Below are 139641 nucleotides of genomic sequence, written 5' to 3' on the forward strand. Positions count from 1 at the left end.
GGCGACCCCTTCTCCCTCAGCACAGCTGGCCCTGCTGCTGGCCCCTCTGGCCCCACATCCCTGCAGAACAGGACAGGCGCCAGCAGGGACAGGGGCAGTGACAGTGACAAGGACGGTGGCAGCTCCAGGAGGGGCTGGCAGGAGCTGCTCCTCCTGCTCCCAGAGCACCTGCTGCAGAACCTGAGCACGGCGTGGGCCTATGGCAAGAATCACCAGGTGGCAGTGGCCGTGCTGGGGCTCCTCACCTGCCTGCTGGCCATGCTCCTGGCCGGGCGCATCAGGTGGGTGTGTTATCTCACTCTGCTCTGGTGGGGGCTGCCTAGTCCTGTACTGCCTCGGTGACCCAGGGGTGAACATTTCCCACAGTGGCACATTGAGTGCTGCCTGCTTTGATTCATTCCATTTAAGCTTGAATTGCTGTGAATGGAAAGTTGCCTGTTCAGCTCTGGTAGAAAATGGAGCTGATGTGCTCAGCCCTTGCCCGGCAGCGGGCAGGGCTGCACGTGATGTGCTGTGTCAGAGGCAGTACAGAGCCTGCTCAGCCCGGGTACCCTCCCCACCCTCCCTGTCCTTCCCAGGGCGCCTCCCTGCCGGCTGAGCCCCTCTTTGCTTTCTGTCCGTGGCAGGCTGCGGCGGATCGACGCCTTCGCCTCGCTGCTGTGGTTTGTGGTGATGGCTCTGCACCTGGCCGAGAGGTACCTGAAGACAGAGAGCCCCAGCTGGCTGGACACGGCCAAGCTGGGCAGCACGTGGCTGTGCTGCCTGGTGGGCTTCACGGCGGCCGTGGCCACGCGCAAGGCGGCGGGAGCGCGGCCGCGCAGGTCAGAGCCGGAGCCGGGCCTGGCACCCCCTGCCACTGCTGCTCCTCCCTCCTCTTGTCTTCCTTCCTCTGATTCTCTTTTTCAAACTTAGTAAGCGCTGAAGAGCTCTTCTTCCTTTTTTTATACATATATATTTATATATACATGTATATATGTTTGTGTGTATGTGTGTATATATATATATATGTGATTTTTTTCCCATCCTTGCTCACCACTGTGCTAGCTGCTTGGAGCATTCCCACTGCTAGCCATGGGAGCTGCTCCTGCTGCCTCCATTCTCCCTTGCTCCTGCACCCTACGTCAGCAGTACAGATACCCAGCTTCCCCAAAGTCACTTCTTCAGCAGCTGCCTCACAAACTGCTCCATAAATGCAGCCTCCTCCCCATTCTGCTCCTCCAGCCAAAGAGATTCTGGCTCCTCCTGGTTCTTCTCACTGCCTCTCCATCCTTAGCCACTCACTGAGGAACCCTCTGCCCTGATCCACCATGGGGCTGCCTTCACTTTCCTAATGGTGCTGTTCATTTTGATTTGGAACTGATGGGAACTTGCCTCTGGATTTGGAGTCCTCGTTAACACGTGCTGTGGTGCCCAGGCACATGAGGAGGGACCACAGAGCCCATAACCTGCTTCTTCTTGCCTTCCACTGTGCAGCATCACTTACCTGTATCCTCTCTGCTCTGCCCTTCTCCTGGCTCCTGTTTTAAATGGAGAAGTGTCCTTAAGTGCTTTTGACTGAATCTTCAGTAATTTATTCAAAAAGGTGCTTTAAAAAGTCGAGTAGCTCAGGGTGTCTTATGCCTGAGAGCATTCAGCTTTTGAGGTTACATTTTCAGCTCTACCAGTGGCTGTTGCTTTCAATGCCAGTTTTCTTTGGGTTTTTTACCCACCTGCTCCCTGAGCAACATCTTTCTATAAGCACAACTGGATAAAAATCTCTGTGTTTCTCCACTCCTGTAGCCTTAGAAAGAGAAGTATGGGACTGACAAGCTCATGCTGTGATAATCTGGCCAGCTTGCATTGTACATCACCACTCAGTGCTCATTGCTGAGGGCACAGATTGGAAGGGTGTGCTGTAGGAGGGGGTGGGAGCTGCTGTGGGGCTGCATGGCAACAGAGATGGAATTTTTGGGTTCTTTTGGAACTTGTGGAGGTTCTTTTTGTAGTCTGGCATTGTGCTAATGGTGTGGAAACTGTGGCTTGGAGCTGAGTGCCTGGCACTCCTCTGCTGAAAGGCTGGGATTGCTGTGGGGAGGAGGGAACTTCCAGCTGGTTGGGTTTTTTAGGATTAACTTGTTGGGGCCTCTTAGGATAAGCAGTCTGATTATCCTGCACAGTTGTTTGAAAGGCACTCCACTGAGTCTCTCATATGGATTTTGGTCTTTCAAGAGGAAATAGCACTTTTATAGGAGATCTGCTATTTTCTTCTGTTCAGAATAGCACAGTGGAACTCACCACCCTAACAGTCTGATGGAAGTTAATTGGGTCTAGTGATCTTCCAGTGTATAAACTGTAAAATAATCAGAATGGGGCTCTCACTGTGAAGTATCTGCAACTCCTGCTGAAAAATGCAGACACTACTGGGTGCTGCAGATGCTGGTGAAATTAAAGGTGCTTTTTTAAAGGAAACAGAAGCTATTTCCCAGCTGTTCATACTTACTGTTGCTTGAACTGCTGTTCATTGTGAAAGCATAAAGGTAGCACTGCCAAAAGCTCTGAAATTCATGAGCAATAAGCCAGGCTGAGCCATGGGAAGGTGCAGCTCCTGGCTGTGTGCCTGGAACTTGGCAAGGGCATGGCCACACAGACCTGCTGCCCACCTGGGCTCTCCTTTGGAGCCTTTTTCTGGTGCCTTCAGATAACTTCAATATCCAGCTCCAAGCTAACAGAACCTGGCTCCTTCCTGGTGCTTGTGAATGATGCTGAGGGTTGTTAATTACCCACAGGAGGAATCCAGCACCTGCCAAGTCTGGTTCCATCTTCCCATCACTTACCAGTCCTGACCCAAAACATTTGTCTTCCAGCTCACAGGCATGGGAAACCTTGAGCTATTATGGCTATTAAGTGAAATAAGGCATCTGGACTTTTTTTAATTCCTCCCTTCTTCCTGCTTCAGGACTTCCAAATTTTCCTGATAAAGTTCATGTAAGAAAAGACTTTTATCTGTGATTGTCTTCTGCACTTAGCTGTACAATTTGGATTGAAAGTTCCTCTTGCTGTTCTCCTGTGAGATGTGTCCATGGAATGGGAGGAATCTCATATTTGAAGGATATATTGAGAAGGCTCAAAGGAGGGGTGTGTGAGAAGCTGACAGACTCTGTGGGAATGGTCATGGTAATGTCATGCCTGATTCTGTCAGCAATATCCATTTGTGAAATGAATCTGTCCAAATTTTCTTGCCCAGTAGTAAGGAAACTGTCAGTGGCAGCTTCTGAAGATGGCTGGCAGCCTCTTCAGATGTTTTATTTTTCAGGAGCTGAAAGTCAAGGTCTTGTTTCATATCATCTCCTATCTCCTCTAAGTAGCTGCTTCCCTCCGTTTTTAGGAGCACTTTGGTTTTTTCTTTCTATTTAAACTACTCATCCTCAAGCTCCCTTTTGTGATGATTTGCTCTGGAGTGTTACCTTGGTTTACCATGCCTGTTCTTTCCTCTTGGTACCATTTTCCCTATGCAGTGCTGGGATGGGATGGGGAGGATGCACACTAAATGTTGGGAACAGGCAGTTGCTGGAACTGTGGGAAGGAGAGGATTTACACTGTGAAGCCTGAATAATCCTTTAATTAAGGAATATTTTGGCTGTGTTTGCACTGCAAGTGCAAATCTATGCTGAGTTTAAAGTCCTTAAATGTGGGATATATGTTAACTGCAAGTGACAGCTGTTTGTCTTCACTTTATGCAGATTAATACAAATTACATTTACTAGTTGCACTAATTTGTGTCAGAACATCTAAAACTACTTTGTTTAATGGCCAAGCTGTACAACTGATCTCTGTGGTGCTTTGTTCACAACTTACAATTGAAGAACTTTTGTGTTTGTAATTGGGAACATTTCAAAGGTGAAACAGAATAATGAAGTACATATGGAAGTGGGGTTCATTTAATGCCAAAGAAGCTTTTGTTTTTGCTCAGGTGTCAGCTTATTTTCCCCACTTCTTGGTGCCTCAGCACGTCTGTGCTGCTGCTTCTAAACACTAAAACCTCAGAGCCTCAAAACCAAACTTGCAACAATTGAATTTTTGGTGTTTAGAGACTCTGATGCTGACAGCCTCCTTTCTTTCTCCTTGTCTCACGTGCTTTTGCTGGTGATGGGGTAAGGAAAGAAAGGAGGAGGGTGGGTTTTTCCAGAGATGTTCTGATCTATAAACTGTAGCATTCAGTCTGCACCAGCTGTGTCTCAGACAAGGAGCCCTGCAGTTAAGTTGTAAGTTAGCAGTATTCTGCTGTTGACTGTGGAAAAAAAAATAGTCAAACCACTACTGCCTTTGCTGAGACTGTTCTTGCCACACCTGATTTCAAAGCCAAACAGGCTGTTCTAGCCACTGCCCTGCCATAGGCTCTGTGGGAAGGTGCTTTGCATTTGTCACTCAGCAGTTAGAGCTATCAGCTAGATTTCATCTGTCATCTGTGCCATCTAGATGCAGGTAATCCTCTAACTCCATCACTGCTTGCCCCACAGTGACCCAGCAGGAGCAAATGTGTGTTTTGGTGCACAGTGGTCCTGTCCTGTGCAGCTGAGGTGCTATTTTGTGACACATTTCCTTCTGCTGGGTGGGATAAGAGCTAACACAGGCTTGGTAACAAACAACCACAGCTGACACAGAATCATCCAGAACCACTTGGGCAGTGCTTTGAGCTTGTTTTCCCTTAGCTGGGCTCTTGCTTCAGGCCACAGAGGAGCCCAGGGTAACCTGTGGTCTCCAGGTGCTGTTTTATTGCCTGAGGATTCTCTCAGCCACACAGGCCAGGGCATGCAAACATCTTCACAATATTAGAGGGTTTTAGCCCAAAAGCCCCTAATTCAAGGTGCTGTTTTTTCATACTAGCCATGTATGACCACACCATGTGTGTGGACCAGAGGATGGTGACAGCAGAACAGAGGTGCTGTGGGGGTGTTAGTGGGTTTTTGTGTCACTTGAAATCAAATCTGCTGCATGCCCAAGTGCCTGGCTCTGGCTGTGGCTGATCTGCCAGCTCAGATCTTGTACCCTGCCCAGCAGAGCCACATTTCTAAAGGGGCCAATGTGGGTTCATTAAGTGCCTTTCCCTGGACAAGATTTGGGACAACACTGTGTTGCTTTGCTTGGTGGAGCCATGGCTGCAGCAGTGCCCATGTGTCTGCCAGGCCAGCACTCTGTCCCTCCTGTGCCACCAGTGGCTGTGGCAGGGCACAGGGGGACACCTGGGCTAACATTCCTGAGCACCTGCAGGGGCTGAGGGGGATCCCAGAGCAGCATCTCTGCTGCTGCTGCTGCTCTGCTTCCTGAGGCCCCCAGTGACATCAGTGCATGCCAACTGACCTTTGTGGCCCTTTACATTCTCAATACACTCTCTTTATATCCAGTTCTTTCTCTTAACTCCTCCTCTCCTACATCCATGCTTTGCATGCCCTAGTGAGCTTGGGTGTGTCAGAGGGTGTGGGAATATAAAAATGGTGTAGTGGCTTGTTATTTTGGCTTTATGAATATTTATCAAGTGTGCTGAAATTATGTGAAGCTAATAATCATGCTTAGATACTATAGGAAGTATGTATTGATGTAATGTGGACAAAGTATTTATGCTCTTATAAAAATTAATATAATTAATAGCCAGATAATTGCTCCAGACTGACTGCACTTATGAAAGTTGAAGGGAGCTGTGGTATATGGCTTTGCTTTGGTTTGCAGAGATGCTGTTGAAGTTGTGTGCTGTCACATACAGCCTGCCAGGTCCTTGCAGGTGAGCTGTCACCTGCAGGTACACTTGGCTCTTGGAGCCCTGGCAGGTGCCTTCCAGGGAAAGGGGCAGTACTCAGTCCTGAAGTCATCCCCTGAAAAGCCTCATTTGGGACCAAAGCTCTCGAGTGTCCAGGCAGGAAGAGGTTCCCTGAGCATTGTTGGCATGGCAGCAAGTCTGTATTTGTGTGTTTGTAGGATGTGCACATACACACCCCTCCCCACTGTGTGCCAGCAGCTGGGGAAAGGCACAGTTGATGCCAAACATCTGTTTCCTAGAATGTCTTAGTGCAGGGCATGGCAGCTCTAATCCAGCCCTGCTTTTCCATCCACAGCAGGCAAGAGACAAGAATTCTTACTCTTGGCAGCTGAAGCTTCTAGCTCTCTAAGCCACATATCAAAATGTGAATGTGTGAGAGCTGTGCCCATTTTAGCATTACTCTCCCTTGTCCTCCTGCCTGTTTTTTGTTCTGTGCTGCTCTTTGCTCCTGGTCCTGTGGATCTGGCAGGAGGCACAGGCTGAGTCAGGAGGTGCAGCAGAGCAGGGCAGTGTCAGGCACACAGGGTAACCTGTTTTGGGATGACAGGGACCTGTTCTGCACCCAGTGCCTGGGACATGGCACGTGGCTCCCCAGCTGCCCAGGGCAGATGGACCTGGGCACGTGCCCAGCCTGCCTGGGGCTGCATCTCCCCCTCTCACTTCATGGGCTGAATTATCTGCTAGAGCAGTGGGTCCATCTGCAGCCTGGCCTGCCCTCCATGTGTCTGTGTGTCCCAGGATGATGCAGATCTCTGGTGAAATGTCAGTTTAGAAGGCACACAGCTGTGGTGCTGTCTGAGGTAGCAGGGAGCTCCTGGGACAGAGCAGGGGAGCCTCTCCTGGCAGGAGGAGTTTCTTCAGGACCGTGTACAGTCCCAAACCTTGTAATACCCTTCTTTAACCTTCTATTTATCTATTTTTAAAGTATCTGTGTAGCAGAGTTGTGCCCAGCTGTCTAGTAACATTGTGATCATTGTAAACACTAATTAAGATTCCCAATTTTTGATGTTCACAATATCAAGTTCTGAAATAAACGGCTTCCGGGCCTTGACTATTTCCACAAACTATCTGACTCCAGAGCCTTTTTTTTTCCTTCTTTTTTTTTTATGTTCCTTTTTTTTACTTTTGCCAGAGCCACTATTACCAGGTGACAAATGGCTTAGAGCTGCAGTGCTCTATCCTGGGCTGTGATGTGGTTGCTTCCTGCCTTATGATCCTCTTGATCTCCTCACCTTTTTTCATCTGCTTCTGGAAGAAGTTTTGGTTCAGCTGCCCATTCTCAGGCATGAAGCACATTCCCATGAGAGCTTTTAGCAGCATTGACATGGCAGTGGCAAACACTAAAGAGTGCAGAGAACAGGAGCAGGGTTTGCACATTTAGCAGGAGTTTGTTCAGAGCAGATCAATGTTTAAGACATACTCTGGTCAGAATTCAGTCCTAAGGCACTAATAAGCTTTACTTAAAATTCTTTAGCTTCTTTTTGCTAATCAGAAAAATTAGTTTTCTGGATGGTTCAAGACAAATGATTCTCCATCTTCTCCTGCCCTGAGGGTGTGGCTGCAGTAGCTGCAGGTAGCAGTTGGGTGAGGATGAGCAGTGGGGCTGTTGAGCACAGAGCCAGTGGAAGCAGTTCCAGTCCCAGGACTGTGGTTATGAGTGATAAATGACTGTGATGCCCACTAAATGAAAGACTTGCAAAAGCCAATAAACCAGTTAAGCTGTTTTCTGCTGCAGCAAGGAGCTGTGTGAAGTTGGACCCTTTAGCCCAAAGACACAGAAGGTGCAAAGTTAGGACAGAAGAGCCATGTTGCTCTCAGGTTGCTCTGCTTTGGCCCTCCACAGCTCTGGCACAGTCAGGGGTAGGTATCACTCTTTCTCCTGTGGTTCATATCAGTCCTGAGCTGCATTTCTAATTCCCTTTCCCATTCATTTCCTCTTACAAAGCTGAGCTGGGCACATCCATCTCTGTGTGTGGAGGGCAGATGTGTGTGGGCTGCTCTAGAGGACTCCCCATGGATGCAAAGCAGGATTCCCTTGGAACCTGGAGAGGTTGGGCTGTTGGGGCTGCCAGACCAGCACATCCCTGGCTGCACCAGGACCCTGCTTGGCTCACAGGTTCAGCCTCCTTGAGCTGCTCAGGATTGGTGCTGGCTGCCTCCCACTAGCAGATAAGTAGTTTATAAAATACTTTAAATTGTAATCTTAACTCTAGAGTTAGTATGGCATAAAATTGCTGCACCACCTCTTTAATCTCCAGGGTAGAATGGCACGTGCATAAATCACCCCACAATGCAAGGCTGAGATTTTCTTCTCCCTCTGATTTGCTCCTGGCTTTCCTCTGACAGAAAAGCCACAAAATCCTGTTGCTGCTCTCATCTGTCTCTAGTTCCATTAAACCTCCAAATATTCTATATGCTAAATTGTATCTGCAAAATCAAGTATCTCCATTTAAAAACATATGCCCTTCATACTCAATTCTTCATCATGATTTATTTGACATTTCTATTACCTGCTTCTAACTAAAAAATCTTACAGAAGAACATTCAGAGATTCTGGTTCATATTCTTGACTTTCTTTCATCTATTTTTCATTCAGTTGTTAAAAATAATACAAAATTACTGCATTTTAACATCTGGACTTCATAAAGCATTCTCAGGGTGATTTTCTCATCCAGGGTATTTTCCCTGGCATTCCTAAACTGTTCCACCCTGTATTGTGGGTCAGGTTGGTGCAGTTCTTTTCCCAGAGTGTAGGAACATTCCTGTAAACTCTTCAGCACTCTTGCACTGTGAAGTTGGTCCAAGGCTGGTAGCAAAGGCAGTGTTCCTGCAAGGCAGCAGGAGAGGCAGCTGCTGGCATTCCTCACTGCTGAGTGTCTGTCCTGCGTGTCCTCTGCAGGTTCCTCTCTGGGGACTCCATCACCGTCTTCCCCAGCGGCCCTGGCACTGCCTTCCCTTCACCTGCCACGTCTCTGTTTGTCCCAGCACCTCCCAGTCTCCTCCACCTGACAAACCAGCAGCTCTTCAGGTCCCCACGCAGAGCCTCCTCCTCCTCCCTTCCCGGCCGTCTCCACAGGGCGCTCTCGCTGGGCACCATCCCCTCGCTGGCCCGGGCAGGTGAGGGCAGGGGCTGGGGGGATCCAGGTGAGGGCAGGGACTGCCAGGGGCTGGGGGGATCCAGGTGAGGTCTGGGACTGCCAGGGGATGGGGATTCAGGTGAGGGCAGGGACTGCCAGGGGCTGGGGGGATCCAGGTGAGGGCTGGGACTGCCAGGGGATGGGGATTCAGGTGAGGGCTGGGGGATCCAGGTGAGGGCAGGGCACTGCCAGGGGATGGGGGGATCCAGGTGAGGGCAGGGACTGCCAGGGGATGGGGATTCAGGTGAGGGCTGGGGGATCCAGGTGAGGGCAGGGACTGCCAGGGGCTGGGGGGATCCAGGTGAGGGCAGGGCACTGCCAGGGGATGGGGATTCAGGTGAGGGCTGGGGGCATCCAGGTGAGTGCAGGGCACTGCCACAGGGGGAATGGCACTGGATTCACATGGTTGTAGTTCTGTTATAGTCCTGTTCAGGGATGGCTGCTCCTGGGGCACAGAGGAGTATGCAGCACTAGGATTTGGGGCTTGGCAACAGCTGAGCCACCTGGGTTCAAATTGTTTTATTTTTGCATTTAGATTCTGGCTACTTGTTCAGTGGGAGCCGGCCAGCCTCGCAGTTATCCCAGTGCAAGGAATCCCCTCCATCAGGTACTGCTCCAGCCTCCCAGAGCAACACACCTTGCAGAGCTTGCTCTGAGTGGGTTCAAATGTGTGGTGTGGTTGAATTCTTTCCTCCCTGCTTGCATTCCTGGGAGAGAGGATAACCTGGGAGGGATGATAACCCATGGGGGAGGATAACCCGGGAGGGATGATCACCCGGGAGGGATGATCACCCGGGGGGGATAACCCGGGAGGGATGATCACCCTGCAGGGAGGATAACCCGGGAGGGATGATAACCCATGGGGGATGATAACCTCGGGGGATGCTCACCGCTGGCTGTGCCCTCGGGCCTTTCCTTTGCAGACCCCTTGTCGCTGCTGGCCGGCAGCCGCGCCCCGTCGCGCATCCCGTCGCCGGCTCCGTCCGTGGCCGGCTCGGTGGGCTCCAGCTCGGGCTCGCTGCGGCTCCGGCGGCCGCTCATCAGCCCCGCGCGCCTCAACCTGCGCGGGCAGCGGCTGCTGCTGTTCCCGGCGCGGGGCCAGGTCCCGCTCGGCCCCGAGGAGCGCCCCCGCTGCGACAGCCCCGCCCCGGGCCCCGGGCTGCCCCGGAAAGGCCTCCTGGAGCGGGGAGGGCCAGGTGAGCCGGCAGAGTGGCTGGGAAACCTCGGGAGAATCCCGGCTGTGAACTTGCTTATCTTTTTCTGCTTGCAGATATGAGATCTGCTGTGGAAGGGGGGAGCATTTGCAGTGATAATTCCATCAAAAAGGAGGATCGCTCGTCGCACTCATCTACCTGTGTGGTAGACACGACTACCAAAGGGGAAGATCTGGCAGGCTGGAGAGGTGAGTGCAAGTCTGGTGACTGCTTTGTGCATGTGGGAGTGTTTCTGTGAGGGTCATGAGATCTTTCCTGCAAATCAAATAAATAAGTAGTTGCAAAATGGACCTTCTGCCTGCTATTCTAAGATCTTCACAAAGCTGTTCCTGTTATTTGGACTGTCTGAAGAACACTGAGTGAGTGCTAAACTGAGACAGTGGGGATGCAGGTGTCAAGAGCATGAGATGAGATGAAAATAGAGCCAAAAGAGGGCAGTGGAGTCTTTCCTGACAGGCAAAGTGCTTCAGCAATTTCTGCTTGTGCTGAAGCACTGGACAAAGAGAAGCAGTACAGCATCTGTTGACTTTTACCTGCAGTTTTTAATGTCTGTTTGTGCTGTTCCCTTTTCCCCTGTTCTCCATGCCAAGGTCGCTGTGGTACCTCTGCTCTCCGGGGCCTGCTGGCCATCAGCCTGACTCTCAATGCTGTCTTCACATCAGCCTATGTCTACAGGAGCCTGCGCTGAGCTGGGCCAGCCCTGCCCTTCTCCTGCTTCCTCCTGTCCTGAGGAGACAAGAGCTCAACTGGCTTCATGGCCATGGCCACGCCACGGTGCATGCTGTATTAAAAAACTACTGTACACTCAACTGGCATGAAAAGGAACTGGGCAGTGCTGCCATCACCTCCAGGTAGAACATATCCCAGGACTGTCCCTGGGGATGGCAGGCAGAATTCCCAGCTCCAGCTCAAAGTGGGAGGCCAGTCCAACGGCCACACAATTTCTTTCAAGAGAACTGACCTGAGACAAAAGCCTGAAAATGTGTGAGCTGCATTTTTAGGAACCTGCCCCCAGCTCTCCTTTCTGACATATTGACCTCGTGCTGATGGTGCTGGTAAAATGGGGAGAATTACAACAAATGAGCTGCAGAAGAGGGATTAGTGGCTGGTGCTGGGCTTTGGCTCCTGTCACAGCACCCCCAGCCTCTGCTCTTCTCTCTTCTCTTTGACATTCTCCTCAGTGTCAGTGAACTTCCTTTAGTTGCCTTAAGCTTGCCTAAGCACATGGATGACCTTGGCTGCTCTGTCATGTTCTTGCATCTTTAGATGTCCTTGTGCTTCCAGCTGGACCTGGCCCTGAGGCCACTTTCACCAGTTCCATTCTGGCCATGCTGGTTCTCAGCCCCTGTGTGTGGCTGTGTCCAGCCAGCTCTGCAGGGCAGCACAGCCCCAGACAGACACCCTGTGCTGGCTGCAGCACAGCCTGGAAGCCCCTGCTCTGCTTTGCCCAGGAGGCACTGACTGTGTTACTCTGAAGTGGGTGGAAAGAAAGGATCCCAGTGTGATTTGCACCATGGTCAAAGGGCTTCAGCTCCCAGCTGTGCTGGAGTTCTCACTGAAGCAGTGAGTGCCAGAGCCTGTTCCTGCTGTAAATCACACAAATCTGTTTGGTGAGGAGCTGTCTGATTGTATACATCTATCCAGAAACCTGACACCTCTACCTGATGTTGGGATTTGCTAAGTAACTGCTTAAGATATTTCTTGCTTAGTAAAATGCCCAGGTGCTCTCAGAGATGCCAAACCTGCTTCTGGACAACTCAGCCTTCTGGATAGATTCTTCTTTTCTAACCCATGGAAAGTAGTAGAGTTTCAAAAGCAGTTTGTAATTTGGGTATTCCTGCTTTGGGGTGAGTCTTCAGCATTGCTTAGAATCCAGGGGCCATTTAGGATATTGTGCTGAACACTCAGAATCATTTAGTGCATCTTAGGGGAAAAAAAAGAAATTCTGATCTTGATGTTTTGGTTCCCAAAAACCAAGTGCAGAGGGCAGATTTACCAGAGTGTCAAAAATACCTGGTGAGAAGAGAGTTGACTGGCATTAGCTGTGTATTCCCTGAAGCAGGACTCGGATCTATTGAGTTTTTTTGTTGTCTCTTCCTTTGGGCTCCTTTACCTCAAATTTCACTCCCACTGCCCTGTGTTTGCATTCTGAATTGGTGCTTCCTGTGTCTTCCCCTGCCTTGCTGCTGTTCCCTCTCCTGTGTTCTTTCATGTGCCCAGAACAGACTGTGTCTGCTGACCTCCCTCTGCTCTGAGCCTGAGGGTCACACCTCACAGTGATGATCACCCTTTGCTTTTATTCTTGCATGTTTTGAGTTCCTACCCCAGCCTCACGTGGTAGCTCATGGGAGCCCTGGCCAGACTGATCAGCTTTACTGCTGCTGATTCAAGCACTGAAAAACTGAGTATCTCTGTGTTTCCCTGTGTGGATTTAGCTGCCCAGCTCCAGCTGTGGGTGAGACTGGTCCCTGCTGTGCCTGCCAGGGGGAGCAGACCTGCACACACTGGTGGGTCACTCCTGACTGCACCTCCTTTGGGCTGCTCAGAGGGCTGGGAAGGAAGGGCTGGGAAGGGCTGGGAAGAGCTGCAGAGCCAGCAGCTCCTGGACAGGGCCCAGAGCCAGGAGAGACCTGCAGCAGAGACATGTGCTGCAGATTGATGATGAATTTTATTGTAACTTGCATGAACTGTTCCTTGTAGCCAAACCAGGCCATAACCTTGTTGTAAAGAGATTTTTGTCCCTTTTATAGACTTTGCACCCCTGCATGTGTACAGGCAGGATGATGGCAGAGCAGCTGCCAGGCTTCTCTTTGAACCTCTGCTCTCTGGGTTTGATGGTGTTCTGGTGTGTGACATCCCATCCACACATCCCTGTCCTGCCTAGAGGCCTCCTACAGAGACAAGCTGCCAGAAAGTGCTGTGGCTTTGCTCCTTCTCACCCAGCAGAAGTGCACTGTGACTCCATGTATGCAAAGCTCCCTCTGACCTCCCAGCCTGCCTGTTCCACCACCACACTCACCAGGTTGCAATGCCAGCCTTGCCCTCCTCCCCAGCCACCTGCAGCATCTCCACTCCCCTCCCCACCTGCATCCCAGGGCAGGAGCACTTAACCTGGCACTGACTTCCATGGCTGCTCACAACTCTTCTTGGCAGGGCTTCAGTGACCTTGTCCAAAGCAATAGAGAGACTTTGGGGTTTATTGCTGCAGAGGGAAGTTTTTCATTGTGGTGCTAGAACTCTCTCCCGTGGTGCTCTCATGGTTGTGAAGCCTTTGCTGAGGAACACACGAGTGTGAGTGTGTGAGTGTGAGTGTGTGTGTGTGTGCAGATGTGCAAAAACATTTGGAAGGCTTCTTCATTTCAGAAGATCTGAGCCCATGTTTGTCTTTATATTGTTGGCCTTAATCTAGCTGGTAGATACTGTGTCTGTCTTGCTGCTCTTTTCTGGACAAAGCTGGTTTGGAGGAGGCAGAAGTTCATCTGGTCCCCCTGTAAAAATCTCTGTGTCTGATGGTGTTATCTTCATATTGGTGTTGGTTGGGGTGGGGGGGAGATTTTATTTTTCTAATATTTTTTCCTACTGTAGAAACTATTAGAGTGTATGGAGTGGAAAAGATCTTTACCAAATGGCCTGATGAAATTTGAACATGACTTAATAATACCAACAATTAATGGTCAGGTGGAGTATAAATGAGCTTTATTTCCAGACCTTTTCCATTTCCTACTTTTCACTGAAAATGTCCAGGTACTTTTTCTTTGGATATGGGCATGTTCTGAGACCTTGCAGATACTTTAGATGATTTTGCTGTTCCAAATTAGAAGGAATTTGTATTTTGGAGTCTGGTTCCAGTTCCACAGTCTGGGGAGTTTGGCAAATGTGACAAATATTCTGCACATATCAATTTGATGGGATAGAGGGAGTGGGTAGAATGAGTTTCTGTTTTCTGAAGTTTATAATACCTTTTAATGTAAAATCTTAAATTTACATTAAATTGGTCACTGGGGGGAGGTGGGGATGCTTATTGCTGGCATATGTGGGCCAGATTCACTGAATTTTAGGCTATTTGTTCAAGCAACAGATGAGGCCTGTGAATGTTTGATCCCCACTCCCTCTTCTGGGTGCTGGGCACATCTGTAAATCTCTGCTGGACTGGCTGGGCTCCTTCTAGCAGGGCAGCTGGACTGAAGGGCTTCTGTTGCCTGTGGATGCTGCTATGATTTTTTTCTTCCAAGCACCATTCCTGGAAATAACAATGGTCTTAACCTCTCACAGACATTTGTTAAAAGTCTAAAATGGGCCAATCTGGCCCATACTTCTTTTTTTTCTTTTCTTTTTAATTTTTTTTAACATGTGTTGCATCCAGAAATTATCATCACTGTGTTGTGGGATGGGAGTAAGGCACAGAGGTTTTGTTGATTGAATGGGTATCTAGAGAGGGTGAGGAGGACAATTTCAAGTCCTAAACATTATTTCCTGTGAAAGAAAGATTGTATGTTCTGTGTGTGTACTTCTTTGGGGAGCTCTATCACTGTACAGTTTAGTTAAACATGCTCCAAGGAAGGAGAAGCTGTTCCTCGGAGGTTTTTAGTTCATGCTTTGTGTTTAAAGAGGAATATTTTTCTTTAAAAAATAAAACCAGATAAGTTTTCACCTTAGTGTGAGTGGTCCAGTTATATGCACACCGTACTTCTGTGTTCATTGGGCACTTAAGTGGGGTTTTTATTTTCATGAAATCATGGCTGAGAGTGCTTATGTATTATTGTATGATTTTAAATTTGTGTTTTTATTTTGTAATGTAAATTAGGGGCGGGGTGGCATAAGCTGATCAAATCAACACTTTTTAAAAGGAGGACGATATTTTAATTAAATGACTGGCAACAGCTCCCTACTAATTCTGTAGACACAGGTGTATTTGGAAGGATTTAATGACTTGCAGTGCTTGCACAGATATGACACTGGTAGAATCCGTGTTTCTGCATGGAGCATTTTCTCCATCACCCTCCCGGTGCCTCCGGAGCCCCCCGGGGGCTCGAGTTCGGTGTGAGCTGATCCCACGGGGGTGAGAAACGATGGGGATCCCTCCGGCCTCGGCTGCCCGTGCTGAATTCTGCCCTGCCGGGGCTCGGGGCTGCCCGGCCACGGCGCCGTCCTGACCCGGCGGCGGCCCCGAACCGGCCGGACCGGGCCGGGGGTGGCGGGGAGGGGAGAGCGGAGCGCGGGCCACGGGCGGGACCGAGCCTGGAGAGCGGCGGGGACCGAGCGGGGGAGAGCGGGACACAGAGACAAACACCGGGCCGGGCAGAGAACGGGACACCGAGACAAACACCGGGCCGGGCAGAGAACGGGGCACCGGGCCGGGCAGAGAACGGGACACCGAGACGGACACCGGGCCGGACAGAGAACGGGACACCGAGACGGACACCGGGCCGGGCAGAGAACGGGGCACCGAGACGGACACCGGACAGAGAACGGGACACAGAGACAAACACCGGGCCGGACAGAGAACGGGACACCGAGACGGACACCGAGACGGACACCGGGCCGGGCAGAGAACGGGGCACCGAGACGGACACCGGACAGAGAACGGGACACAGAGACAAACACCGGGCCGGACAGAGAACGGGACACCGAGACGGACACCGAGACGGACACCGGGCCGGACAGAGAACGGGACACAGAGACGGACACCGGGCCGGACAGAGAACGGGACACCGGGCCGGGCAGAGAACGGGACACTGAGACAAACACCGGGCCGGGCAGAGAACGGGGCACCGAGACGGACACCGGGCCGGGCAGAGAACGGGACACAGAGACAAACACCGGGCCGGGCAGAGAACGGGGCACCGAGACGGACACCGGGCCGGGCAGAGAACGGGACACAGAGACAAACACCGGGCCGGACAGAGAACGGGACACCGGGCCGGGCAGAGAACGGGACACCGGGCCGGGCAGAGAACGGGACACCGAGACGGACACCGGGCCGGGCAGAGAACGGGACACAGAGACAAACACCGGGCCGGACAGAGAACGGGACACAGGGCCGGACACGGAGCTGGACAGAGAACGGGGCACCGGGCGCTGGATCCCGCTTGCCAGGCCGTGTTCCCGTTCGGAAATACTTCTGCCGCCGCCAGCATCGCCCCCGCCGCTCTCCGGGGTCCCCAAAATCCCCGCCGCACCCCGGGCTCCGCTGCTCTTCGGGATCCCCAAAATTGTTGTTGTTTTGGGTTTTTTTGGAGGTCTATTTAGGGTGTTTTTGTTGTTTTTTTTAAAGAAGAAAACCCTCGCCTGTAACAGATGAGAAACAGCTGTGCCCAATTTTGAAGCGCTGGGTGATGATTGTGCCCAGGTGAGCCGAGGCTGTGCAGAGCTCGGCGGCAGCGGGTGGTGCCCCCTCACACACCTCAGACCCACCTCAGACCCCTCAGACCCACCTTAGACCCCTCACACACACCTCAGACCCCTCACACCCACCTCGGACCCCTCACACACACCTCGGACCCCTCACACCCACCTCAGACCCCTCACACACACCTCAGACCACTCACACACACCTCAGACCCACCTCAGACCCCTCACACACACCTCTCACACCCCTCAGACCCACCTTAGACCCCTCACACCTCTCACACCTGCAGTTTCTCGGTGCCGATGCGACTCAGGTGCTTCGCTCCGGACTCGCCGTCCCCGGTGGAATTTGGGGGTTCGGGAGGGTCCCCCCAAACTCTTGTGCCTGAGCAGGGATTATTTCTGCAGCGGCTCAGCATCCACCTGCCCGGGAAGGACTGAGGTGAGTCCTTTCTTTCCATTTCTGCCCGCGGGCCGGGCTTGGTGCCCTCAGCCGCGGGGGCTGTCCCGGTCCCGGACAAAGCTGCTTTTATGTGTCCTTAAGCAAAGATCACTGCTGCCGGGATTGTTCCTCTCAAAAAGAAGGGATTATAAGGAGTGTGTACAGTGAATTTCCTAGCCCGGGGTGTTTTCTGAGGGGCTCTGTGCCTGCGAGGCGCTGGGGCAGCTTCGGCTTTTGCGGGTTCAGAGAGAGGAATTTGTCCCTCTGCGCTTTTCTTGTGCTGCGGTAGCGGCGAGGGACTGCAGGGCGCAGGAACACAGGAATAAAGCGCTTTTTCCCCAGCCGTTTGCCGCTGCCCGGCGCTCTCCGGGCCCGCAGCTTTCCCCGTGTGGTTGCCACTAGATGGGGCCTGGTAGCCACAGCCCAGCGGGGACGGGTGTTCTGGGCTGAGGGGGCTCCTGGAGAAACACGGGCACCTCTGGAAAATAAAACGACAAAGCACGTTGGAGCTTCGCCAAAGGGAGATTCCCAAAATCTGCACATGGAGATGGGAATTTCAAGGGCTCCCCTGCTCAGCCCCTCATCCCCGGCTGCTGGCCGTGCAGCATTTCCCTTGGGAGGGAGGGTTTGGGGGCACTCCTGACAAGAGCTGTGGGATGGCCAGGGCTGGGTTATTTGTTATTTGGATTGCAGACTGAGTGTTCTTTCTCCTCCGACTGCGCCGGCCGTGGCTTTTTGTTCGGGCAGGATTGGAAACGAGCCTCTTACAGTCTCTTTCGTGAATGTTCTGATGCAAATTTCAGCCACGCAAGAGTTAATCACCACTTCTGTCTGTCTGCCTTCTCCTTCAGTTGTCAGCAGGGATGGTCTCACAAAGAATGATTCAGAGCGTTCAGATAAAGGCCCTGATCTGAATCACCACGTGTAGGAGCATCTTTCTTCACCAGTGATTTAAAAACTCACAAAAATCCAAGGGAAGGCTGGCTACCCCTGCCAGCAGAGAGGAGCTGGGAGCCCTCAGGCTGCTGGGCTGGAGCAGCAGCTGGGCTGTGCTCAGACCAGGATGGCTCAGGCTCTATTTCCTTGGAGTGCTGGGGCTTCTCCTGAGTTCTGCTTCCCTCTGAAAGCAGAGGGTCCTGCTGGTGATCTCCTCTCTGGGGTTTGAGACTCCATTTAGAAAACCTGACCTCTGCTTATTTTTCTCCAAGTTATAGTCTTGGTTCAACATTCTTACAGGCTTTATAAATAAACTCCAGCCCAGCACATCCCCTAGTGGACAGCACAGAGGCTTTGGGCAGGATGAAGGAAATTCAGCATTCCCCTTTCCCACCAGTAGGTATCAGTGTCCAATTCTTCTTTGTGTGGCCTCATGCCTGTCCTTACTCTTGGTTTTAGTGATTAACAATGGTTTTACATGTTATGTAAAAAAGCAGGACAATTTATTTTCATGGTGCTGGGTTAGTACAGATGTAAAAGACTTCTGACTGACCAAATCCAAGCAGGTGCCTGGTGTCCTGCTGATGGCTCCATGCGTGAATGCCTGCACCTGATCCTGGGCTGTCACTGGCTCTGGGATGTGCCAGGTCGTTTGTGGCCTCACCTCGTGCCCTGGCACCCTCTGGGTGTGCTCACCCCACCTGCACCCACTTTGATTTAGGAGTGCTGGTCTCCAGAAGCACTGGCCAAGCTGTGTGTGGTGTTTGGCTTTTTCCTGGCTTTCAGCAGCACCAGGGCTGCCCAGACATTCCTCCTTTCCTCCTCTCTCCAGACAGTTGGTTCACACAAGCACAGCCTGGCTGTGTGCAGGATGGAGCTGGGAGTATTTCTGTGCCTCAGAGCCAGGGTGCTGGTGTGGTTTGGGAGGTTTCCTTGGCCTTTCTGTCCCCTGCCAGTGCTTCTGCCACAACTTCTTGTTGTTTCTTCATCTCCACCCTTTTAATCTCTCAGCCCTGGGTTGGAGACTGAAGAGATAAGGGTGTGAGCAATGAAGAGTCCTGCAAAACAAAAAAATGGTCTCAGTTTGCCAGTGCAGGGTGAGTTGGGAGAGCTGTGGACAGGGAGCTGTAGATGAGGATGTGCTGGCTTTCTTCAATAGAGAGATGTGACTTGGAATCTTTGTTCCTTATACAACTACATGGGCACAGAATGGTGCAAACACCTCTTTGGGTTGCAGCAAACCATAGATAAAGCTCAAGCAACCTGCAGAATGGTCCTCAGTGGATCTTCGAAGCAGCAGATCTGCACTTTTGAGGACAAGGGAGCTACAAACTTTTCCTTGAAGCCTGGAAAGGATGCACCTGTGGAGCAGAGTGTGATCTGAGCTGCTCCTGGTGCCCTGTGGCCAGCAGAGCCCAGGGAGCTGCAGGTCCCCCCCGTGCTGTGGATTTCCCCTCCTGCTGGGGCTCTCCAGTTTCCCGGCAGAGCCAGCCCAGCGTTTCTCATCAAGAATGTGGTGAGGGGGTGGGAAGGGAAGAGGGGGTGGGGTGAGTGCTGGGGGAGCTGGGGCTACTGCACTTTCGTGCCTCAATCTGTATTCTCTCTCTCTGCATGGCTTCCTGTTTTTTCACACCGCTGCTCTTAGAAACAACAAGCTGCAAGAGAGCAGGACAGGGCTGGTGGTGTGGAAGGAACCCCTGGAAACACCTGCAGCAGCTCTGGGTGCAGGCTCTGGAAAAGGCAGAGTGTGTTTGTGTCTCCCCAGGTGTGCTCCTGGCCCACAGAGGGGCTCTCTGGGGAGGGGCTGCTGGGGTGTCTGTGTGCTCCCCAAAAACAGCTCAGGGCTGTGCAGCAGCAGAACTGACCATTCATCTTCCTCCTTGAGTTGTTTTCCTCAGCTGCTCTTGAATGGACAAATCTAGGGTTTGTGCAGCTCTTAGGAGTCTTGTGATAATCAGTCAGAGGAACCCAGGGTCAGAAAAATGCTGAATGTTGAATCACCAGCAGAATTCCTGCAGAATCTGGGGTTTGTGCTCTGGAAGCCACCATGCAGCCTGGGTTTGCTCAAGTCTGTGAAATGGGGAAGGATCTGCTTTGGGTGCACCAGGGAGGAGCTGCCCCCCATTCCCATGACCCTGGACACAGCTGGACAAGAGAGAATTCTCAGAGAAGTGGTTCCCAAACTGAGAGCCAGGTCAATTATTATCTGAAAATTCACAAAGAACTGAAAATTCTCAAGAGCTGTGACTTCTGTTTTTAGGGGTCTGACAGCATTCTTAAAAAACCAAGAAGTTGCATTAGGAACTGTGCTGTCAGTGTAATTTCTGTATTTTTTACTGCCCTGTTTTCTCCCCACTGACCATAAGTGAATGGCAGGATGTGAATAAAGCTGTTTAAAATCTGCAATTCATCTTCACAGGTGAATAAGTGGAAGGGTTGGGAGAGCTGCTGTGTTACTTGGGTGTCTGAGCTGTGCCCTCATCCAGTGCTGCAGGTTAGAGGCAGCACAGCCCTGTGCTCAGTGATTATGAGGAATGGCAGATGACTTCTAACCTGAGATCCCTGTGCTGCTGCTCATCTGCCAGCAGGTCAAAGATGAACTCTCTGGAAGCAGCTTTGGAGCTCCATGGCCTGGGTGCTTTGGCTCAGGGATGAGACCACTGAGTGTTTCTGCTGCTGAAGCAGAGCTTTGCTTTGCTAAGTGACTTCCAAAGCTGCTGGTGGCTGAGCCAGGGAGAGGAAAAGAGAGGGTTGGGTTGCTCAGCCCTGCTCTGGCACTGGCACCAGCACAGCCCAGATGCTGCAGGAGTCCCTGCCTGCCAAACGCTGCTGAGGGAAGAGATGGAAAATGGGGAAGATTGCATCAATTATTGAGCCTTGTAAAAATCATTAGCCAGACAACAGCAGGGAAATGGGCTGGGAGGAGAAGGGAAAACAGCTGCCAAAGCAGAGAAAGGCAGGACTTCACTGGGGGTGGGAATTGGGTAAGATGCCCCTTTAATCAGTGGCTGGGGAGAGATGGAAAATAATGAATGAGCTCTGCATGCACATTGGAGCAGGACAAGGAGGGAGGGGGCATCCCCTCTCTGAAGCTGCTTCCACCAGAGGCTCCTGCACAGTGGGTGACATTTCTGTGGCTTTTCAGCAGTGCCCAGGAGTGGCCAGTGAGGCACAGAGAGGTGCAAGTGTTTGCTGAGAAGGGTTCCTGGCTTTTCCCTGTAGGAATTGATGCCTGTAAAGGGCAGAATGTTGGTTAGTCCAGGTTTCTAAATGATGGGAATAAATTTCCATTAGGATTCCTTTTTCTCTTTCCTTCCTTCCAGAGCCACCAGCAGGCTCATGAATGATTTCTGCACTGTAATGCTGTGGTCTCTGATCTGTGGGCAGAGCTGTCTGCTGTAACACCAGGATGCAGTTAATGAGATTTGACAGTGTCTCTGCTGTGTGCTAAATGTCACTTGGTTGTTGGTGATTTCATGGTGACACACATTCACATTTTCCACATTAATGCCAAGGCTTGTTGCCCTCCTGGTTCTATTTCCCACCATGAGTCTTCCCAGCACCAGGATTTAGCAGGAATCCCCTCCTTGCTCTGTCAGCTCTTGCAGAGAGATTTTTCTGCATTACCTAAGCAAATCTTTTTGGGTTTTGTAAACCTGTGATGCACACAGACAGCAAAGCTACAACTCTCTTGTCTGTTAGAGGAAACAGCCTGTCACTTGGCTGTTCCTAGTCCTCCCACCAGAAATTTCCCTCCAGTTGGGGCTCCCAGCCAAACAGGGAGGGAAAAGGCAGTGCTGGAGAAGCCCCTCTGCTGGGGAGAGGGTGATTCACTCAGCCAGGATAAGATCTAACACAATCTTAACTGAGGCAAATTAACAGGCACCAGCCTAAACTTTAATATTAGAGATTGGTTGCCTCTCTGTAATGGAAGGTTTCAGAGAAATTTTGGGGGAATTTGCAATCACAGCTGCTGACTTCTCATTCAGAGCAGAGAAAAACATTATATTCAGAATCAGTTATGCTGCTGCCTGGGTTTTTTTTTATGGCTTCTTCCTCTATTTTCTGTGGCACACAGAAGCAGTGTGACTGGTTTTAATTTCCTGCTGTGAGACTGATCCCCAGGCAGCGAGTGGGGAGCACTGCTGGACAATTCAGAGTCTCCTGCAGCTGCCAGGGGGAAAAAGCCACTTTTCCCTGGACCCTTTGGCTCCCTGTCTTTGCTAATTCACACGAGGACAGGACATGTGTTCACCAGTAGCAGTTTGTGCCCACAAGGTCTCCAAAGCACAGCCAAGGTAACAGGCACAACCATCTGGTGATGAGCTGGAAACACCAAGGTGATCAAACATTAATCAAGGTTTGACTGTGCTGTGGCTGGTCCCTGCTGTCCCCAGTGGCTGAAGGGCACTGAGGGGACTCTGCCCTGTCAGCTCTCCCCTGTGCAAGTTTGTTGGGAGCTGTCATCTTTACTTTTTTGCAACTTAGCAGGATTTCATGTGCTATTTTTTGTCATTTGTAAGCTGAGTAGATGTTTGGCTGCCTTTCCTCCTGTGGTCAGCTGGAACCCACCAGAGAGGCTCAGGAAGAGGAGCAGGGGAGATGCTCTGATGCTGTGGAGTGAGCAATGCCCAGTGCTGAGACAAATCTGCTGTCCCCAAACATTCTGCTGTGCCCAGAGCAAAGGGAGTCAAAGCTCAGAGAAGATGAGAGCCAGGGGAACAGGAGCTCAGCCACGCTGCTGAATGACATCAGGTGCCTGAGTTTGTATTTTGCCAAGAGAAGGGATGCACATTTCAAATCCCTCTGGGCTTTTGATGGTTCTGATTCAGCAGTGAAATAAAAAGAGGCTTGGAGGGGTTTGTTGGCTGGGATTTTGTAATTTGTCAGTCTGAGGGGTCTGTCCAGGTCTCCAGGTTTGCTCTGTGGTCCTTGCAGTGGCAGAACTGTGTGCTGCTGGTGTCTGTCCTCACTCTGTGTGTGCAGGGAGCACAGAGCCTGAGCAGCAGCAATCAACAAAGCCTGGGAGAAAGAAATGATGTGCAGGGAGGAACAGCAGGGCAGGAGCTGCTGGCAGGGCTGTGAGTGGTGCTGCAGTGAGAGCCCTTTGGGGAGCTCTGTGGGACTGGGAAATGGCACAGGGAGAGAAATCTTTCTGGTAAAGGAGAAGTCTGAGGAGGAGGAAGAATGTATTTTTAGTGTCAAAGGGCTTCTGAAATGTTTTTGCTTCTGCCACCAGAATGTGTTTGTAGCTGGATTTTGGCTGGGGAGGGATGTCTTTCAGGGCAAACTCTGCTCTAGAGGGGTGGGGGAGCACCTTGGCTCCCCAGGGCACCCCAAAGCATGGCTGGTGTGTGATCCCATCCCCAAAGCCACAGGCTGTGACTGTGCTGTCCTCCTGGAGCTGGTGCTCAGGGAAGGAGGATGCAAAGATTTCATTGCATTTTCCCATTAAACTTCCAAGTTTGATTCAGAAAGCCAAAGCTCCTTCCTGCCAGTGCTGTGCCCTCTGCCAGCATCCAGACATCACCCCTGTGAGCTCTGTGGCTGCTGCTGCCCCTTCCTCACCCTGACCTTTGTCACCTCAGCCAGCAGACTCTGCTCTGTGTCTCCAGCCTCTAAAGAAGAGCAAACTGCAAATCTGCCTCCTGACTGCAGCTTGCAGCAGCCTCTCAAAACAACAAATAGAAAGTGGGTAGGAGGAGGAAATGAGAGGTTGAGTTTTTTCCTGTTGCAGGTAGCAAGGAAATAAAATAGGAAATCCAATGCAAAGTGGTGGTGTTGCTGAGCCCCAGCAGCCCAGGCTCAGGTGCTTCTTGGCTGTTTTTGTCTGTGCTTTATCCCTGTGTGAGTCAGGGCAGAGCTGAGCTGCAGGCCTGGGTGCAGCAGGGACCCTTCAGCAAAGGGGACAGAGCAGGGACAGAGCAGAGCAGTGACATTCCCTGCTGGAATGCAAGGGGAGCTGCTCTGAGCTGCACATGCTGACACAGAGCTGGGGCCTGATGAAAATGGAGCTGCACCAAATTCAACCCAAGACCTTCACAATTCCAAGCCACGTGAGTGGCTGTTTGGGCAGAGCTCTGTCATTTGTAATTCCTGCTGCCATTCTGTGAAAATGGAAAAACCACTCAGAGCTGGCTGCTGCCCTGCTTTAAATTATTACACTCCCATAGTAAACAAAGGAGATTTTTGCTTTGCCTTTTGAGCCACACTCACCCCTGCAGCACATAACCCACGTGTTTAACACAGCCACTGCTTGTCCTGCACAGTTTCCCACTCCTGGCTCTGTTTAGGCTGGCTGGCCTGTTCCCTTCTGTGGAATACATCTTCTCTTCTTTGTAAATATTTTTAAAGGCTTAATGAAAACAAACATCATCTATTTCTAGACCAAAATTTGAGGGCAAAAATTTTGCACTTTCCTGCTACTGAAAAGAATTTGTTTTTCCTTCACCACTGTTCCCAGGGTAAGAGTTGTTACCTCCAGCTATGTAAATGAGTCTTCATCAATATGTCTCAGGTGGAAATTCCCCTGTTTGCAAATGGAAATCTTCCTCTGGCAACAGTAAAAATAATTTTCTTTCAGCCAGAGCCATCTCTCATTTTAGGAAGAAAAAGAAGAAAAATTCCATTCACATTCCTTTTCTCCTTGCTGTCACTGATGACTCATGCCATGGCCTTTATTACTTATTTCTGACTCTTAAGTGATTTTTCAGGTGGCTGCTAAAAAATTCTTAAAGGGTTTGTCACTGGCATCTGCCTCCCTTGGTAGCACAATCCATATATTCTGATTTTCATGCAGAGAGTGTGTCTGTTTGGGTTCTGAACGCTGCTTAGCTTGGAATGCCCATTTTAGATGTCAAATAAAGCTAAACAAACAAAAACCACCGAAATGCAACAAACTCTTGAGCCTGTGCAAAATATTTAGCACAGGCAGGCACCTGCATTGAGAGTGCAGCCACCCACACACAAGATCTGCTCTTACTGGAAACAGCTCACAAAGACCCCAAAATTCCCAAATGGGACCAAGGGCTCTCATTTCAGCACTGAGACTTTATCTCTGAGGTCTGGCTGTGTGAGCTTGAGCTGTGTGGGAAGGCTGCTGCTTTCCTCCTGGCAGCAAAGAAAGGGATGCAGAATCCCCCAGCTGTCATTTCAAGAATAAATAGTGTGGTTTAGTTAAACAGGCAGTTACAATTCAGAATGGAAATTTGTGGTTTCAAAGATCAGTCGCTTGTATTGCATAAAAAGAAAACAATGAGAGAAAGGGAAGTTGTTTGTCCCCCCTGAAGAAGGGTGGTCAGAAATGGGATGGAGCTCCTGACCATCTGTGTTGGACATTTTTTTTTAGTTTTGTATCAAAACCCATCTTCAACAAGAAGTGAGTTTTTGACTGGCATTCCCTGAGAGGGGGGAAATGCTGTGTTTGTGTTGCACTCATGCTCTGAAGTGATAAAAATGAGTGTTGTGACATTGCTGCTCTGAACTGGTGCAGCTCCAGCTGAAGAGCTCAGACGAGCTGCACAAACAGCAAAGTCCCCAAAATTCCTGTGGGACCCCAGGAGCATCCCCAGCTCTGCAGGGAGCTCCAGGCAGAAAAAGCTGTGGACCCTGGCACAGTGTGAGGAGCAGAACTGCAGCCCGTTCCCTGCCTTGGAAGCCTTGGCTTTTCTCAGCAGCCTGTCTCATTTTGCTGGGTGTTTTGGGTTTGTTTGGGGGGGTTTCCCAAATTATTCTTCCTTAGCATGGGCAGAGATTATAGCTCTGCTATAATATATATATTATTTATATAATATAGATATGTGTGTGTATATATATATATATATATAATGAATACATATATATATTTTATATATATATATATATATATATATATAGTTCTGCTATCAGAAACTCTGATGAAGAAACAAGGAGGTACCAGACAAACCCTCCTGCCCCATTTGGTAGCTCTGGAGCAGAACTGCCTGCAGGGATTGCTCTCCCTGGTGGGTCCTGTGGTGCTGCTGGTGGCCAAGGTGGGAATCTCAGTGGCCACTGCAGCTGACTCAGGTCATGTCTTGTTACATTTTTGTTCTGCCAACGTTTTGGGGAAACCAGAGAGGAAGGAATTGTTCTCAAGTCTGCAGTATCCTTCATTTAAATACATAGTCACACAAATAAAACTGTATTTTTATCTGGGCAAGGACACCAAATTGGGCCACTTTGGCCTTCAGCAAGAGAGCTGAGTATCTCTGTCATCATTCTCTCTGTCATTTTGGGGTCACAAGATTGATTTCAGGAACTTTGTGAACAAACAGACTGCTCAGGTCCTTGAATCCCAGCCCCTAATATTCACCATCAGCTCCCTGCAGCTCGTGGAAAGGTTTTGCTTAATGGCATTTTTTTCTGAATGCACGGTCATCAAAGAGAAAAACGTGCTGAAGCTTTGTTGTGGTTTTAGTCTCTGAAATCTCTCTTGTGGCAACATCAACAAGTAAACTGTGGCCTTGTTCCTGAAAGAAAAGCAGGTCCCATTGTAACCACAGTGTCCTGAGCTGTCCCAAAGCCTGAGCTCTGCAGGGTCTCCTGGGCAGGCTGGGGGAGTGCAGAGCTGCCTTGGGGTGGCTCAGGGTGTCAGGATGGGACAGGTTAGGGGTGAGTGCAGTGTCAGAGCAGAGCTGGGCTCGGGGAGCCTCTGTGGGGTGCACTTAAACACTCAGGGCAGTTTATCCCAACTCTCCTGCTGTCCCTGGGTGTGCACCCTGCTTGCTGGAGGACCTGGGTGCCCCAAATATATGTGTATATATATGTGTGTGTGTGTGTGTTCAAATAAATCTCCAAAGCCTGTAGCAGTACAGTTTGGTTCTACAGCACCATAGGGAGCTTTTGTGTAAAAAGAAGCAAAAAGAAGCAGTGGATTTCAAAGGCTGGAGCAGTTTGGCTTGGCAGAGGATTTTCTCAGCAAAGGCTGTGGCTGTGCTCAGGCAGGTGAGCCCTGACACACTGACAGCAGCGTGGCTGTGATCCTATTTCAGACCCTGCTATAAACAAAACAAAACAAAACAAAAAACAAACAAAAAGCCCCTTTAGGCAGGCGGTTAACCACAGGGAGTAGAGCTGCCACTCTTGGGCTGCTCGGGCTTCCTGGTTTGCCGAGGTGCAGAGAGATGCAGACACTGGGCTCGGTGGTTGGTAATGTGGTGTGTTTGTTTGGCAATGTGTGTGTCTTGTTTGGCAATGTGTGTGTTTTGTTTGGCAATGTGTGTGTTTGTTTGGCAATGTGTGTGTTTGTTTGGCAATGTGTGTGTTTGTTTGGCAATGTGTGTGTTTGTTTGGCATGTGTGTTGTGTGGTTTGTTTGTTTGTTGGTTGTTGGTTTGTTTGGTAATGTGTTGTTGTTTGTTGGTAGTTTGTTGTTGGTTGTTTGTTGATATGTGGTTTGTTGTGTATGTGTTGTGCTTTGTATGGTTGGTTTGTTTGTGTTAGTTGTAATGTGCTGTTTGTTGGTTGGTTTGTTTGTTGGTTTGTTTGTTGGTTTGTTTGTTTGGTAATGTGCTTGTTGTTTGTTGGTTGGTTTGTTTGGTAATGTGTTTGTTGGTTGGTTTGTTTGTGGTTGGTAATGTGTTGGTTAGTTGGTTGTTTGTTTGGTAATGTGTTGTTGGTTGGTTTGTTTGTTGTTGTTTGTTTGGTAATGTGTTGGTTGGTTGGTTGTTTGTTTTGGTAATGTGTTTGTTGGTTGGTTTGTTGTTGTTTGGTAATGTGTTGGGTTGGTGTTTGTTTGGTAATGTGTTTGGTTGGTTGTGGTTGGTTGGTTTGTTGGTTGGTTTGTTGGTTGGTGTGTTGGTTTGTTGTTGGTTGGTTTGTTTGTTTGGTAATTGTTTGTTGGTTGGTTTGTTGTTGGTTGGTTTGTTTGGTAATGTGTTTTTGGTTGGTTTGTTTGTTGGTTGTTTGTTTGGTTGGTTTGTTGGTTGGTTTGTTTGTTTGGTAATGTGTTTGTTGGTTGGTTTGTTGGTTGGTTTGTTGGTTGGTTTGTTGGTTGGTTTGTTGGTTGGTTTGTTTGTTTGTTGTTTGTTTGGTAATGTGTTTGTTGGTTGGTTTGTTTGTTTGGTAATGTGCTTGTTGTTTGTTGGTTGGTTTGTTGGTTGGTTTGTTTGTTGGTTGGTTTGTTTGGTAATGTGTTTGTTGGTTGTGTTTGTTGGTTGGTTTGTTTGTTTGGTAATGTGTTTGTTGGTTGGTTTGTTGGTTGGTTTGTTGGTTGGTTGGTTTGTTTGGTAATGTGTTTGTTGGTTGGTTTGTTGGTTGGTTGGTTTGTTGGTTGGTTTGTTGGTTGGTTTGTTTGTTTGGTAATGTGTTTGTTGGTTGGTTTGCCCGCAGCAGTGAAGCACAGGATGCTCCTGGCTCTGGGATGGGGAGCACACACTCACCTTCAGCAGTGTCACTGCTCCTGTCACCGTCCCTGGGCTGGGACCCAGAGGCTCTTTGTGTCTGGGGGGAGCCGGGCTGGGTGGTTTTTCTCTGGGTTTCTGCCTCGTGATCCTGCCAGTACCGAGCTGTTGTGGTTCTCTGCTCGTTGCCATCCTCCCTCCTGCAGTTTGTCCTGTAAAAGCTGCCCATGGCTCACCTGCAGGCCTCTCCTGCCAGAGGCAGGCTGGGGTCTGCACTGCTCCCAAGGCACCCCTGACTCAGCAGCAGGAATTGTGTGACTGCAGATTCACCAGAGACAGAGCCTGGAGCTGAGAACACAGCACCAGCCAGTCTGGGGAAATGCAAACCAGGCTGGCACGGGGTGCAGATGTGTGTGCCCTGCCTGCCCCTCATGGCAGCATTCCAAATAATGCCACTTGTCCTTCTCAGCTGTGTCCTCTTCAAATGCATCAGCCCTGCTTTGCTCTCCATTGCACAGAAGGAAAGCAACTAATAATCCTTCCTCCTGGAGGTCTCACACCTCAGTCTTAGCAGCTTGCAGCTATTTTTTCTAAGTTCCTTTTTCCCTTCCCTGCAGTTTCTGATGTCCAGTTTCTCACAGGCCTCGTGGGCAAATGCCCTGGTGGTGTTCAGTACAGCTGTACATGTGAAACTTGGAGGTGATGAATAGAAAAACTGTTGAAAAGGGGAAAAAAAAACCAGAACAGAAACCAGAATTCCTGTAAACAGACTGTTAAAAATATCTTCAACACATGTCAGGGCTGATGATTTAAAATAGACAATTTCTGAACGTTAAAAGGTCACATGGAGACACGATAGTATATTCAAATGGAGTTGAACAATGAATGTTTCAACAGTCACATCTTGTACTGTTGGCAAGATATCTGTGTTGCCAGCTAGTGATGTGCAGGGAAAAAAAATGAGTCAGATTACAAGAATAATGAGCTTTTCTTGGATAATAACATAGAGGGAAAAAAAAGATTTTATACCTTAATCACGTGTGTCTGGTAGCAAAAGCCTGAGGAAAAAGGGTGGCACAAAACTGCAGGACCAGTCGAGGTGACAGTGGCACAAAGCATGTGCTGTACCAGGGTTGTTTGTTTCCACATGTGGCAGTGAAATAATTAAAATCACAAATCCACATTCCCAATATTTTCTCATTTGTGACCCAAAGTATGCTGGGCACTTCAGAGGAGATGTGTGAAAAGAGGGAGAATTTTCAAATGAGCACATGTCTTTGAGTATCTAATTGCTGCTGAAAATTTAATGAGACAGAGAGGAACGGTTGCCTTTGAACACTGGAAATCTTTCTTGTCCCCATCTGCTGCTGCTTTGGAGCCACCAGTTTCCCTGGCAGAGGGGAGAGCTGTGCTGAGCAAAGGGAGATGGCAGCCCCGGGGGCTGAGGAGGGCTGAGCCTGGGGGAACTGCTGGATGAGCCCCTGCACGGTGCATTAGTGCCTGGGGGATTCCCGAGTCCACGGGCCTGTACAGGAGCTGGGGAGGGAAAAACCCGTGTGGATAAACTGTGTGTCCTGGGCATCCAGCACCTAAAGAGGTGCTTGGTGCCATTCCTTAGCTGGTGGAACACCAGGAGTGTTAAAATCGACCCTGCTCCTGCTTTGGACCCTGCCTTGGAGGTGTCTCTTCTCACCCCCAAACCCACTTGAGTGTGCTTTGGGGTTTGGTTGTTCCCCATCCTCACTGCAGAGTTACCTGCTGAGAGCTCTCTGCAAGCACCACAGGGCCTGTCCCCTTCTCCTCGGGCTCTCCTTTCCTCCTGCAGTCCGTGGCTTTCCCCTTTAAATGCCCTTCTCCCTCTTTTTCTCCCAGACTCGGTGCCAGTCAATTTCCAGGCTTCCCACAGTTTTCGGGGGAAGAAAGAACAGTTGTAAGACCGTGGTTGTCAAAGCAGCGAATCCCGAACCGTTTCCCGTCCCCTCCGCGGGCAGTTTACCCCGGCCGGGGATGCGGGACCTGCCCCGAGCCCTGCGGTGCCGCTCGGTGCGCCCGGGCCGGGTCACGGTGAGCGCCGGAGCGCCCGGAGCCGGTACCGAGCGCTGCTGCGGGGCACCGGGACGGGCCGGGATCAGCTCCGGTGTGTGCGGGGCGGAGCAGACGCACCGGGCCCGGCCGGACCGAACCGGGCCGGGGCTGGGGGTGGTCACGGTCACGGTCACGGTGGGTCTGGGGGCGGTCGCGGACCCGCGCGGGGCGGGGCGCGCTCCCCTCGCCGCCCGTGGCAGGCGGGGCCGGGCGCGGTGACGAGCGGGGCCGGGCCGGGAGCGCGGGAGCCCCGCAGCCCCCGGGACCCCCCGGCTGCCGGCGCAGGTGAGGGACGGGACGGCAGCGGGGACGGGGCTGGGGGCGGGCCGGGGCCGGGGAGAGGGGCCGGAGGCTGCGGGGAGCGCGGCCGGCGCTGCGGGGCCGCCTGCGGCAAACGCCGGCTGTGCTCTGGGGCGGGCGCCGATCGGGAAAGCGCTTCTGCTTCGTGGGGAGCGGGGCTGGGAAAAGAGCTCCTGCTTCATGGAGAGCGGGGCCGTGCGGGGCCGTGCGGGGCCGTGCAGAGCCCCCCACCCGCGGCGATGAGCGCCCGGAGATGCTCGGGGCCCGCCCTTGGCGCGGTGTCCCCCGTGCTGGGGACAGCGCTGGGCTCGGTGTCCGGAGAGATGGGATCCATGGATGGATCCATGGATGGACAGATGGGTCCAGGGAAGCATCCATGGATAGGTGGATCCATGGATGGATAGATGGATCCGTGGAAGGATCCGTGATGGATGGCAGGCACCATGCCGGCTGTTTTGCCCAGTAAGCACTCATCACCTGCCGGCCCCACGGCAGTGCTGGTGAGCTCTGGTGCTGCTGGAGTGTCCCTGGCCTTTGGGGTGGGTTTGGCACATGGTGCAGTTGTCACTCGTGGGGAGTGGCAGCCCCTGGGCATCCAGACCTTGTCTGGTGCGGGGCTTGTGCTGCCTGGCTCTGTCGTTCACAGCCACGTGTGTTTCTGCCGTGGGTCGGGTTTGGATCGTGTTTTTGGCAGGGCCTGGGGATCCTACAGGAGTCTGGCACACGGCATGTCTGCCTGAGATGGGAACCCGACAGTTGAATGTCGTGATAGAAGTCATTAGAAACCATGGCTTGTTTTTTGTTTACATCAACAAGATGGACTCGGGTTCCTGGTATTTTGGTGTTCAGTATTGTGGTATTCAGGTTTCTGTGGAGCTGTTAGGAACAGTTGAAAAACCCTAATTTCAGCAACTTCTTCAGCTGGAAGCTTTCGTTTATCACAACTTCCTCCAGCTCCCAGGCTCTGCCTGTGTTAGCAGTAATAGCAGGGTGCAGGGATCTCCTATCACTTTGCCAGCAGTTAAGAGTTACAACATCCCTCACGAGTTACAGACTGTTCTGGTGCACGTGAGAAGCTGAAACACGGAGGAGTTTGTTGTTTGATGTTGTGCAGCAAACAGTTGTCAGGTTTGGGAGCAGAGCTTTGCACAGTGCTGGTTTTTCAAGCTTTAACCCTGAATATACACTTTCCCCAGGCAGTTCCTCAGGCAATGCTGTGAACTTGCCTAAAAGTTGATTGAAAGTTTCCACCAGAGGAAGGTTCTCAAGTCTCCATCAGATGCTTTTCTCACTCTCTGGTGTCTCTGCCTCTCTCTGTGGTGATCCTGTTTTACTCCCAGAATGAGGAATGGCTTTACATTTATTTTTCTCTTAACTTGCTTTGCCTGAACTCCTCTTTCCCCCCCTCTGGCTATTGCTTCTGGTTGGATTTAAGGTTCTGCTGAGCTTGAATGATGTTGCTGTGATGCTCTTCTGGAGCTGGGAGCCCCAAAATCTGCAGCCTGTTTTTATCACATGCACATTCTGCTTTCCTATCTCTTCTCTGCTGACAGCCCCTTTCATCATCAGCCCTGCACACAAACAAGGTTATCCCCAGCTCAGATCATATTAGTGTGGTTCTGCTTCCATTACCTTTCCCTGTGAGCCTGTTTTGTGGAGTGTGTGTGTGTAAGGTGGGCACTGAGCAATCTAAAACTCAGAGGAGTCTTTATTTCATTGAGGGAAGGGCCCAAGCCAAGGGATTCCTTAACCCCTGTGTCTATTTTAAGCCTGACCCTTGTAGTTTCCACATAACCAAAACACTTCCATGGAAGGTGGGAAAATCCATGGTTCTGACATGGTGATGCACAGAAGATGCTGATTTTTGTTAATTAAATGCTGGTTTTTATCAGCACCTCTGGTGGGGAGGAGGATGCTCTGGAGTGTCTCAAAGTTGGGTGTGGGCATTTTCCAGCCTTGTCCAGGGACAGTTCAGGGTACATCTACACCCATCTAATGGTTTGTGTAAGTAAAAGTCAGATTAATCAGGGGTTAGAAATATCTAAGAAAAGGCATTGTCAAAGCAGCATAACTGTATGTCTGGTGTGTAGAGCTGGATGAACAATGAACTGCTGTTGAAAGAATGAGTGAATCAGTGCAGGCAACTGTGTGGCAGGACAGGAGAGATCAATGCACAAAATGGAAGCTGATAATATAAAAATGTGAAACATAATAATATGAAAAAAAAACTTTATTTGATTTTTATATTTGGTAGAGGTAGATGGTAGTAAAGCAGGTAAAGGAAATTCAACTATTCTAAGCTAGGGTTTGAGGGAAGATGAAATAACCAGGCTCTGATTTTAGGGGTTGTTCAGTGCTTGAATGGTTTTCCACACCTTTCCAAGGGGTGCCCAGATGTTGTCCTGCCTGGCTCCTGAGCTGAGTGTGGCACTTGTGCCTGTGCTGAAGGAGGAGCCAGAGCAGAGCTGTGCTGCAGCTGGGTCTGTGCTGCAGCTGGGTCTGTGCTGCAGCTGGTCTGTGCTGCACTTGGGTCTGTGCTGCAGCTGGGTCTGTGCTGCAGCTGTGTCTGTGTGCAGATTGGGTCTGTGCTGCAGCTGGGTCTGTGCTGTATGGGTCTGCTGCATTGGGTCTGTGCTGCAGCTGGGTCTGTGCTGCAGCTGGGATCTGTGCTGCAGCTGGGTCTGTGCTGCAGCTGGGTCTGTGCTGCAGCTGGGTCTGTGCTGCACTTGGGTCTGTGCTGCAGCTGGGTCTGTGCTGCAGCTGGGTCTGTGCTGCAGCTGTGTCTGTGCTGCAGCTGGGTCTGTGCTGCAGCTGGGTCTGTGCTGCAGCTGGGTCTGTGCTGCACTTGGTCTCTGTGCTGCAGCTGGGTCTGTGCTGTATTTGGGTCTGTGCTGCACTTGGGTCTGTGCTGCACTGGGGTCTGTGCTGCACTTGGGTCTGTGCTGCAGCTGGTCTGTGCTGCACTGGGGTCTGTGCTGCAGCTGGGTCTGTGCTGCACTGGGGTCTGTGCTGCAGCTGGGTCTGTGCTGCAGCTGGGTCTGTGCTGTAGCTGGGTCTGTGCTGCACTTGGGTCTGTGCTGTATTTGGGTCTGTGCGCACTTGGGTCTGTGCTGCACTGGGGTCTGTGCTGCACTTGGGTCTGTGCTGCAGCTGGGTCTGTGCTGCACTTGGGTCTGTGCTGCAGCTGGGTCTGTGCTGTATTTGGGTCTGTGCTGCACTTGGGTCTGTGCTGCACTGGGGTCTGTGCTGCACTGGGGTCTGTGCTGCACTTGGGTCTGTGCTGCAGCTGGGTCTGTGCTGCACTTGGGTCTGTGCTGCAGCTGGGTCTGTGCTGTATTTGGGTCTGTGCTGCAGCTGGGTCTGTGCTGCAGCTGGGTCTGTGCTGCACTTGGGTCTGTGCTGCAGCTGGGTCTGTGCTGCAGCTGGGTCTGTGCTGTATTTGGGTCTGTGCTGCAGCTGGGTCTGTGCTGCAGCTGGGTCTGTGCTGCAGCTGGGTCTGTGCTGCAGCTGGGTCTGTGCTAGGGTCTGTGCTGCAGCTGGGTCTGGGCTGCAGCGGTCTGTGCTGTATTTGGGTCTGTGCTGCAGCTGGGTCTGTGCTGCAGCTGGGTCTGCTGCAGCTGGGTCTGTGCTGTATTTGGGTCTGTGCTGCAGCTGGGTCTGTGCTGGAGGAGCAGCCCTGTCCTGAACCAAAGGAGAGCAGAGATGTGCTGGTGGCACAGCTGGGACACAGATCCTGTTCACAGAGAGACTCCTGGAAGCTGTGACTTGTCTTACCCTCTGACCCCAACCAAAAACTCAAGAGCAAGGTGAATTTCAGAAGCCCTGAAGTGCTGTGGGAGCTGGCTCAGGTGTGCTGGGTGCTGTGGCTGTGGGTGCAGCTGTCAGACACTGTCACCTCAGTTCCCTGCTCTCCTCCCCAGCCCAAGCCTGCAATGGAAGTGGCTTCCTGCAGCACAGCACATCCCCTGGCAGCTCTGCACTGCCCATTTCCCATCAGCTGGGAGGTCTTTTGTGGTGCTGGGCTTTTGTCATTTTGCACTTTGTAGGTGTTGGAGCTTCCTTGTGATGCTGCAGCCTGGCAGGGCTTTGGGCAGTGCTGCTCCATGGGTGATCTTGCTGCTGGTTTTTGGGCTTTTTGTTTTGGTTTGGGTTTTCTTTGCCTTTTCGTCTGCAAAGCAGTTGCATGTTGTAAACAGCAGAGCTGTGGTTGATTAACTTCACAAGAGGAAACCTATGTGAGCAGGTTTTATGTTGGCTGTTGGCTTGTTCAATTCTGACTGCCTGTTTCTCTTGCACCCTGACACTCTGCATGAATTTGCTTTTCCTTGGGTTCCTCAGCTGTGTTCCCCCTATTGCTGGTGTTCTCTGCATGGCATCCAGTGAAACTGAGGTTTTATTTCTGCATGGACTCATCCCATGTGCGCATCTCTGCTGCCTTGGCCAGCTCCCCTCTTTGCTAAAACACACATTTATTACCTGCACACTAATTACTGCAAGGGAAGCCTTGAGGAGGGGAGAGCAGAATAATGAGCTGAGGCAAAGGGCACAGGGGATGCTGTGGACTTGCCTTCACCTAAAAAGTGGAATTTTGTCTCATGGTTATTTTCCTGCACACTTTTCCTGATGGGGAGGTCTGGGCATTGTGTGATGGGCTCATGGCACGTGTGACTCCAAGTGATCAGTACCAATGGATGCAACCTTCCTGACTGCTCCCTAGGGAGTTATTCCACAGCTCAGAATTGCTGGGGGTTATGGAGCAGCTGTGGAGTCTTTACTGCTGGTGCTGGTCTGAACCAGGGGCAGCAGGCACTGTGCAATGGCTCCAGGTGCCTTTCACTCCTGATTTCCTCAGAAAGTCTCTCTTGCACAGTTTTTTACTTCTGCCTCACAAAATCATTTCACAGCACGTGTGGCAAGTTCCCTTCCTCCTTTAGGAGAGGCACAGCCTGTGCCTGCCCTGCACCCCAGACTCTGCTGTGTGGGTGGGGAGGATGCTCTGGGGCACAGCACAGGGCTGAGGGCTGGGGGTGCCCTGCTGCAGAGTGTGGCTGAGCCTGGCTACCTGCTCAGGTTGGTTCTGTGGGTTTACATCCCTCTCAAACACTAAATTCTGTCTCACCCTGGCTTGCCCTGGCTCTGAGGTTGTACAGGAAACTGATTTTTGAGTGTGGATTGATTAACTTGAACCTCAGGCTACCAGATATACAGGTCTGAATCCTACCACAAAATGGGATTTCTAACAATAATCTAACTCAGAATGAGACTCTGAGATGATGCTGAGCCTTTAAAAATTGACAATTATATTGGGGAATTTTTTTTTGAAGACTGCTGCAGTGAAAGACAGAGTATATCTCAAACTACTCCAGTAGTGCAAACCCTGCCAGAAAGGAGTGATGCTGCACTTGGCTGTTCACAAATGGCAAAAGGACCCAGAGAAAAGGGAACTGTAATTCCTTGTAGACATGGGGCCAAGATAGTGCAAAGAAGGTTAGAGCCTGGAGAGCTCTGCTCAGTGGCCAGAGAGAGGAGTCAGGTGTGAGGAGCACCCATCTGTGCAGAGCTTGTCTCATGTCAGAACTGCAGCAAACCTGAGCTCCAACAGGTACAGCACTCTGAATTTAGCAATGGGAAGGGGAGAGGCTTGGTAAATGATGTATTAGAGATGGAAGTCCAGTGATTCTTCCTTTGGTATATTCACCTCAGGTTCTGTTGACAAAGTCCTGCATCCTCCAGATCAGGGAGTTTGGAAGGACAAGGTGTTGAGCTTGAACTGGCATTGCTCATGGCTGAGACAGGTGCTTCATGTTCTCTGGGATGTGGGGCCAGGCAGGAATCCCCATCCAGGGAGGAGCTCAGGCATTGCTGTGTCTGTCTCTGCTGGTCAGTGTTCTGCTGATTCAGGCTGAGGTGGCAGACACACCACAAACCTGCTGTTTTTATTGTGGTGAGCAGAAAACAAGGGCAGCTTGTTTGGCTTATGTGGCAGCCGTGGCTGCTGCCTGTGCTGCCCTCCCTGAGCCCTGGGCTGCCTCTGTGTCTCCATCTGGGCTGGGTGATGCTGAGGAGGCAGCACAAAGCACAGCTCACATTTCTGGGAATCCTGACCTCACTCTGACAGGGAGGTGGTGTGTTCCAGGGCTGCCAGATAAGATGCTGGGCTGCCTGTGAGGAGCTGCTAGCAGGACTCTGCTTGGGATCAGCCCAGCTCCTTTCACAGTGCCACAGCTGCAGAGCTGGCTTAGGTGTGCATGGGGAAATTGGCTGCTGGTTTTGTGGGGCAGGCTTGCTCAGGGCTGTTTGCAGCCCTTCCAGGCTGCAGCACTGGGATGCTCCTCTGCTGACCTGACCCAAAAACTGGTGAGAGGGAGTTGAGGTGAGCTGGTTTCTGTCTGGGTGGTTGGAGAGGATGAATTAGAGCCACTGCCCTGCCTCTTGCTGTGAGCCACAGACCCTGTGGGAACACCACACTGCCACTTGGCTGTGCAGGGAAATGCAGGTTTTATTGCTGGAGTATTTTGCTTGTGGGCAAATGGATGGAGACTTTATTACATGTCTTTGAGAAAGGAATGTCTGACAGGCTGCTGCTGAATGCCTTTTCTTTCATCCTGTGTTTGAAAACAGCAGCTTGTACCTGATAGTGTTCAGGTTCTTGTTCTCTTCTTTGCATTCCTTGGATGCAAATTTATGCAAAATTTATTTTCGTTTATGAAAATAAATTGTAGCATCCTGCCAAGGGACAGGCTGCAGATGGAATTAACAAACTTGTTCTGATTGCCTCACCCTTTATTTTTCTGTAGTTGTAGAGGGGAATGTACAGCAGAGCATTATTTGTTAGTGTGTATAAAAATGCATGCATATGGAACCAGCAACAACTCTTTCTCCCTCTTCCAGAGTGGAACTGAGCACTGCAAGAACAAAGTGGAGCTTGGAGCATGTGGCCTGAGGATTGCCTTACACAGCCAGGGGTAGGAACTCTCTGTTTCTCTTGGCTGCTTGGCCCCAGCTGAGCTGTTGGGACAAGTGTCTGTTCTCCAGTGAAGATAATTCTCTTATTTCTGTGTCAAATGCAGATGTAGATGTTAATAATGGCCTAGAAGTAACTAAGGGAGGGTTGCACTGAAATAGGAGCAAATGCTGTAGGTTACCTGTGGCTCAGGCACTGAGGTGGATTTTTATTAAGGTCCATGTTTCCCTGAGCTTTAAGGCTGTGCTGACCTTCCTTTCTTTGGGTTCTTTTGCACATGAATGTTCTCCAGAGCCCAGCACAGAGCTGAGCTAATGACATGTGGTCAGCATTGTTCTCCTCCTCTTGCAGGTGGTAGCTGAGCAGTGAGCAGGATGCCCCCAGGCATTTACTGCCCCACGGAGTTCTGGTCCAAGGGGGAGAACCAAAACATCCAGGTGGATTTTCTGCTGCCCACAGGAATCTACCTGAACCTCTCTGTGCCCTGCAATGCCAGCCTGGGCACCATCAAGCAGGTGAGAGCCTTGTGCCAGCTGCTGGGGGACAGGTCTGTGTCACAGCCAGGGTAACTCTGCTCCCACAGCAGCCCTGGGGATGGGAGTGAGAAAAGGGAAATGGAGTTGTGAGAGTGCTGCCCACAGGAGAGAAGGATCCTTGGGAGCTGGCTGGTGTTGACAAGACTTGAGAAGCTCTTGGCTCCTGTCACACACTCCATGTTGCTTAACCCAGTTTTATTTCCAGTGAAATTGCTGTTTCACAGGACCAGAGGCAGCAGGTGCTTGCTGTGAGATATTCAGGTGGGGGTTATTTAAATAGTCAGATTAAGGGATGGACCTTGCCCTAAACAAAAGGCAAGTGTGGAGAGAGGAAATCAGTGGAAGGCACCTGCAAATAAACCAGCACTGCCCAGCAGGGAAAAACCTACCTGGGTTTGGTGGTGACACAGTGAGGGTGACAGTGAGGGTGATACTGTGCAGATGACACAGTGATGGTGACAGTGATGGTGACACTGTGATGGTGACACTGTGATGGTGACACTGTGATGGTGGCAGTGATGGTGACACTGTGATGGTGACAGTGATGGTGACACAGTGATGGTGACAGTGATGGTGACACTGATGGTGGCACTGATGGTGACAGTGATGGTGTCCCTGCCCGCAGGTGCTGTGGCAGCAGGCGCAGTACGAGCCGCTGTTCCACATGCTCAGTGACAGTGATGGTGACACTGTGATGGTGGCAGTGATGGTGACAGTGATGGTGGCACTGATGGTGACAGTGATGGTGTCCCTGCCCGCAGGTGCTGTGGCAGCAGGCGCAGTACGAGCCGCTGTTCCACATGCTCAGTGACAGTGATGGTGACACAGTGATGGTGACACAGTGATGGTGACAGTGATGGTGACAGTGATGGTGGCACTGATGGTGACAGTGATGGTGTCCCTGCCCGCAGGTGCTGTGGCAGCAGGCGCAGTACGAGCCGCTGTTCCACATGCTCAGTGACAGTGATGGTGACACTGTGATGGTGACAGTGATGGTGACACTGTGATGGTGGCACTGATGGTGGCACTGATGGTGGCAGTGATGGTGACAGGGATGGTGTCCCTGCCCGCAGGTGCTGTGGCAGCAGGCGCAGTACGAGCCGCTGTTCCACATGCTCAGTGACCCCGAGGCCTACGTGTTCAACCTGCATCAACCAGTACGCGAGCAGCAGGAGCTGGAGGACGAGCAGCGCCGCCTGTTCGACATCCAGCCCTTCCTGCCCGTGCTGCGCCTCGTGGCGCTCGAGGGCGACCGCGCCAAGAAGCTCATCAACTCCCAGATCAGCCTGCTCATCGGGAAAATGTCAGAGCAGGGGCTGCAGGGCTGCCCGACAGCCTGGGCTGAGCTGAGCCTGGGACAGGGACAGGGCTGAGCCTGTGACAGCCTGGGCTGAGCTTAGCCTGGGACAGGGGACAGGGCTGAGCCTGTGACAGCCTGGGCTGAGCTGAGCTGGGACAGGGGACAGGGCTGAGCCTGTGACAGCCTGGGCTGAGCTTGAGCCTGGGACAGGGGACAGGGAAGGCTGAGCTGTGACAGCCTGGGCTGAGCTGAGCCTGGGACAGGGGGCAGGCTGAGCCTGTGACAGCCTGGGCTGAGCTGAGCCTGGGACAGGGGGACAGGGCTGAGCCTGTGACAGCCTGGGCTGAGCTGAGCCTGCCCTGACAGCTGGGACAATCTGCAGTCATGTACAGGATGCAGGGGGCAGCCTGTGTGCAGAGCCTGGGGATGGAGTCAGGGGATGCAGGGGGGCAGCACTGTGTGCAGAGCCTGGGGAGGGATGCAGGGGATGCAGGGGGGCAGCACTGTGTGCAGAGCCTGGGGAGGGATAGCAGGGGATGCAGATGATGCAGGGGGGGCAGCACTGTCTGTGCAGAGCAGGAAGGTGATTCTTGCTGCTGGGAGTTGGGTCAGTGCCACTGTACATCACTCAGTCCGTGATTGTGGGCCTTGGAGGATTCCTGCTTTGGCCAGATGTTAAACACTGTGTCAGAGAGACTTTCACAGGCATGTGAGGAAGAAGGCTCCTTCTTCCCCCCAGTGGCTGCAGGTGTGATTTTGCCCTCCTCTCCTGCTGTCCCCAGGCCTGCACGAGTTTGACTCGCTGCAGGACCCCGAGGTGAGCGATTTCCCGCGCCACGATGTGCCAGTTCTGCGAGGAGAAGGCGGCGCAGCGGCAGCAGCTGGGCTGGGCAGCCTGGATGGAGTACAGCTTCCCCCTGGCAGCTGGAGCCCGTGCCCAGGGCCTCTGGCCCACAGCAGATCCCCACCAAGAACATCTTTGTCAACGTCAAGTTCCAGTCTGGTGGGGGTAAAGCACAAATTGTCCTCACGGTGCTGGATGTTTGTGCTTCTCCTTTGGGAATTCTGTGTGTGTGGAGACAGGATGATGTGTGCCTGCACACATCATGTTCCCTCATTCTCAGGGTCCTTTGCCCATGGGGAAGGTTGGGAGGGAGCTGTTCTCCCTCCTGGACATGTCCTGGCTGTTCTGGTTAGCTGGAAGCTGAGGTTGCTGCACCTACATGGGCTGGAAATCTTTTTGGGTTTGGGTAGGAGAGCAGCACAGAATCCAGTACCTGACTTTCCTTTGGAAGCTCAAGAGCCAGCTCAGCTCAGCAACCACTGTGTGCAGGTCTGGTCTGTGCTGTCCACGGGCCCCTGGTCCTGCCCCTGGTTCTTCTGCCTGTTGTGCCTCTCACAGGAGAAGGGCCCTCAGAGCAGTGTGAGAGCATGGGGACCCTTCCAGCCTCTCCCTGCTGGTGCAATGGCTGGGGGAAGGTTTTTAATGATGTTAAAAACCACATGGACTTGTGGTTCTACTTAAAATTGAAGTTCCTGGTTTCCAGCCTTGTGCTTGCACTGCTGAAACTTGCTCCTGCCCAGTTGGGCCAACGTCCCTCCTTGTCCCTGCAGGTGTCTGTGATTCCCACCCTGCCCCTCGTGCCAGCAGCAGCAGTGCTGCTCCTCTGTGCCACCCCAGCCCTGTGCTGCTGTCTGACTGCTGTCTGTTGGGATTGCAGGAGAGCTTCACCTTCCAGATCTCCCCCTGGGAGTTTCCCCATCACCCTGATGAGCTATGCCATCAAGAAACAGGCCACTGTGTTTCCGCCACGAGACCCTGCAGAGGCCAGAGGACTACACCCTGCAGGTGAACGGGAAATGTGAATATCTCTATGGCAACTACCCCCTGTGCCAGTTCCAGGTGAGCCTCTCTCCTGCTCTGAGCCCTGCCTTGCTGCCTGGGCTGGGACCGTGGTGCCAGGGAGGCAGGGCTGTTCACAGGGCTGCAGCACATCACTGGCAGGGCCTGCTGCTTCCTAGGGCAACGGGCACTTCAGCAGCCCAAAAATCCTTATTCTGGGGGGGGCAGTGGTCTAAGGCTGTCCCTGGGTGCCAAGTGCTGTGTAAATGCATTTAGAGGCTGTGGTTCTGGAAATGTCTGTTTGCTGTATGGTGGGATGGGGGTTCTCCTGTTGAGAGTTGGGCAAGTAATTTTGAATTGTGTGCTGCTCTGGCAGGGCAGAGTGCTGCTGGGAGTGCTGAATCCTCCTCAGTGTTTTCCCTTAATGCAGCCATTTGAGTCCATTGATGAAATGCCAGCTGTAAAAGGCACTTCATATTCTCACTTCTGGCAGCATGAGGCCAGGGAGTTGCAGGTTTATAAAGCAGAAGGAGATAATGGAGATCTGGAATTGTGTTGTTGCTGTGTCCTTCCCTGAGCCCCTGCAGGGTTGGTGCCTGGGCTGTGGGCCTGGCTGACCCTGGCTGACCCTGGTTAACCCTGTCCCCTCTGTCCCCCCCTGTCCCCCCAGCACATCCACAGCTGCCTGCAGCGGGGTCTGACCCCCACCTGACCATGGTGCACTCCTCTGCCATCCTGGCCATGAGGGACGAGCAGAACAACTGCATCACCAGCCCCCAAAGGTGGCCTGCAAGCCCCCCCCGCTGCCCAAGAAGAAGGTAAAGGGGGCAGTGACCCCTGGGCTCTGCTGGGGGACAGGGCTGGGGCAGCTCTGGCTTCTCCCTGCCCTGCTCAGCAGGTTCCAGCTGCAGCCTCAGCTGGGATCTAGGCTGGGCTCTAGGTGGGGATTCCAGCCAGCTTCCCTGGCTGCCCCAGGCTTCTTGCTGTTCCCTAAGGGACCCAGAAGCATGGGATGGGAGATGAGCTCTGCTGCTGAATGCAGAGGTGTTTGTTGCAGCTGTTTCTGACCAGAACCTCTCCTCTTTCCAGCCAAACTATGGCTCTCTCTGGTCCCTGGAGCAGCCTTTCTACATCGAGCTGGTGCAAGGCAGCAAGGTCAATGCAGATGAGAGAATGAAGGTGGGTCCTGACTCACTGCCACTCACATCCCTCTGTTTGTGTGGCTGGCTGTGATCTCACCTGCTCCTGGGGCTTCACTCAGCCTGTGGGCAGGGGCTGGGCTGCAGCAGGCAGCAATGGGCAGGGAAGTGGCCAGGCAGCATCAGAAAAGCTGCTGCACTGCAAGCAGAGCTGCTGCCCTGAGCTGAGGGCACTGTCAGTGCTGGGCAGGGCAGGGAACTGCAGCAGCAGCAGGGAAACCCAGCCTGGGAGAGAGAGATGGGAGAGGTGGAGGCTGCAAGGGGAAGGCAGAGGGGCCTGGGGTGTGTGGGGTTGTGTGCCATGGAGGGGAGCAGGAAATGGGGAGAAGGGAACAGCTGCCCTTGGGGGAGGAAGGAAACTGGGCAAGAGCATGTCACATTAATCAGTATGCAAATCTGCATGAAGTGAGGAGATAACAGTGTCCTCAGTGAAGAGACTTCAGAGAGAGACTTGAGACCTGAATGTCTCAGTGAGCTGGGAAGGGATGGGAGCAGGACTCTGAGTGCAGGGCAGTGTCTGCCCTGTCCGTGTGCTGTTCCTGTTCCATTCCTGTCCCTGTGCTGTCCCTGTCCCTGTGCTGTTCCTGTTCCATTGCTGTCCCATTGCCATCCCATTGCTGTCCCACTGCTGTCCCCGTCCCAGCCCCATCCCAGCCCTGTCCCTGTGCTGTTCCTGTTCCATTCCTGTCCCTGTGCTGTCCCTGTCCCTGTGCTGTCCCATTGCTGTCCCTGTCCCTGTGCTGTCCCTGTCCCTGTGCTGTTCCTGTTCCATTGCTGTCCCTGTGCTATCCCATTGCTGTCCCAGCCCCATCCCCATGCTGTCCCCATTGCTGTCCCTGTCTCTGTCCCTGTCCCAGCCCCATCCCAGCCCTGTCCCATTGCTGTCCCAGCCCTGTCCCTGTGCTGTCCCATTGCTGTCCCAGCCCTGTCCCTGTGCTGTCCCATTGCTGTCCCAGCCCTGTCCCTGTGCTATCCCATTGCTGTCCCATTGCTGTCCCTGTGCTGTCCCCATGCTGTCCCAGCCCTGTCCCATTGCTGTCCCTGTCCCTGTGCTGTCCCCATGCTGTCCCCATGCTGTCCCATTGCCATCCCATTGCCGTCCCATTGCTGTCCCCGTCCCAGCCCCATCCCAGCCCCGTCCCAGCCCATTCTGACTGTGTCCCCTGCCCAGCTGGTGGTGCAGGCGGGGCTGTTCCACGGGCACGAGATGCTGTGCAAGGTGGTGTCGAGCTCGGAGGTGCGCGTGTGCTCGGAGCCGGTGTGGCGGCAGCGGCTGCGCTTCGACATCAGCGTCAGCGACCTGCCGCGCATGGCGCGCCTCTGCCTGGCGCTGCACGCCGTCGTCGAGAAGGCCCGCAAGGCTCGCTCCACCAAGAAGAAATCCAAGAAGGCTGTAAGTGCAGGGCTGAGCTTTGCTCTCTCAGTGCTGTGCCTGCAGGGTCACAGGCGGCGGGAGAAGCAGCGGCCAGGCGCTGCCTTGGTGGGTGCAAAAACAGTTTGTTGGAGGGAGCCGTGGCTTTAAATAAGGTGCTTGGTGAAAAGCAGAACACAAGCAGCTCACTGGACAGAGAGACACCTCTTTCTAGCAGCTGTTTATGATTCTTTCTCTTGTGTTTGCAGTAGAGAAAAAGTCTATAGCCTGGGAAAAATCATGGCTAGAGCTGAGAAAGTTTTGTGGCCTGAGAAAAAGACTCAGAACCTGAGAAGAAAGTCTGGCTGAAATGTGCCTGGGCTTCAGCAGTGTCCACAGCTCTCAGAGCACTGGGTGTTAGTGTCTCAGAGCACTGGGTGTTAGTGTCTCAGAGCACTGGGTGTTAGTGTCTCAGAGCACTGGGTGTTAGTGTCTCAGGGCACTCAGTGTTAGTGAAGCAGCTGCAGAGTAATGGCAGTAACTTCTCCAGCAGCAGCAGGAAGCTGAGGTGTGGCTGCCTGTGAGAAAAGCTGCTTATGTGTAATTTCTTCTCTAGAAAGACCATTAAGAAACATACCCAGGAGCTAAAGAGGAATCACTTGTGTTGGTGTCCGTTTTTCACTGTTCCACAACTTCCTTGTTTTGTAGTTGGGGTTAAACCATCGTCTCTGTTGCATTTTCTTTCTAGCAAGGTCTTTCTTGCAAATCCTCAAATTCCCAGCTAGGGAGGGGAAACAAACTGAGGAGTGTAAACCTTGGTTATGGCATTAGGCAAGGTGAAATTAAAGGGCAGATTCCTCAAGGTTGCTGTTCAGGTGTTGCAAACTGACCAGAGAAAGTGTTAAATCACTTTGGGAGCTCTTGATTTGAACCTCTTAATCAGAGCTGGTGATACTTCTGGCCCATTAATGATTTAGTAGCTAAAAGTAGATCCAGCAGCCTGTAATTGAATTGCTGATCTCCCAGAGTTGTAACACAAGCCTCAAGCTCTTTGCATGTGAGAGTTTTCTTGATGAGCAGCAAATGCATTTGTGCCTCTGCAGATTATTGTTCCTGTGACCACAAAGACACTGTTCTTGTGCCTTGAGGAGAGGGTTACTCGTGCCATCTGTGCAGGGGAACGAGGCACTGCTGGGTGTGAACAGATTCCAGTTCTGCTCACTCCTGCTCGCTGCTGGGCTGCCCTGAGCTGTGCTGGCACCAGTGGGATCCTCATGTCTGGGAGCAGCAGCCAGCTCATCACTCCTGCTGCTGGGCTCTGCCTTGGAGGCTTCACACTGCAAACATTCTGAGGCCAGCACCAGGATTAACAGTTTTATTGTTGGGTTTCTTTTTTATGTAAGAATAGCAGAACCTCAGCTCCTGCTGGAGGCTTTTGTTGGACAGAGGATCTGATTCATCCACAGGCTGGATGTTTGTGGTCACACTGGAATAATTTTCAGTTTTGAAGCAGTCAGAAGGAAATCTTGCTGCTCTGGTTGACAAAACACAACCAGTCTGTTCAGCTGAGTTGTTAAGAAGATCTTATTCATGTGTGTTCTGATGCTGGGGGAAGGTGGGTGCATTCTGATGAGCTTTTAGTATAAAATCACAACATTCACTACTGCAGAAAGGAATTTTTTGCCCATGGTAAGCTACAGCTCTGAGTGAAGTGCCCAGAAATAATTTCAAATGATTGATAAGGGCACATTACAAAGTGCACCTTGTTTTTTTTGTTTGTTTGTTATTGTGATTGTTATTTTTTTCCTTCCTCAGAGGTTCATTCCATACATGTTGTTTATATGCAGACTGTCCAGAGCAGATAGGTGGGACTCAATAATTTACTCCCACAAAAGCAGGCACGTTTGCAGGCTGATGGATGAGTCAGAGGGTTAATGTCACCCAGGGCTGGCTCTCAGTGTTTCTCTGAATCATAGAGGAGATGCTGTGTTCAGAATGCTGGATCCTTGTTTGGCTGGACCTTATCCACCAGGAACCTTGCCCTGTGTTTTGGCAGGCTCTGAGCTGTGGGTAGATGTCATTTACTCTGCTAGCAAAGATTATTGCTGGCAGTGATGTTTTATTTGGCTTTTCCCTGTGATCTGGAGGCTGATGTCTCAAATGTGATTTTACTGAAGATATTTGGAGTAATCAAATGAGCTCCAAGGTTTGTGGGAGGCCACTTGGAAGTGTCTGCTCTGTCACATCAGAGGGAAATGGGGGCTCTGTTGCCTCAGCAGGGTGTTGTGGGGTGAGGCTGCCTTGTCCAGCCTGCCCCAGTGGAACCAGGTGTCTCACTGTGCTTCCTCCAGGGCTGGCCCTGTTCTGCCTCCTGCACAATTTCTGCCACGTGTCCCCTGCTGCAGCCTCTGTGCTGAGCTGGGATCTGAGCTCAAGTGTTCCAAGGGGAACCTGGCTGCAGGGAGGCTGAGCTCACTCTGGAATGTGTCTGCTCTGGCCTGGAGCTGGGTGAGGGCAGGGGATGGTTCTTTGTCTTGGCCATGTCCCAGTCTCTTCCCTGCTGGAGTCTCCCCCCTCCAAAACCAGACTGGGTTGGATCTGTGGGTTTATTCTGGGGGTGTGGCCAGGGATTGGCAGCATAAAGTTTGATTTCTATAGATAGTGTTTATTATTGTACAGAGAAGCCAAGCCTTTTTTTTTCCCATTATGGGCTATTTCTAGCAGCCTTTGTCTCATTTTCCAAAATCGTGCCTACTCTGTGTTCCCTGTTTCAAAATGAAAGTTCTTCTCCCTCCCCCTCAAATTGTGAAAGATATGAAATATGTAGTAGTTCCCTCTATTAAGTGTACAGTAGCAAGGCATTACTGGAAAATTAGAGTTTCTTCAGCTTTGCCAGATCTCAGGTGGTGAAGTTTTGGACACATTTGTGGGGAGCATTTGGTGCCATTCAGCAGCACACAGGAGACCCCAGGTTCTGTCACTGCCCAGTGTGAACTGTGCTCTGAATTCAGAGGCTCAGCAGGTGAGCAGCCAGGGGCCTGTGCAGGGGGTCTCACCTGCAGTGCTCCTGCAGGACTGTCCCATTGCCTGGGTCAACGTGATGCTCTTTGACTACAAGGACCAGCTGAAGACAGGGCAGTGCTGCCTGCACATGTGGTCCTCCTTCCCAGGTGAGCAGGGAGGGGCTGCTGTCCTTGGCCCCCTCAGCCCCCAGGCACTGCAGTGGCCACTCCCTGCCAAGGCCAGGCTTTGCTGAGCTTGGCTTTGCAGGTGTGACCTGCTGCACCAGAGCTTCACAAGGTTTGGGCTCGTGGCTTTATGTACCTTGTTTTTCAGATGAGAAAGGGGAACTGCTGAACCCCATGGGCACAGTGCAGTGCAACCCCAACACAGAGAGTGCAGCAGCCTTGGTCATCTGCTTCCCCAGCGTGGCAGCACACCCTGTGTACTACCCATCCTTTGAGCAGGTGGGAGCCCCAGGAATCCCCCCACTGTCCCTGCCACTGGAACCCCTGAGCCAAGAGCAGGGACTGCCTGCAAGCAATAGATATTGTTAACTGAAATTGTCACTTCTTCCTCTTAACTAATGCACCTTTGAGTGAATACTTTTCCAAGCTTGAATTACTGAGGTAAAGCTTCTCTCATAGATGAGCGTTTGTTTAAAAAATGGGTTTAACTGAGCTGCCTTCAAACTGCCTAGGAAGGAAGAGGAATAAAGGGGACAGGAGTGAAAGCAGCAGCTCCCTCCCTTTCAGCAGAGATAACATGCCATGTGTGAGGTGCAGATTTTCCATCTGTCACTGCAATGGCCAGACCAGTGGAAGAGGAAATGTGCCTGTTGCAGGGTGGAAGGGGATCTGCTCTGCACAGCCAGGTCTGTGCTCCCCTTGAGGCAGGGGCTGTGCCAGGGAGAGAGGGAGCCTGGGCAAAGGTGCAGGTGACTGAAGTGACAGATCTGCAGAGATGGTGACAAGTACAGAGGAGCTGGGGAGCCTTTCTCACCCTCTTTATTTGTGTCCCAGCTGCTGGAGCTGGGAAGGAATGGAGAACAGCCCCGAGCTGCACCAGAGGATTCAGAGGAGGTGAGACTTGTGGCATCACTTTCCAGCTGCCTCAGGCTGCTTTCAGGGGCTGCCTGTTTCCACCTCCCCCTGCCAGCCCTGCAGGCAGAGTGAGCTGAGCTGTGGCTGGTGTTTGTGCTCTGCCCTGGGCAGAAGCTGCAGCTGAAGGAGATCCTGGAGAGGAGGAGCCACACAGAGCTGTACGAGCACGAGAAGGACCTGGTGTGGAAGATGAGGTTTGACATCCGGGACCAGTACCCCCAGGCTCTGGCCAAGCTGCTCATTGTCACCAAGTGGAACAAGCACGAGGACGTAGCCCAGGTGAGGAGGTTGGGCCAGGCTCCCTTCCTGATTTTTCAGTGTCTGCATCCTGGGCTGTGGGTGAGCAGGGATGTTCCAGTTCCCAGCTGGCACAGCTGAGCTCTCCTGGGCTCTCCTGTGGTTCTGTTTGTTACTGGCCAGCAAGGTCTTGTTTATCCCTTCAAAACACTGGAGGGGAAAAACAAAGTTTAATTAAGGGGGAAAATAGATCTGGATTGAATATGTTTAAATTATAGTGAAAGCCACCTCAAGGGATCAGTTTTTGACCTGCTATCTGCAAACCTTCAGTGAGGCATCTATAAATAGTGACCCCCATAAGGAGCTGCTCTTTCACCAGTAGAATTCCAGATTTATATCCATTGTCATAAAAGCCTTGTTCCTTTTTTTTTTTGCTATTTTCTTTTTGGTGATTACAGATGATTTCCCTGCTCCAGACCTGGCCAGAGCTGCCTGTCCTGAATGCCCTGGAGCTGCTGGATTTCAGCTTTCCAGACCGTTACGTTGGCTCCTTTGCTATCAACTCCCTGAAGAAGCTGACGTGAGTGCTGCCCCAGGGGAGGGGCAGAACCTTGTATTCCTGTTTCTGCTGGGGCTGCTGAGGGTGGAGTGGCAGCTTTGTCTTTACAGCTTTGACAGGAGCACTGGTGCAGTGCAGACAAGGTTGTTTCATGTTTCCTCCTGCCCACAGGGATGATGATGTGTTCCAGTACCTGCTGCAGCTGGTCCAGGTGCTCAAGTACGAGTCCTATCTAGACTGTGAGCTGACCAAGTTCCTGCTGGAAAGGGCTTTATCCAACCGCAAGATCGGCCACTTCCTCTTCTGGCACCTCAGGTCAGGAGCAAATGCTTCAGGCTTTTCCCAGGAGCCAGGTGAAAACAGCATTTACTGAGTCCTTCATTGCTCTGGGAAGTGGCAACTGCTGCTTTTTACCTTGGGTGACTCAGTAAGAATTATTCCAGGACACAATATCATTATTTGTTAATTTATTTTTTGTCGTCGCAGTGGTGGTGTTTGTTTAGATTCTGTTTTCAGAATTTATATATATTTGTGACTGTGTACACACACAGCTCTGAGCTGGAATTTGCTTCCATGGCCACCTGAGCCATAAGCTCTGGGCTGTTGTTGCTCCCCAGGTGATGCTCTCAAAGGAGGGCTTGCTGATTGAGTCACAAAGGTGTTTTGTCACCTGCAATGCTTTTCCTCCATCCCCTCCTGGAGTGGGGGCATTTCCCCTTGCCATCAGAGAAAGCAGAGCAGCAGTGGAGCTGGGGGCAGTGCTGCAGTGCTGTGTCCCCCCAGGTCAGAGATGCACGTGCCCGCCGTGGCGCTGAGGTTCGGGCTGATGCTGGAGGCGTACTGCCGGGGCAGCACCCACCACATGAAGGTGCTGATGAAGCAGGTAACTCCCCCTGCCCATTGCCCTCGGCCTGGGGCTGCTCTCAGCTCCTGCCTTTCCCAGGCTGTGTTACCAGGAATGCAAGAACAGCCTGCTCAGGGCTGCTGTGGCTCTGCTGATGCCTCGCTCAGCCCCAGAGGCTGCAGCCTGCTCTGGATGCTCTGAGATGTTCAGGGCACTTGAGATCAGCTGGCTGAGGGGCTGAGCACTGATTCACTCAGAGCACTGCACTCCTTGCAGTTGCTGGGTGCAGTATTGCTGGCATTTTCCCCCTCTGAAACCTCTCTTGCCTGTCCAGGGTCACTGTACCAAGTTCAGAAGTGAGGGACTGATCTCTAGGCAAAGTTGGATCCAGGATGTGCCCACAGGCCAGTGCTGCTGCTTTTCAAGCCTGAGCAGCACTTTGCACAACCAGAACTCCCAAAAGCATTGAAGGGCAGGCTGGGCTCTGGGTCTCATCCTCACTTCCCAGCCAGTGCTCCTCCCTTCCTCTGGTGCATGGCAATGTGCTTTATTCATTACCTTGCAATGCCCAGCACAGTCTCCACAATTAATTATGGATCCTCCTCAAGCAGATCCTACTAAATTTGTTTTGCTGCAATGTGTGAAATTGCTACAATTGAAGGGAAAGTAAGAGATGGAACCAAGGTTTACATTTCTCAGAAGATTTTAATGTTTTTTAAACTTACTCCAGGAATTTCCTATTTTTAACCCTGTTTCATCTCTCCCTTTTTCAGGGAGAAGCACTGAACAAGATGAAAGCTCTGAATGACTTTGTGAAAGTGAGTTCTCAGAAGGCCACCAAGCCTCAAACCAAGGAGATGATGCACATGTGCATGAAGCAGGAAACCTACAGGGAAGCCCTTTCCCACCTCCAGTCCCCCCTGAACCCCAACATTATCCTTGCTGAAGTCTGGTAAGGGAGAGGTCTGCACCTCTGAGTTTGTGTGGATTTTGTGCTTTGTTTCACACTGGAGCCAGGCTTTGGGTTATCCCAAGGTTCTTTCCTCATGGAAGTCCCAGGTCCATCAGTGGGTGTAGGACTGGCAGTTTGGATGGGTATTTTAATAGATGGAAACTGATGGTAATATTCTTATTTCCTCTAGTGTGGATCAGTGCACCTTCATGGACTCCAAAATGAAACCTTTGTGGATTGTGTTTAATAATGAAGAGACAGGTGGAGGTGGAGTGGGTATAATTTTCAAAAATGGAGATGGTAAGTCTTTATTATGCCTGTAAAAATTTGTCTTTTAGTCTCAAGTATTTACTGGGGTGGGTGGGGCCTAAATCATGTTCTGTAAATGAGGACCTTTAATGTTGTTGGGTGAGTTTTTTGGTAGCAATCTGAAAAGTCCCCTCTGTACTTCACCTGCTTCCCTCTTTCATTAAGGCTTGGGTGCAGTACTTGGATACCTTTGAGCAGGAAATGATGTTTTGCTCTGTGCTGTGCCCAGATCTGCGGCAGGACATGCTGACCCTGCAGATGATCCAGCTGATGGACATCCTGTGGAAGCAGGAGGGCCTGGACCTGAGGTGAGCAGTGTGCACAGTGCTCCTGCTCCTCTTGCCCCAGCAGCTCTGGCTGGAGTTCTGGGGCACAGAGCTGCAGGGGGAAAGGGAGGGGACAGGCAGGCAAGGGAAAGCTGAGCAGTGAGCAGCAGGCAGGATTTCAGTGGAAGGGTTTCTCTCATCTCTGCAGGATGACCCCTTATGGCTGCCTCTCCACAGGAGACAGGACGGGGCTGATCGAGGTGGTGATGCACGCGGACACCATCGCCAACATCCAGCTCAACAAGAGCAACATGGTGGCCACGGCCGCCTTCAACAAGGACGCGCTGCTCAACTGGCTCAAGTCCAAGAACCCGGGGTGAGGCTCAGCTGCCTGTGCCAGCCAGCCTGTGCCTGCTCTGTGCCAGCCTGTGCCTGCCTGTGCCAGCCTGTGCCTGTGCCAGCCTGTGCCTGTGCCTGCTCTGTGCCAGCCTGTGCCAGCCTGTGCCTGTGCCTGCTCTGTGCCAGCCTGTGCCTGTGCCTGCTCTGTGCCAGCCTGTGACTGCCCTGCTCCCTGCCTGTGCCAGCCTGTGCCTGCTCTGTGCCTGTGCCAGCCCTGCTCCCTGCCTGTGCCAGCCTGTGCCTGCTCTGTGCCTGCCCTGCTCCCTGCCTGTGCCTGCCTGTGCCTGCCCCGCTCCCTGCCTGTGCCTGCCCTGCTCCCTGCCTGTGCCTGCTCTGTGCCAGCCCTGCTCCCTGCCTGTGCCTGCCTGTGCCTGCCCTGTGCCTGCCCTGCTCCCTGCCTGTGCCTGCTCTGTGCCTGCCTGTGTCTGTGCCTGCCCTGTGCCAGTCTGTGCCTGCCCTGCTCCCTGCCTGTGCCTGCTCTGTGCCTGCCTGTGTCTGTGCCTGCCCTGCTCCCTGCCTGTGCCAGCCTGTGCCTGCCCTGCTCCCTGCCTGTGCCTGCTCTGTGCCTGCCCTGCTCCCTGCCTGTGCCTGCCCTGCTCCCTGCCTGTGCCTGCTCTGTGCCTGCCCTGCTCCCTGCCTGTGCCTGCCCTGCTCCCTGCCTGTGCCAGCCCTGCTCCCTGCCTGTGCCTGCCCTGCTCCCTGCCTGTGCCTGCCCTGCTCCCTGCCTGTGCCTGCCTGTGTCTGTGCCTGCCCTGTGCCAGCCTGTGCCTGCCCTGCTCCCTGCCTGTGCCAGCCCTGCTCCCTGCCTGTGCCTGCCCTGCTCCCTGCCTGTGCCTGCCCTGCTCCCTGCTCCCTGCCTGCAGCTCTGCACAGCCTGCCTGGCACAGCACCTGGGCACTCCCCTGCAGTTCCTGCAGCTCTTTTTGGGAAGCAGGGCGGGGGTGCTGCCTCCAGAGAGGTCTGCAGGAGCCCGGAGGAGCCTCCCTGCCTCCTCCTGCAGCTGGAAACAGCTCTCCCCCTGGGGCAGGAGCAGTCTGAAGTGAAATTCTCTCTCCCTCCTCTTGCCCTCTGCAGAGATGCCTTGGAGCAGGCCATCGAGGAGTTCACCCTGTCCTGTGCTGGGTACTGCGTGGCCACCTACGTGCTGGGCATTGGGGACAGGCACAGTGACAACATCATGGTCAGGGAGACAGGGCAGGTAACCCACCCCAGGGGCTCTGGGCACCTAAATTTGTCTCCTCCCAAAGGAGGGCCAGGGGCAAGGCTGTGCCTCTCTGTCCCCAAACCCTGCTGAATGCAGTAACTGAAGAGAACTCAATGCTCATCAGCTAAACCAGGAAATATTCTAAGATTTTCCTTTTTATTTGCAGCTGTTCCATATTGATTTTGGTCACTTTTTGGGGAACTTCAAGACTAAATTTGGTATTAATAGAGAACGAGTCCCTTTCATCCTAACCTATGACTTTGTGCACGTCATCCAGCAAGGAAAAACCAACAACAATGAGAAGTTTGAAAGGTAAGTGCTGGGAGTTTAACTTCAGCTTTTGAAGCTCTAAATTTTTAGTACTTATTTCCACCAATATGAAGCCTACAGCTGCCTGTACACATGAAAGCAAACAAATGGTGAACTGGAGAGAGCAGGCTGAGAGCTGTGGCTTTGCTGTAGTTATTTTGCAGTGCCCATTGCTGTGGCTGTGCTGTGGTTAGTTTGCAGTGCCCATTGCTGTGGCTGTGCTGTGGTTAGTTTGCAGTGCCCATTGCTGTGGCTGTGCTGTGGTTAGTTTGCAGTGCCCATTGCTGTGGCTGTGCTGTGGTTAGTTTGCAGTGCCCATTGCTGTGGCTGTGCTGTGGTTAGTTTGCAGTGCCCATTGCTGTGGCTGTGCTGTGGTTATTTTGCAGTGCCCATTGCTGTGGCTGTGCTGTGGTTAGTTTGCAGTGCCCATTGCTGTGGCTGTGCTGTGGTTAGTTTGCAGTGCCCATTGCTGTGGCTGTGCTGTGGTTAGTTTGCAGTGCCCATTGCTGTGGCTGTGCTGTGGTTAGTTTGCAGTGCCCATTGCTGTGGCTGTGCTGTAGTTGAGGTTGCAGTGCCCATTGCTGTGGCTGATCTCTGCTCCTGCACAGGTTCAGGGGTTACTGTGAACGAGCCTACATGATCCTGCGGCGCCACGGGCTCCTCTTCCTGCACCTCTTTGCACTGATGAAAGCTGCTGGGCTGCCAGAGCTCAGCTGCTCCAAAGACATCCAGTACCTCAAGGTAAGGCAGAGCCCAGCCCAGGGCTTAGAACTGGGCACCTGGTTGTGTGGCTGGGGGAGGAGGAGTTGGGGGTGCAAGGGCAGATTCCTGGAAGGAGATGAGCTCCAGGAACAGGGCGTGGAGGGCCAGTGCCCATTGCAGGACACCAGACATGCCAGGTCCTGCTGCTCAGAAATCTCTTCAGCTTCTTCACCACGAAGGCAGCAGGTGCCAGGAAGGAGGCAAAGCCCTTGGCTCTCATTTTCTGGTTTGTCTCCTGAGTCATAACCACCCATCCCTGGCAGCTGCAGAACCCTTTGTACAAGAGCTGTGCAGAATCTGCTCTTTCCCTGCACCACCAGGAGCAGAGGCTGCAAGTGTTTATCAGAAAAAACCTCCTGCAACTCCAGGAACAATTGAAAACAAGTGATGGCTCCTCCATTCCTCCTTTCCATGGAGTCATTTCTTATGAATAAAGAGCTTAGTGGTTTGTTCAGTTGTGCACTGATTTGTCCTCCTGCCCCCAGGACTCCCTGGCCCTTGGGAAAACAGATGAGGAGGCACTGAAGCACTTCAGAGTGAAGTTTAACGAAGCCCTGCGGGAGAGCTGGAAAACCAAAGTGAACTGGCTGGCACACAACGTGTCCAAGGACAACAGGCAGTAGAGAGGAGCCTGGCCCTGCCAGCAGGGTGCAACAGCCCCAGCCCAGCACACACAGGTTCCTAAAGACTCAAGAGGGGTGGGTGGGTGTGGAAGATCCCCCAGCTCCTTCCCAGAGATCAGACATTGCTGCAGGACTGCAAAGTGCTGGGCTGTCAGCACAGCTCTGTGGCTGCTGCAGATCTCTGGGGGCAAGGGAGAGACTTGAGGCAATAAAACTACTGCATACAGTAAAGGTAGGTAGAGGTGCTGTACCCTTGAAACTCCTTGAGCTTCACATTCATGTTTCAGTGGAGGAGTTGAGGCAGTTCTAACATCCCTCCAGTGTGCTAATGTCTGTGTTTCTATTTTCCTGAAAATTTAGCTGAGCAGAGATCCCTTTATGTCTGTAGCCCATCTCCTAGGTCACCACTCTGACAGCTCAGAGGCATTAACTCCAGCAGGTGGTCACTCCTCCTGCCCTGTGCCAGTGTCCACTGGGTGGGTCAGCCCAAAGCACACAAAGCTGACTTGCACAAATGGTTTGCCTTGAGATGGGATAAAACCATCCCCACTGTCATATTGCTTTCTGTCTGCTCCAGAGGCCACAGTGTGCTGAAACTGAGCTGGAACTCAGCTACTGCTGTCCAGAACTGATGGCACAAGAGCAGCTTTGGGGTGGCCACTGGATCAGGTACTTTGCTTTCCAAAGTTAGGCTTCAGTTGAGCCTCAAGAAATTTCTGCATTTACTTTGGTTTCAAACCTGAAAACGCTAAGATTGCATTTTCAAATTCAAGTACTTACTGCTTCTTTTCATAAAAGATGTTAAGCTGTGAGGTCTGTTCTGGTTTGGATCTATTCACACAAACCCTGTTGCCTCTCAAGCAGCTGTGGCAGAAGCAGCAGTTCTGGCACAGAAGACACCTCATTTTAATTTAATCTAACCTGGGAGAGCCCCTTTTCCTCCACCTTCAGATGATACTGTGACTGAAGCACTCAGGCTCCAACAGCTGCTTTGGCAGGGAAATGCTGCAGGAGTGAGAGCTCTGTGCAGGCTGATCAGTGAGAAGCACTCCTGTGCCTCTGCTCCAGTTTAGGGAGTAAATACTGCTATTTCCTTGCTTATTAAAATAATTCACAGAGCAAAAGTATGCCAAAAAAATGCTGGGCCCTGTGCAAGGTGAGATGCACTGAAACCACAGCCCCAGTCAGGTTCTTGTGGAAGGGAAGACACTACAATTCCAGAGCTGCAAAAGCAGTTGTGCAGTGCCAGAGCCTGGTGTCCTTCAGGGTGCTGCAGCACTGGGCCCTGCTCTGCTCAGTGCTCACAGCACAGGCTCAGAGATCCTGTCCTGGCCCCTCTGAGAAGTGCAATAACACAAAGGTGGATCAGTATCAACTGCAAGAACTGAGCATTTTACAGAGGTTACTTAGTCTGGAAAACTTGACTTACCTACAGCAGTAAAAATTCAGTCAGTCATCATGTGGACCTGGACCTTCTTCCTTGTACAGCCTGGGAGAGTTTCCTGGATAAATCTCTGACAGCTCTGTTGGGTCAGCAAAGAGCCTGTGACTCCAAATGCAACAGCAGCATCACCTGATGGTTTCAGCAAGCTGAACTGTACTAAAGGTTGAAACATAATTTTCAAAACTATTCCATTTCATTACAAGTGGCTTCTCATTTTTATAAATATGCTCAGAATAATAGACCTATTTCTATTTATTTAGAGATGTTTCTGTCATTATTTTTTTTAACTCTGTACAAACTGATTGTGCTTATTCTGTTGCCTTTGAAGAAGAAGTATTTTTTTAAGCCAAACCGTGGTTCTGCAAGAAGAGAATGTTTACATGTTTAGCTTTTCAGTTGCTTTAGGTACATGTTTTGTAAATAAGAAATAAAAGATATTGACAAATTGTTCACAAATGCTGCCAAGTCCTTCTCTGCTTAAGAGCAGTGACCACAGAATTCTCCTACTCCAGCAGAGGCAAATTAACACAGTTTATATCACTGGATCCTACTTTGTTTCACTCAGTAAAATAAAAAAATGCAAACAACCTTTAGAACCAGAAATTTATTGTAGCTTATAGACTTCCAAACTGACCTGTTACCAATATACACATCTGAAAAGTTATACCCACAGTGGCTACAAACTGCATCAGGACATTACAACCCCTCAGTATCACCATTAAGCCATGATCAGTTTTGGTCTAAAATACAGCAGCTACAGCAACAGTATATGGAAGGATAAGTCTTCTACACATTAACACAGGACAACTGTCAGACATAAGTTAAAAGTTTCCCAGTTTACTTAAAACTAGCAGTTAATTACCACGTAAGTAGTCAAAACCATTTTCCCATTTTAGAAATCTAAAATTTTACGTTAAAAAAAAAACCAAAACAACCCCAAAAAACAATAAGCTGTGGTGTGGGTTCTTGCCCTGCTGCCAGGCCCATCTCTATTGTAAAGGCACTCACTCCTCAGTCAGGTTCCCATGGCAAACCCCTGGATCCTGGCAGGTGAGAGTGGGGCTGCTCTCAAATCCAGCTCACAAACTGATTCTGGCTCAGCCCTGATTCTGGTCCCTCTCTGTGCCCCCCTGGCCCTGCCCTGGCTCCTGGTACAGGCAGGACAAGTTACTCTTTAATCCACCTCCACAGAGGCCAAGCAGAAATTCATTATTCACCACTCTGCATCAGACCAAATAAAGTTAAAACAACCCTGCCTGACAGAAAAACCAGCTCCCCCCCCACCCCCATCTTTGTACCTTCCAGCTACTGCCCTCTGCAATCCCAAACTGGAACTGGGATCAGAACAACCCAAATCACACGAATTAATGATTCCCAAGGTTTTCTGGTTGGATAATTTATGCTACAGGTTTTCACCAGCAGGAAAACACAATTACTAAGTGTAAACAAAGGCTTAAAACACCGACAATCTGAAGTACTGTACAAGGGGCTGCAGGGGAGGAGCAGGAGTGTTCAGTGGTATCAGCTACACCCCAAACCCTCCCACTCCCAAATTAGAAAAAATAAACAACAAAACCCCCCAAATCTCTATCCCTGTAGTAGCCCAGGTAGCCAGGTCAGACTTCCCAGCTTGAACCAAGCCCTACACCTAAACCTGGCTGCAGAGTGCCCAGCCCTCCCTGGGCCCCAGGCACCCTCCCTGAACCACCAGCAGCTGTGGCCACAGCCCACAGATCTGCCACCATCCATTAGTGTTATCTCCCCAATAACTTAAAAGCCTTTATGGCAAGCCTTAATTGGAGAAAAAAAAATAAAAACAAACTGTAGTGCACGGGGGAGCTGAGCCTCTGCAGAGGCTCCTAAAGCCTTTACAGCTTGTCACAAGCTTGTTCCCTCTGCAAAAAAAAAAGGAGATGAAAGAAAAGGAAGGAGTTCAAGGAGAGTGGGGCATGAGCACACATGGCAGTCAAGGCCAAGACAGAGTTACTGAACATCTACACTAAGAACTGTGCCCGTGCTCCTGCTGCAGTAGGATGAGACTTGGAATAGTTCATGCTCCACGGTTTTTCATTTTAGCATGTTTTAAACCCCAATCCCTGTTTTCACTACCACAAATGACATAATTACATAATTCCAATATATTTACAAAATATTAAAAAGTCTTGTTAATCTTCTAAATATTAACCTCATTCTGCCACTTTACACATGCACTAATTCGGGGAAAAAATTAGAAGAAATCAACAGGCTGAAATGAGCAGCTTTACCCTTTGTCAACAAGCAATCTTTGCATCTTTTAGAAAGAGAAAAAGGAACAAAGCCAAGTTTGTTTCACTGAGCAAAAAAAACAGTTCAGAAATTCATGTGCAATGGCTACAGAGCTGTAGAGTCACTTAGCTGAGATGACATGAAGAAAAAAGTGCAAGGTGGTTCCTCACAGAGCGTAAAAAAAATCCAGTCACTGAGGCATGGCTGAAGGAAGAGGTGCTAACTACAACCCTAAACATCAGGAACTAGCTGACAGAACACAAACACTGGTGTGGGGGTCAACCTACTGGCCAGAATGAATTTTTTTGTTTTAAACACCATGAATCCTTGGTACCAATGGAGTGTGTTACAGTGGAGTCTTCTAGAGCGGGAACATAAAGACAAAGGGAGCAGCTGGAATCAATAACTGAGGGTAGAGTCATCCCATTCCAGCTGCTGCTGTCTGTTAACATTCTGTTGGTCCTCCTCCTGCTCTCCCTCTTCCTCCTCACTGCTTTCAGACTCTGCACTGGTGATGTCATCTTCTTCTCCATCTTCACTTTCTTCTTCCTCTTCCTCCTCCTCCTCTTCACTGCTGTGTTGATCCTCGTAAGTCTGTTCAGACAAAAACTAGCTGTCATTACCATGCTGGCCAAAATTATTTTTCTTCTTTATTCAAGGGACTATACTGAGGAAGAGCTATGGCAGATTCCTTGCTGGATTTGGAAGTTCAGCAGGAATTAGGGAGAAATCAGAAAAGACAAAGGAAGCAGAACTTTGTAAAAGAGTTCTGTGACACTGCTCTCAATCCTGGCACTCCACACAATGTGGCTCTGAAGGGTGAAGCAATACTGCAAATTCTACTGGAAAAGGACCTTACAATAGGACACAGCGCATGAAGGTCACACACCTTTCTTGCTCCCATTTTCTAAAAATTCAGACATCAGCCACAGAAGAAGAAAACATCATAAACACAGATGTTTTAACAATAAATTCCTGCAAGTTCAGACAAAAGCAGGCTGTGTTTAAGGCACTGTGCACACGACTGACACTAGAGCTGGACACTGGCCCATAAAATCCCATTCCCCATCATGAAACTCCAACCCCTGCAAGATCCCAAACAGCTGCTCTCGGCACTTGGCACGTTGGTGCCGATTCCCAGCTGAAGTCTCCCTCTGCCCTTGCTCGGGGCTGGCTGTGCTCTCCTCTGCCCACGGCCAATCACCCCCAGTGCAGCAGCCCAGGGCGGGGTTACCTCCATGGGGTTGACAGTGATGGTCAGGGCAGAGTCGTCCCAGTCCATCTCGCTGTCCTTGCCCGTGTCCTGCTCGCGGACGCTCCTCTGGTGCGCGGCGCGGATGCGGAACACGCCCAGGATGATCATCAACACCAGGAAGCTGACACACACCACGATCACCACCGTGGCTGTGCTGGGGACAACTGCACACAAACACAACACTGCAGCTCTCACTGGGCCAACAACAGCTCCCAGAGCCTGCCAGGGGAACGCCTTCACACAGACACCTCATGTATTACTGCATTTCAGGTATTTCACACCGAGGCAGTTTGGCTACAGCCACTAAAGAACTCAGCAGAAAGGTAACAACGAGACCTTGGTTCCTCACATATAATTACATCTGAAGGACTGAAAACACGTGGAAAGCACGTTCCATCACACCCAGACTCCTCTCTAAACTGCCTATTTTTCTTCCTCTCACATCCTACACCCATGCCAAATTAATGTAATTAAAACAGGGCAGATACCATGACTCATCAAAGGAATAGCACTGCAATTCTTTCCTCCTGCCATTCAGAAGAAATTCTGTCCCAGTTCCTCACTTTCTGGAGGTCTTGCAGTCTCCTCCCCTTTTCCAACACATACACACCAACAGAAAGTTCTTCTGCTGGTAAGAAAGGGAATTTCACTGGATTCTGAAAACTCACTCCTCCCTGCCTGGGCAGCAGCAGAACAGGACTGAGCAGCTGCCTGGTTTATTAGTCCAACACACTGGTTTAAACTCTGGGAAAAGAACTCTGCAACACCACAAAAAACCAGCTCAATGGCTGAGAATGCTGACCTGAAAAGGGATGAGGGTTTGCCAAGTTGTGACCAGAGAGATCAACAAAGGAATGATGCACTGGGTGGATGAACTGTGGCTGGGCAGCAATGTGATTGGCATGTTCCACTGGGCTGGCTGTGTGGATAACGTTCACCTAGAGACAAACAGAGAGTGTTAAACTCCAGAAACCAAACAGTTTAATTCTGAAGAGATAAAATAAAATAAAAAAAAATTTAAAATTATAGTACATTTAATGCCATTTTCTGCTGTACTTCCATCTATTTGATGTAAGCATACTAAATAATAATTAACCTTTGTACCCTGCTGCAGAGGAAATGCAATTTTAGCCTCTCTGTGCTTTACCATAATCCCTCAGTATCAGAAATTTACACATCACACATCAACAGTGAACAGCACATCCATCTGTGGCACCCCAGAAGTGACACACAAAAGCTCTTTGGTAGCACCACTTTCACTCCATTTGCTAAATTAATAATCTGTGTTTTCAATGCAACCTTTGAACCTTCACACCTCCGGCAGCCACTATTTCTTCTACAAACAACAATTTTATCCGAAGCGTAAATACAGGACTAACCCCCCATTTATAGACAGAGCACTGCCTGGAGGGCTCACATTTGCTGAGGTGCATTTCAAAGCAGATTGAGTGAGTGCCCAGCTGCCCAGGGCAGGGCAGCCCCTGACCCACCTCCACCCTGAACTCGTTGCTGACGTAGCGCCCGTTGAGCTCGGAGCAGAGCAGGCGGAACCTCCTGTCGAACAGCGACGCCGCGCGCCAGTTCCTGTAGCGCACCAGGTGCAGAACCTCCTCGTAGCTGGCCATGGTGTCCACCCCTGTGGGGCACACACAGCTCACAGCTGCCCTGCCAAGCTGCACAAATACTGCCCCAGCCCTTCACATAACTGCTCTTGCCAATGGATTTTCAAGGAGCACAGAAATGGGAACGCCACTGACACACAGGTGTGGCTCCTCTGAAATGCTGTGGATTGGTTTTCTGAGAAAATCCTAAACCCAGTCAGTCTTTGAAGGGATTCTGGGAGCTTTTCTATGGAATATTTACACTAACAGAGAAGAATGATGCACGCTCCCAGGCACTGGACTATCTGAAAGGAACAAGCTTTTCTGGGGCAAGGCCTAACTGCAGTTCCAGAGGTGAGCTACTATTTAGAACACAGAGACAAACAGAAGAAAAATTCTAGAATGTTGTGTTTTCTAGAATCACAGCTTTCTACAGAACAGGAATTCTAAAGATAGTCCAAGCTTGAAATTCTATAAAAATGAAGTATTTGGAGTAAGGTGCTACAAACCACCTCTCTAGAATTTCTCCCTTTGCCAGTCCCTGCCAAGAGCAGCAGCAGGAACCCCCACCTGTGATAATCATGCCCAGGTTGGAACTGCTCATCTCAATGCCTTTCTGCTGCAATCGTGTCATGTCAATCTCCAGGCTCTCCTGGTCCTGATTTAGCTCCTCTCCCAGCACTGTCACCTCACACATATCCAGGTTGTGCATGATCTCTTCAGATACCAAAGACTCTTGAACTAAAAAGCAGAGAAAAAGCCAAAGGTATAAGCAGAAACACCAGAACAAATACTAAAATCTAAGCCTAAGGAGAACAAGTATTCATGAAATAATTATTTTAAAAATAAAAACAAAACACAAACAAGGGATATTTCCATGAGGATAATGGCCTGGACTTTTTACCATTCCAGGGCAGTTTTTGTTAGCCCAGAGAGAGGATGTGCAGCTGTCTCCTGTGACTGGGCTCTGCATGAAGAGGGGAGTTACCGGTGGGATCCTCGCCGCCGTCGCCCTCCGGCTCCACCTCCCGGGTGATGGTGCTGATGATCCGCAGCTCCGGGAACAGGGACACGCCCTCCGAGCTCTCGAACTCCGAGGCAGAGCGGGCAAAGTGGTTGATGCCACTCAGGCTGATCTTTGGTTCCTCTGGCTGCAGGACCATGATATAGCCCTCCACAGAGGGGATGGACACACAGGGCTCTTCGTTGAAACACCTGAGAGACAGAAGCAGCTTTGCAGTCAAGGTGGTTATTTCAGAGGGAAGCACAATTACACGCAGTAATTGCTTTATAAATTTTTGAAAAGCTGTCTCGGACCCAAGAGCCTTAGATAAATTCATCAACTTCTCTGGAAAGTATGAAACAGCCACCGAGGGAGCAATGCTACAATTAATTTTACTTACAGCTACCATTTGTCCTCATTTCCACGTTTTGACTCAGAGCCACAGGTAACCCCTCTAATGAAGCTGTGGCACTGCAGACACCCCCAGCACTCTGGCAGTAATTTCCTGCCCATCTTACACACTCCCTACTCCATTCCCAGGCAGACAGTGGAAAGCATTTGCTGTATTGCAATGTGTGATGTCACACAGCCCAGGAGTCCCCTGTTTCTCCCAAGGGAGGTCCATGAAGAGCAGGCTCCAGCCCCGTGCTCAGGACTCACCTGACAGTGCTGGAGACCTTCAGCCTGCGGATGCCAGGCGTGGGGAACTGGCGGGAGTTCAGGTAGGAGATGTGCTGCATGGCCCTCTCCACCCTGCCTATGTCATCCCCCTCGATGCTCAGCACAGCCTGGCTCGGGCTCATGTGCACCTGCAACAAGGGCAGAAAGCCATGAGAGAGCAGCCAGCCCAGTGACACCATGTGGCAGCTCAGCCTGGAGCTCAGCACTGCTACATGCAGGGTAATTCCAGCCACATTCAAAGCAGCAGGTTCATCATTTCCCAGCCCTGTGGTACAGAGTTCAAACTCCCCACTCACTGCCTTATCCCAGTGGAATGTATTTGGTGTTTCATTCTTTAAGAAAAAACCCAAGCACGTATCATAGTTCTGGTACTAGTAAGATGGAAGAGAGACAGCTCACATGAAGATTCTCTGCTTATACAGCCTTGCTACTGAAAAAGCCACAATCTCATTTTATGAAGCTGCTTGTTAAAGATTTCTTATTAGATAATCTGCACAGCTGGCAAAACAGAGGCTTAGAAATATGGAGTTTCTCTTCAAGACTTAAAAGACAGCAAAGTAACTTTCATGCCTAAGACTGTGTTTATACAAGAAAAATTTCCTAGTTTTATAATATTAATAATATTTATAATACTACGCAAAATTCCGTAAGAGATGAGCTTGTTATATTTGGGAAACCTTGTTAATTCTGCCAGTAAAACCTGTAACTCTTATCAGGGAAGGAATTTAAGTGTTCTCCTTTGTTTATATGCAAATTTACCTTCACACCTTTGCCAACACCATCAGGCATCTGCAAATCCAGCCCCTCCTTGCAGGTGTAGAGACAGTCAATGACCTTCTTGTTCTCCAGCTTTCCAGAACGAATCATCAGCCCTGCCAGATTGCCTCGGAAAAACTGAGCCATGTGCAGTTCACCACCTTCAAAAAACGAGGGAGGAAAAACCTTTACTGCTTTGATCCTTTCTGCCAGTTTTTGGTAGAACAAGTATGCCAGCTGATCCACACAGTATCACACACATGCAGGTTAGTTTTCATCCCTTCTGGGTGTTAACCTTGTGATTATGGGCAGGCATAAAGAGAATTACCCAGTTCACCATGCAGGTGGCCTCAGACAGCTGTGGCCACCTTGAACTGGCTGCTCCATGACAAGCATTTCAAAAGAAGCCCCATACAGCGAGGTGGTGCCCAGAAATCAAACACAGATTTGGTGGGATGGGCCATGAAAGCTGAATCTTCCTTCTCCTCAGGACAGGACAGCACCCCTGCAGGGGTGAGGGATCTCCCCTAAACCAGCACTACAGCTCCTCCCTACTGCAAGGGTAGAAGGGAACTTTGTATTCTGAGACAGGGTCCAAGAGTTACCTGAATCTTCTCTCTGCAGATTCAAGTGAGCAGTTTAAACCCAGCTAACTCATTTTTGGATATCTGAGTTCAGTCTGATAAGGGCAACCTAACATGCCCTTTACTCCTTAGTGCTTTTGAAGATGAGTCCCAATGATCACCTAGTCCTCTTGCTAAATCCTGGGCCACAAAACACCACCTGGAAATGTGCATTTCGAGACCATTATTTACTAAGCAACCTGATTTTAGAAATATGTCTAAGCTTGTCTTAAAAGTTCTAAATGAAAGAAGATCCTTGGTACAGCTCAAATATTCAGTGGTGAAATGTCCTGTTACAAGTTAAACAATTTTCATACAGCTTCAGCTTCTGGACACCCTGGATGCTGCTCCCTCCTTGACAAATTAAAATGTGAGGCACAGGTAGAAACCTCTTGCCAGTTATATCCAGACTATTCCAGCAATTCTTAAACTTTAAAGGAAGAGTACATATCTTGAATTCACTTAAAAAAAATAGACACTCATTTTTAAAGTATCTCAACTTAGGACAAAACCAACCAAACCATCACTAAAATTTGTCATGAGGAAATAACCCTGTAGCCAATGTGAAATAATGATAGCCAAAGCTTTTTTGCCTATTCTCTGAAAGTAGAATTTTATAAAAGTATCTGACCAAGTGAGTATCCCCTGTAAACTACAGGTCTGTTTTTACAAGCAGCCTGATCTAATATGAAATCAATCTTGTTCTGAGAGGAGCAAAGGTACCTGAGGTCCTTCCCAATGCACTGAACCAATTCTATAATGAAGACACAGACCTACATGCATAAATACATACATTTATACAGGATGATGTGTGCTTATGCTTTAACAAAACTGGATGAAAGAGATTACAGCTGATATTTTACATCAGCAACTTTTTTTCACCACTTCACTGCAATCACAAACGTTGCAGATTTGTACATGGAGGTACATTTGGATGCAACCAAAAAAAAACCAAAACCAAGCAGAAGTCAGCTGATGATGCTCTGCAAATAGAAGCACAATGAAGACACAAGCCTAGGAGAGGATTATGTGAAGGTCAATGGCCCCAATGCAATGCCTGCATTTCATGCTGTGTGTGAGATGAAGCAATGTCTTGGCTTAAAAATGAAATAAAACAGTAGGGAAAAAACTCCAGCAACCTGCAGAGGTCTCAGGCACAGTTTCATTGTCACTTTCATTTCCTGTATATTCTGTAGAAAAGCAAGACAAAGAATAGGACAATAGGGAAAGGACCAAGTAGTTACAATTTAGCAAACTCTCTAATCCCAGAAAATACAAAGCAGCACATCCCCCAAAATTTGCTTATATTGGCCCCAGCTCCTCAAGGATTCTGAGTTCTTGGAAACACAGAGAGCTGCAGTGCAGGGAAGACACATCAGTGTCTTGTCACAAGAACAGTCCTGGCACCTCAGAGCCCCACACTCAAGGAGCAGTGGCAGCAGCAATGCTGCAGGACACCTGAGCCAAGAGAGGAAACCTCACACAAACCTCCTGCAGTGAGATAACAAGTCTAACAGCTGGCTCATCCTGAGGGGAAATTAAGGTGAGATCCAGACTAATACAGCAAATCATCAAAAAAAGCTGATCAACACTGATTTCTTAATCAATAATAGAATCACATGTTTTAAGCAGTCAATTTATCAAATGGAAGCACCAAAGATGAAAAATGGCTTTTAAATTTTTAAAAGAAACATTAAAAGAATTTCTTCAAAAGGATAAAATCTCTCTCCTTGGAGAGGAGCTGCATATATAACTTAGAGCAGCTTGAAAAGAGCAGACAATAAAGCAGATGTCGATTTTTATAGGCACAAATGATAGAACACCCAGGAGACAGCACTGCTGTGCTGCTCTGCAGAGCTGCCTGCTGGACAGGCTTCCAGTGATGAGAACACTTCTCCTACAAGATGCTTCTCAACCTACTTGAAATGAATTGTTCTGCCTGGTAATCTCAAGCACACGAGCTACTGTTGCAACTGTTATTAAAAAGAAGCTCTTGGTATTCCCATGGCCACCACAAAAATCAGGTTGATGGAACACAGGCTGGTGAGCAGCCTTGTATTTCCCACACCTGTGGCCAAGGAGAAAACAAACAAGCACTCACGGAAAAAATGACTCAGAGGAAATATGTGATACCAGCTTGGAGCAAAACCATCTGCAGGAGGCAAAACAAGTTACACTCCATGCACTAAAATGATCTGCTGGGTACTTCTAGATAACCACCAAGATTTCATTTTAGGAAGGTAATTAGAAGTATTAACAACTGTAAATAGTTACCTTGCCAACATGCTCCTACCACCAGCTGTGTTTCTATCTTGGAAGGGTGCAGTGGGTAATCCTCAGTGACTGGGAAGGGATCATAGGAAACACCATCCACATAAAGAGACACTGCAGGAAATTCAACGTTCACGACATAGTGGTGCCACTCTTTGTCACACACCTGAGGGGAGAGAGTTTTAAAAATTCTACTGACATGTTTTTTTCCCATTACAGTTCAGTAACTCATCTGGTGCCATGTGTTACATAAACATGCATGCAGATGTACCTAGAACCTACAATACAAGCCTGTACAGACACAGTTGATCTTTCACACACATGGCACACATCTGAAAAGCAAACTGACTGCCAAACATTAATAATAAGTTTCTTTATTCTGTTGCCAGTACAGGAAGCTGCATATACTTCCTTTCCTTTAATTTTATATTAAATAACAGCATACTTCAATCTAAAAATACGTTATCGACATGCATGCACATCCTGAAATACTGTTATACAACAACATTACTTGACAAAGGACAGGTATTTGCTGAGAGCAACTGTTAAAAAACCATGACTATTTATCACAGATCCAGGGGGCTGAGAAATACCTGAATGCTATAAAGAACCTGGAATAAATACCTCCTGTTCTCTCATGCACTCCACCTTGGAGTGCACTTAGTGAAGACAACTGATCTCACAGCTCTAAGACCAATGCTGTATTTTCTATTCCATATTCAAGATGCAAAGGTGAAACTGCAGCTGCTGCTTGATCACAAATGAAACAAGCATTGCTGGGTTCTGTAGAACAAGCAACCAGGGTTTGGAGTGGCACAAGGTGTTTCTCAGTAAGTACAACAAGCATTGCTGGGTTCTATAGAACCGGCCATCAGGGTTTGGAGTGGCACAAGGTGTTTCTTACCAAGTGAAACAAGCATTGCTGTGTTCTACAGAACTGGCCACCAGGGTTTGGAGTGGCACTAGGTGTTTCTCAGTGAGTGAGTGGCACTAGGTGTTTCTCAGTGAGTGAGTGGCACTAGGTGTTTCTCAGTGAGTGAGTGGCACTAGGTGTTTCTCAGTGAGTGAGTGGCACTAGGTGTTTCTCAGTGAGTGAGTGGCACTAGGTGTTTCTCAGTGAGTGAGTGGCACTAGGTGTTTCTCAGTGAGTGAGTGGCACTAGGTGTTTCTCAGTGAGTGAGTGGCACTAGGTGTTTCTCAGTGAGTGAGTGGCACTAGGTGTTTCTCAGTGAGTGAGTGGCACTAGGTGTTTCTCAGTGAGTGAGTGCACTAGGTGTTCTCAGTGAGTGAGTGGCACTAGGTGTTTCTCAGTGAGTGAGTGGCACTAGGTGTTTCTCAGTGAGTGAGTGGCACTAGGTGTTTCTCAGTGAGTGAGTGGCACTAGGTGTTTCTCAGTCAGTGAGTGGTACTAGGTGAGTCTCAGTGAGTGAGTGGCACTAGGTGAGTCTCAGTGAGTGAGTGGCACTAGGTGAGTCTCAGTCAGTGAGTGGCACTAGGTGTTTCTCAGTCAGTGAGTGGCACTAGGTGTTTCTCAGTCAGTGAGTGGCACTAGGTGTTTCTCAGTCAGTGAGTGGCACTAGGTGTTTCTCAGTCAGTGAGTGGCACTAGGTGTTTCTCAGTGAGTGGCACTAGGTGTTTCTCAGGGAGGACAGCCCCAGGGCCCCCAGGGGTGGCTCCCTGCAGCAGTGCAGGCAGCAGCCCCAGCTCACCTGGCTGAGTTTCCAGTGGAACTCGGCGGGCTGGAAGCTCTTGCCCGGCGCGGGCTCCTGGCGCAGCAGCAGCACCAGGCGGCAGTTGTGCACGTACAGGCTGTAGTGGTGCCGGCTCATCTCTGCGTGTGCAGGGACACAGTTATTCGTGCAAACCTCACCAACACAGCTCACCTGCTCTGCAGTTCACACTTCAATAGCCAACTAACTGACAGGCACTGATCAGCGAAGAAGTAAATCAGGCATGGTAAGAGGAATGTAAAACATCTGCACAGTAGTGAGGACACACACTCTTGAGGAACCCGTGAGGCTCAGAACAGACTGACCTGTCTCTACCCAAACCCAACCTAAACCAAGGCCCAGCATTGAAGAGCCAGAGATAAACCTGACAGCAGGAGAAAAAGAGCTCTATTTGCAAACAGAAGAGCGGCTTTTTTGTTACAAATGGCAATTATGGAAACAGGGTTATCACATTTTCTTCTTATTGGTAACATTTTCCAAATTATTGTCTCTGTGTCATAAGCAGAGACTGAAATTATGCACAGAATAAAAAACAACAAAAAACTTCATCTCTGGAGAAAGAGAAATTATATCCTCCTAAGGAAAAAAAAAAGATACAGCAGCAAATGCTGTCACTAGACCTGATATGTGTGTTGCAATGTTTTTAGGCAATATCAAGAACAAGGCTATCTTTGGAGATGCAAACTCGAGGCTGCAGTGCCAGAACAAGTGATCTACCACAGCAAAAGAAGTGCATGATGTAAACTGAAATAGAATTAGAAAAACAAGTCTGCCCAATCTGAAGCTACATAATCTAAGGCTGAGCCTAAACATATGCATAATAGTGATTTTTAAAGTCAACTTCATTTCATTTCCAAGAAAACCTTAAGGTAGAGAATACACTGTCACATGTGATGCTAGAGCACATAAAAACCCAACCAACCGAAAAGACGGTTCATAATTGAAGTACTGACAAACCTGTCTTGTCTGAATTGCACAGAATTGTCTCCTTCTCTTTGGTTCCAGGCCCGTGCCTCATCCACACTGAGATCATGAAGGGCTCTTTCAGACTGACTGTGACAAGCCCATCTGGAACCCTGACAGCCTGGGTGCCATTGAACTCGAAGACCTGGTCGCTGTCGTGGCCGTTATCCGTGGGCAGCCCCACGGTCCAGTTGGCAGCACTGCTGGGAGGGGGCAGCAGCTCAGCCGTGCCAGAGGCAGCACCTGCAACACAAATGCTCCCATCAGAACACACGCTCCAAACAGCACCACTGCTTTCACATTCAGCTCTTGATCTCAGCACTAATTTCACAGCACCCACTGTCAGGATTATGCACTACCATCATCCATCAAGCAATTCTCCTTTGAAATAATGTGGCACTAATTGCAGGCATCTAATACCGTGGTAACTTACACAAATTTGACTTCTGGGTAGACAACTAATCTCATAATAAGCAAAACAGTTTCAATCTCCACAGCTGTAGAATCTCATTTTGCCTCCATCTCAGGAAGCCTTTCATTAATGCCATTTGTCCCTCAGCCCCACAGCACAAAGCCTTTCTCTAGTCACTGTATTAGCTGTGAGAGCAGGAGTGACCCAGCTGGAGAGAGAGCACAGTCACCCTCCCTGCTCACAGCACAGCGAGCAGCAGGTACTCCAACGTCACACTGACCTCAATCAGGAACAGCTCAGCAATTGTCTGCCTCTCTGGGGTTACCAGCTATTCAGACTTTCAATTACTTTGACCGAGGTTGAAGACATGGATCATGAGTGATAATTTATCCTGTAATCTCAATTCTTCCATATGGCTACAAAGGATTTTTATATGACCTTTAACTGCAGCATAAGTGGATGCCAAGGGCCTTTACTCCTAGGGCAAGCACTGTACAAATTTAACTGATCCAAGTTAACTGGTTTTGTTCCAAACCATTCTTTCTTGGTTTTCTCTTGTCTTTCATCATGTATTTCTCAGATTGCTGCCATTACATCCACTATGCTCAGAAAACAGAGAGGCTTTAACAGCTTTATCCTTCTACACAAATTCTTTCAGCTCTTGAATATGAATATCATGTAAGGGACATTAGTCTAGGTAAGACATCAGAGAGGCAGAAGAAAGAGATTCTTCACCACATTTGAGAATTATTGTGGAAGTCACCTTCAAGCAATTTCATGCCTTTTGCTGCCAGTGAGGAAATGAGTTGAAGGAAATCATGTGCAAATGAAGACCAGATCTACTCATTCATTTCTGGTGTAACGTAAAATTCAAAGTAAAACTAGTAAGCAAGAGAGACCCCTTTTATTTTAACAGAAGCCTTCTTACCACAGAGCCTGTGGATGGATTTCTCAGAGTAGGTGTCTCTATCACAGCCTTTTCCAATATGGTTGGTTTCCAGTTCCACCGTTGCTTCAACTGAGGTTATTGGTTCATCACATGTCTCCAAATGCATCCCAGGGAACAGAGCCAAAGAACCAGTGCCAGGCTCATATTCTATTCTTTTGCTCCAACCTGAAACATTTATCCAAAGAAACAATATTAAATATCTCTCATGTTTAACTGAAGGCACCGGCAAATGCTAAAAGCTAAGAGGAAAGAGAGCAAACTAACCTTGCCAGCCAGGCTTGCATGTAGGCTTAATGCTAATTTTAACCAACACATCCTCAGCAGCTCTCTTCTTCCCACAGTCATAGGCTGTGACTGTCAGTTTATACTGGTGTTCTTTACCATAGCTTAACTTCTCTGTGTTTTTTATATAACCTGGAACAGAAAAAAGGCAATTGTCAGACATCAATACAATTCTTCAGGGTCACTGCTGCACAAAATGCATCCAGGTACCACCTATGTCCTTCATACAGACTTGAGTGAGCTCATCTGCAAATGAATTACCCTGCAGGGTTTGTCCTCCAGGGCCAGGCTTCAGGCCCAGAGCCTGCTGAGCAGGGTGACTGCTGTTCTTGGGTGGCAGCCCCAGCCCCAGCCCCAGCCCCAGCCCCTGCCCCTGCCCCAGCCCATACCCCAGCCCAGCCCCGCTCCTCCTGCCCCAGCCCCAGCCCCATCCCCCTGCCCCACTCCCAGCCCCAGCCCCTCTCACCGTCCTTGTCGATGGCGAAGGGCACGTCTGGCGTGAGGATCTCGTAGCTGCAGATCTGGCTGAACTGGGGGGAGCAGTCTGCATCCACAGCCTCCACCTTGAGGATGCTGTCGTACCTCTTGCCCTCCATCACCGTGGCCTTGTAGGACTTGTCCTTGAAGACGGGCGCGTACTCGTTGACGTCGTTCACCTGGATGTGCACTGTGGCCCTGCAGGGACACACACAGCAGCTGCCCTGGGCCCCAGAGCCATGCCAGACATTCCACCTGACAGCTCTCAACCTGCACTGCTCCTGTGCCACACCTTCCAAAGGAAATTCAAACCCTGGGAGGGTTACAGAATTAGCAAGTTTTGTTTGTCACCAAGCTGACCTCTGCTGCTCTATTCCTCATCTTGTTTATGCCCCTCTCTTTGCTTCACACAACTGCTCATATCCCACATGCTCTGCAGATGTTTACACCAGAGTGTCAAGCAGTTACTCTAAAGTGGTTTTTCTAGAGACTATTTTATATTGTGGTTTTTTCCCCAGATAAAGATAAGCTAAAGACTGCTTTGTTCCCACTCTTTAATGCAGGCTCCATGCTATTGATCTTGGGTTCTCTGGCTGTCTGGAAGTGATAGAAACATGAATGCTTTGGCATTCTGTTAAGCTTGATATAGATTGACTTCTTGAACCAGTTTTTTGGATTTACAAACTGAATTCCAAAACAGTGTCCAGGACTGGTATCCCATGCTAACTTCACCAACTCAAGACAAATTTTAAGTGTATCAAGAGTTTTCCTGCTTCTATCCCCACCTGGTTGTCTAATATAAACTCAGACACATCAAGGGGTAAAGCAGTACCACCTAACATACAAATGAAGGGATGTCCAAGCAGTTCATGTCCATTTGGCTGCTCTTTTAATTACTATTACTGCCCTGCTTGAGCAAGGAGCTTATATCAGACTCCCAGTGTGATCCCATGGAAACTTTCCAGCATGAACACTTGGTTCACATTTACTCTCAATACACACCACACACCACCACAGGCAGGAGAGCCCTGGGAGCCAGACTTCCCCTCAGCCCAGCCCAGGCTGACTCACTTGTGGGATTTTTTGGCATTTGCTCCATCTGGTCCCTTGCCACAGTCATAGGCCTGGATGGTGAAGGTGTAATCCTTCTGCAGCTCACAGTCCAGCTTCTCCTTCGAGCGGATTATTCCCTCACCAGTGGATTTATCCACCACCACTGCTTCAAAGGGAACATTCTGCCCGTGGATTTTAAATCCACAGATCTCACCTACAGAGTTAAAGTAAAGACAGGTTAGAACTAGTCAACATGACTACACTTTTTTAAAATAAACGACCAAATATTTTGCAGCCAGGGGTTTGTGAGGGTCTGTGGACAAAGCAAGAGCACTGTGCTTTAAAATGGGTGAATTCTGGGAACTTTAGTCAAAAGAAGCAAACGTCTGCCTTCCAAGCAACTTGTTTATTTTGCATCCATTCATGCAGGAGTACAAAAGAGAAAAAGAGAAATGTAGACAGGCATTTCACAGGAGTACTTGAGACAGCTCTAGGGCAAGAGATCTTATGTGAGCATACAGCCACGGCCACTGGTAATATCTTCTATGCCAAGCTACTGGCAATAGCTGGTTTACTTTGACCAGAGCAAGAGGTTAAAATGCACAGTTACAAGTCAAGGGATGAAAAGGCTTCGAGTACAGGTTCAGCACCAGAATTACAGAAATTCTGCCAACAAATCAAAGGACAAAGTCTTCCTGTGCAATGTACCTGGCTAAAATCAGGGAATCAAAATAAACTACTGAATGAGAAAGGTAGAAATACCAACTTCTCAGGCATCCATTTCAACAACTATCTGTAACATGGGCCAAATGTTAGTCAGGGAAGCTCTGAGGGAACCATTCAGAAGGCTTTCCTTCTAGTCAAACTCTTCACCTGCAAACTTGGCAGAGAAGTCCCCAGCACATCATTTTTAAACACACCTAAGCCCAAAGCTGCACTCCAAGACTGGCTGGCACAGCTGGGTAAGCCCAGCACACAACAAAAGCCACTCAATAAACTGTCTGACCACCTACACTGTGTTTTTACCTCTGCAACTTGTTGTGTTCTGATGGGGATTTTCTTACACCAGCAAACCCCACTATTTTGCTACTGCAGTTGCAGTGGTTTTAGTATCAACAACACACTCCTCATGAAAACATGTCCAGAGGTATCTAAAAAAGGAGTTGATTCATATTTTAAACCACTGAAGCCAGTGCACTGCAGGAAGGTGCTGCAATGCTTCAGCACTTCAACATTACTGCACAAAGCACGTGGCAAACTTCAGCTGCCCCAAGCAAGTGATCTACAAGTGAAAATAGCAGAAAATGCCGATTTTCCCCAAACAACTCCTTCAATGTCCACACAACATACAATAACCCCAAATGGTTCAAATGGATGTCTGATTTATAGATATTTCTAACCAAGGGTTTGGTTACATAACGCTTTTTATCAATATATTTTAAAATAGAAAACAACTGGGAGAATAAATGGGACAAAAGAGCATGACAGGATCTTCTGTTTCAGTGCTGATTCCCCATTTCATAACCAAAGTTAGTAGGTTAATATTCATAAAAGGGATAGAAAGAACCCTTTATCACCTTCTTTGGTGACTGTCACCTCAAAACTCTCTAAAGGGAAAAAAGACAAACCCAAGTCAGTAACAGGAAAGGCTGAATGGGAGCAAATAAGGAAAAGGCAAAGATGCACACATTACACAGAAAAGCTTTGGAAAAACTGCATTTTAAAATTCCAGTGGTGATTTGCTGTAACTGTTACAATTTTAGAGTTTTAGTTATGTTAAATATTATTTAATCTTTTAACTCCAGGTTTTCATTTGCAGAATTTCGAAATATTTCATACAATCAAGGCTTTGTTTTCTCCTTTTCTTTTTTTAATAATACCAACTGCTAATCAAGATATTTTCAAAATTGCATGTTGATGAATAATTGCCCATAAAGCAGAATTTATCTGAATTCATTTACATTATTCTATATAATGTATTGCCGTAATTTGTGACTAAAAAAATATACACATTAAATTGTAATCCTGATGAACACAAGCTTTAATTTAAGGAATGAGGGAGAGTTATATATTTTTCCTATCAGTATAACATTAAATTTGACATAAAAATGGCTGAAAACACTATTGCAACAAAATTTCCTCCTAGGCTTGCATCAAGTGGGCCACAGATGGGACAAAAGCAAAATCTGTTTGCTCACAGTGTCAAATCCTCTACAGGACACTGCTTTTCTAAAACCCCTCCCAGCTGAGCCCTGCCTTGCCCAGGTCAGCAGAGCTCCCTTCCCAAAACTGGGGCTGATGGCACCAGCACTGCCCCACCCTGCAGGGGAAATTCCCTCCAGGGAGAGACACCTGAGGGCAGGAAGGATTTTGTTTGTTTTTAAAAAAAGAATCAATAAAGATTCTGCAAGATCCTTTTCAAAGCTCTGCCCATATTCATGCTTTAAATTAAAAATTCCTAACCCTCACAAAATACTATTTGCACCCCAAAGTAGCAAGAGGATAATAAAGGACTGTGCTGAGGAGTGGTTTTCTCCTGGGGTGGGGGAGAGGGACTGAAGCCCAGCTACAGGCACATCAAAAAACCAAGGGAAACATTTCAAACATCTGCCTGAGACCCTCCACTGCACTTCTGTAGCAGAACAATCCAGATATAACAGTGTCTGCTTCAAACCTAACAGAAATTCAGCTCCTTTATGCACAGCAAAGGGGAAATCCCTGCTTGAGTGCTTCAGCCATCAGATTGAATTTAGGCACAAATAATAAACGTACAGTAAGAAAATGTAATTGTCCTTTATTTTCATTTTTTCAGCAAAACCACTTAGTATCGAATTCCCACATGATTCAATTTGTAATGCAGAAATGTTCACTGAGGAACAAGACTGGTCCCTCTTCTCCAGCAGATCTGTACCAGTGATGGAGCAGAGGACTGATTCCACCCCGTTTTCAGAAGTGTGTCATTTCAGATTGAAAACCATACAAATAACCCAAGAAATGAACATCTATACAGCCCCACTTATTTTTGCACACCTGAATTTTAGGATCTTACCACAGCACAGAGTGAGCAAAGCAATAAAATGTCACTTTTACACAGTTGATGTACTACAAAGCATCCAAATGAACTCGTTTCGAGATGTTTCGACATGCTGGAAATTGAAATAAAGCAAAAAAAAAAAAAAACTCTACTTAAAGTATTTTAAGCCTGCAGACAGTTCAGAAGTTTCACAGCTCAGCTAGAGGGCACAATTAATTAAAACACCCAGCCTTTTGAAGCATGAATAAATTAGATTTGGAAGCAGGAAGCCAGCAGCAAGGGCTGGAGCAGCCACTGAACCCCGAGCAGTGTTTGCTGTGGAAGCACAGCACTGAACCCCAGAGGTGCTGACACCAGCACCCACATCCAAAGCACTCAAGAACTGCAGGAGGTGAACACATGCTCTCCTCATCCCTGAGAACAAGGTCAGGCTTCCCATTCCTCTTCTGAATGAACAGATTTTCTGTACCCCAACACAAGTGTCTTTGTTTGGCAGTGGAGTTTTTTGTACACCCACAGCAGGTTTATTTCCAGTTAAGACAGCAGAAGAGCCTCTGCCATATGTACCCAATACACCAGGAAGTTTGAATTTCAGAGGCTTGGCATTATCTCTCAACTTCTGAACAGCAAATTTACCATTATCTTCAACTTCATTGGAGATAATTACAGACTTATGATAATACAACAAAACTGTTACTTTAAGCAGCACCTCAAGAAAATTTGACTAAACTGCCACAAAATTGCAGCAGCCAATGCAGTCAGCTGCTGGACATTCCAAAGGGCTCTTAATTTCATTTAATCACTCATGGCACATCCTTTAGTGTTTCACTAGGATCCTTAACTCTCAAATTTTGCTTTACCAAACAAGCTTCTACAAATATCCAATTTAAGCTTGTGTTATCTACTACAAGTAATTTAAATACCTGCAAGTGTTCAATGATATTCTTCAAACACATATTTTAACACTGTCAAATTCAAAGAAGGACTTTCCATAATACTGCATCCAATTAATGAATACAGTATTTCTAAACAAAAGTTTTCAGAAAAAATTCTACTTCATAAGTCAATAGGAAAACTGTCTGTCCTATGTTCAAAGTGAAGAAACAGCCCACACTTGGCACATATCTTGTGTATCATTCTCTATATTCTTTGCTAGAGGACAAAAAGCTTTTTCTTCAGCCAGAGGAAGTTGTTTAAGTTTTAAAAAACAGTTTTTAAAACACCCCAGACTGTTAAGCAAACTTATCATAGACATGCAATCCTAATTCTACTAATTAGTATTTTCACTCTATTAAGACACAAATAAAAAATGCTAAGGAAACCAAAACTCTCTTCAGAATGGTAAAGAAATCATTATTTCAGAACTCCCACGCTGACTGCTGTGAAATGTGGAATCTAAAGGACTGAGGAAAAGGACAGACACTATGAAAACAAAACAAAAATAAAACACCAGAAAAATTACCATGTAGATATGAAATTAAAGAAGCAAAATATTTTCTGGTTTGGACACATGGATACAACTGCAAACCTGCAACAAAACACTGCTCCATGCACACACATTCCCTAGGATCTAGAAGCTTTGAAATGTTATGCTATTGTTAAGGAAAACACTAACACAGAGCATGTGCCCCCCAGGAAAGCATTTCCACATCTCCACACAGAAATGCAGATGAGCTCCTTACCTGCAAAACGCAGAGGGGCATCTTTGTCCAGGGCTATTAAAGGGGGGTCCAAGAGCACCGTGTTGTCATTTTCTGTAACTATGCCATGGTAAGTTGTTTCAATCCATGGCTTATGCTTGTTAACTGAAAGGAAAACAAAGTACAAAGTCAAAACATTTGAAACTGACATTTCAAAAATACTTTACAATACTAATTTCAGTACTTTCCTCTTTTATAATTCTGAATCAAGGTTTTAACAAATTACAAGATTCCAGACAAAATCCTGGCTAAGTACTTTCAGAATGCTGAGTGTCCCTGTAGGCCTTCCAAAAGTAACTCAGAGAATTTAAATTAGTTTCTAACTATGCTGGGATTTAAGATGCCCCTGAAGTGCAATTCAGAAACCTGCTAGCAGTGACGGGGAGCTGCTGCCATCAGTGTGACACCAGCAAAGCCTCAGGCAGCAGCACAGGAGAGAAGTCAGGCCAACACCAACAGCTGGGCTTGTTCACATCTCCCCCAGCATGGAAACCCTGGGATACAGCTGGGGGACTGTTCTCCAGAACATGAACACTGTTCTCATGTCAGCTTTCTGTCCTGTATAGGGGGTGTCACTACCATGAAGAAAACAGGTGGAAAAGAGATCAAACTTCCTTCCTTTAGTAGCTGTTTTAAGAAACTGGCAAACTCCACTGAAAGATCTCCCACTAGAGCATCCTTCAGCTCTGCACAGAAATACAGCATCTTTCCTCATCAGCCTCAAAAGGAGGTTTTTCTAGTACGTCACTGAAGATGCAAGATCAAATCACATTATCTACTAGCTTGTCATCTTCTCTGGGACAATCCAGGAGAGTGTCTTAATTATTAAATATTTAGCTTTATGTTATGATCCCCAGTGGTGGAGTGTGACCACCTGAGTGACTCCTGGATGGTTAAGCTCCCACAACAGTACAATTTTCCCAAATGCAATTCTGGAAGATTGCATGTATCCAGCTGCTTAGAGCCTACTGAAAAACCTCCTACAGGGCCTGAAAACTGCTCCTCGCCAGACAAAACCAAGTAAATCTCCAGCAACTCATGCACAGTAAAATACAAGAAATGCTCTGCTAGAGGTTACAACAAACACACCACAGAACATTCCACAGGCAACATCACCCAGGTTTGGGTCTGCAGGAGATCAAGAACTTATGAAATGCATGCCTGTGCAACTACAGCAAAATATACACTACAGCTTGAACACTATCACACAGCTGAGTCCTGCTATTTCACCTCTAAAGAATTACATAAGCAGATTGTCAAAACAGGCAGAGATGGAAGGCTAACCCAGACTCCTGAATCCTGCCTCTTCAACAAACTAAAATGGATTCCTGTCATGTGCCATATGCTTACCTAGGGGAATTAAAGCACAGTGATAAAAGGACACTTCAATGAATGATTAAACCTAGAGAACTCATACAGGAAACCATAACACTCCCAATATGCTTTCATCTGCAATCTTGCACTAGTTAGTAGCAGCAGCAGACAGGATATATCATCTTCATCCACACACTGCAGCAAGAAAGAGCTCACAAGGAACTGCTGTAATGCAAACCATGTTTAATTACTCCATGTGGTTTTACTTAACATGGCAATGCTCCCTTTAGTGCCTGGGGAGGCTGGCAGCTCAGTGGCAGCTCAGCAGAGCAGAGCAGAGGGTCAGGGCATGCCAGGCAGCCTGCCCTGGGTGCCCAGAGCAGCTCTGTGCAGAACAAAGCTGCCCCTGCTCACAGGCACACACACATCCCATCCCATCCCTCCTTCCAAGGGAAGGTGCTCAGCTGGGAGCTCCCATGGAACCCTGGCCCACAGTTCAACCCTGGTCCCACCAACACAGCTCTGGCTTCAGCAGCACAAGGAGGTCACAACTGGGTATTTTTCTGGGACAGTTATACCCCAATTGAAAATCTGAGTCCTTTCATCCCTTCATCTTCATCTTTGCAAGGATGTGGTGCAAAATAGCAGAACAGATCTCTACCAGAAAAAACCCTCCATCTCCATTCTAATGCTTCTGAATGTGGATTACAAAAGTACTCCAGATTTTTTTTAAAGTTCCGAGAAACCTTCTCCTAATTTAGCAACCTCCTAAATCACACTACTGCTGGGTAGGGAGTTCTGTAAAACCTTGAAGTACTGTAAGCACATATGAACAGAATTTTGAGCATGCTGAGCATCTGCAGAGTCTAGTGAACCTTCAAATAAGGCCCAGTTGAAAGCAAAGTCATGTCCTTTTATTGTGCTGCAGACAATAAAATCATAAAGCTTAAACCCCTTTGTGTTTTGGAAGGCTAAAACATCACCAGATTTTAAAACATAAAGCTTAAATCCCTTTGTGTGTATGAAGGCTAAACATTACTGGATTTTGAAGCACCAAACTTACTGCTGAATATCCAGGAAAGGCCTATAATCCATATTTGTGATCTACAGACTTCAGCATAACCACACTCTGTAAGGAATTCTGAAGCTACTATGTGAAATATGAAGTTCAGCTTACGAGCAATACATCACTGCTTCCCCTCAATCATCTGAGCCAAGTACTATCCTGACCTCTTAAACAGCATTAAATGCTGCACTGAGAAGAGGAACAAAACTGTGAAGGGGCAGTTTAATTGTCATGGAACTGCTGCAATGTACAGAAATTGTTCAAAGCCAGACTGGTAATTTCAAACCAGGCTATTCCAAACTTGATATTAACCCTGCCCCTGCCCCGGGGGCGGGGCCACTGATCACTCTATAGTATATATATGGTATAGTATATATAAAAAGAACAAAAACTGTACGTCTCGTACAGCAGTAGAAAATTTCAGTCTCCCGTTTTTTAAATGTTTAAAAGTTTTTTAATTTTTTTAAAATTACTCCCAGGGACCGCAAAAGCTTCTACTGCTACTTTTTTTAAGCTAGAAAGGAAAAGAAAGCTGTTAATCTCTTGCCATTTAACTGGGATAAACTACGCTGCTTCCCTTGAAATACAATATTCACACTATTTGCGAGCGCCTCAGCTGGCCTCTGCTGTAAATCCCAATTGAATCTGGTCAAGTGTGGGGAGCCTGCTGGCACAGGCACTGGCAGACCCCTGCTGCCTTGCAGCGGGCACCAAGGAATGCCAAGGGCAGCTGAGCACGGGCATCTCCAGTGCCCCCCTGGGGAGGTGCTGGGGCCCTCCCTGCCCACCCTGGGGAGGTGCTCAGAGCCCTCCCTGCCCACCCTGGGGAGGTGCTGGGGCCCTCCCTGCCCACCCTGGGGAGGTGCTCAGAGCCCTCCCTGCCCAGCCTGGCACAACCAGGACATCTGGCACCTCCTGGACATCTCCAGTGCTCCCCTGGGGAGGTGCTCAGAGCTCTCCCTGCCCACCCTGGGGAGGTGCTCAGAGCTCTCCCTGCCCACCCTGGGGAGGTGCTCAGAGCTCTCCCTGCCCACCCTGGGGAGGTGCTCAGAGCTCTCCCTGCCCAGCCCTGCCCACCCTGGGCAGGTGCTGGAGCCCTCCCTGCCCAGCACACTCCCAGCTCCGGCACTGCTGCTACGGGAGGAGCCGCACGGGGACTGAGAACAGCCCCTGGGCCAGGAGAAGTGCTCGTGCCTCCTGAGCCAGAACACGCTGCTCTGCACAGAGGGAATGCTCCTCAGACCCACCAACAGCAATGCTGCAGAGCACAACCAGGTAACCAGGCACCTTCTCCTGCTGCCCAAAGGAATTAATGAATGCAAATGAACAGGTTGGCAAGGCTGCCAAGTTTAGGGCTAGTATGGAAACCTTAATCAAAAGCCATTAAGACAATCAGATTAATTCAGTTCTGTAATTTGAGAGCAAATACTAAAATTAAATGTACTTATCTAAGTCCTTTCTGAGGACCTCTGTTATCTTCTTACAAGTGGTCAGAAGTTTATTTGATTTAAATGGGATCTGGCAACTATGTGACCTAAGATTTAAACACACCTCACCCAGAAGGGACTGCAGCTGGAACACTTTTTCTTCTGGTAACTACTTCTAATATACAATGTTTTCTAGCCATGTTGCATATTGTTAGAACTGAATCAAGATGATTCATGTCAAAATAAACTCTTAGGAATTGACTGGTTAAACATACTAAACTCAATAACAAGTACTAGTGTTCAAAAGCTATTTGTTCAACCTACTGGCAGTAAACACAAAATCCTCATTCTGAAAATGTACCTTTGAGACCCCATGAAAAATTCCTAGAAAAATTAACGAAAAGAGAATTATATTCTCTGTTAATACAGATAAACTGCACTTCATCTGCAGCAGATAACTACTAAAGACTCCTTTACTTGTCCTGAAGGTCTGACAAAAACTGATTACTGTATATCTCTTGCTTAATTGTCTAACTCTGGATGCAAGAGATCACAAGGATGCCTTTCAGTGAGACAATAAAAACTTCAACGTGTCTTACCTTGAACACTCATAATCTAGTACTGTTCTGATGAAATGTCAAGCCATGTCATTAAAAGAACAAGTCTGTGTAGCACCTACCCACAGAAAAACACACTCCAGCCAAGGAGTGCCAAGCTGCACAATGAAATTTGCCTTCCCCACCCTGAAAGCAAAGCTGAGTAAGAAAAGGCTGATTACAAAGTGTGTTCTGTCCTGCCCAGCCTGCCACTCACAGCTCCTGCCTCAGCCTTCAGGAGAAAAGAGCCACCATTAACTTGGGATATGAGCAACTTGACATAAAGCAGTGCTAGTGAAAAGATGGATTGTATTTGTTTATTTAACTGGGTCTCAAAGCTAGAATTTTATCAGAAGTCATCATCCTACAACCAGGTCCAAACAAAGGGATAAAATTGAACACCAGCTCTGCTGGAATGCTGACTTTCTTGGTAGTGTGGAGCTTATCCACAGTTTGAGGCTCCAAGATAAAATAGCACTTCCAGTGCTGGGAACTGAAGGCAGCAGCCCAGTGTGAGGGAGAGAAGCCAGGAGACTTCCCTGGAATACCCAGGGATGCCCAGCACAGGACACCCACCATCACCCTCTAGGGTTCCTGGTTTCCTGAAGGAAGGCCTGGTGCTTGATATTCATCCACAATTCCAGATCTCTGACTGCATTTTTGTCACAGTTCATGAGCACGTGCAACTTCTCCTCTGGAAGCTCAACTGCCACACACTGGAGCACAAGATAATCTTTATAAACTATCAGTTGCCCACACTATCAGCCTGTACAATTAACACTAATTCTTCAAACACCACATTCAAACTAATAGCTGTAGGGATTCGACAGGGTTTTATTAAATTGTATTTTGCCTAGAGAAAAATCACTTGTTTCTCACCACATACAGAGTTTCCTGTTCTCCACTGAACCAGTTGCCCAAATCTGCTTTTATTTGTACAAAGATACATGGATGTTTTGCTATAAGCCTGGTGAAACTAAGAGACATGCAAATGACTGATTAGAAACTATTTGCAATTTTTACTATCCACAGCTACAACAGAAGAAACATTCAGAGCACCAAAGACCTTAGACAGAGGATAAACTGACCAAATTTGAATAAAAGCCTGGCAGAGAAAACAAAGATTCTACCACAAAACAGTTTAAATAGGATTAAGACAAGAAAGCCTTAATTTCAAGTGGAATTTAAAATGTTTTACACCAAACAGAAGACTGGAATATAAAACATAAGCCTTTAACTACAAACACTAAATTAATAAATGTTATCTTAAATGTTGCTAATTATAGTGCAAGAGTGGAAACCTCTTCCCTTTTAACTGTTGTCATATTTACAAATTTCACTCCTTGAAAGGAAACAGTATTCAAAAATACAGCAAACATCACCCCAGTAAAGCTGGCACTCCTCGATCCACTTGTTGACTCCATTTAAAACCAGGGAAACCCACTGGGAGCAGTAGCTGCAACTTGTTTTCAATCAGCTACAAAGCCAGTGAGATGAGACCTAACACTATAAACAAAGGACAGACAGACACTCCTTCAAAGGCACTGAGGTTTCCAGTAATCCCTTCTAAAGGCTCCTAAGGAGGTTTAGTCCCTACAGAAGCCGTGCCAGTCAATCAGCACAAAACAAATAAATGAGAGTGCAAAACAAGATTTATTCAAGACCAAGGCTTCTGCCTCACTGAACTCCCGTGTTGAGCTATCGTTCCTGGCTCTGACAACAACAATAAGATATGTGGCCCTTACACCATAAACCACATTGCAGAGAGACTTCTCCCAATGGAACTAAAGAGAATGAGATAAGGCTCAGAAAAACTGTAAAAGTGCTTTTGTTCAGAAAATTTTAATGACTACAGAAGTTTTTTCCCCTCTGCAGAACAGTTTCAGAGCAAGGCACTCAGCTACCACATCCATGGCTCCATGGCAGGAAACACTGCTTTTCCCAGAATACCCAAATTCTGAGTTGTGGGATGGTCACAGTGCAGAGCTGTGGCCTGACCCGGGTTTCACTTTAACCCTTCTAACTTCCATGACACACTGAAGCCCAGCTTCTTTCCTCCTCCTTAAAAAAATCTTTGCACTTATCTGCAACTGGTGATTTTGTGTCTGCAGAAACAGTATGACCTCAAACCAAAGATGCATTTATTAAGTCTAGAGAAGTTTCTGTTGACAAATTTTCCTGCTACCTCAGCACAGACAGCACAACCTGCAGCCTGGTAAATGGGAGAAGACAACCAGCACAGGAATACTCCAAACAGTGTAAACCATGCTTGCCCAGACCATCTCTCCTCCATTTCAGTTCCCACAGCAGTGCACTATTTTAAATAACATACATAGAAAAAGAGATTAAAATTGTTTGCATGAACAGATGGCTGTATATAATGCTTTTCTAAGCACTATACATTGTAGAGAGGTCTAGTACTGGTTAATTCTCTCTTTTCTCAGTGGTTTCTTACCTTCATAAATACCTGGAGAATTAAATAGTCAAATTGTCTCTACATAATGCTTTAGGGTAGTGTTACATTTCCTTGCCTCTAGAAAGGAGAAAGAGATATACCTAATCCCCAGCCCTATATTAAAAAGGCTGTTCCTGTGTCAAAGAAACATCTGCAGCAAGACTGAGTAGTAACAAAGTGGTTTGTGGTTTGGATTTAAGACACTCACACCACACAGCTTCCTGAAATAATCACAGATCAGCAAAGTTTCTTCCAGAGTGTATTACTTCCATCAATACCCTTCCTAAATGACAGTGAGCTGGAAGGGCCCCAGGACAGCAGAGCTCTGTGGCTGTGCCTGGTCAGGACCCATGGAAGCAGCAGCCTGAGCTGTGCAGCCTCCTGCATTCCACCCCCATGCAGCCCTGGGCAGACACATCCAGCACAGCCTGGATGCTCTGATACCTACTGCTTTTCCACTGCAACAAGCTTGGAAATATTTGGGTCAACTTGATCAATTACAAAGCAAATTCGATTAGATTAACAGTTTTGCACGAGCAAGAGATTGCTTCTTTAGAACCCAAAATTACTCCCTGCACTTCACTACAGGGAAGATGGCAGGTCAGCAGCTCACACCTGCCTTTTGTGCAAGATCACATCCTCCAAATGCTATTTCTCTTTCTTTCCATCATCAAAAAAGAAACCACATTTCACTCCCCTATTCCAACGACAAGAATGGCAGAATTGGAAAGTTCAACTGTACTTGAAAAAAATACACAAAAATGGAATTGGCAATACAGCACAGCCCAGAAAGCTCACCATAAATGCTTCCAAACAGGGAAATGAAAACGAGCAGCCCTTGCAGCTTTCCAGGTGTCCTCCAGAGCCTACTTGTCACTAAGGGCATCTCCACAGAACATTATGAACAGGCCTACCTACAGCAGCCAGAGCACTGCAAGGACTAAGGCAGCTGCACACACTAAACTGAACCAGCCCTTGTTCTGTAACTCAGTTATGTGTGATGGAGTCCAACAGACCAGGACCTGCAGTCCAGCAGCTCTGTAGATCTGGCTGAAAACAGGCACTGCCTCCAACAAGCGGCACAAAATCTGCCCACCAGCACTGTCCTGGGTAATGCTTAGATTTGCTATTTGTTTTCAAGCTGCTTTCTTGGAAGATGGCTTTTGATCTTAATCTTATTTCTAATTTCAAACGATGGAATTCAAAGCCACTACGCTCGTATACTGGTGTGGTAAACACTACATTTAACGATTCAAAAAACGCTGGTGAACAGATTGTACTTGAGGGATCTTACACAGGTAAATGATGAGCACTGTCAGAACAGCTGGCAGAGGACTTCTATAGACATACTACAGCACCAGCTTCTTCATCCCACATAGGGAAACTGCAGCAAGATGTGTCCACAAGGAGCTGGTTTTTAGATCAAGAACTTCCCTTTAACGCATTTATAAGCCATTTTACAGCCGCACTTGTAATGTACGCTCCTAATCAACGCTCTTAAATCTCATCATGCGATCAGCTGCATCTTGCAGAAACAGGATTCCCGATGCCAGGGGTAACCTTCAGGTGAGGAAGCGTCTCCGAGCCTCTCACTGAAGGCTGCCGGGGAGCAGCCCCGCAATGCGTATGATGCTGCTGCTCCTCGGGATCAATCAATAGCCACCAGGCCCGCGCTCCCATCGCCAACCCGCCCGCTCTGGCCCGGCCGCTGCTCCCGCTCATCCCCGCACGGAGCTTCCCCAAGCCAGCCCAGCCAGGCCCGGCTGCCCGGGGGCTTTACCCCCGCTGCCGCCGGCTCTGCCCGGCCCGCTCCGGCCGGGGCTGCCGCGGGACCCTCCTGGCAACAAGTGCCGCCCCCCGCCCGCCCCGGGCCCGTTATGTAACCGGCGGCGGCCACAGCGAGCGCGGCCGCCGCGCATCTCCCGCCGGGCCGGGCCGGGCCGGGCCGGGCCGCGCCGCTGGGCTCAGGTGAGCCAAGAGGACGACGCGCCATCCCCTCATCCCCTGTGCAGGTGCAATGGCCGCGCCGGGGTCACCCCGGCCCCAGCCCCATCCTCCCCCCTTCCCCGACCCTGGATGTCCGCCCGCCTCCGCGCTCCCTCCCCTGCGCAGGGCGCCAAGGACACCGGCCCCTCGCCCGCCCGCCCGCGGCTCGGCTCGGGAGGCGACCCGGACCGTGGCGGTCGCCAAGGCGCCGCGCAGCCTCCTCCGCCCGCCCCAGCCGCATTACCTCGAGCGGCCGCCGCCGCTCCGCAGAGCAGCGCGGCGAGCAGCAGGCGGGCGGCGGGGGCCGGCATGGCAGCGCGGAGCGGGGACGGCAGCGCGCAGCCCCGGCTGGCGCCCCCGCTGGTCCGGGCTCCGCTGTGCGGCGGGCGGAGGGCTCGGCTCGGCCCCGCGGAGGAGGAGGAGGAAGAGGGAGGAGAAGCGTTGCGCGGCCCCGCTCCGCTCACTGTCCCTCCCCTCCCTCCCCCGCCCACCCCGCCGGCGGCTCCTAAAATGGCGGCCGGGCCCGCGCCGGGCACCAGGCGGGGGAGGGAGCGAACCAACGGCGCGGGGCGGGGGGACCGGGAGAGCCCATTGCGGACCCCTGCGGGCTGCGGCGCGCTCCGCCCCCGGCGCTGAGGGCACTGCGGCACCGCCATGGTGCTCCCTTACGGCACGGCTTCTCCCTCACGGGCACCGCCATGGTGCTCCCTTACGGCACGGCTGCTCCCTCACGGGTATCGCCATGGTGCTCCCTTACGGCACGGCTTCTCCCTCACGGGCACGGCTGCTCCCTCACGGGCATCGCCATGGTGTTCCCTCACGGGCACGGCTGCTCCCTCACGGGCACCGCCATGGTGCTCCCTCACGGCACGGCTTCTCCCTCACGGGCACCGCCATGGTGCTCCCTCACGGGCACGGCTGCTCCCTCACGGGCACACTGCTCCTGCCCGGGCACCGCCATGGTGCTCCCTCACGGGCACACTGCTCCCTCACGGGCATCGCCATGGTGCTCCCTCACGGGCACGCTGCTCCCTCACGGGCACACTGCTCCTGCCCGGGCACCGCCATGGTGCTCCCTCACGGGCACACTGCTCCCTCACGGGCATCGCCATGGTGCTCCCTGACGGGCACGGCTGCTCCCTCACGGGCACACTGCTCCCTCACGGGCATCGCCATGGTGCTCCCTCACGGGCACACTGCTCCCTCACGGCATCTCCCGCCCGCCGGGCCCGGAGCGCCTCCGCCGCTTTGGGCTTCGTTTGGCTCCTTGCTGCGGGCAGGAGCAGAGCGGCCTCCTGGTGTGTCACACGGCTGAGGAAAGCTGCTTCCCCTCTGGAGCCTCTCACAGCTCATTTAATAATGGCTGAATAAGCCCCTAAGTCGTTAGAAAGAGTTAAATGCCATATTAAGCTATTTATGAAATAAGTAACCCCATATAAAGCTATTTGAATGCTTTCACCCTAACATTCACACCTCTTTTCAGGAAAAAAAACCAAACCAAAAACCGCTGGGTTTTACCCAAGCTGATGCCAAAGGCAGACGGGCACACTGGGAATGGGCTGCACAAGCCCGGCAGCAGCTGGGATGGGACAAACTGCCAACACCCGGTGCTAAAGCATCAGGTACAAACAGTCACAGCAGCAGTTTGGTTGCAAAAAACCTTTAATATCATCAAATCCAACCATTAACCCAGCACCCTGTCTCGCAGGAATGTGTCTGAACACAAACGCACCTTGGTGATCACTGAGTCTGCTCTGCAGAGTAACAAACCCTTCTATTATCGTAGAATATAGTGACTTCTATCAAGGCAAAATATTACTTCTATTTGGAAAAATTCCAAGTCCTATCTAAATTGAGAATTTTCATTAAGTTGCACAGAACTTGTCCTATAATAGAAAAGTTCTTTGCTCTACTATCAAAAATTTCTGTTAGAAAATGTTTCAACAAAGGCAAAAATGATCAATACCACGATCTGAGTTTTGACAATTAAAATGCGACCAACTTATTTTATAATTAGATCTGACTACTCATGCTTTGTACCTAATAGCCATTTCACTCCCACAGTGAAATAAAAATAAAGTCCAGAATGTTCAGGATCCTCGAGATGTGGTATTTCCTTATTTTCTGTGCATTTTAAATACCAAGATTGATCTGTGCTGGAAAAGCCTCCTCCTCACTCCTGAGGCAAGCCCAGGGCTGGCCACGCTGGAGATGGGGGAGAAGCCAAAGTGAGAAACAAGCTGTTCCCTGCCCTGGGGTCTCAGGGGTGACAGAACCGGGGCTGTACAAGCCAGTGCATTTGGGTACCCAGAGGCAAATGTGCGTCCTGTCCCAGCCTCAAAAGCAGCCACTTGAACTCACTGTCCAGTCTCTGCAGAGCAGGGCCCTGAGCAGCCCCGAGGGCAGGGCAGCCAACATCCCGTCCCTCCTGTGCCCTGCAGCTCTCCCTACCCCTCCTTTATTCCGCTGACTGCAGGGCAGCTGCTCCATCAAGAGCTGACATCTTTCTTTTCTAAAATAAAGCTAAAGCTTCAGTCTAAACCTCCTTGATTTCTCAGCCTGGCTAACATATGCTGGGTGGCAGATCATGTCAGAAGAAGCCTGGAGCCCATCTGCTGCCAGAGAGCTGAGTCTTTGCATTCTGCCAACGCAGCTTCAGCTGACAGGGTGCTACATGATGTGTTTTCCTTTTGTGTGGGGAGTAGGACTGTCCAGCACTGTGTGACTCTCAAACTAGGCTAATGTCTGAGGAAGAACCACCCATCAGTGAAGATCTGCTAGGCCAGATCTCATCCATTGAAAGATGATTGCCCATTAATGAATACACAGTGTGACACACACCCAGTACTCACCCAAATACTGGATTTAATTAGGGATCTAACTGTGGACAGAGCTTTAATGGCAATATAAAGCTATCTGAAGGGGGTTGAATAGCATTCAGATATACATTCTCTATTAAAACATTTTTTGCAAAATCAATTATGATTAGGTGTGGCAAAAACACATTTTAAAAGAGCTCTGCATTTCACTTGGGCTGTATCATGCATTAGAACAGGAGAAACCACAGCACCATGGACCACAGTGAGAAGGGGACTTCAGTGTTACCACCAGTAATCAATTCTGATTCTGCAGAATTGGGAAGAAGAGACATTTTTAAGAGAAGAAATGCTATGTCCAGGTAAACCTTATTTATTACACCAGCTCAGATGAATTAACCAGCTGAATCAGTCATGCTGAGAGTGAGAAATTTCCAAGGAAGGAGAAGACATTGATGGCATTTCACTTTCTGAGCAAAACTCCTCCGAGTCAGTTGTGACTAAGGCACTGATTCAGTAAAGCAAACAATTCTTTAGCCTGTATTTTGGGATCAGTCTGATGCTTTGTTTCCTTGGATGACTGAGAGGTTGAACAGGCAGTTGAGAGGTTGTTGCAGACAGGATGGGCCCTGCACACAAGCTGAGGCAGCCACAGGAAATCCTGATCCCCAGCACCACTCACTCTGCAAGTGCAGCAAATACAACATCCCACCACCTCTCTCACACCCCAGTTTGATTTCAGTCCCCCAGTGTGGGTCCTGCTGTGCACCAGTCCTGTTTGCTGGTAGGCAAGAGCTGTCCTGTTCCTCCTGTCTGCCCAAGGAAACTGCATTCCCTGGCTGACAGAGATCCTCGCTCTATCCCAAATGCCACAAGCCATTATTTCAGAGAAATTCAGGGAACTAACTTCAGCACCTTCCTTTCACCACTTATCTCCCTCCTACTGTCTGACCTGCTTCTCAGGTTCCACAAAACCATTGATTTTTATTTTATTGGTAAGCAACAAAACTGGAACAAATGGCTCCTGGCAGAATGTGTTCTCTGTTTCAGCTGAAAACCTATCGGCCTGATGTCCTTGAAATGCACAGTGTGACTAATGCCTGGCTTGCAAGGAGCCAGGAGGACACATTTATTGCTCTTGTCAGAGCAGAGCTGAGCAGCCAGAACAGAAAAGAGAGGGTGATAGGGAAAAATGAATGCACTTGCCTGCTGCTGAGAGGCAGGCAGTGCACACTGTGAATACAGGCAGCAGCAGATGCTCGGGTGCATCACCAGCACATCTGGATCTGCTTGCTGGAGCTCAGGAGCATAAAGGATTTTGAAAACATGCAGAATATGCAGTTATTTCTGGATATTAGAAGGGGGCATATTAGAAGGGGACATATAGGGAAAGGGCCCAAACTTCAAATAGTCTAGAATTGCACTGAGAAAATGGTTATCTTTAAACAAAAAAGCTGGAACCAAGAGTGGGCTTGTTTTTCATCTCAGTGCAATTAATGTCTGCATAGTACTGTGTTTGCAGATGATGATTTCTTTTAATGTGAAGTTAAAACCCATCTTTATCTCCTCCACCAGTTTATCACAGCTGCCCTGAAACCACTTCTGAGAAGGGACCAATTGCCATGGAGACTATGCAGTAATTAAGCTCATGAGAGCTGCATGCACACCCAAGCACAGTATTAGATGAGGGCAACAAGAGAGCAGCAGCTGAGAAGCTGTAACAGCACCACTCTAGCTGCTCCCATCTGGAAAAGGCAACAGGACAGTCCCCAAGTATTTGGGGAATTTGAATTTTGGTGTTTTCTGGTTCTGACATGGCTGAAGAACAAACAATTATGAGACTAAGATAATTCAGGGAGAATATAAAGGATTAATTCTGCACAATGAGGTTGATGAAGCCCCAGAATACTCCTGTAAGGCAAGAGGCAGTAGTGGCATCTTCTGGGTCACTCAAAAGAAAACCCCACAACAATGCCAGAGCAATGCCCCTGCCAGCTGGAGACAAAACATTCATAGGTGACCTGTTAGATAATTTCTAATCTTGCTGTCCCCAGTATACAGAATACAGGCATTAAACTCAAGTGTTTTTAGATTCAGTAGATTAAGACTTTAGTATTATTTTTTTAATGCTTTGGAACCTGTCTATTTTAGAGGAGAAAAAAATTACGGGACTGGTTTTCCCCACACTTGAAAATTTCCAGAATTGCTTTGATCATGTATGAGAATTGATTTAGGGGATGCAAATGAAGGCCTTGGCAATCTGAAGAAGAAAATCTTCTCCCCTGACATTTCTGAACGTTCAGAGAATTCTCAACAAGCCATTGAAGTAGGGGTTCATCAGAGAGACAAAAAGAAAATTCAATAAGCAAAGAAGTACATGAAACCAACCAGCTCCCTCACAAGAAAAGCAGCAGCATTAGCAATCCTTCTGCCTTGTTCAATTCTTCTTCCTGCTCACACTTACCTTCTATAGCAAAATATGCATCCAGAAACATGAAAGCAATGAAGGGGAGATGCAAGTCCTTCCTTACAAAGAGAGGCTGAATATTCTGCATCATCATTATAATATTTTACAACTCATTAGCACCTTCCATCCCAGGATCTCCGAGCATTTCCAAGCGTTAATTACTGCACTCTCACAATACTTCTGAGAAGCAAAAGGCAGGTGTCTGGATACTGTGGTGACAGGTGCATTACAATTGAATAAGACAGAATTTCTAGGCTTTCCATTTACATATTTAGGGAAGAAGGGAACAAAGAGGGGAGGGAAAATTAACAAATGCTGCAATAGCTTGAAATACCTCGAATCAAGATATACTGGAAATACCTTGAAATACCTTGAACAGATTGGCTTTCAAGTCTTTACCTGAAAAGCAATACTTGTTAAGGACCTCAACAATATTTAGGCTTTATTAAGTATTTGCTGAGTGAAGAACTGTGGGGTTTTTTCCAGTTCTATCACAGATGTCCCCCTGTGACAGTGCCTTGCCCCTGGCCTATTTCCTTGTCTGACAAGACAGCCCAGTAACACAGCAGGTACAAAAGGATAAACCACCTCATGTATTTGCACCAGGCCCTGGTGACAGAGTTTACATTTCTCAGCTTACAGATGTCTTGTATTCTTTAGGCTCATGGTACTCTGCAAACATCTGGCCACACAATGAGGTTTTCCTCTCTGCCTTCCCCCTGCAAGGGAGAAGAGCCATGTGCATGAGTACTCCCCTCCCCAAGAGCCATATGGGAATGTAAAGGCATTCTCTGAATTCATTACCCAGCCCCACAATATGATTCTGTCTTTGTACGGGCAAGAAAATGGATGTTAATTTATTCCTTATTGCTAATTTGAAAAGGAGCACAAACACAACAGTTCCATTGCAGAGACTTATACCAAGGGTGTAGTTTAAGTCCAATTATGTGCTATTACTACATTTGCTCTTTATTCCTGTGGCATATTAATTACATGTCTGGTATTCTGATAATTAACACAATTACACTCTTTATTTTCCCCTTCTGTAGCCAATATTCCTGCATTTTAGTTCAATAAGTAATTTTCTGTAGGTAAAAGGAGCCAAATCATCACATATTAATAAAATCAAGCAATGGGTTTTCAGATGAACTTATACAGAGAAGTTCCAGCACTGTTCTTCAGCAAAAAGAAAAGCAGATCCTCTCCTGTTGAGTTGCAGCCTCAGAGATTCCAAAATGAACCAAATTACCATCCTCTAGTTGTGTATCCAGCACAACAGTCAACCTGAGCAGCAGGGCCCAAAGGAGTGAACTGGCACTGCCAGCTCTTCCAGTGCCATCACAGGTTCAAAGGCTACCTGCTACCAGAACCTCTGCTCTCCCCGGCATCTGAGAAACTCAGTGCCATCTAGCAAAACCAAAAGTGACAAAAGGTCAGCCAAGATGATTCACAACTGCACAGGCCATCCACTAATCAACTGCACAGGAGTATTTAGGAACAAAACAAGCACTCAGTGCTGTAAAACACCACGGTGGGTAGATTTCACTAAATTAAGCACATCCAGACACCTCAAGGATTTGGGGTTTTACCTTCGAGACAAATTACTGTTCCTCTAAAAACCAGTTACTGTTTCTCTGTAGTTTTCTCTAAAAGCAGATCTTGACCCTCCAGTCGGTTTCATGCTATTGCGAAAAAAAAATGGAAAGAAGGACTCCAGCAGTTTCCTTCCCTGCTTTTTTTTGGCAAGGAAGAAAAGAAGGAGCAAAACGTTGTATCATTCTGCAAGAGTTCAGAACCTGGTGGAAGGTTCCTCAGCAGCCTGTCCTGCAAATCCCGTGCGCAGCAGGTCTGGCTGTGTCCCTGTCCCTTCCCACTCCTCCCCTCCTGCTCTCCGGGCACATTCCAGCGCATTGCAGCCACAGGGAAACCCGAGGCTGCAGCCACAATCCCGAGTCCCTCTTTGCACAAACCCATCACATTAATTTGGATCAGTGAATCAGTTTCCAGGATCTGCACCGTGGATAATTTTCCCAGATTTCCCTGAGGCGATGTTCTACCTACATAACCTACCTCTTAGAAAGTTTTAAAAAGTCCCTTTTGAAATTATCTGGTCAGGAGCAAAATCCAGTTTTGCTTTTATTTTTCTCCTCTCTTTTCCTCCCCCTCTTTGTCAGAAATTCCAGTGCTCCCATCTTTCCTGGCTATTAAAGTTACAGACTCCTCAGACACGAGCGCAGCTAAATCCTTTGTCATCTCCCGATTTATTTCTGTTCTGACAGACAGCAGCGCTGACCCCTGCTGCAGTAAGCACTGCCCCGCTGGCCTCCTCTCTAATTGCAGCTTCGCTAATCACGTTTCGCTCAGCAGCCGTGGGATCGCACGCAGAGCCGCGTTAGGGGCCAAGGGCACGGCAGAGCCCGGGGCAGCGGGCACGGGGCAGCGGGCACCCAGGGAACAGCCAGGGAACAGCCAGGGAACAGCCAGAGCATCCCTAGGGAACAGCCAGGGCACCCAGGGAACAGCCAGGGAACAGCCAGGGCACCCCAGAGCACCCCAGGGCACCCCCTCCCCACGGGACACCGCTGGCTGCTGCTTCCCCTCGCTGCTCCGAGCCTGGTTAAACCCGTCCCGCGATGGGGAGCTGGTGCAGAGACAGGAACACCCAGTGAACACCGTTCTGGGGATGCACTGAGGGCTGCTGCCATCGCTGCCTCAGCCACCAGCAAGAAAACAGCAGAACTCTATTCTTTGGCTTTTCAATACGTGTTGTGAACACACGAACCCTAAAAGGGACTCAGCAAAGAGCTGTTCTGTCTTAACAAAGCAGGAAACAAACATCCACCGAGTTAAGGCTCACAGACCGGGCAGAACAAACCTGGTACTCAGCAGGGCCCTTCCCAGCCAATCCAATATATGCAAATGAATAGCAGAGATTTAGAATAATTACCCCATCCCAACTGTGCTGCTTTAATGTATCCATTAGATTGTTAACTCCATGGTTTCCTCTGCCCAGTGAGAACAGACAAAACATTTCCAATGAATAACCCTCTGGAAAGGTTATATGCCCACCTCTTTCATGGGCTCTACTCCTGCTGGACCCCACAGGATCTCCAGGACCATCCCATTACTCATACAAACATTTAACAGCCATGAATTTCCACTTCACCCGGACCTTGTAACCTTCCAGGCTTTCTCTTCTTTTCAGTATGGACAAAGAGCCTCCAAACTGAGACTTTTTACTTTTTCTCCTCCTGCTCTATCCTCTGCTGTCTATCAGAAGTGGATCAGCTGAGTAAGTGGAATGACACACTGCCTTCTGCAAAAGGAAGCAGGGGGGCTTTAAATCCCATGTTGTGTTAAATGACTGAAGTCCAGAGCTTTGTAGTGCATGCTAACAGCACCCAGCACTCCCTGTTTACTGCTGCTTCAATGAGACATTGTCCATTGAGTGGAAGTAAAAAGCTTATGAGATGAGACAGGCACATCATCCTGTCTGAAGCCCAGCTTACACAGGCAGCTCCAGCAGCGTGGGGAGAGCCTTGGCAATGACAGCGTCTGTGGAACATTAAAATACAGCCCAGGCTAGGTCAAGTATTTATTGACCTGACTACAACTGAGCCTGAGTGCCCAGGTTTCACTGGTTTGAATGAGGGATGTGATGACTGAAACTCCAGAGGCTCTGCAGTGACTGAGAGTCCTCAAACTGAGCAAGACACAGAGGGGAGAGTCTGTCTGCAGCAGAGTAAACAGGATAAACCTTCTCCATTTGGTAAAGCCATGATTTATGTACAAGATTATCATATGCCCTTCTACAGTCCTAATCCTAGACCTTGAAGGAGCAGCAGAGATTAGAGCCTCTGACCGTTTTCTAAAGTAACGTCACTGGTAACCAGTGACACATCTCAGACAGAAGAGATGCTAAAGCAATGAAAGGGAAAACCATCCTAAATGTCTGTAGAATATCCTATATTATTTTCTCCCTTGAAAGGCACACAAAGCCACATATCACACAGCAGATATGCACAAGAGAATTCAGCACTAGAACATCTTAGTACTCTTTTCCCTCAAGCATCTCTGCTCCCTTTGCTGCCCAGCTCTCATTCTGCTTAACAGCTCCTTAATCACAGTATCTGTCACACACATAAAATATTATTTAACCTCCAGCACAGAGGAAAATGCATTTATAACCTACTGGGGTTTTCCCCTTTAATCTCTCTCTTTCTTCTCTTACTACTCCCCCTCTCTTTTTAGTAGCTCTGAGCAAGAACGGTGCTAACAACCTTCACAAAGATTTATTCAGGTCCAGACAGAAACCAACTCTGCGCTCTTGTCAAGACAGGAGGCTAAAAAAACAACACATATGACCTCTTCTTTCTACAGGTGACAGAACACACTCAAACACATCACAAAAGCAGTGTGGCCTCTCCTGCAAAGATGTCAGAGTCATTTTAGAATTACAGAACCAATTTCACTCAGCCACAACCCAATCCTGCAGACAGAATGTTATGATCCCTCAGTGATATTCAATAGTACTTGTGTTTCAAAACTGGTTTTGAGTCTTTGCTCTGCAGCAGCCTGACACAGCTGAATTTAACATTCCTTCTGTCGAGGCAGAATTGGAGGTGCTGACTTCCAGCTTTAAGCATGACCAGGTGTAGGATCTGCCTATGCAAAAGATCTTGTTCTCTGTGATCCATCTCACCAGTACTTCAGTCAAGGTGCTGTTCCTGGCAAATTCTCTACTTAAACCCCCAAGGACTTCTCACAGAAGGATATGAGCTGGCAGCCTTTGCACACACAGTGGTACCAGGCTAGTCTGCTACTCACTAGAGCAAGAACACTGAGCTCTGAAGGTTCTGGTCTCTGCAAAGCCCTCAGCCAGCCTTTCCTCATTGTTACTGCAGTTTATCTAAACAATTCTCAGCCATCCAAGTCTCCCCTCCTCCTTTTGACAATTGCACTGAAAGCAAAAATTTAATTCCTTGCACTGCTCCAACCTTCTGACATCTCAACTTTGCTATATTTAGGGAGAAAAAGAAATCAGGTAAAAATGATCATGCAGCTACAAGAGGCAGGCTAAGTCCTCATGTCCCATATAGTTTCAGAAGCCTGTGACCTCAAGGTCAAGGTCAGACTCAGACAAAGGCTGGGCTGATCACCCATATGGTGTGAGAGCAGCTAAGCATGCACAGAACCAGCACAAGGCACAGCTCCTTTTACACGGAGACTCTGAAGTCTGCTGCTGCTGGCAAGGCAAGGCAAAAGCTTAAGATTCTGTCTGGTTTAATTATCATCCTTCTGCAGGCTCAAAGAAGCTTATGAGAACACAACAGAGAGGCAGAATTCTCCTCCTGTGCCTCCACCTACAGAAACTCATCCCTTCCTGACCTGCCCCTACTTCCCTCCCCACACACCCCAGAGATTTAGCAGAATCAAGCTATTAAATAGCCACCAGTGAGTAGAGACCATGCAGAGAGCTGTTCTCCTGGCAGGAGGCAGGACCATGGCTCACTGTGCTCAGGCAGCAGTCACTGCAGGTGTGGCAGCATCCAGTGCAGCATGGCAGCATCATTCACTCACTGCAGTGTGGCAGCAGCATTCACTCACTGCAGTGTGGCAGCAGCACTCACTCACTGCAGTGTGGCAGCAGCACTCACTGCAGTGTGGCAGCAGCACTCACTGCAGCGTGGCAGCAGCACTCACTCACTGCAGCGTGGCAGCAGCACTCACTGCAGTGTGGCAGCAGCACTCACTCACTGCAGTGTGGCAGCAGCACTCACTGCAGCGTGGCAGCAGCACTCACTCACTGCAGTGTGGCAGCAGCACTCACTCACTGCAGTGTGGCAGCAGCACTCACTGCAGTGTGGCAGCAGCACTCACTCACTGCAGTGTGGCAGCAGCACTCACTCACTGCAGTGTGGCAGCAGCACTCACTGCAGTGTGGCAGCAGCACTCACTGCAGCGTGGCAGCAGCACTCACTCACTGCAGCGTGGCAGCAGCACTCACTGCAGTGTGGCAGCAGCACTCACTCACTGCAGTGTGGCAGCAGCACTCACTGCAGCGTGGCAGCAGCACTCACTCACTGCAGTGTGGCAGCAGCACTCACTGCAGCGTGGCAGCAGCACTCACTCACTGCAGTGTGGCAGCAGCACTCACTGCAGCGTGGCAGCAGCACTCACTCACTGCAGTGTGGCAGCAGCACTCACTGCAGTGTGGCAGCAGCACTCACTGCAGTGTGGCAGCACTCACTCACTGCAGTGTGGCAGCAGCACTCACTGCAGTGTGGCAGCAGCACTCACTCACTGCAGTGTGGCAGCAGCACTCACTCACTGCAGTGTGGCAGCAGCACTCACTGCAGTGTGGCAGCAGCACTCACTGCAGTGTGGCAGCACTCACTCACTGCAGTGTGGCAGCAGCACTCACTCACTGCAGTGTGGCAGCAGCACTCACTGCAGTGTGGCAGCAGCACTCACTCACTGCAGTGTGGCAGCAGCACTCACTGCAGTGTGGCAGCAGCACTCACTCACTGCAGTGTGGCAGCAGCACTCACTGCAGTGTGGCAGCAGCACTCACCCCATGCAGGCATGGCATCACTCATTGCAGCACGCTCCAAGCAGCCCAGCCCAGCCCAGCCCAGCCCTGCCTGCACACAGCTGCAGGACACTCAGGGTGTGTGGCTGCCCCAGGCACTCCAGGTGCAGCACAAAGGGCTGAAGGCCAATGCTCAGCCACCACTGTCCATTCCAATCACATCCAAGGCAATTTCCACGGTCCCTCTGATTAGGAGGTCACAGTGAGGCTGAACATGGATTAGTGCACAGTCAGCAGCAACAGGAGCTCCTCTGTCCCTCCATGGAGTTACTCCTTTCATGGGACAGGCAGGAGCCTCTCCTGCCTCTCTGGGGACTGCTGCACCTCTAACTGCAGCAGAAGAGAGCAGCAGGAGCTGTAGATGGTGAAAAACTAAAGTACAGAGGCATCAGTCCCCATCTGGGTTGGAGTCACAATTGTAAAACAAGGGCTGAAAGTTTATTTTCTGAGTTTCACATACCTCGGGTCACAAAGCACAACTTAGTACCAAGGAGATCAACCTGGAAAATGTCAAGGCAGCAAAAAGCTCTGTCTGGGACCATTTCATGCTGATACACGAGGCAGCTCGTGAGCAGGCCAGGTTACAAAGCTTCAATGTTTTTTTTCTCTTTTCCAAAATAAACAATCCCCAAATTGAAGTTCTTCAGGCTACAGAGGAAACCAGGCAGGTTGTTTACAACATCCAGCAGGAATCCTGCTTAGGGCAAATCAGCTGCAGAGCAAATGAAAGCAGAGCTCAGAAGGCAGGAGATGGTTTCTGTCTCTGGATGGAACCTACCTCAGTCTGGGACAGATCCAGATCCTGCCTTGCTAATAACAACAATGTCCTCCCTGACACACAGCACTTTGGTATTTGTAACACTGAAAAACATCAGGAACAAGGAGGTTTCAGGGAACCTGCAGTGCCAAGTGTCTGGAACTACAGCAAGTCTCAGGCAGCTCTGGAAGAACCTCCAGAGCCATCCAGGGATTCATTTCCTGACTGCTCCAGCATCCACAGAGCACAGACTTGGCAGGATGCAAACCTCTGACCACCTGAGGCTGCCTGTCCACCCATCACTCCTTGGTGCTGTGCCTGCTCCTCATTATTGAAATTGGACATTTTCACACTCTTGTAAGCTAGTTTTGTGTGAGGCCATTCACACCACATAACTTCATTGAAATAATTCATCCAGGCCTTACTGTCAGGATCTTTAAGGATAAAAAAACACCATTTCACCTCAAAGAACTTGCAGAAACTGCTCCTCCTGCACTCCTGGTCGCAGCTGGTCCCAGTGCCCTGCAGCCTTGTTTGCTGTCAGCTCTGCCACAGTTCTTGAGGAGGCAAGAGACCAAAAAGAAAGCTGAAGGACTGATGTTAAATGAATCTAAATTCCTTTCCTGCCAGGGCACTCAGTGTATTTGATAAAATAATTTCCAACAGATTTTATACATTTAATTCAAACCTTTTAACTTCTTTATTTATTTATTTATTTATTTTTTTCAGTGCAGAATGATAACTACAGACATGGCACTGTTCTGTTCTGGTGAGGGATTCTCAACAGCCACAGGAACTGATCCCACATCTGATCCCAATATCTCATTTAGACAATCTCTGCTACAGGTGATGGGTCTTTTACTTCATGGGCCATTAAATCTTCAGCCTTTGACAGAGCTATTCGGGCTGCTGGTGAATTAGAAAATAGACTTTGTGGAAGTGAAACAGATTTAGTGGTCAAGCATTAGAAATTCTCACACAGGCCATGGAGGATACAACTTCTAGTAACTACTTACCTTAGGTAGAAAAAGAAACAAAAAATCTCAAGTGCTTTTTAAATTTAATTTGTGCTCCACGCTTCTTTCAGGCAGTATCTCCTTCCAAAGTGTTGCTGTGCCTCCAGCTCACATGTTCTGTCACTCCAGGGTTTATTTTAGGAGCTGGGAGAATCAAGCTCAAGGCCTGTGTGAATGGTGGAGCAACACTTTCATTTCCTACAGGCCATGCTCAGGCACAAGGAGCTCCCAACACTGCAGCACCTGCTGCCCACCTGGGGAGAGGAGGGTGGGACTCAGCTCTCAATCTTCTCCTCAAGCTCTGCAAAACACAGTGTGTTTGAGAGGGATGAGCAGCTTGGCAGCCAAAGCACAGCAGCACATTTTGGATCTCTAAAGGAACATTTCTCCCCAGAAGACCACCCAAAGAGCTCTGGAAGATGCCTCCACAGCTTTTCCACTCCCTTTTTGAATGCCTTAAGCACTGTATGCTTGATAATGGGACTACAAAGCCTTTTCTAGTTACAAACCAATTTCAAATTAGATCAGTGCTCAACTCTGGCCTCTAAAACATTTGATTTCCTGCTTTTATTAGTAATGGTTTACTTGAGAAGGCAAAAGCACAACAGCAAAGCCAGAGAAATATGTACAAACAAATAAACAAGTGCACCATGCTGATGTCCTGTGTCTTCCTCAAAGGTGAAGCCAATAAATCAATATGAAATGAGAGTAGCTATTAAAAACTGTATTTCCCCTCCTTCCCAAGAGTTACATTTTTAGTGAAAAGATTAAACCATGAACAGTTTCCTTTTCTTCCTAAAGAGCTTCAGCTGCTGAGGAGTGCCATGGCAGCACTGGGAGGGACCAGAGCAGCCAGAGTCACTTGGACCCCCTGTCACACTCTAAGGGCTGCCCCCTCTGCCCCAAATTCACATTGAACTGCTTCTTGGGCAACCAAGTCAAAACCTAGAGAATCCTTTGGGCTCATTCCTGCTTTATTTTAATAAAGAAATTTCTTATCTGGCCCCAACAAAAAGGGGTAAAAGATTTACTTTCACATAGAACTTTTACAAAGCTGCAACTGAATCCAAAGGACTGTTTTCATAAATAGATGTACAATTATTCTCATGACACAGTATTTATTTGCTCAGGATAATTTCTTCCTTGTGCTCACAAGTCCATTCTTCCTTCTGCAGACAGTCCATGGTTTCTCTCCAGCTCTTCTCCCATTTGAAGACCAAACAGCATCCTGTCAGCTGAATTTCTGGCCATGAAAATGGTTATGTTCTCACAGATTCTAGAATTGTTACTGTCAATAATTAACAACCATAGGAAAAGAACCAGGAACAGGTAAATTGAGTTCAGCTTTAATAGATTCTGAAACATCTCAAAATCAGTGCAACCCACAGCAAAATCCAGAAGTTTTGTAAAAACCACCTGCACACATGAGAGAAAATGAAGTGCTTGGTTTTAGGCAGCAGTGCTGGAACTATGTGCAGATTGCTGAACATCAGTGCACCTCAGGAGCTCCACTGCAGCTCCTCAGTCTGTGAAGGTCTGGCTGTGCTGCCCTGCAGCTGCAGGGAGCAGACCTGAGTGTCCCCTGTGCACTCAGAGTGTTCAGCCAGAGCAGCACAACAGGCTGCTCTCCAGAGAATGTCCCAGCACCACACAGCTGCAGGGAGGGAAACCAGCTTCCATTCTTCAAGTGACTAGAAACTTCAGTTGATTACAGCCCAGTGCAAGCTGGATTTAAGTTAATGATCATTAATTGTTCCTAATGTGAGAGCTAGTCTTGTGCAGCAATCAAGGGGTTAAAGTGGAACTCTAGTATTTTAAACAAGTTCACATATTGTCTATACAAATTTGGCAAGTTCAAGTGACAGCCTCAGATCTCCCTGTCCCAATTCCTGCAGCACACCTGCAGCTCCTGTGTGGGCAGCAGCAGTGCCAGGCTGGCACAGCCCCCAGAGCAGCAGGGCTGGGCAGCCCCAGCCTGGCCAGGTGCACCCCTGACCCAGATCTGCTCTGACACACGCTCCCAAAAGAGCTCCAGGCCAGAGAGCAGCTGAGTATGGAAAAACTGATTGCATCAGAAACACTGCAGCCAAAAGGAAATCAAACCATGACTTCAAAGCCAATCAAAAAAACCAAAACAAACCCCCAAAAGCAAGCGTTTATATGTGTGTAGATGTAATAAATATTGCAAAGCACATCTGTCTTTTCCCCCCCAAGTCAATAAGTATAAAGAAATAAACAATGCACCAAAACATCAGCTTCCTGCAATGAAAATGTTGGAGTCAGCAAAATACCTGCAAGCCAACTGAAGGGAAAGCTTTTGCATTGTCACCCAATCACAAGTTGCTTCCAGTTCTATGCAGCCAAATCAAACCCTCTTCAAATTCACAAGTTTGACCTAAATAAGCACCACAGCATGAAAAGCTTCTTTAGAAGTAGGATGTCAAGAGACTTTGTTTAAAATATAAAACAAAATGTGAGATAAAAGGTTTCCATTGGTCAAGTTTGAACAATTGCCTTCCTTAATCCAACCACAGCCTGTCCCTTTGAGCCAACCAGAACCACACCTTCAGGTTTGTCCTTAATGAACACAGCCCGGCTGAGCTGCAAAATCTGACAGGGAGAGATGGCTGTGAGATGCATTCTGAGGGTTGGGCAAAGGGAAACAACATTACAAAGGAGAAGGAATACCAAGGAACAATTAGGGTGGGCAGAGGAACTTATTAATGCTCAGCCATCCTCCTCTATCTTCAGGGATCTCACTGTCCTCTCCAGTTCTGTCTTGTTCAGGTGTCCTGGAGTTACTGTCTTCTGTCTTCTGTCTCTGATCTGGAAAATGCCATCACAACATCCTCAGCACCTGCAACAACAATGGGAACAGGAAAGCTGTGCCATAATTGCTTCCTTCAAAGAGCAGTGGAGTGATGCAGCACCCAAAGTGTCATTTACACATCCACACAACCAAAGGAAAGCAAAGGACAAACTGGGGAATGCCAAAAGCACCAGCACTGCTGTCCCAGCCAGGCAACTGCTCAGCTCCACAGAATCCTCTTCCAGGGCTTTGCAAAGTTCAAATTCAACTCAGACCATCAGCATGTCAAATTCCTCCAGTCTTTTACCTGAAGCACATCAAGAAGCAAATCTCAGTTTTGTGCCCCAAGAAACTTCTACCTATACACCTGCACACAAGTAAAAGAGGACTAATAAAAATGCCTCATCTGTTCTCACCATATAAATTCTATTTCTCACTTATCTAATCTGCTCTCCAGTCGTTATAGCAGGAAAAGTGGCCAAAATGATTGTAAATTCCCCTTGCTAATGTCCTTAAAAGCTAAATCAATGCTCATGAAATGCAACTGCACTTACTTTGAAACACTTCACAATTGATATGTTATATGTACTCAAAGAAGGAAATATTAGGACCCAGCAGTAGTAGTTTGTTTTTCATATGTAGGGCCCTTATCTTATATAAAACTACATCAAAAACTGCTCTGGTGCAGCCTCTTGCCAGCATTCAGAAGCCCTGCAGCCATCTCCCTTTTCATCTCCTGCACAAACTGCTTCTTCCTTGATCAAAACATAAATGATACAGCACCAGGATCCAGCTCAGAATTAACAAGCTGCCTTGTTGATCTTAAACCATGCAAGAACTACCAGCCCCTAAAGAAAAACAAGGGTTTCACTTGCCAGGGTTGTGACAAACCCTTCAGTGCTGGGGAGGGAGAGCCCCATGCAGCAGCATGCAGGAGGAAAGGCAGGAACAACTGCACCCTGGCACTGAGTGTTCCCCACATCCCCAAAGGTGCAGGAACAGCTGCACCCTGGCACTGAGTGTTCCTCACATCCCCAAAGGTGCAGGAACAGCTGCACCCTGGCACTGAGTGTTCCTCACATCCCCAAAGGTGCAGGAACAGCTGGAATTGTGTGGCAGCCACAGAACCAGGGAGACATCACCCAGCACAGGCTGAGCTGCACTCCTGAACACATCTGACTGTTTGCCCAGAGTCTCCCCTTTGCAGTGTCTAAACAAGAACAAAATTCTCACAGGTTTCCTTGCAGTCCCACCCAGGGAAGGGGGATCCTCCCCAGATGACCCCACAGCTCTCTGCTGCTGCCTGCCCAGGTCTGCAGGTGTCCCCAGCAAAAGAAGATGGGTGAATTAGTCCAGAAGAAGGTCATGCACATTTCTGAGCACAAAGGGTTTGTCCCAGCCCTGCCCTGTAACCCAAAGCACCCAGGGCTCACGAGGGGCTGGTTAACAGTTCCCCAGTGCTGCTGCACAGACACAGCCACTGCCAGAGAACAGGGCTGGGCTCTGCAGGGGCCAGAGCAGCTCCTGCAGCCCCACTTGGCTCCCACAACGGATGTTTTCTTACTCAGCAAGAGAAATAATGCAAAAAGCAGAGCCCAGGTTATAAAGTTAAGCTGCACATGGCCAAGACTGTGACTGGGACAATGGGATGGTGAACCAGGATTGCTTTGAGCACATCCTGCACTGAGCTCTGCACTTCCAGCAATTAATGTATAGAACAATGACAAAGGCACACTTTCACCTGACCTGCATCTATGCACACAGCTGCTTTCTCCACAGCTGTCCCTCTTCTGGGCACACATTTCTACCCTGAAACAGAGACTTACAACATACCCAGTGAAATATTCCCAGTCTTCTATGAGCAAAGCATTAATTGTCACAAACCCTTAGACATTCAGATACTTTTCTCACTGCTTCTGCCTTATGCTTTCTCACCCTCGTTCTTGCTAGAAATGAACAATAACTAACAGGTGGGCTTATGTCCTATCTTAGAAAGTAATATTGACAATCTTACCCCACTAGCTTCCAACAAAATCCCACTGAGATTATGTTCTAATTGCAGTTGTTTGGATTGCTGAATTTAGAGTTCTTTTACAGGACTTGCTCTTCAGTCCTAGCAAGCCAAGCTGAGCTGAAGGTGAAGTGACTTTAGTGCAGAGCAGGGAAGGCTGCAGAGGTGCCCTGAGCTCAGAGACCCCAGCTCCCCTCCCTGGCTGCAGACAATGAACCCAGCAGGTACAGCTGCATTAAAGCCACACCACCTCAACACAAGAGAGGAGGCTGACACCTCTCCCAGCTGCTGCTTCCAAGTGCTCTTGGAGTGATAAATAGATATGTACATCTGATTTGCTTGTAGTCACCTGCAGAATTAATTAAACCCCAGAAACATTTAGAGATCAGAAGGTTTAGCCTGTTGGGAATTTCTAAAGGCTGCCAAATTTAAAAAAAGAAATTCTTCACTTCACACAAGATCTTTGCATAAATATATTTCTTCAACCACCTTCCAGCAACAATCTTCTAAACATTAACTCTTCCCTAAATTCCCAGTATTAGCATCCTAGTCTGGCATTCTAAAAATACACCCTGCACTGCTGAGAGCAGCAGCAGATTCAAACAAGCCTTGTTTCTCCAAAATGCAAGTGCACAGAGCAGGGCTGGACCTGCCCCTGCAGCAGCCCTGTCCAGCCCTGAGCACTGGGGTGGTTTTGGAGCCCCAGAGGCACAGGCAGGCTGCAGGCTGCAGCTCAGCCTCCCAAGGGAGCAGCTTCCTGCAGGCACCAGCAGCTCTCTGCTGTTGCTATAGGAACACAGAGCTGCAGCCACCCAGGTCTCAGCAATCCCATCCCCTGCTCCTCCTGCACTGCTCCCAGCCCAGGGCAGCCACCCCTGGAAACGCCAGGAGCTGCAGCAGGGACATGGGCTGATGGCAGAGGCTCCTGTGCACAGAACCTCCTCAGAGGCACTTGGCTCCTACTGCAGAATAGGTGAGAAAGCCTGAGTTCCATGGAGGGTGAGCTGTGTGAGCTCTTGCTGCAATGCAGGCAGGAGCACTGTGTGAACACCCCACAACAGCCCAGGATTCCATCTCCTCTCCAGCACACACTGCTTGAACTGAGCTGCCTCAGGGCTCCTCAGTTATTCTTGGAACCTTAAAGACAAACAACAAACACTCCACAGATGTCAGCTAAACAGCTCCTGGAGTAAAGAAAAACACCCTGGACTTTGCACTTTCATACAGGTGTTAACAATGAATGAGAAACAAAATGGTTATAAAAAAGGAAGAGCATGACATTGATATTAGACTCAATTATCATATCTCTTCTTCCAGTAAAAATAAGCATAAACCAAAGGGGAGTCTTAGCCTTCAGGCTTGATTAAAAATTAGAGATATTCTAAGATCCTTTTTGATCCAAATTAGCTTCCATTGCTGGATCTTAGGCAACAAACAGAGTCTCATGGATGTCTGAGACAGTAAAGTGGCTGCTGGAGGGCTGGTGGCACAAGCCTGGATTCAGCAGGGACAGCAAGAACTCCTTCCTCCAGTGCTCTGCCACATCCTGCCACAGCCACAGAGGCTGCAGTGACTCCCTGTGGCCAAACCAAGGGCTCCCCCAGATGTGCTCAGCAATCACAGCAGGGAACCCCAGGGAGCAGCTCAGAATCCTGCCCAGGTCCTGCTCAGGGGCCACCAGCCTGACACAGGGCATGGACACAGAGAGGAAATACAAAAACATTCAACAGACACTGCAAAGCACCTACAGAAATCTGCACCATCCACCCTCCACACTCTGTCAAGGCAGCCCCAACAAACCAAAACCACCCTCCTGAACTGGAGCCAGCCTGCAGCACCTCAGGGGACACAGGAACCTGCAGGTCCACAACAAAGCTGAGTGCTCAGGCCAACAGCCTCATTCTGGGTTTTGGGACAAAAGGGGGATGTGGAATTTTTGTGGCTTTTGTGCCTGCTGGAGGAAAATGGCTCTAAAGATACATCAGGGACAAGTCAGCTGAGAGCAACCTGTCCTACTGTGGAACAAAAGGCTCTGAAATGCACTGAAGTGCTAACTTGGTGTAAGTTACTCCCCAAACAACACCTCTTGTTGTTGTTGTGTAAGACAAGCTGTGTAAAGGAAAAATAAATCCTGGAGAGGAGGTTCAATGGAAACAGAGAAGCAGGAAGAAAATCCCTTTAAGCAATGCTGGAGCAGGAGCAGAGGGAGGGTGGGCACTGCAGGGTTTCCAGCACAGGCAATGCCATCTAGTGGAGATGGATCTCCCTCAGGGCCACAGGTGTCAGGACACTCCACACTCAGCTGCTCCTGCTTCACTGAGCCCAGCACACAGCACAGGGCACAGGAGCATCACCACACTGACTGCCAGCAGCCTGGGGGGATTGCTAAGGGAAATCAAAGTGCTGAGAATCAATTAAAGTTGCTTCAGTCTGTAGGGCACACTACAGCTTCAGCACCACTGTAGGAAGTATCTGTGTCCCCTGGCTGGACTTCTGATTTATCACCTTTTCTTTGCCAAAGTGCAGGTAATTCAGCATAGATATCACTGTGAAAAATGGATCTTTTAAGGGTAATGCTAAAAAATGCAAACTGCAGTAAGTCTCTAAACTGAATGTGTCTACCTCAGTTTTTGACAAGCAACAAGAAAACTCTCACTTTAGACTGGCAGGAAGGTTGTGTATTTTGGCTCAGAATTCTTCAAGTACCTCCACCTCCATCAGCCCCCAGCTATGCAAGGAATGAGCACAGCAGCAAGTCTGTGCAGGTTGTGTTTGTAATGGATTTCCACATGTCTCAGGTCCTGACTAAATTTCTGCTCAGTTCTTTCTGGCATGAGCCTTACACTGTTCCTGCAATACCAAACTGCACTTTCTGAACATGATCTGGCTGTGCAGGGGAGGGAGGGGAATCCAGGAGGAGACATTCAGGTTCAGAAGAGATCAGTGGACTCAGAGCAGCTCCACACAGTCCTTTACCAAGAGTTCTGCGAAGAATTCACAAAACTGGAATAAACTGGAATATTCCAGGCTGCAGGATGGGTTTCAGCAGGTGGCACACTATTCTGGAAACCCAGGGGGGTTACAGGTGGTGCTTTCTGAGGCTGGCAGAGGGGAGGCAGGGCCAGGGCAGAGGGGGGCATGGGGAGGGTATGGGGATGCACAGGGGATGCACGGGGGGGCCCAGGGGATGCATGGGGGATGCACAAGGATGCACAGGCAGCATCACCCTGGTCGATGGAGTGCTGGGGCAGCTGGCTCAGGGATGCACAGGGGGGGTACAGGGGGGGCACAGGGGGGCAGGGGGGGCACAGGGGATGCACAGGGGATGCACAGGGGATGCACAGGCAGCACTCACCCTGGTCGATGGAGTGCTGGGGCAGCTGGCTCAGGGATGCACAGGGGGGCACAGGGAGGTCAGGGGGATGCACAGGGATGCACAGGGGGCCCAGGGGATGCACGGGGGGGGCACAGAGGATGCACGGGGGGGCACAGGGAGGTCAGGGGGATGCACAGGGGGGGCAGGGGGGGCACAGGGAGGTCAGGGGAATGCACAGGGATGCAAAGGGGGCACAGGGAGGTCAGGGGGATGCACAGGGATGCACAGGGGGGCACAGGGATGCACAGGGGGCCCAGGGGATGCACAGGCAGCACTCACCCTGGTCGATGGAGTGCTGGGGCAGCTGGCTCAGCTGGCTGCTCACCACCCCCGCGTAGGTGCGCAGGAATTCCTCCTCACTGGCTGTCAGCTGTGGGCACAGGGGACACCTCAGCTCAGCAAAGGCAGCAGCAGCACACTGCAGGCACCAGCTGCAGGGACAGGCAGCACAGCAGCCTCTGCCCACTGCCCACCACCTGCACCACCCCAGCAAGGGCACAGCAGAGAACGGGACACCAGGAACCCAGGGGCAGGGTCAGTGTCACAGCAGCTGCTTCCCCTGGCTCTTCTTCCAGTAATGAAACCTGAAATCATTTATCTGCATATGGCACTTCCAGGCATCACAAGCCTCACAATATTTAAGCAAAAATCAGTTGTGTTTAACTGACAACAGTTAAATCCAGGATGGCTAAAACAGCTCAGCATTAAAGCCAGACCATCACCTGCCCATCTCCACAGGCACTGTCCCAGTGAGCCCAAAGCAAAGCCCCAAAGGATGAGCCAGGAAGTGCATCTTACATTTGATCCCATCTTCCTGAGCATGAGCAGGACTCTCACTTTCTGCTGAATGTACATCTCCTCCGGACTCTTCCCGGGGACGCCCTCACGGTTCATTCCCCTCCTGCCAGCTCCTGATTTCCTGCAGATGCAAAACCAGCAAAACACAAGCTACAATAGCAATGGGCTCTAATTGCAAATACAGGGAAAGTTTCATTTCCAAAATACCTGCTTTTCATCATTGGGCAGATCACTGAATATCCTGGGAGAGCAAGGAATCACATCCTTCCCCAGAGAAACCCTCAAAACTGTGAGCAGCTAAACTGGGCCTTACATATGCAACTGAAACATTCACAGAGCCATGCTCACATCCCCACTGCTCATTATCTGTGCTTACATTACTGCATGAGTAGAAAAGGAATTCTCAGAACCAGATGAAAGAATCACCCTGACAGAAGAGTCCGTGGTTTGGGGTTTTTCCATAAATAAGCACAAGCAGAATGAAAACAGGATGCACAGTGCACAGCCACCAAGCCTGCAGTGGCTAAGCAAAAGCTGGGTGAAATCTAAACTCTCAAGTCTTCCTCCTCTTTTTCTTTTTTCCTTTATATATCATACAAAAAGGCCACTGTGTTACTGCAAAAGTTATTTAAATTTATGAAATGGTTTTGGAGAGAAAGCAGAGCTAAGAGGAGCAGGGAAAAATTCTCACTGAAAAGCTGAACTTTGGCTTCTTCTTGTAATAAAAATAATTATGCTATGGAATAAACAGACTGTGCTATCCAAATTCTATAGCACAAAGCATGATTATACTTTATTATATGAGTATCTGGTAATTATTTAAGTTCCACAACAGGGTGTATACCACGACAAAAAAACCATTCATGCATTCTCTTCAGCTGCTCTTAAAGACCATCTTGAACCATGTTTATAAAGGCAACAATAGTAAAAACCTTAACCTGAAATGTAAAAAATCATGGTGCTTCAAATAACCCACAGTTCCAGCAGTGTCCCAAACTGGCCCAAGCCCCAGCAGAGATGTGTGTGCAGAAATGTCACCCCTGAGTGCCCCCAAAGGGACCCCACAGGAAGGATGGGGAGGGGCTGCTCACAGGAGCTGGAGTGCCAGCACAAGGGGATGGATTCACTCACTGAGAGGGGCTTTGGACTGGATATTGGGAAGAAATTCCTCCCTGAGGGTGCCCCTGGATCCCTGCAGTGCCCAGGCCAGGCTGGACACTGGGCTGGAGCACTGGGACAGTGGAGGTGTCCCTGCCATGGCAGGGGTGGCACAGGAGGGGCTCTTCCCACCCAAACCACTCTGTGCTCCAGGAGGGGATGGAGTGTGACCCAGCCATTCCTGTGCCACACACACCTCAGAAAAGTGGCTCCAAATCAGGTCTTCAAGCACTTTTCACTCCCAGGACTGGGTCTGGTCCTACACCAACCTATAAGTGTGATTTCCTGAATGTCAGTGATGAAGGGAACACCCCACACAGGGCTTCAGAGGGAAGGCTCCATCCCAGCAGGTTCAAACACAGTTTGCCCAGTAATGTTTTCCTGCAGTCATTACCAACCTCTCTTCTCACTTCATTTTCATTATTACTTTTAAGGGAAAGTAATCTGGGTGTGGAAACCATTTAAAATTACACACAGGCCCTCCTGAGTGAGTCAGAAGCAATGCAAACTTCAGCAGCAGCTGCTGGGACAGGCTTTGCCACCCACATTACTGAGCATGGAGATAACAGCAGAAAAAAGTGAGAAAGATCCATCACCAGTCCTTCTTGAACATGTTTCAGGGGGAAGATCTGCATGAAGATGATTTGTTATAGATGGTTCTGCTTGGAAACCTGCAGCCTGAACATGTGCAAGGTGATGATTGTTGGGGTTTTATACAAGCAGCAAACTGCTCTCTGAAGGGGGAATTAAACAATCCCTTAATTCTGTGTAGTGTCAACTCAAGTAAGTAAATTGGATTATGCCATTAGGTATATACTCCACAGTGCAATTTACTGAGTGCTAACAAATGATGACAATAGTAAAGCAATGAAGAAAACAAGATAGTGAGCAAGAGACATCAAGTTACATACACCAGAGACTGATAAAACAATAAACATTGACCAAGATACCCAGTCAGTCTGAAAGGCTGTGACTCATAAAATATTGTACTTGAAAAGGGAAGCTGCTATACTAGTAACCAAACAACCTAGAAAAGAAAAATCACAACAACAAAAGCTGAAATGTAGTAAGACATCTATTGTTTATAAACAAAACAAAATGGATGGGATATCAATAGGTGGCACCATCCCCAAGTACCAGGAAAATGCCACAGCTGCCCCTATGCCCATGAGGGAGACCCCACCTCAGCATTCCTCTGCACATCCCATATTACAAGACCTGGTTTGGTTACTATTCACTGTTTTCCACCACAGCTATTTTCTAGTTGTTTATTAATTTTCAGATTTTAAAAAGGGGTGATGGGAATCCCTACCTAAGCCTGGCTCTTTTGAAGTAACCTTCAGCCAAGGTGGGTTTGTCACAAAGCCACCTATTTAACAGGAAGGATAAAAATCCTAAAGCCACATTCAGTGAATGCTTCACACAATTAGTAAGCAGCATGAGGGAAAAAAGCCCTCAATATGGCTCAAAAGATATGTACAGAGAGGTAAAACTCAGCTTTGAGAGCAACAGCACTTTGCTGTCCCTGCACCACAGAATGATCCTGCCAGCACAGCTCAAGGTGCTCCACAACAGCAAAGTGGAAAGACAAAGGTCCTGAACCAGCACTGAGACCCCAGCATGAGAAATGTGAACATCTGTTTTTCCTTACATAAAGCTTTCAGAGGCACAGTTTAGGATGACAACATTACCCAGCATATGCTACAAGAGAAAATTTCCAAACCCACCTACAGAGCTGGTCTGTGCCCAGAAGACAGCATGATCCACATTTGCAAATGAAGGAGTGAAAAATCTTATCAAAGCACTTATCAACTTTGTTCTCTCCAGAAAGCTACATTAACATGCTGCACATTATGAAATGCTCCTTAAGCAGCATTTCCCTGCTTATTCCCACAGATCTTTCTGGCACAAGGATGAGTGGTCACTGCCCATCCCCAACCAACAAAACAGCAGATTTCTGTGCCAACCTACCTGCTTCTAGAAACCACAGGAGATCAGATAATCCACGTGTGCAGCCCTGAGCAGTGACTGGAGCTGGGAAAAACGTACAAGGGAACTGTCCTGTGAAAACAAATGAGCAAAGAATTACAGAACATCCACAGCTGAACCCCAGAAAGATCTTTAATTCAATACACCTTCACTCCCAGTCTGCTTTAGAACACAATCCAGGTAAAATTCAAACTGCTCACTTCTCTGGAGCTGTTAAACAGAAGAACCTTCTTATGTTTACAGTTTTTCAAAATCAATCTGTTCTTCAGCTGCAAGATTCCCCACCTTGACCACACCAATGACATTCCCAATCACTTGAGAATGAATTGCATTCAAGCTTTGCATTCCTTATGAAGCTTTCAGATCAAACCCAACTGATCCATGCTGGCCTCAGCACAGAGGGGATGGGATCTCAGCTGAATTCCTGGGAATGGTGTCCTGGATGCTGGCACTGCAGGAAGGGAGCCAAAGGCTGCTGAAGCCATAGAGAATGCCCTGCTCTATCAGATCTGGAACTGGTCTCTCCAGGTAAGGGTGAGGCAGAGGTGCAGAGCCAACAGGAAAGTTTGGGCTGCCTGTGCTCACCTCTGGCAGCTAAACGTGCATCTGCTGCCCAGTGCCAGTTTTCCATCCCTTTCTCACAAAGACTGACCTGTGCATTTCAAAAGCTGCAGTGTTAGAAATGATTGCATTCTTCACTAAACTGTGTTAAAAGAATAAATGCTTCAAGCTTGTCCTGCTGCACCCAACACACTGCAAATGGACATAATTGGGTCACCTAATTCTCCCTTGTTTGCCAGGCACAGGCAAGAAAATTTAGTTGTCATTTATTTCTAAGATGATTCACATGACAGAATAACAAACAACCAAGATCTATACATTACAGCCATCACTGCCAGCCCAGCCTTGCCAAGGCAATAACCTGAGGCTGCTTCACAAGGACATTACCCAAGCTGTGTAAGGCTGAGTACTTCCAATTTTCCCACTAGCATTAAGGATACCTCCTCACCTCTCCTCACTGTTACTGGTTCTGAAAAGTCTCTAATGAAAATAAAATCTATTTCTTCCCAAAAATGAATTAAAGGACCACAGTGGCTTTCTCTTCAATTCCTGACCCCAGACACAACAGCACATCATGAATAAATACTGTAGCTGCAGTCAGCCTTCCCTTTTATTCTTTTTTCCCAATTGGTATAGAACATTACTGGGGTTTCACTTCAGAAAAATGTAGACAGGAGAAATCTGTAGTCAATCTCAGTTTAACTTGTCTGTTTTACCAACAGATGGAAACAGCTCCTCGGGAAACTCAAGCCTCACCAGCAAGAACTGTTTTGACTGAACGCCTTCAGAAGAAGATTCCAACACACAGCAACTGAAAATTTCAGACTGGTAACTGTATTTCCTTCACTTCCACCTACACTGGTAGGAATTTAAAACTGGAAGGGACTTTCTGCTGGACAGTGTCACAGATCAGTTCATAATTAAGAACTCCCAAATTCTTCTGACTCCCCTCCTGTCATCGTGTTAAATAAACAAAAATTGCACATCTCAACAGAAAAACAGACACACCAAAAAAAGACCATTTTTATAAATTTTGCATGAAGGAAGTTATTTGAGCATCCCATTCAGATTTCGAGCCGTGCTTATTTAATGCAATGAGAAAGCAACATGAGTTTCTGTTCTTCAAATTTCATATTTCCACCAACACTGCAGTTCTCTGTAATGCTGAAATCCCTAACAAGCACATTTTACTGGTATGGGAAAACACAGAGTGCAACTGAGGAATCTGCACAGCCTAAATTAAGGGAGAAGAAAATAAGAAGGCAGTAAGCTGTTGGAAAATGTAGTATTTTATATATTCAGTCTTAACAATTTAGGGTACATAGAGCAGCCATCTGGCAAGTTCTTTAAAACCCAAGTCCCAGCTGACTACCCCTTTAATATCTTGCAGCATTTCCAGTTACAGCCAAAAGAAACCTAACAGCAGTTAGTTCAGCCACAATTGTTTTTTTTTTTTTTTTTTTGTTGAATCTGACTGGTTCTGTTGGAGGCAGTTAAAGCCCTCAATTAATGGGACAGGATTACAAAGCTCAGAGAAGGAGTTATGGTGAATAAACCCGAGCCCTGCAGGTTCCCTTTGCTGCAGTTCAGAGCAGCAGGAAGGGTCCCTTTGACTCTCTGGTATTATCCAAGGTTAAGCCATTCCCCTCCACAGCTCCACATGGTCATACTGGGAAGCTTGCAAGTGCAAGGGGATGCTGCCCCTAATTTAAGCCCTGTTAATTTTCAAATGACATTTTTCAGTGAACAGTTAGAGCCAGAAAAACCTTCCAAGCTGGAGCCTGAAACCTGAACTCAGGAACCAGAGTCTGCAAAAACCCTGCTACAAATTTTCCTCTAATTCATTCTGACTCATGACCTTCAGTCACAGGCAGCTGGAGACTGGATTAATTCCCATCTCCAGAGGGATACAATGAAGAATTCATAACAGCCACCTATTTATAGGTGAACAGTAAGAACTGAAATATTTAATACAGGGTTTTTTAGTCTTCATTTCTATGTTCAGTGCTACCTTCTAGCTGACTTCAGAATCTGAACCCCAGTGTCAGATTTAGGTCAATTTACTGCTGGAACTCCCACAGTAGATTCACATCTCTTAAATGTTAGATTTAAATTTTTAACGAAACACCACAGTCCAGGAAACAGCCCCAAACACTGCCATTTATTCATGAAACATTTATGGACACAAGCAGGGGTTTTTCTCCCCAGTGCTGGATCACCTTTCAAAATGGACTTCAAAAGCAGCAATGAAGTGGATTCCACAGAGCTTCCCAATATACCAAAAGTTCTTACATCAATGCTCAAGCTGACTTAAAAAATAAATTTTAAAAATCCTACTATAATGATCATCACTTTAATGAAATTAAAATTTGCCTCCTGACCTTCAGGCACACACAAACCAGATATTTCCCCCCTTCTCTCAAGGAGAAGACACCTCACATCTCACACAGTTGAAAGAGGCAGCACAGGGTTTTAGGTAGTTCATGTCAGTCAACTTGAAGCCTCTGAAATTAAACGTAGTAACAGCAACAAAACCTGAAAAAAAGCCTTTCATTTCACAAAGGTATTCACACTTCAAAGATGAATGTGCCAAAAATTCTTTAAAAAGTGACAACTCGTTATAAGCAGCAGTTTATACACAAATTGCATCCCAGAATGGGAGACAATCCCAGTGGATGTTCCAATATTTCACTCACCTACAGCTGGATGCAGAGTGCTGCTCTCCCAGCCACGGGCACCTTTCACAGAGGCTCTGGCACCTCTTCCCCTATTTAAACCAAAGCTACAAATCTGCAGGCAGGAAATTAGGCACTAATGACAGATAGCCAAGGATTTAATTACCAGGTGTCCCACTGAAGAATTAGTGCTGTAAAACGTGTCCAGCATCCATCATTAAAACAGAACAGTACAGCAAAGCTTTGTAGGGATCTATCTGTAAATATTTCAGAAACTTCAGAAAATAAAGTTTTCAGCACACAGACCTAAACTTGAGGTGCCTTTAATTGTTTCTGAGAAATTAGGACCATTTTCACAGTTTGATATTAACTGGGAACACAAACTAGTGAAAAAATGGAGTACCAACAATAGGTAAAAATGATCAATTACTTACAGGAACCAATAAATGATTTTCAGTGTGTCCACCTCACTTTATATGTTTGGCATGCCATGCATGGTACAAATAGCTACCCATGGAACTCCCATGAGGTGTATTTTGTATTTTTGGCTATTAATTATTGACACCAGTGACAGTCCCCAGGTCTGTTCTGTGCTCATTGCAGAACCTGAGCCAAGGCCAATTCCCAAACATGCAGAAGGAACATGGGGAGCACTAACTGTGCCCACACCAATCAGCTCCATGGGCAAGCCACATTCCCAAAGCAGCTCTGCACAAAGGGGCAGCACCAGAGCCAGGATTCCCCGAGGATTTACAGACCATCAGCACTGCATCTGGGGTTGCCTGGAGATGGACACTTACAGTGGAGAAGCTAAAGTCAAAAATAACAATACACAGGACACAAACACCCTGCACTCAGGGAATACAAGCACTGATAAACAGTTATTTGACTGGAGAAGGAAGATATTGGTTCTCTTCATAATGAACCTAAAAGAAGCTTCCTCCACACAGTGCAATGTCAACACTGATGCAGGTATGTGCATGTGCCCAAGGTGCTTTTCCTGCCTCTTCAGCAATTCTCAAAGTGACTTAAAATGGAACAGGAAATAGAAACAGTCAGAATTACCAGCACTGCTAATGGTGAAGAACTTCAATATTTAGTATGCTCCCAACCAGTTTCATTAATAGTGTATTCATTTTCAGATTTTGGTATTAAACTGCAGCAAAAAATTTGGTGTTTCAGGCAACTTTAACAAAAAAAGCAAGAGACACTATTAACTACTCATAAATGAAAAAAGAATAGTCTAAAATCACAGAATCAAAATGGCTGAGGTTGGAGGGATCAGAGTGGGGTCATCTGGTCAAGCCCCCCTGCTTCCAGCAAGGTCATCCTAGAGCACAAATCCTTAATCAGAACAGGCAAAACCCTAATTGAGAACAGGAAAAATTCCAGTAAGTATCTGTAAGCAGTTAAAATAACAATGACATTGGATTTCAATTCACAGTCATACAGTAAAAGCCTCCAAAGACCAGAAGTGCCATTTGTGGAGTGAACTCCCCAACTTCTGCCAGCCCAAGGAGGCAGTGCTGGCTGCATTTAACCTGGAGTGGCAGAGCACAGGTGCTGCCACAGAAAGGCTTTCTGTCACTGGGTGCACATATTTTATATACATTTATCTACAGGCATGTCTCTGGTCCTCATCCCCACAGATCTGCAGCCAGGTATCAGGGACAGCTCTCAAGGAAACGTGACCTGTGCTGCCCTGTAATTTTCACTGACATCTGAACATCATTACTGCCAGGGCACAGACACTTCACACTGCAGATGCCCATAAACCTTTTATAGTACAGAGACTATGGCTAACTAGATTTTTAAAAGCAATTAAAATGTGAGCTGTTATTAAGTTGGTGACTACTTAGCATTTTAGTATTTTGCAAGAGTGTATCAAAGAACATATTTAGGACCACAGACTCAGGTTAATAGTTCCTGACTACTGAAATTGTGTAACCACTGGACAACAGCATGAAACATTGTTCTGGCCTCATACATCAGTAAAATCTGCTGTAAAACGTGACAAACACAGCCCCTATGTTAGGCATCTTGCCTCTTTAGTAAAAGAAACAAACTTCTGTGCTGCTTTCCCCATGGATGCTTTGAATAACCAAAAAAAAAAAAAAAAAAAATAAGAGATTTCAGTTCTGAATCAAGGTTTAATTTTCAAAACCATTTAAAGAGATCTGTTATTAACAACTCTTGTTGTGAGTTGAACTTAGAATTAATGGCTCTTTGTCTAATATGGCTACATGCCTTGATCATCTCTTTAGCACAACCAGAACACAAACTCTGCCTCCTCAGTGACCTGTGAGCAGCAGCAGTGTTACTGGATAATATGGGCAAGAGACTTTTGCTCCTAAGACTTCCATAAAATAATAATCCACGAGACTCTTCCTGGATAGTGTTCCATAGATTGGTCTCAGTAGGGTGTGCCAAGTATGCCAGCTCCTCCCTTCTCTGAAGGACTTACTAGAAACAAAAAGCACAAGAAAAGCATTTTTGTTCCCATCTTAGGTCACCAAACAAGACTGTGCTGTGAAGTCTAATGTGAAGTCTAATCTAATGGAGAGAGGAGGGAGGAAGAAAATCCTTGTCAGTTTTAAGAGAGAGCTTTTAACATTCACTAGTTCAAAACAAATTCCTAATTACACACCAATTTCACCATGGACATTTGGCTTTCCCTATGTTTGACCAAGTGGGATTGCAAGGAAGGAAATCTTGCCTTCAAGACATTTCCTATTTCTCAGGAAAATGGATGCAATTTCCTTCCTGCCCAGCCACAATTCTGAATGTTACCTTAATTCCATGAGCTGTGCCACAAAGCTGCAGAGTCAGTGCAGTGGGAGCTGCAGAGTCCCCAGCACTGACAAACCCTGGTGGGCTGCAGGAAGGACCCAGGGGCTGCAGGGCTCCCATCACTCCTGGGACTGATTAACTCCTGAGCACAATGGAAGGATCACAGGCAAGACACAACACACAGATGCTAAAGGCAACCATATGTAAAAATTGTAATTTAGATCAATCAAACTGCACCACAGAACAATGGCAACAACAGGAGTTAGCCCAGAGAGCATTCACAACAATGCTCAGAGAGGCTGATTGTGACACCAGCTAAAAGCACTGCAAGATCCCAGACCACTCCAGGAAGCTCCCAAGAGCAGGACTGCACCCAGCCACCACCAATTTAAGGCAGAATGGGCAAAGAGAATGGCTGGAAGTGCAGCCAGATGTCTGCAGCTCCCAAAGCATAAGCACAATCACATACACCTCTATCATGGTCAGCTGCTCAGCAAAAGGAAGGAGCTGGCAGCAGCTACCAAGGGCAATGAAATGAACACAGGAAAAACAAGGGGTCTAAACTGCAGTGCCTCACGTGCTATTGCACACACAGTACTTCATTTAAAGATTAAAAGGTATTTTGAACTAAGAACTTGACAGTGAAACTGTAAGAGAATGGCTGCAGTCTGAAATGTGAAAGGGTTATTTTACCAAGTTCATTGTAGCTGCTGACCAAGATTCCAGCAATAAAAGTTCTGTTTAGCAAAACCTGATGTTTCTGACCTCTGAAGTTAAGCAAAACCTTTCACGAACTCCACATAAACCAAGGAGTATTATTTGGCATCTGCAGACATTCCTGAAAAAGGCAGCTAAGAAGACATGAATGCTCCTATTTTTCTCAATTTGGCATCAACTCTTAAAGTTAATTATATTGTAAGTGTTATTGCTGATTGGTATTGCATAAACATTCAGTTAACTATGTTTATCTTGAAGTCTGATATTGCCTCCCCCGACCAACTGAGCAAGCTGCCAAGGCACAAAGAAATTTCCAGTTTTCCACATAAGATCCAAACACACAAAGTTAGGAAAATCCATTAAAATTACATCAATAAGGCAACAGGCACCAGAGATCCCTGCAGCTGCACCATCCCCTGCTCAGGTCTACAAAAAGCTTTCCTCCAGTAGTTTACCTTAAGCTGTTGCAGGATTTATACTCCTCATTTACAGCAACTCTGCTGCAAAAATTTAGGTCACATTTCCTTTAAGGGTGCACGTCCATGTGTACTTATTTAAAGCTCAAGGAAATTAATTAAAAGCTCCTCACTGACTTCACTGTGCATTGAATCAGGACCTGGATGAGTTCAGAGGCAAAACAATTACACTTTAATTAAACATCTCCACCTTCATGTGAAGTAGTCAACTAATTTAATGGAAGGATAAACTGAGTCAGAAGGTATCTGAGCTTGGTCATGGTCATAAACAGAGAAGATTGCTCCATCATAACACAGAGAAAATGGACTTTCTGAAAATCAAATCAATTATTGGTCTGTGTATTTGCATGGAACTACACAGAACATCCTGAGACAAGTGGAATGGTTGTACAAATTTACTGACTCCATCTCTGTTCCCCAATCAGTGACTCATTTAGTTAGTCACAGGAATTCCAATAATGCAAGGAGTGAAATTATTAGGGTTTTTTGTGGGATTTTTAGATTGTTTTGTTTGTTTCTAAATAGCATGAATAATTATACCTATAATATTTTTGAAAACAGAAATAGGCTTGGCAGATTTGATACTTGTAAAACCTTGGATATATTCACTGAAAAGCAAGAAGTGTGACTCTGCTTTCTGGATCCAGACTGACATTTAAGCCACACAGAAGCTCTGTAACAGTCAGATCACCAGCAGTGAGCAGAAACAAAAATGAGCTTTCCTCACTTTTCTCAGCATTTGTTATATAATGCTTCCTCAACACTAAGGCTGAAAATAAATCTGAGAGTCAGGAGAGTGTTCTCCTTATTCTACCACTAACTAATGGGTTTTGGTTCATTTGCTGATCTTTGATTTCTTTTCACCTCCAGTTCTGCTCACTGCACTCTCCTGCCAATGGAAGCTTCATGCACAGGGCTCAGCTCTTCAAAGGGAAAAAGAACTGCAAGAGTCCTCCATTCTCAGAGAGACAACACTGAACAAAGTGCTTGGGAGGGTTCTTCCTAAATGAAGTTACTTGGTGAAAAGCTTTTGGCACATTTCAAACCTATTTACATATAATTTCTTCTTTGTACTTAGAAGAAAGACCATTAAATTACCAACACTAGATGTGGAATAGGTGACAATACTTTCATTCCAATAATTTATATCTTTGGTGCACATTCACCATCAAAACTGGGACTAGTCACACACTTGTATCATGCTTTAGCTTTAGCCCAGAACATAAACAATTGGCACATTTGTTAGGATTTGTGAGGATTGCAATTTTCCCAATCACTTCTTGTACACCCAATGGGGTGGTGCAGCTGTAACAGCTGCCTCTGCCCTTGCTGCATTTCAGCAGGAAATCCAATCTGATGACTGCTTGCAGTAAAAAGAAACACACCTTACCCTGTGCACGTACAGGAATATCTCTGATAGCAAATCCTTCTTTTTGGAAATAAAGTTTCCTGGAAGTTTCTCCCAGCATCTCCAACAGCAGCCTCCAACAGCCTCTCTGTGCACAGCACTGGGGTGGATGTTTGATGCTTCAAACTAGGTCAGATGCTCAGGAGGATGCTTTGTAGTCAACAACCAACTTAGGAACTGATATACTTAGTAAAAACCATAAATGTTTGTGTTGGTTAGAGATGACAAACATTTTGGAGGGGAAAAACTTATATTAAACATATATAAATAGATCTAATTCTGACAAGCTGTTTCCTAGGCAAAGCATCAACCCTGAACAGCTTAACCACATCAGGCATGTTTAGGTGTTAGTTCTGTTTGCCCATATGCAACTGCAGGATGGTTTTTAATTTTTGGCAGCAGATATGTATCACAGTCATTGTTAGCAATTATAAAATCTAGGTTTTGTTTCCATTCACTTTTGGCTTTGTTTAGAAAACAACACAAATTGTTTTGGAAATGTCTCTCCTCCTGCAAAGTGAAATCCTCACAAACCCTGGGTGGGGGAAAGGATGGAAGGGAGCAGAAACTGATACAGCTACAGGTTTCCCATAAAACTGGGGTTGAGAGCTTGCTTCCCCAAACACTCACAGGATGCTCTGCCCATGAGCACTGCCCAGGTTAGTCAGCACAGGGCAGAGGCTCCTGTTCAGTCAGTCCCAGCCTTGCTGCCCACACAGCTCCTGCCAGGGCAGCCCCTCTGGGGATCAGCACAGGGACATTTTCCTGCTCAACATTTCCCTGTCTTCCCACCTGGACATCGAGAAGAATCCTGAAAGCACTTTTCTGCCCTGAGTAACTTTCCTATTAACTGGTTGCAAGGCTTACAATGAACTCAAAGAGAAAACTGCTTTAAATCAGATTCGGGTCCAACCCATTACCAATTAAGTTTTCCAAAATGGTCTTTGCTTCTGCATTTGTTCAGTCCTAGCACACCTCTTCATAGATTTATTATTTCTGTGTACCACATCAACTAAGCACACAAATCCCCAACAACTCTAAATTGCACTGAGGGAACTGCCAGTTTCTCCCAAGATGCAAAAAACTGATGATGCTTTTTTAGGTAAGGGCAAAGTGAAGCGACAGAAATGCATCTGAAGTACACCTGTCACCATTTTCCAGATGAATCTGTTTGTCAAGGCAGAAGTAGCTTGTATCTTGGTAAGAAAACCAGCCCGTATTTTCAAAAGTAATACATAGCTTTCTGAATGCTCCCCCACCTTGAATACCTGTACTTTCAAAATAAACCCCGTTCAAATGTATGTTTATCCTCATTTTTCCCCATTTACATAGAGGTTCTCCTTCAGCAGGCTATTTCACATCACACACAAGCTACAAAAATAATCAAGGCCAAAAGAAATGGAAAGTCTGCAAGCTCAGCAGCCAAAAAAAACCCCAAATATAGTAGGATTTTGTAAATGTATTTTAAAATATGTTCTTAAATACTCTCTAAACATGCCTCTCACCATACTGGAGCCAGCTTGGACCAGACTGTGAACTAGCACACCTAACTTGCCACCAAAGTCTGCTGGAGTTTGGTGTTTTGTTTCTGTTTCTAAATCCTGGCATCTGCAGAATGTCTCCCGCTCACCTCACACAGCATCAAAGCTCATCCTGTCCCACATGCCAAGATGAGGAATGGACAAATAAAAGATGATGTACAACAGAGCAAAATACTCTCTTCTAGCAGAGAAAGCAAACCCGAGCCTGAGAGGCAAACACGCCCTGATGAAGCACATCTGGACGCCGAGCACACACGAGGATCAGTCTCGGCAGCACCAACACATCCTGATCCGGAGGGCGATGCTGTCCCTCCCTCGCCTATCTTCCCAACAGGTAAAAAACTAACGCGTGCCAACAAATACCGTCCATGTAAGCCGAAAGTTACCGAGTGCCGATTAAGAGGCTCTAAAACACAGTTTTTAGAGCGGGCAGGAATTACCCCGAGGGAAGCGCTTCCCAGGCGGGGCCGGGATGCGGAGCACGGCGGGCACGGGGCGCTGCCCGAGCCGCGCGGGGCACGGACGGGACAGCTGCGGTCCCTGCCCGGCTCCGGCACACCCTCACCTGCCGGGCAGCGAGCCGGGCGGCACAGGCGGCTCGGTACCGGCGCGGCGGGGCCGGGCCCTGCCGGCCGGCAGCGGGGAGCGGAGGCCCGGCCGCCCAGCCTTTGTTCGCGGCCGCGCACAAAGGGCACCGCGCTCACCTGCTGCGGGGCCCGCGGCCCCGGCGCTCCGGCGGCTCGGGCGGCGGGCGCTGGGCACGGGCGGCGAGAGCGGCGGAGCCGAGCCGAGCCGAGCCGAGCCGAGCCGAGCCTCCTCCTCCGCCGCCGCCGCCGTGAGTCACCGCCGCGGCCCGAGGGAGGTGCCTGGGCGGCTCCGGGGGAGGGACCCGCGCGGCCCGGCGCCCAGGGCAGCGGCGGCGCCGCAGGCAGCAGCCCAGAGCCGGCCGGGAGGAAGGGGCGGGCCGCGGGGTGGGACGCGGGGCAGGCCCGGGGAAGGGGCGGGCGGGCCCGGGCAGGGGGCGCGCCCGCGGGCAGCGCGGTGCGGCCGGGGCCGAGCGCCCGCGCCGGGGGAACGGCCCGGCGGGCCCGGGCTCGGGGCCAGCCCAGATCCGTCCCAGCAGGGCGCTGCTCATTAACACTGCGCTGAGAAAGTTACAGACACTGCAGCGTCCAGTACAGCTTCAGCTCGTTCGGCCAATACTGAAAACGCCAACCTCCTACTAGAATAAATGGTCATTTGGCCATCGAAGCACTCAGAAATAAAGTAATGCTTCATCTACATTGACTGAAGGACAGTAAAACCCCAGTGAACACAGAGAGCAATTAATTCAAACTAAAAACGCAAGAAGACAGAAGCCACCAAAGGCTCTCCGCCCTGCTCTATCACTCATCTGCATTATGGTTTCCCACTAGGTTAACAGTAACCCTGCTTCCTTACAGGGTGCATTGGTGAGGCCAGCAAGGTAAGTACAAAATTCCTGCAGATAAAAATGCTTTGTGTACCAAATGTTTAGTAAAATGCATCTGTTTTCTACTCGGTAGTTAACTTAATTGCATAAAGATAGTCACAGTAATGAAATAGGTGGCGCTTCCTTTAACAGCTTGATACTTAATGACATCAAAGCCCGATGCCATTGAAATCCAAACCCCACTGCCAGCTAATGAAGGGCTTAACATGAAAGCCTCTGCAAAGAGCAAACCCAAGCCTCTGACAGGAACAGGAATGGTGCAAATGTGCTGGGATCTGAGATCACTGGCACATACCCACAGCACAGCAGGCAGTAATGATTATTAATTATTTAAGAAAAGAACATAAGAGCTCCAGCATAAGCTGAAAAAAATATGCAGAAGCATTGCTCTGGGATCCTCCAGTTGGATTACTGTTAATTAGCACAGTACATGAGTCTGAGGGAAAGATCTAAAAGCATCTTATGCAAGTGGGAGCATATAATTAAGCCATCATTTGCATCCTTGCAATAGTATGAATTTCCTTACTGATAACATCATGGGCACAACACCATTTTATGACTAAGTACTGTCTAGCTCTCCTCATTCAGCTGGCTGACTGTACAGCAGTGCAATGCAATCTTACAGATCATCAATTTAACATCCTGCATTCATTTAGAAAGGGTTTTAGCAGGGAGAGATACCACAAGGCTTCCTCTGGCCTAGGAGAATTTTAGATTTATTTTCTTAAAGCTGAGCTCCTGCCCCACCTTGCTTTATTCCCTTCAAGCTTACCGAGATGTTTAGCTATCAAGCAAGGTGACATCTTGCCATCAGTCACTTGTATCATCATAAGACATGATGGATGCTCAAGAGGCCTCTCAACTATGCTAGTTCTGCAAGAGATAGAGTAAAATATTATTCATGTCTCATGGGAATGCACAGAGCCTCCCAAAGCAAACAGATTGTAGAACTGCACTTGATCAAATCTGTTCCTTCCCATCATCACACTGCTTGACCTAACCCTCAGCCAGGGAATGTTAGAAGTTTATTTATCTAAAGGTTAAGTCTAACGTTTTGACAAGTATTGTATAAAGACTTGATATTATTTTACAGAAATCTATCAGATTAAACGGATTTTTCTTTTCAATAGCTTCTAATCTCTTGCTTAATGAGGCTGCTGTTTATTCTAGTAAGCCAAAACTTCATGAAACCTTTTCCTCTGAATCCCTACTTGACTTAAAAAAAATTCTCTCAATTCACCCTGTCCTTGCTGATCTTCAATTCTTTCTTAATCAGCTCTGAAATTCATTTAGGATTCCTTCACACCACAGCTGCTTCCACCCCCCAAGTCCCTCTGTACTTGTTGGCATCTCCCACTCATTAAGGGCTTCCAGCAGCATCTGCACACACAATCCCTGCTTTCATTATCCAGGATTCAACCACACACAACAATAATGAAAACTCTTTCTTTCCAAGATGTGCGTGGTACCAAATAAAGGACTTGTTTTTAGTTTGGAATCTCTTTTTCTTTTGTTAATCTTTAATATGCCAGACTTAGTTTGGTAATTCAAATCCATCAAAATCATGCATCAATCCCATTTCAGCCACTAATGATACAGCCTGGCCATAGAGCTCACAGAGCTCTCTATCAAAATGAGTTGGACTTTTACAGGCAAAGTAGCATGAGAAACTAAGGTATCTCTTAAGAAATCTTGTATTTTTTCTTCAACACAAAGATAACTTGCTACTTTTCTATTCAAGATCAAAGAAGGGAAATAACACAAGCAGACAAAGATAGAAGAAAGAGAGACAGAACATTTGAAGCTTAAATTTTCTAACACTTTTTCTTTCAGATCAGTACAATCACTGAATTCACTCTATAGAGAAAGAAGATTAAAAAAGGAGGTTATATACGGCCAAAAAAAGACTCTGGGAACTTTGCTGATGTGTCTAAAGCTACTGTACTTTACAATTCTTATTTCAGAAGTAAAATGATAAACAAAAAACAAAGCACTTTTAATCTTCAAAGCAGTGTATGATCAATAACAACTTCACAGCACTCGATATTTAAGGATCATAATCTGTATTTTACTCCAGGAAAGATGTGTACAGAATGAGTGATCTGCCCAGGTCCAACACTGAGCTGGGGATGGAACTCACACATCACAGGCTTGTTTGTTCAACACAAACCCATGCTTTCATTTTGTTAGCAGTTTTTATTTGAGAAAATCATTATTATAATAAATAGATTATGGACTTTTTTCCCCAGCCCCTGCAAAAACATTTAAGATGTGGTGGAAGTACATCCCAGGATTATTTAGCACAACACACCAATTAACTTACTATACCTGAAATCAATCTAACTATTTCAAGAGGTTACTTAACTATCTGTGAGGGTCAAACCATGAATAGCTTCACAGCAGCAGCAGCTTCCCTGTTAAATCCCATTTATGGTCAGGGCATTCTGCAGGACACAGCCAGTCTCTGGCTAGAGCTCTGATTTCTGACCCTTCCCAGCTCCTGAGAAGTCTGACCTGACACACTGAAGCTTGCAGTACTGGTCACTGATCTCAGTCCCATCTTTGTCCATCTAAACCATCAGAGATCCTCCCAAGAGCAGGAGCAGCAGGATGTTGGAAAGATGTTCAGTCAAGGATCAATTTAATTGGAATGTTACAACTGCCCGCAGTACAGGAATTTGCAAAAATCCTGAAATATTTACAAACCAATTAAAAAAAGTTTCTCCTGGAAACTTACATCTCTCAAGCTACAAGGAAAGAGATTTCCATGCCATTGTACTGTAAACTTTTTGTGATGCTGAGAGATTTAATTTACATAGTAATGCTGCAAGCAGGCTGGGGGTGTATATGGGGAGAGAGTTCCTTAGCACCAGTAATGAGCAGAAAGGAAAAGAAGGCAGCTCCAGTCCCCAGACTGTTTTGTTTCCCATAATTTTAGAGTCTAATAATGCCTTTTAATAAGCTGTTCTCAGCTATGAAGCTGCAGTCAGCCTTTGTCAGAGAACACAATGCTGTCCCAGACAGGAAAATAGTTTTGCTGGAATGGACAAAAGACCCCTCCTCAATAAAGGCTTTTTAAAAACAGGGACAAAAAAGTTCTACCAGTGAAAAACAAATTATGCTGTCTATACCATGTATCCTTTCATTTCTTAAATGCTGGGTAGCAAAAGTATATCTGTTAAAGCAAAATACAGTCTAGAAACACATTTTCTAGTCTACTCCACTCCTAGTTTACAATTAGACAAAGTTGCTAATTTATAGGGCTTTTATGGCCTGTAAGTGCACTCTAAGTGATGACTGACCATGTTAATTTTCTGTTTATATTCTATGCTACCCACTTAGTCTCTGAGCTAAAAATTCAACTAGATGAGATTTCAAATCCTCCTATGCCAAGTTTATTCAGGGTGCAGTGGAGACACAGACCCTCCTGAGCAACAATTGCACTGACCACAGAATGGGGGCTTCCCCCTTTCCAAACCTGTCCCTCCTTGCAAGCTATTCCATGCCCCTCTGCAATACCAGCAGTGTGCAGTTACACACCAGAGCTGAAGGCAGAGCCAAGGGACAGCATCTCATTGCCATGCCCTATCAATTCCTGTCCTTCCCATACACAAGGTTAAAGGACCCCAGAAGCCTCCCCACAGGCTGCCATTGTCCCCAGCCAGGCTGGGACACAAAGTGCTCATTCATGTGCACGGCAGACAAGCAGCCAAGGGCCAGTGAGCAGCATCCAGCCTCCTTCTGGGTCTTCTGCAAACAGTTTGTAGAAAGATGGCATTTCAATAAACTACATCCATTTTCCAAAGCTTCAATGCTTTCCTAGCACAAACCACTTAGGAGGGAGTCCAGACAAAAATTAAGACAATGCGAAGAATCACCAAAAAAACCTCATCAGGACCACTTCTTAAAAAGATCTGCTTGCTACAACCACATGCAAAAAGATTAAGTTTTAATAGTTAGAGAAATACACATTCAGAGAAGTTCAAAGAGCTGCCTCTTTCCAAAGACAGTCATACCATGCTTTTGTTTCAGAATTCCTCTTAGTGTTCAGCCTCAGAGCTTGTATTATTAAAGGGTACAGACACCAAGTTTCCAAAGTGCACTTAAGGCTGTTTACTTCGGATCTTCTGGTTAAGGACCCAAGAAGTTTAGGGCTTGGGTTTTTTGTTTTGCTTTGCTTTTTTTCAACATGCTAGAAACAGAAAAACCAAATGCAGTATCACCAAAATCCAATGCTGCTGATAACTGGAGACATGAGCCTCACGAACCTCTTCATTGTTTTGCCTTTTCTACTTCAACACTTGCAAGAGCAAAGACTTTGTCTCCTGATCCTGAGGGGAGAAAAGCATTTTCATTAAGTATTAGTGGAAATTGTGAATTACCTTATATACAATTTAAATCAAGCAAAACATTTGAGATCCAAAGAAATCAAACCTTCATTGTGAAAACTAGAACACTTGAGCTAATTGAAAAAGCCCCACAAAGGCTTGCCAGGTCTAGAGCAGCCATGTCCTACTGGGCCTGGCTGGGATGGAGCTCCCTTTCCTCCATAAGCTGTGATTTGTTTGTGATTTGTTTGTAGCTGGACTGGTGTTGGTAACACCTCCACACACAGAGCTACTACCAAAGTCCCCTCCTGAACAGAGGGATCTCACCTGGCTTAACTGGCAAGGAGAGCAGAGCTGAAAGCTGAAACCCAGACAGTTTCTGTGTACCCTGAGCTAGTCTGGCACATTCCTGCCACTCACAGCTCTTCCATCCCAGTTTAAACTACTGCTACATCTGTGTTTAACCCTAAGAGCAGCATCTCTACTTGAGACAGACTATTCAAGCCTTCAGCATAATGGGCACCCTTGGCATTTTGTGGACATTTGGCATTGGATTTATTTGCTGTGTTACTTTTTCCTCATGATAGTGTATCAGAGTCTCATTGTTAATAAAACATATATTAACATTTAATGGCATGAATCTCGTTCATATTTTCTCTTTCATAGGGGAACCAGACATACTTCTATTAATCAGTGTTCCATCAGGCAAAGGAATCAGAAGTTATGAGAATGAAAACTTACCAAGGTCAGTGGAGACTCTCTCAAATTGGCTCAGGGCTGTACCAGCATTTGTTGATAAGAACATCTCATCATCACCAGTGAGCTAAATAAAAAAACACCACAACTGTGCAGCTGATACCTTAAGTGTGCATATCCCACCATCCACTTGTGCACCTCCATGAGCTCAGGTTGCAGCAATTGTCCCTTTGCAGCTTTTAAGTGGCAGTGTTATCTACCACACTGACACCTAAACCAAAACCAGATACTGCTTCCCCTAGCACTGCATTTTCCCTCCCTGGCTCCTGACAGCCCAGGACAGCTTGTATAGTGTCAGACATGCCTGCACATGCAAGTTTCAAGTTGATTTCCATTGAGTATTTTTTATTAAAAGGTCACACTGTACCTGTGTACCTAAACTATGTCAAGCTGTCAATAACTTTTTTGTCACATGGTCAGTACAATAATGAACTAAGATCTAGGTTTACTTCCTATCATCTACCAAGGAAAGCAAAAAAAAGCAGTCACTGCCAGCTTTGACCATGTTAAGAGCCAATGACCTAGAAATGGCTCCCTTCCTTTAAAGTGACATTTCCCCATGTATATTTTACTTTTATGTATGTGCTCTGATGCCTTGTGACAGATGCCCATAAAATATTTACAATAATGAAGCAGTAACCTACATTTGGAAGGTTCAGATATTCTAAGTTAAAAGTCACTCATTTAATTAGCCTCAGATACACATCTTTATTACAGCAAAGCATGTGTGTCAAACCCTTCACAGGCTTTGCGTCAGTTTATTTATTAGAAATATAAAAATCAGGTACAGACGTTCAGGATTAGGTTGGAATGAAGGAAAACATATTTCTTACCTGCCTTTGCTGGCTTTGTAAGCAAGCATACAGCTACTTACCACTTTGCAATGTTGTGCAGACAAACATGCAGTATTTGTTATCATTATTCACATCCAGAACAGATGTGATATTGCTGCCCTAGCAAGCCCTTTGTGATCATTTTAAATGATAAAGAAGATAGGGCAGAGCGTGGTGAGGTGAACTGATGTTGTGGTCCAAGGAGCTCATTTCAAGAGGATTAGATAGCTTCATGCATTCAGTTCACAATCTTAACTAGCTTTCATATAATTGCAAAATATTTTGTTTTTCTTTTTGCAGTCAAGCAATAAAATATTGTGAGGGAAAGCCTCTGCTTTGGAAACTACTTGGATTGCAGCTCCTTTAAGTACTGCACTTGATCTTTTCCTTGACATTCCTTCATTTCCTAAAAAAACTAAAGTACAGAGATACACAGCAATCTATTTTCTTCATATACCATCCACAAAGAGAAGCAACTTCTCTTCCTCCCTCTGGTGGCAAACCCAGGGCTACTTCTGCCACTGGTGGATCACTGGGACAACAATGAATTTATCCCTCATCTCATCTCATCCCCAGGGGTAGGCATAACCAACACTATAAAAGTGAAGCTGGATACATGTCAGAGGTCTTGAACAGCTCCTGATGAGTTGGTGCTAGATGGGCAGTAAAGACTTGTTTTATAGCTTTTATAAATACCATCACCTTCTACCAGCTGGTGTGTGATTCATGCATACAGCCCACCAAAGGAAGTACTTAAAAGTAGAAACAGCCTTAGAGAAAGGTACCAAACTATTTGATACATGTTCAGCTTCAGAAAGTTTGGCATTGAAATGGAAGGACATTATATAGAATAACAGCAAGTTGCATTTTATCATTTGCTTATAAAATTGTAATTTCTAATTTTAATTATTTCTAATTCCTCCTAAATAGGCAAAAAGCTCTATTCACCTGACTGTCATACCAAGGCCTTACCTTCTCACCAAGCTTTCTGAGGGCAGTCAGGATTTCCAGTTTCTGTTGGGTGTACAGGTCTCGTGGCAACTTCCCAACCATTAAGTCTCTGTCCATCTGCACACCAGGGGAAAAAACAGTCAAAATATGTAAGTTTCCCATTATTTCACCCAACACAGCAGCATGAGAAATGCAACAGCCTAAAAACATCATCAGTACTCATGGACCTGTAGCAGTAAGGGACAGAGCTGTCTGTGATTTAAAAGATGTCTGTGAAGTTTTTCTGAATGTTCAGCAAATACTCTTTACCCCTAACTTTGACTTACTTGATTTCTCCAAACGTGAATCTCTTTTTATCCAAAAATGATAATAATTTAAAATTATGTATTCACACATCACTGGTACCATGGAGGAACCACATTTGATTTCACTTTATCTGGATCTTCATTTTAGATCTCTGAAGCATTGAGTGAACTCTCCACCCCTCAGTACAAACACAGACTCTCCATCTGCAGTTTCCTCAGTTCACTCACATCCTTGCTTTGAAGCAGGAAGATAAAAGATAACTCAAGAAATCCACATGGTTGTCCCAATTACCTCAATAAACATTTAAAACAGAACAAATTCTGAAAGAGAACCTCTCCATCTCTTCTGGACTTTACCAGCAAGCTTTCCAGCCCACTCAAGGTTTTCCTTGCAATCATTACGTACTTGAATCAGTCTGCCTCAAATAAACAGTTTTTGCAATAAAACAGAAGGCTTCACCTCTGCCAGCCTTGTCCTCAATTGTCTTGGCTGCTTCTTAGCAAACATTCTAATCACTTCTGGAGTTTTAAATGCTTGGCTGATGGCTGCTTGTATTGCCTGCAAGGAGAAGAGCAAGAATGACCAGGACTAACAGGAATCACAAACTACAGCAGCAGGATGAGATTAATGGGGGCTGGAGAGACTCATTAGTACCCTCTGCATAATTTGATACATAGAGCTCATCTTTTTAATTTCATAACTAAGGAAATGAAATTTAAAAAAATTACCTTTATGGAGGGCTTAAAGAATCCTCTAATTAATGTAACTAGATGGAGAAAGAGCCTTGAAACTTTTCATTACTGTCCAGGTCTTAATTTCCTACAGTGTTAAGGTTGTGATTCATCAATGGGATTTTTTCCCTTTTAAAATTATGATACCTCTCCAAGTTTTTTACATATACAAATGTATTAAATTATAAAAAGCATGAGTTACGTAGATCTAGATATCACATAAAAATTACAGTGAATCACTTGTATCTATTTGCTGTTTCATCAACTCCAGGCAGAACATGAACTTTTTCAGCAACACACCATCCTTACCAGTTGCATGCCACTGAGCTCATCCACCAAAGTCATGTCTCCAGACATAATCTTCTTCAGGGAGTCATTGAACTCACTCAGCTGCTCTAGAGTTTCTTTCTTGGTCTCTTCGTACTCATCTGCATCCAGCTCCTCTCTAGGAAGGACCCAAGAAGACACATTGATTCCCAGGATTTAACCTGAGACATCCCATGGAGCAGAGGGCAAAACTGTGATTTCAGCTACTAGAAGGTTAAAAGTCACACTGAAATATAACATTTCAAAGGAAATACTGAGTATTTCTGCTTGTATTTTTCTCAGATATAGAAAACAATCTTAACATAGGTTTTTAGAAGTAATTTTTTCTGACACCAGTATCTTACCTAATTTAAAAACAAAAAGCCACAGCAAAACACAAATATAAATAAGCTCCCCCCACCCAAGATTTTTGAAAGGTACCGCTTTCTTCTACCAACCACTTACGAAAAATACTGCTATATAAGGGTAAAACAACTATTTTTATTACCTGCATTCTTCCAGATCCTGAAGTTGCTGCATTAATCTGTCCAGCTGCTCCTCCAGGTTTTGTTTTAGTTTACTGGTCTCCGTTGTTCCTCTTGAAGCCATTTTCTGTGTTCACATTAAAATGTTTTCTACATGACACTTCTAAGAGAAAGTACATTTTATTGTTTGTATCAGCAACTTAAAACGTATTTTAAATGCTCTAAATATTAAAATAATGCACTATCTTGCTGATAGAATATTTAATCACAACACCCTGAGATCCTTGCAGTGGAAATATAGAAATGCAAGGCTGGGTGTACAGAATTATCTTCAAAGCAAGAGGTGGTTCAGCAGGGAACTCCAACAGGCACAGCACATATAACCAAGCGAGTGTCAAATCAAGCAGCAATTTCCGAAATACAGAGCTGAATGAGACAATATATAGGAAACAAAGGGGCGGCCCTTTGGAACGCTGCTCAGAGCAGCCCGGGTGCAGGTGTGTCTGAGAACCAGCGCTCCCCGCATCGCCCCGGGGCGGACACGGACACGGACACTCGGACACGGGCACTCGGACACGGGCACTCGGACACGCGGACACGGACACACGGACACGCGGGCACTCGGACACGGACACGCGGGCACGGACACGCGGACACGCGGACACTCGGACACTCGGACACACGGACACGGACACGCGGACACACGGACACAGCCACAGCCACCACCACAGGGCGCGGCGGCCCCACGGCCGCTCTGAGGGCCGCGCAGGGGAGGGCGGCCCTGGCTCCGCGCCGAGCGCCCTGCGGGGAGCAGAAGGCAGAACTCGGGCCCTCCCCGGCCCCTCCTGCCCGCTCCCAGCCGCGCTTCGGCCCCGCTCTTCCCCCTCCGCCCGCCGGGCCCGGGCCCCTCACCCCTCAGCCGGGCAGGCCGCGGCAGCGCGGGCGCGTCCCGCCCCGGCAGCGCCGCTTCCGCCGCGCCCCGGCCAATGAGCGGCGGCGGCCCCGCGGGCCCGGGCGAGAGGGGTCAGCGCCGGCGGGAGCGGGCACGGAGGGCACGGAGCGGGGATAGAGCCGGGATAGAGCGGGGGATAGAGCCGGGGGTGAGCGGGGATAGAGCCGGGATAGAGCCGGGATAGAGCCGGGGGTGAGCGGGGATAGAGCCGGGATAGAGCGGGGATAGAGCCGGGATAGAGCCGGGGGTGAGCGGGGATAGAGCCGGGATAGAGCGGGGGGTAGAGCCGGGATAGAGCCGGGGGTGAGCGGGGATAGAGCCGGGGGTGAGCGGGGATAGAGCCGGGATAGAGCCGGGGGTGAGCCGGGATAGAGCCGGGATAGAGCGGGGGGTAGAGCCGGGATAGAACGGGGGTGAGCGGGGATAGAGCCGGGATAGAGCCGGGGGTGAGCGGGGATTGAGCCGGGATAGAACGGGGCTGAGCGGGCACTGAGTGGGCACAGCCCCGGGGATAGAACCGGGGGTGAGTGGGCACAGCCCCGGGGATAAGCGGGCACAGAGCGCGGCTCACCGGCGATGGGCAGGGGGGGCTCGCTGGTGGGGACCGGACCCCCTGCAGGCCCCCGGGGGCGGCGAGCCGCGCGAGGATGTCCCTGAACGCCCGCATCATGCTTGTGTTCTATATATATACCGATATACAAACATATTTGACAGATATTTGCCTCTGAAACATAAATGAGATTGAGCGAAGCATCCTCACCTGCTTATCCCCGGAAGGTGACTGGCAGGTTGGGCTCCAGAGCCATCCCAAGACCTGCTGTAGGCATATTTTGATGTGTTTTAGTGCCAGGTGAGTTTATGAGGCAATAATTGCCTGTTTCTGTAAACTGTAAAATTAGCAGCATGGAAAAAGACATTTTGACTAACTCCCGAAAAGGCACTCTATATTTCCATATTTAAATTTTCTTTTCTTTTTCACTTTTTTTTTTAAAGGAAAAAAAATCGACCTTTTCGAGGTTTGCAGCCTGAGTCACTGTTGAAAGTAGCATTTGTGCATTACAAAGACAGCCTAATTCCTCTCCTCCCTGTTCCCATAGTAACTCTCCTAGCCGTGCCCCTGTGAAGCTGCATTTCAAGTACCACCAGCCCTTCCACTGCTGAGCTACTCTGCAGTAATGAAGAACATTTTAAAAGTTTGTGAAACTATTGAAAGCACAGAAGAGTACTAGCACTTACAAAATAGGAAGCCTTGCAAGAGTTGCTTTTATCCAGGGGCTGTTTGATGTGAGGACACAGTCGCTGTTACAAGGTTTGGCTGTGATGGTGTCTCAGCGCTGGGGCTGCTGTGAACATCACTCAGCCTCTCTGTAAGGGACAGACGTGTCAGGGTGACCTTGTGGGATTTCTCCAGTGGTGATGTTGCTGTAGAAACAATGGCAGACAGTGAATTCTGTGCTCCTCAGGATGTCTCAGACCTCACAAGCAGCAACAGGCCATTGCAGTTCTCCTTTGTTAGGCCACATGTGGGAAAACACCTTGGCAAGGCAGGATATTCTCAGGAAAGAATACAGAAGCAAAAATGTGTGTGAGGTGTAAGGACAAATGAAGTGTGAAGAGAAATTAAATGATAAGTAGTGAAATTTTCTTATTCTCAGCAATTCTTAAACAGCTTTCTGAAACTGAAGCTCAGAATTGGAACAGAACTGTGGTATTTTAGAAAAGGGGGAAAACCCCAGTATTTCATTGCAGCTTTTACTAAACTTCTGTAATTTACTGTTCTTCTCCCACCTTTTCCACTGGTACACCTAATACTTGCTGCAACAAAGCAAATTGACTTTTCTTATATTTAGTCCACAGCACTTTCTTCCCACATACCGTGCTGAATTATATAAATGACACCGTTTACATTTTATATTTTAGAAAATGTAAAAAAATCCCAAATGAAGAAATGTTGATGCTGTTCTCCTCCATAATTTACTACAATATAATATATGACACAGTCTTGGTTTTATAGATCATGCTGGAAAGGCTCACTGCAGTTTAGAGTGGCAAGACTAGGAATGGTCACAGGATGTTCTATTTCTCTCTATAAGCACAAGAAGGAAGTTACTTAACAAGGAAGTTCTCTGCCTATGTGTCTTTTGGCAGTTGATCGGCACTGACTTATTAAAAAAGGTGCAAAATTCTAATGAAGTTTGTCCTGCAATCAGGATAGATAACCCCTCCACATGAAGTTTAAAGGCATGACCTGCTTTTCTTCAGAGTGGGCACTATACCATCCTCTGGGCAAGCAGCCTCTTTTCAGTGATTTCATATTTTAATGACTTAGAAATTGAACAAAGAATTGTCACCTGAGCAGTCACAGGCCAGGTTGATGGAAGAAAAATACAGCTTTCAAATTGATATTGAAATTTTATCTTTTGCTTATGAACAGCACAAGTAAGTAACACTAACTCTTTCTCATCCCATGTCCTGTAGGGGCTGGCACCTGGCACCAGCATTCCCTCCTGGCTCTGTGGCTGTGAGGAATGGCCATGGAAGATCCTGACAGCAAGACTGAAGTGGTACTGCTGGCCTGTGGGTCCTTCAATCCCATCACCAACATGCACCTGAGGCTGTTTGAGCTGGCTAAAGACTACTTCAATGAAACAGGTATTCTAATTTGTATCATTTGGAATAGCCTTAATAATCAAACACCTAAATGTTAGGGTGAATATCTTGTGTCTTTGAACGCCTGTTTGACAGTGACAGATATTTTTACAAATGCTAATCAGATATTGAAGCTGATAAGTGTTTATGTCTTACACGAAATCATGTAGGCCATTATGAGACAACTCATTTGTGTTGCTTATTACTGATTTTAATGAGCAAGAGTACAGGGTTTATAGTTTATATCTTTCTGATATATCTCACTAACTCTTCCATTGTGCTGCCCTGACAGTGCAGAAGTGTCCTGTATTTTTCCACAGGGCTGGCTGTCAGCTGCCATTGCACTGGATAATGGTTATGTCACAGGTTAAATACAATGCAGGGGAAGTAACATCTGCTCAACCACTTGTCATGTTCTTGTGTGATGTGTTTTTTTCCACAGGAAAATACAAAGTAATCAAAGGCATCATTTCACCAGTGGGTGATGCATATAAGAAGAAAGGTCTGATCAGTGCAAATCACCGAGTGACCATGGCAAAACTGGCTACAAAAAACTCAGACTGGGTGGAAGTTGATGATTGGGAAAGCTGCCAGGGCGAGTGGCTGGAAACCCTAAAGGTTTTAAGGTATTCTTCAGCCAACCTCTAAAAAGTCTCATGAACCTATGGAAGGATTAGGAATAGTGTTAACTCTAACTTCTTTGCTAGGCCATAATATCCCAATTTTTTCTTACACCTTTAACATACCTAAAATACAGCTGTTTTGCAGGTATCATCATCAAAAGCTTTTATCTGCTGGTGTCAGTAACAGTCTGCAGGATGCTGTACCCATAACAAAGGTGGGACGGAAGAGAAAACAGGAACCAAATAGGCACGAGCCCATTAAAAAGAAAAATCCGAGTCCGGCTGTAAAAAGTTAAGTCTGTTTACAAATTAAATGGTTAATGATCCTTGTTATTTCAAGAGAATTGCATGGATATGTAACTTTTATGGTAGCTCTTGGTTCTGATGTCACTCAGTAACTTTATTCCCTTAGATTCCACAGCATAAGGCATTAGATCCCTTTAATGAAGGGACTCCCATAACTTTTATTCAGAAAAATCCTGTGTTATAGCTACCTATTATAGATTATATACTCTGACTCTTTTTTAAAAATTTCATTCCATTGTCTCATCTCATCCAAAGATACAGAGAGAGCAAGCCAAGAAATTAAATGCCCCTGTCAAGTTTGCTAAAATCTGCCAAGCCCTAAACCAAGCCCTATTTCTCATTTAATTTTCTCTTTAAGGTGTCCCACAGGTTAAACTGCTCTGTGGAAGTGACATGCTGGAATCTTTTGGGATCCCCAATCTGTGGAAATTGGAGGACATCACCGAAATCGTGGAAAAACACGGCCTCGTGTGCATCAGTAGGGCTGGAAACAACGTCCAGAAGTTCATCTACGAATCGGACATTTTGTGGAGACATAAGAACAACATCCACCTGGTGGAGGAATGGATCACCAACGACATTTCCTCCACCAAGATCCGGAGGGCGCTGCGGCGGGGGCAGAGCATCCGTTACCTGGTGCCGGAGGCGGTGCGGGCGTACATCGAGCAGCACGGGCTGTACAGCGCCGAGAGCGAGGGCAGGAACGCGGGGCTGCTGCTGGCGCCGCTGCAGAAACACGCCAGCGGCCCGGGGGCTCCCTGACCTGCTCCTGGAGCCCCTGGAGAAACACAGCAGTGACCCGGGGGCTCCCTGACCTGCTGAACTGCTCCTGGAGCCCCTGGAGAAACACACCAGCGACCCGGGGGCTCCCTGACCTGCTCCTGGAGCCCCTGGAGAAACACAGCAGCGACCCGGGGGCTTCCTGACCTGCTGAACTGCTGCTGGAGAAACATGCAGAAACACACCAGTGACCCGGGGGTTCCCTGACCTGCTGAACTGCTCCTGGAGCCCCTGGAGAAACACAGCAGCGACCCGGGGGCTCCCTGACCTGCTGAACTGCTCCTGGAGAAACATGCAGAAACACACCAGCGACCCGGGGGTTCCCTGACCTGCTCCTTGCCCCCCTGCAGAAACATGTCACTGACCCAGGGGCTCACTGAACTGCTGAACTGCTCCCTGCTGGGGAAAAAGCTGCATTTCAGTACAGGAAGGTGTGCTTTCTAGGGGCTGCTTGGGGGTTTTTCTTAGGTACTAGTGGGCTAGTTCTGTACATCTGTAGTTAGTAGTGAGGTTTGGTGCACTCAGTGATTGGGCCTACACAACCTTTTTCAAATCCAGGAACAAGATTTCCATGTTTTAAGGTTCTGTCCCAGTTCACTGAAGCAAGTATGACAATTCACATCGGTACGTGAAAATTGCAAGCCTATAAGCAAAACAAATTAAAATGTTCTGATTAGCTTTCACTCAAACTACTCTATTTATAAAACAATAACACAAATATTTTTAATAACTTACAGTGTCTTAACAAAGTTATTAGGTTTCAAGAGGTACCATTTACTTAGAGTAAATCTATGTAATTTTTTTTACTTTTAATTGTCAACATGTGGTTCACCTCAAAAAAATTATTTAGCTGTATCCTGGAAGGGAAGAGTTTCCTCCTGGCTGAAGTGATTCTAGGTATAGCATGCTTTGAGCTGCTTGCCTTTGAGCTATGCAGCTGCTTGTTTGCTGTCATGTAGTTTGCTTCCAGAAATGTCTTGTACTTTACTTTCAAGTAAAAGTGCGAGTTTCCAGGGCTGTAATGTTAAGTTCAGTATTGTTTCTGGTGGAAGGACAAGCCTACCTCAGGAACTGGTTTAAAGCCATTGATTTAATAGATAGAAATTAATAATAGTGTCATTGCACTGATTCTCAGACACTTGTCCCTTTATTACAAATAATACATTTATTTCATATAATAAAGTATCTTTCACTTTTGAGCTATAAGTAGAATATAGTTATATATAGTCAGAGTTGTTTTCTGTTACTAGAGAGAAAATGGTAGGATATCAATACTGATCGAAAATGAAATATTTTCTGTGCTAGAAATCTGGTTTTATATCTAACAGTGTATTGTCTACATTGTATGAACATAAGCTAGAAAGGCACTGTGACTGTTGTGGTGATAGAATTCTACCTCCCTTTATTTGCTGCTATCTCATTTTTGTTTGGATTATGTGCCTTATTAAGAATGCCAAGGTTTGCAAGCCACTTTCTCATGGGTCAACAGCTCTTTGATGGGATCTCCCCAGGATAACTCTGGTGAGGTTTCTCAGATCAAGCCCAGCTGAACTGAGACTCTGCTGGGCCAGGCCAGAGCAGGGCCCTGTCACACCCTGACTGACAGCTGGCTGGTTTTACTGGCAGCATCCAGGAGCCTGCCTCTTACAGCACTAGGAGTAATTCCTGTTCCAGCCAGTCAGAAACACCAGCCCCACAGGCACTGCTGGGCTGTTCATGGATGTCAGACAGGCAGAACTTTCAGGATTGGACTCTTGTCAGACCCTCAAAAGAACACGGGGCCCTTTCACCACACGTCATTTAGACTCAAAGTATTTTATTAATGATGCAGCAGCAGCAGGACCCACTTGATCTGCTTCTGTAATTGGGCCACATCCCTAAGAGAATGTGTTAGATGCTCAGTGCTTCGCAGCAACTAGGATGGAAATGGAAAAAAGTATTTCCACACAAATAAAATCAGAAATTTGAAGGGAGAAAGGAATGAACCATCATAGGATGTGACCAGGGCAATAGGTAGTTCTCAGGAGCTCTGTAGGCTGAGACTTTAAACACAAACCCTGTGCCCTTTAGAGGTCTTTGTGTGAGGTTTAAGTACTGATTTGCAGAAAGAAGGATCGCACCCTAAATTATCTGCCTAATTTAAATTAAAATATATCTGGACTTTGACAGGACTTAACAAGAATTGACTTCTCTTTGCTTGCAAGAGTCAGTAGTATTGCAACAGTGCTTTACTACTATAACCTCAGAACACCAAATTGTAGGTGAAATGTGACTGAGTGGAGAGGAAACTGTAATTTTAATTTCTCTGTGCCATTCCTGGTTTAGTGTAGGTTAGAGAACAATATCCAGCTGCAAACAGGAAAGAAGTTTTGACGTCCTGAGTTCCTACTTGCATGATTCTGAGTCATATGGATCAGACTGCCAGCTCCTAAGACAGAGCTAAACTTTGGGGAAACTTCTCTGCAAAATATTATCCTTCTTACTCAGCCTA

At 48.0% G+C, this 139641-nt stretch overlaps 6 protein-coding genes and 1 long non-coding RNA gene across 13 annotated transcripts in view; 4 read left to right on the top strand and 3 right to left on the bottom strand.

Moving 5' to 3' along the window:
- The window catches only part of TMEM201 (transmembrane protein 201), a 22485-nt gene extending 8403 nt beyond the window's left edge, over positions 1-14082 (top strand). Inside the window, exons 5-12 of the mRNA XM_079326272.1 lie at positions 1-281; positions 627-821; positions 8691-8908; positions 9464-9535; positions 9852-10124; positions 10199-10330; positions 10733-13401; positions 13447-14082. The exon at positions 1-281 is cut by the window's left edge and continues 117 nt beyond it. Of these exons, the coding sequence (XP_079182398.1) occupies positions 1-281; positions 627-821; positions 8691-8908; positions 9464-9535; positions 9852-10124; positions 10199-10330; positions 10733-10830 (1269 nt within the window). The 3' untranslated portion in view covers positions 10831-13401; positions 13447-14082. The remainder of the gene's footprint in view (positions 282-626; positions 822-8690; positions 8909-9463; positions 9536-9851; positions 10125-10198; positions 10331-10732; positions 13402-13446) is intronic.
- A 16399-nt stretch (positions 14083-30481) lies between these two features.
- Positions 30482-56959, top strand: PIK3CD (phosphatidylinositol-4,5-bisphosphate 3-kinase catalytic subunit delta). The gene is given in 30 exon segments (XM_079326305.1): positions 30482-30598; positions 37505-37578; positions 37929-38092; positions 39187-39415; positions 40196-40242; positions 40244-40333; positions 40335-40421; positions 41135-41167; positions 41169-41216; positions 41218-41316; positions 41927-41954; positions 41957-42022; positions 42025-42074; positions 42346-42435; positions 43627-43848; positions 46880-46976; positions 47143-47273; positions 47829-47888; positions 48021-48188; positions 48605-48726; positions 48877-49020; positions 49489-49588; positions 50323-50501; positions 50692-50801; positions 51040-51118; positions 51285-51452; positions 52550-52673; positions 52846-52991; positions 53597-53729; positions 54236-56959. Coding segments are annotated over 28 exon segments (3129 nt in total). The 5' UTR covers positions 30482-30598; positions 37505-37578; positions 37929-37951; the 3' UTR covers positions 54374-56959.
- Positions 56960-58063: 1104 nt separating this feature from the next.
- On the bottom strand, positions 58064-86163 carry CLSTN1 (calsyntenin 1). 4 transcript variants are annotated; one of them, XM_079326266.1, is made up of 19 exons: positions 85961-86163; positions 76855-76977; positions 73716-73745; positions 72157-72352; positions 71075-71283; positions 70591-70740; positions 70306-70491; positions 68960-69208; positions 67982-68103; positions 66276-66438; positions 65141-65191; positions 63382-63539; positions 62602-62750; positions 61927-62153; positions 61509-61679; positions 60828-60973; positions 60140-60275; positions 59317-59501; positions 58064-58676 (listed from the first exon to the last, which is right to left on the bottom strand). In XM_079326266.1, exons 1-19 carry the CDS (start codon positions 86025-86027, stop codon positions 58482-58484), a joined length of 2913 nt encoding a protein of 970 aa, XP_079182392.1. In that variant the 5' UTR covers positions 86028-86163; the 3' UTR covers positions 58064-58481. The 4 variants fall into 4 exon arrangements, with proteins under 4 accessions (XP_079182392.1, XP_079182393.1, XP_079182394.1 ...); XM_079326267.1 differs by lacking the exon at positions 73716-73745; XM_079326268.1 differs by lacking the exon at positions 65141-65191.
- A 14154-nt stretch (positions 86164-100317) lies between these two features.
- Positions 100318-122628, bottom strand: CTNNBIP1 (catenin beta interacting protein 1). Its single transcript, XM_079326304.1, has 5 exons — positions 122378-122628; positions 111488-111577; positions 108359-108479; positions 107840-107930; positions 100318-102221 (listed from the first exon to the last, which is right to left on the bottom strand). Exons 3-5 carry the CDS (start codon positions 108452-108454, stop codon positions 102163-102165), a joined length of 246 nt encoding a protein of 81 aa, XP_079182430.1. The 5' UTR covers positions 108455-108479; positions 111488-111577; positions 122378-122628; the 3' UTR covers positions 100318-102162.
- A 132-nt stretch (positions 122629-122760) lies between these two features.
- LOC306812065 lies at positions 122761-130769 on the top strand. Its single transcript, XR_013776787.1, has 3 exons — positions 122761-123138; positions 128139-128217; positions 130466-130769. It is a non-coding gene; the product is annotated as an uncharacterized lncRNA (long non-coding RNA).
- On the bottom strand, positions 127077-133955 carry LZIC (leucine zipper and CTNNBIP1 domain containing). Of its 3 annotated transcripts, XM_079326302.1 has the most exons (8): positions 133800-133955; positions 133515-133679; positions 131864-132003; positions 131359-131494; positions 130778-130876; positions 130034-130129; positions 128214-128295; positions 127077-127475 (listed from the first exon to the last, which is right to left on the bottom strand). In XM_079326302.1, the coding sequence occupies exons 3-8, from the start codon at positions 131962-131964 to the stop codon at positions 127417-127419; spliced, it is 573 nt and encodes a 190-aa protein (XP_079182428.1). In that variant the 5' UTR covers positions 131965-132003; positions 133515-133679; positions 133800-133955; the 3' UTR covers positions 127077-127416. The 3 variants fall into 3 exon arrangements, with proteins under 3 accessions (XP_079182428.1, XP_079182426.1, XP_079182427.1); XM_079326300.1 differs by lacking the exons at positions 133515-133679; positions 133800-133955 and adding an exon at positions 132753-132820; XM_079326301.1 differs by lacking the exons at positions 133515-133679; positions 133800-133955 and having other exon boundaries at positions 131864-132188.
- The window catches only part of NMNAT1 (nicotinamide nucleotide adenylyltransferase 1), a gene marked incomplete at its 3' end in the record, with an annotated part of 6403 nt that continues 293 nt past the window's right edge, over positions 133532-139641 (top strand). Inside the window, exons 1-6 of one of the 2 annotated variants that reach the window (XM_079326293.1) lie at positions 133532-133642; positions 135271-135444; positions 135884-136067; positions 136210-136355; positions 136729-137123; positions 137520-139641. The exon at positions 137520-139641 is cut by the window's right edge and continues 293 nt beyond it. In XM_079326293.1, coding sequence (XP_079182419.1) covers positions 135321-135444; positions 135884-136067; positions 136210-136355; positions 136729-137123; positions 137520-137594 — 924 coding nt within the window. In that variant the 5' untranslated portion in view covers positions 133532-133642; positions 135271-135320. Of the gene's footprint in view, positions 133643-135270; positions 135445-135883; positions 136068-136209; positions 136356-136728; positions 137133-137519 lie in introns of those variants that run through there. The other variant, XM_079326294.1, reaches the window with a different exon arrangement.

The sequence above is a fragment of the Erithacus rubecula genome (assembly GCF_903797595.1).
Source record: "Erithacus rubecula genome assembly, chromosome: 24".
NCBI classification, from domain to species: Eukaryota; Metazoa; Chordata; class Aves; order Passeriformes; family Muscicapidae; genus Erithacus; species Erithacus rubecula.

What these genes read in the sequence shown, in the direction of transcription:
- LZIC (XM_079326302.1), bottom strand. Translation starts at nt 131,964, where the DNA reads ATGGCTTCAAGAGGAACAACGGAGACCAGTAAACTAAAACAAAACCTG. An exon ending in AGCTCAGTGGCATGCAACTG is followed by an intron (nt 130,877 to 131,358) that starts GTAAGGATGGTG and finishes TTCTCCTTGCAG; the next exon opens with GCAATACAAGCAGCCATCAG. An exon ending in GAGAGTCTCCACTGACCTTG is followed by an intron (nt 127,476 to 128,213) that starts GTAAGTTTTCAT and finishes TTCTCCCCTCAG; the next exon opens with GATCAGGAGACAAAGTCTTT.
- CLSTN1 (XM_079326266.1), bottom strand. Translation starts at nt 86,027, where the DNA reads ATGCCGGCCCCCGCCGCCCGCCTGCTGCTCGCCGCGCTGCTCTGCGGA. An exon ending in AATGCCAAAAAATCCCACAA is followed by an intron (nt 71,284 to 72,156) that starts GTGAGTCAGCCT and finishes GTGTCCCTGCAG; the next exon opens with GGCCACAGTGCACATCCAGG. An exon ending in CTTCGCCATCGACAAGGACG is followed by an intron (nt 70,741 to 71,074) that starts GTGAGAGGGGCT and finishes TTTCTGTTCCAG; the next exon opens with GTTATATAAAAAACACAGAG.
- CTNNBIP1 (XM_079326304.1), bottom strand. Translation starts at nt 108,454, where the DNA reads ATGAACCGTGAGGGCGTCCCCGGGAAGAGTCCGGAGGAGATGTACATT. An exon ending in TCAGGAAGATGGGATCAAAT is followed by an intron (nt 107,931 to 108,358) that starts GTAAGATGCACT and finishes CTGTGCCCACAG; the next exon opens with CTGACAGCCAGTGAGGAGGA. An exon ending in CCAGCACTCCATCGACCAGG is followed by an intron (nt 102,222 to 107,839) that starts GTGAGTGCTGCC and finishes TTGTTGTTGCAG; the next exon opens with GTGCTGAGGATGTTGTGATG.